We start from the raw sequence: 119951 nt of genomic DNA on the forward strand, positions 1-119951 counted from the left end.
TTATTTTATTTTGCCAAGCATATATAAGATAAGAGATAAAAGTATAAACATGGATAAAAGTATATATACAGTATAACAACTTTTTATTTGCGGTCACAGACCAAAAGAGCCTTGATAGTACAGTGGTTTAGTGCACCCTGTTATTAACACAGCTGCCTGCAATTTCTGCTGGTTCGAATCTCTCCAAGGCTCAAGGTCGACTCAGCCTTCCATCCTTTCTAAGGTAGGTAAATTGAGGACCCAGTTTGTGGGGGCAATAAGCTGACTTTGTATAAAATATACAAAAGAATGAAGGCTATTGCTTAACGCATTGTAAGCCGCCCTGAGTCTCCGGAGAAGGGCGGCATATAAATCAAATTAAAAAAACAAAAAATACAAATATAATTGCAAAAGAACGTGGGGAAAGTAACATCATAAACAGGATCAAAGTATAAAATGTATAAAAGAGTATAAGCATATATAGGTCTCCTGCGTGAGCAGGGAGAGGTTGGACTAGATGACCTCCAAGGTCCCTTCCAACTCTGTTACTGTTAAACTTCAGAACGGGAAAATAGGGGAGGGGGGCGGCGTTGGGGCTTGAGCCGAACCTCCTTTTTTTTTTGGAGAGCGGGAAAGCATTACAACTCGCCACCGCAAACGGCAGAGGCCGAGTTTTGCGGGGCCGGGCGTCGCGCTCGGGAGCTGGGTGGGGAGCCCCGAACCCGGCGCTAGAGGGCGCCGCAGCCTCTCCGTCTCTGCCCCGCTGCCTCCTCCCAGCCGCTGAGCGAATGGAAAGGGACGTGGAGCGCCCGTTTCCTGAGCGGGGGAAGGAGCGGGGCGCGCGCTCTGATTGTTACGGTCCCGGCGAGCCGCGGGCGACTCTGGGCTGGAGCCGGAGGGAGGAGGAGGAGGAGGAGGAGGCGGAGGAGGAGGCGTCCCCCAGCCGCCATCCTTGCACAGCTCGGGCCGGCCTCCGCCCTTCCGAATTGGGTTGCATCTCTCTCCCGGGGCCGCTTCGCCGGTGCTTCTTGCAAGCCCCTCCGGCTCTCCTCCTCCTCCTCCTTCCAGCCGCTGCGTTGCTCCGGGTTTCTGGTTGCATCGGAAACAAAGGAATAATAATAAGAATAATAATTAAAAAAAAAAAAAAAAAAGGCACTTGCACCCCCTCCCCCACTTTCCCGCTCCTCCCCGTCCCTCCCCTCCCCTCTTCCGTCCCTCGGGGCTCCCGGACGCGTCTCGCAGCCGCGGCGGGCGGGCAGCCGGATCGGCGGTGCCTTCCTCGTCCAGCCGGGAATCCCAAAAAGAACAGAGAAAAAGGATGCCTCGGCTGCAGCCGTCGAGGCCCCGCAGCCAGGCAGGGCTCCCGCTGCTGCCGCCGCCGCCGCTCCTGCTCCTCCTGCTCCTGGCCGGCCACGTCGCCCGGGTAAGTGACACCTCGGATCTGCCGCGCGCCTTCCAGGCATCCCGGGCTGGGCGAGCTTTTATTTTTTTTTTTTTAATTAATTTAGGGAGGGGGGGTCTCTCTTAAACCCGTCTTTTTTCTGCCAGGATTCTCCCTCGCCTGCATCGCGTCTTCCGTGGGTGGTCGGGCAAAAAAGGAGAGGAGGGGGTGCTCTTTTTTCTCTTTTTTCTTTTTTTTTAAAGCCCCCCCCCTTTAAAAAGCGGGGAGGGGGCTTTAAAAAACTGAAGCGGGGAGGGGGCTTTAAAAAGATGAAGCGGGGAGGGGGCTTTAAAAAACTGAAGCGGGGAGGGGGCTTTAAAAAGATGAAGCGGGGAAGGGGCTTTAAAAAACTGAAGCGGGGAGGGGGCTTTAAAAAGATGAAGCGGGGAGGGAGCTTTAAAAAACTGAAGCAGGGAGGGGGCTTTAAAAAACTGAAGCGGGGAGGGGGCTTTAAAAAACTGAAGCAGGGAGGGGGCTTTAAAAAACTGAAGCGGGGAGGGGGCTTTAAAAAGATGAAGCGGGGAGGGGGCTTTAAAAAGATGAAGCGGGGAGGGGGCTCGCTCTAATATGCGAGGCTCCCGACTTCCCTGAGCGAATTGGGTGGGTGGGTGGGGGGCGTTTTTTCCCCAAAGAAGCCAATGCAGGGGTCGCGAGGGGTTCCCAAGGCGGTAAAGCAGTCCTGCTGAATTGGGGAGGGTGGGGGGGCGCGGTGGGTGGTGGTAGTGGTGGCAGTACCCCTCTTCGGCATTTGGCTGCCGAGAGAGGGGTGGAGGGAGGAGGATGGGGAGGGGGGGTGTCCTGGAGACGGCTACCCCGGAGTCCGGTGTCTTAAGGGCTCCACTGCTTAAAAAGAGCATCCCTCCCTCCTTTGGGCCAGGAGGGCGTGTGTGGCTCGCGGGATGGGGGGGTGGGGGGGAGGGGGCAGATGGGGAGAAAGAGGGGAGTTTGAATGAGCAGCAGCTGCCGTGGGGGGGGGCGGTGGGGAGAGACCAGTGGGCGCGCGTTGGTTTGGAAGGATTAGCCAGTGCCTTTACACGCCCCCCTTTTTTTGGGGAGGGGTGTTCCATCACTCTCCTGCACCCGAGAAGAGGATGGGGTCCGGCTTTGCTGAACCGCTCCGAAGCAAGTCAAAGGGAGTGCCCATCTCTCTCCCCATGGAGTGAATGGGTCTAGTTAGTAGTAGATGCTTGGGCCGGATTGATTCGGAAAGAAAGCCGGGAGTGGGGAGGGGTCCCGAATCCTTGTAACATTCCCGGGTCAGCAATGCTGAAGATTGCAGCTTTGTTGGGAGAATTAAAGACAACCCCTCCCTCCCCTTTCTTTTCCTTTCCCCAGGCAGATGTCCTGGTTTGTAAGCTCTAGTTGCAAAAAAAAAAAAAGTCTTTATAGAAAGGCGAAGAGAAGGTATTATCTCCCCCCCCCCAATTCCATCTCACAGCTTGAATCTGAATGGGGGAGGGGTGGTGGTCTAGCCACGCCAAAAAAAAAAAAAAAAAAATCACCTGCAAATCTTCCAGCTCTCAGCTCTTTTTCCTCTGACCTGCTACAAACTCCCCTTTTCGGGAGGGAAGGGTGATGGGAGAAGGTGGGAGGTAGGGTGGGGTGGGGTGGGGGGGGAAAGGTGAGCTGTGACGTCATTTGAAGGTCGATGGGTTTGCACAGAAGGAGGCATTTTCCCCCCTTCCCTCTTCCCTTCTTGCTTTGCTGTGTAGCACGGGTGTCTTGTGGGAGGGTGGAAACAGAGGAAAGGATTATGTATGGGATTATACATAGGACGATATTTGCTCGGTGGGTCAAAGTCTGCAGGGAAATCTATAGGGAGGGTTGAGTCGGGTGGGAGTGGGAGCCTAGCTGTAAATCCTCCCTGCTTTGCTGTTCGGGCTTTCTGGGCTCGGCACCCCCTCTCGTCCAGCAGAAGCAAAGTAAAAGTAATACAAGAGAAAGAGCATCCCATACAGAATTTAATCTTCCAGAGTGGTTAAAGAACAGCCCACTCCCCTATCCAAAGAGACCCCTGGCTTCCTCATGGGCAAAAGCTGGGAAGGAGTGGTCTTGATGGGGGGGGGGGAAGAAATGGAAATAGGGGCTGTTCATTGAGTTCCAGGGGACCCCCCATTCCTTCCTGTAGAGGGTCGCTTGCTTGGCTTATCTTTCTCCACGACAGTGATCTTCCCATGGTCAGGGGGGTCCCATGTTATACTCTCCCTCCCGTGTTTTTTAGGCCGCCTTGAAGCCTGCAGGGGGTGTGGCTGGTGTCGGGGATGACATCATCAGAATGGGGCGTGGCTCAAAGCATCCATCCTTTTACACTTTGGGGGGGGGGAAAGTAGGGTTTAATAGTAGAAGGGTGTGTTAAGCCTATTGTTTTCACCGGTCCTAGTAAAGAGTGGTCCCCCCCCAAAATCAAAATCAAATCAAATCAAACTTCTTGGGTGTGCGGAGGATGTCCACCAGTGGTACATGATCTGGGTAGGTGGGACTTGAGGAGACCATGAATTCTGAAGCTGTGACGTTATGGAAGAGGTTTTTTTTTTTTAACAAGGGTGTGTGTGTGTGGCTTTCAGAGCCACTGTTGCTGGTTAAGAGCCTCGGTGGTGCAGCGGACTATGTGCTGTTGAGTGCTAGCACTTAGCTGCCAGCTGCCTGCAATTAGTGCGAGTTCAAATCTCACCAGGCTCAAGGTTTGACTCAGCCTTCCATCCTTTTTGAGGACCCAGATTGTAGGGGCAATAAGCCAGCTTTGTATAGAACAACACTGCTTGGGGGGGCGGGGGGGGGGCAAAAGCCCTAATAAGCAGGTATATACATAAAAATATGCAGGCTATTGCTATAATGCATTGTAAGCCGCTCTGAGTCTACGGAGAAGGGCGGCATATAAATTGGACTAATAAATAAATATTAAATAAATAAGAGTGATAAAAGCAGCATCCTGTCTGGCAGGATAGCATCTTTAACCAGGCTGGCCTAGACAAATGCAGTATGACATCAGTGGGGCTGTGAATGCCTAGGGAAGAGACCCGGGCTCAGTGATTGAGTCCATACTAGGGGTGAAATCTATTTACCTTCCTTACCGGTTCGGAAGCACGTGTGTGCGTCACAGGCGCGCGCAGACCTTCTGCACATGTGCAAAACCTTCTGCACATGCGCACAAGGGAGAAAACATTACTTCCGGGTTATTTCCTGGTTACAACCAGGAAGTAATGACACCCGGCCCGGTGGGCGGAGCTATGCTCCACTGTCGCTACCGGATCGCCGAACTACCGGCCAAGATCGCTACCGGATCAGGCGATCTGGTCCGATCTGGGAGCATTTCACCCCTAGTCCATACTATAGGTATGGTCCTCAATTTATGGCCACTACTGGCACCAGCCAAAGGATTATTAAGTGAGCTGTGCTTGATGTTACAATCTTTTTGCCATGGTTGTTAAGGGATCAGTGCAGTTGTTTCCCCCTTGACTTTGCTTGTCGGAAACTGATACAGATTCAGATTCACAGAGTTGGAAGGCACCTTGTAGGTCATCTAGTCCAACCCTTCGCCCAAGCAGGAGACCCTACACCAGTGTTTCTCAACCTTGGAAGCTTGAAGATGGGTGGACTTCAACTCCCAGAATCCCCCAGCCAGCAGCGGATTTTGGGAGTTGAAGTCTACCCATCTTCAAGCTACCAAGCTACACCATTTCTGACAGATGGCAGTCTAGTCTCTTCTTGAAAGCTTCCAGTGATGAAGCTCCTACAACTTCTGAAGGCAACTTTTGTTCCATGGGTTGATTATTCTCTGGCTGGGAAGGTCACAAGGGGTGATCACGTGATGCTAGGATGTCGCAACCACTATAAATACAAGTAGTCCTGGACTTACAACAGTTTGCTTAGTGACCGAAGTTACAACGACACTGAAAAAAGTGACTTAGGACCATTTCTCACACTTAGGACCGTTGCAGCATCTCCATGGGGGTCATTCAGATTCTTGGGCAACTGACTCACATTTAGGAAGGTTTCAGGGGCCCGAGGTCGTGCGATTCCCTTTTTGCAACCTTCTGACAAGCAAAGTCAATGAGGAAGCCGGATTCACTTAACAACTGTGTTACTAATTTAACAACTGCGGTGATTCACTTAACAACAAACGTGGCAAGAAAAGTTGTACAATGGGACAAAACTCGCTTAGCAGATTTACTCACTTAGCAACATAAACTTTGGGCACCATTGTGGTGGTAAGTTGAGGACTACCTGTACTGTGCTGGTTGCCAAGCACCTGAATTTGGATCGTGTGACGGTGGGGGATGCTGCAACCGTTGCAAGTGTGAGTCATACATCGCTTTTTTTCAGTGCTGTTGTAACTACAAACCGTCACTGAACGAGTGTTTGTAAGTCGAAGACTTCCTATACACACACGAAGAAGATCTCAAGATCTTTCTCTAGTAACATACAATGGACAAATCCTAAGTCTAGAGCGATAATGGAGAACCTATGGCATGCATGCCCAAAGTGGCATGTGAAGCCATGTCACCCGGCACACGCGACCTTGCCTGTTTGTCTTCCGGGTTTCTGGTGCTCGTGCGCATGCGATGATCAGCTATCCTTCGCACATGCGGCAGTGCTGAAAACTGGTGTGTGCATGCACGCCGGCCAGCTGATTGTCGGGTGCGCATGATGCCAGTACCCGGAAGTTGAGATTTTCTGGAGCGCAATTCCTTCATGCAGGCGGCAGTGCCAAAAACTGGCCTGTGCATGTGTGCTGGCTAGTTGATCATTGGCACACATATGTGTTAGGACCCGGAAGCTTGGCTTTTCAAGAGTGCGGCCCTGATGAGTGTGTGCGCGTGTGCACACGATGTTTCCGTGCAACCTTTTCGGCACTCGGTGCTGAAAAGGTTCACCATCACTGGTCTAGAGACTCCTGATCTGGGCTACAGCAGTTGTACTATGTATCCTGTAGCCTTCTGCCCTGATTTCATGATGTTGGCCGTGGTTCAGATAGTTGGGCCACTCTATTTGCCAAGATGACTTCATGTTCTACGTTCAGTTTACCTAAATATTGGGAAGGATCATCCTGTGGCAGAATCTGTCTCCCCTAATATAAATTCAGTTCGCTGTGAGTCTGATTCATGAGCCTTATTCCCAGCCTATGAGGTCATTCTCAGATGCCTGCAGGATGCTGATGGAAAATTTAGTAGGGAAAATCTTCTAAACTCCTTGTAGCTATTTTATGGCTGTCTTTGGCTGCTGTTGTGCACGAAACTTCCTAATTCCTGTGTCTCGGAGTAAAGCTCCATTAAAAGCCATTAATGGAGCCGTTAAAGAGGCAGGATATGAGGAATGGGCAAAGGAATGGGTTGGAGGGCACCAGAACTGTGCATAGGTCCGTTATTAATTAAATGAATGTTCAGCCTTGCAAAGTTTCAAAGTTATGATTATTCTTAAACAGAGAGTGATGGGCAAACTCTTCCCACAACCCATGGCAAATAATTGGAGAGTTTACTTGGTTTTTTTAGGTGTGTGTGTGTAGGGTAACTTCGAGTCAATTTGCAATTTTTTTGGCTAGGTTTTTCAGTAGAGATCATGGATGAAATCCATGATGTTCTGGAGAACTGGTAGCGGAAATTTTGAGTTGTTTGGAGAATCGCCAAATACCACCTCTGGCTGGCCCCAGAGTAGGGTGGAATGGAGATTTTGCAATATCCTTCCCCCAGGAGTGGGGAGGGAATGGGGATTTTGCAGTAACCTTCCCCCAGGAGTGGGGAGGGAATGGGGATTTTGCAATATCCTTTCCCTGCCATGCCCGCCAAGCCACACCAACCAAGCCACGCCCACAAAACCGATAGTAAAAAAAATTGAATTCCACTGCTGGTAGAGATTGACTATTGCCTTCTTCTTAGGGCTGAGAGAGAGTGACTGGTCCAAGGACACCGCTTTGGCTTCATGCTTAAGGCAGGACTAGAACTTACAGTCTCCTGGTCTCTAGCCTCCTGCTTTAACCACTACATCAAACTGGCTGTCTGCATGGTATTAAGAGTTGAAATAAAAAGAAATAAAGGGGGAGGGGAGATCAAATCAAATCAAAAGTGAATGGCTTCCTTGCCCGATCCGGTAGCAATCTTGGCCCGTGGTTCGGTGATCTGGTAGCGACGGCGGAGTATAGCTCCGCCCACTCAGCTGGGTGTCATTACTTCCTGGTTGTAACCAGGAAGTAATGTGCTTCAGAAGGTCTGCGCGCACCTGTGATGAATGCGCATGGCGCGTGTGCTTCCGAACTGGTAAGGAAGGTAAATAGATTTCACCCCTGGGTTTCCTCCTTTTCTTTCTGATAATGTTTTCTCCACTTTTCATATTCTTCTTTCCTTCCTTCCTTCTTTCTTTCTTTCTTTTTTTGGCCATTCTTCTTTCACAACAGTAGCTTGTGGCAGAAGAACAGAAAGCTTTCACTAGCAATCTCAAGGGATCTTTTCCAAGTTTTTGAAATTAGACTGACAGTTGTGGTTGGCTTGAATTGGTCATCTTAAAATGAAATAATTGCCTGGGAAACTCATTGGCATACATTGGCTTTCTTCCTGCGACTCCCACTGGCTGGATTCACATAACACACTTTCTTCTCCATCTGGGTTAATATAAAACAATTATCCATCCATTCATCCATCATCTTGGGAGTGTTAATACCACTTTATAATGCCTTGGTAAGGCCACACTTGGAATGCTGCATCCAGTTTTGGTCGCCAAGATGTAAAAAAGATGTTGAGACTCTAGAAAGAGTGCAGAGAAGAGCAACAAAGATGATTAGGGGACTGGAGACTAAAACATATAAAGAATGGTTGCAGGAACTGGGTATATCTAGTTTAGTGAAAAGAAGGACTAGGGGAGACATGATTGCAGTGTTCCAATATCTCAGGGGCTGCCACAAAGAAGAGGGAGTCAAGCTACTCTCCAAAGCACCTGAGGGCAGCACAAGAAGCAATGGGTGGAAACTAATCAAGGAGAGAAGCAACCTAGAAGTAAGGAGAAATTTCCTGACAGTGAGAATAGAATAGAATAGAATAGAATAGAATAGAATAGAATAGAATAGAATAGAATAGAATAGAATAGAATAGAATAGAATAGTTGGAAGGGACCTTCTAGTCCAACCCCTGCTTAGGCAGCAAACCCTACACCACTTCAGACAAAATGTTATCCAACATCTTCATAAAAACTTCCAGTGTTGAAGCATTTACAACTTCTGGAGGCAAGTTGTCCTACCGATTAATTGTTCTATTCTATTCTATTCTATTCTATTCTATTCTATTCTATTCTATTCTATTCTATTCTATTCTATTCTATTCTATTCTATTCCATTCCATTCCATTCCATTCCATTCCATTCCATTCCATTCCATCCATCCATCCATCCATCCATCCATCCATCCATCCATCCATCCATCCATCCATCTATCTATCTATCTATCTATCTATCTATCTATCTATCTAATACTAGTATACTTTATACCAGGTGTGTCCAGTCCACAGCCTGCAGCCCCACAGGCTGCTAGTAATGTAGCCCCACAATGTTGTAATAAAAACATAAAAAGTAAAGGAAGTTTGTTATGTATATACATTAACTATGTTATATATTTTATATGTGGACAAAACAATTCCTATTCACTCAGTGCAGCCCAGGCAAGCCTAAAGGTTGGAGGCCCATGCTTTATATCATTTCCTGAGACCATGGCTAGGTTTTCATAGCCTACAGAAGCACAAACTAACAATCCTGTTTTAGCCTAGTCTGGTGTACCGTCTAGTGTGTTGTGGGAACTATGTCTAGCTTTATTGCTTGTTGGCCAGAGTTTGAATTTTTTTTAAAAAAATTGCCTTTTGTTGCTGGTGCTCTCGCTTAGTGGGAGCTTTATAAATCATGTGGTCTCCCAGTCCTCTTTATTGCCGAAAATTGTGAGATGGAATTGAAATGCCGGAAAACAAGCCCTGATTTGTAAATGACCACTTGGTATTTATGAGTTAGCAAGGAGATTGTTGTCAACCAGATATTGGGGTAGGGGAACCTTTAACTGCATTTCTGTAGGAATCCAGATGACCACCAAGGCAGGGAAGTGAATATTCTTATTCTTTATTACCATTTTGAGGTCTTCCAGAGTTATGCAGCCCAGGACTGGTGCTGAATTAACATGTGGTTTGTTGGTTTCGGCTTAATATGACATGTAAATCTGGCTCTTCTCTAGAAGTTTTTCAGAATTGGGTCTCATGACAATCTTTGGAACTGCCAGTTTGGCCACTACTTTAAATCCTTTTTGGTGCTCTAGAGCGATGTTTTTCAAACTTGGCAATTTTAAGTGGTGGACTTCATCTCCCAGAATTCCCACCAACCACTGTTGGCTGGAAAATTTGGGCAGCTGAAATCCACAGACGTTAAAGTGGCCAAGTTTGAAAAACATCGCTGTAGACTCATCTGAGCCAGTGTAAGAAAATATACCCCACCAGTCCAAAAAAATACCTCCGAGAAAAATAATTCTGCAATTTTGTAATTTTATAACGTGAGCAAGAAAAGGACAATCTTTGAATGGGTGTGTGATTAGATAAATGTTGGTTGCAACATTCTGTGTCTGTGTAACAGGAAGACGCTTACTGAAAAAAAAAACCAGCATACTGGCTGCAAAAGGTTTTTAAAAATCTATTTTAATAGCTGAAAATAACCTGTTTATCCAAATGATGCTCTTATTTCCTAAACAGTCTGTTCTCTGTATAAACAACTTCATCTATTTAATTCTTTTGGTTTGATTTTAAGCATGCACAAAGACAAATATTTATAGGAATTGGCTTACTTAATTAGCAGACCATCCATTTCCTGAGTATTTTTTTCTGAAAGTTTATCACAAAAGAAACACAAACGTTGACCTTAGTATAAATTATAGAGTTTTTTTTCCTCTTAACGCTCCCCCCCCTCCCCAATCTCTTGCAGTGACTTCTCAGATTTGCTAACAAATGTCTCAACTCTACCAGAAAGTACTAAGAACACCAACAACAAAAACCTTGTCATTGTGATGGGGTACGAAAGACAAATGTTAAGCAACTGGAAGCCAGTGACTAGGGAGACCATGTCAAGTTTGCAAAGGCATCCCGGAAGGATTCATTCACTGTGAAATTCCTGGTTGAATGGGTAAAGGAAATTATTCCATCAGCAGCTGCAGAAAATGGCTGTGGTGGAGTTAGGTCAAATTTCTACTTGTCCCTTCTCAGCACCTTTACAAGCTAGGTGTTAAAGCTTATTGGTTTAGTTTAGTGTCTCTGGGGATTCTCAGTCGTCCAGGTCATGGTTGTCCCAAAGGTGCTTTTTCAAAAGGCAACTGAACTTTCTTTGTTTTTACTTGAAGACATTTCACTTCTCATCCAAGAAGCAGCTTTTTTTTCTCCTTCTCCTTCTCCTTCTCCTTCTCCTTCTCCTTCTCCTTCTCCTTCTCCTTCTCCTTCTCCTTCTCCTTCTCCTTCTCCTTCTCCTCCTTCTCCTTCTCCTTCTCCTCCTTCTCCTTCTCCTCCTTCTCCTTCTCCTTCTCCTCCTTCTCCTTCTCCTCCTTCTCCTTCTCCTTCTCCTTCTCCTTCTCCTTCTCCTTCTCCTTCTCCTTCTCCTTCTCCTTCTCCTTCTCCTTCTCCTTCTCCTTCTCCTTCTTCTTCTTCTTCTTCTTCTTCTTCTTCTTCTTCTTCTTCTTCTTCTCCCTCTCCCTCTCCCTCTCCCTCTCCCTCTCCCCCTCCTCCCCCTCCTCTTTCTCCTTCTTCCCCTCCTCCCCTCCCCTTCCTCCTCCTGCTTCTCCTCCAGAAAAACTCCTTCTCCACAAAAACTCCTTCTCCTTCTCCTGATTTATAGCTTTAGGTATTTCATATAGTTTAACGTTTGCACCTTGTTATGATGTTAATTTTTGTTTAGGAGTTTTGTATGATTTTATTGGCTTGAGGTTCCCTTCCTTTCTTTTGTATTTCTCTATGAGATTGCTTTTAAATTAATGGAGTGTGATTTAAAAACATGAGAAATGAATGAACTTGTTTTATGACTTAGTGCTATATCTGAAACCAACTACTGTGGTTTATTCAGTAGACCATGGTTAATGCATATTATGAATCCCATTTATAACACAACCTTAGTCTAAGCCACAGATAAGAAATCCACGTTAAAGCTTAGTACATGTCAACATCATTACTAAAATCTTGTAGGACTAAATAAGAAAAGAATTGACTCCTCTCACAGATGTTGTCCCCTCTAGACATCGTTATGGCTGAGTCCATCCTTATATCTACTGTATTAAAACAGAGGTTTCCAAGGCTGAAAAAAAAAAGCCTCTGAAACGGAGGTTTCCGAGGCTGAAAAAAAAAGCAAGGCGCAGAGCTCACAACCAACGAACCTGTTGCTAACGTTCATCTCTGGGAACAGCTGATTGGGGGTATTCCAAGAGGCTGATCCACCTGCCAATCAGCTTTTTTCTTATTTTCCTCCCCAAAAGGTGGAGTCTTATACTCCGGTGCGTCTTATAGTCTGAAAAATACGGGTATTTCTTCTGTAATTTTGGGATTCCCATGGAATCCCCAAAACTAAGAGACTTAGAGAGCCTTCTGTACTTTGTGCCTGATTTTAATGACCTTATAGTGATGCACTACAAAGCATGCGGTGATGCCAAGGAATATGTTGTATAACAAAGGGATTCAGAAATGGGATATTCAAGGCACTTGGGATTATTTATCCATTAAAAAGAAAGAAAGAAAAAGAAACCCAAGATGTTTGAAAGAGAAAGAAAAGAAACACAAAAAGCATACTGCTTTAAGTTGCTTTGTGGTTCTGATCTCAGATTCTGGGGACCAACTGATAGCCTATTTCATTTCTTGGGAATCGAGTGTATATAATTTTGATTGATTGGAACTATCTTCTGAAGCAGCTCTGGGTCAGAAATAGACGATAGAAACAGCAGATGGACTTCTCGCTAGATGACCTCCACATGATCTTTTCATGCACTTTTTGGAAGGTGAGTTAATAAGCAATAGGGTAGAATGACATTGACCGTGGCCATATCGCACTAAGCCAAAAATTGATTTGCTTGTTTTGAGCTGAGTATGATGTACAAATTCAGCTCTTCTATTTTGGCATCATGTTCAAATCAAGATAGAATGGCTTGTCCAGTAAATTGGGCTTAAAAATTGGGGTTTAACAGCAACTGGGTCTATCCAGCATCCTAACCTAGGCTAGAGAGGAGCGGGGGGGGGGGCTGTTTGTCATGTTGGTTACAATTTTGTACAAACCCGGTCATTGTCTACAAATGCAAAGAGAACAACATTATCAGGTTAAGCGATATTGGAGTGCCAGACAGTGGTGAAATCTAAAATTTGTTACTACCGGTTCTGTGGGTGTGGCTTGATGGGAGGGGGTAATGTGACTGGGTGGGCGTGGCCAACTTTTTTTTTTTAACTTTTAAAACCATTTTTTACATGTAAAACCATGTAAAAAATGCTTTCAAAAGGCTCTGACGATCCCAGCTGAATTGCCTGATCGCCAGAGGGTTTTAAAAAACCCTCTGCCGATTAGGCAACTCAGCTGGGATCATCAGAGCTTGGATCGTCAAGCCATTTAAAAGGAAAAAATCTTTTTCTTTTAAATGGCTCTGACGATCCAAGCTGAGTTGCCTGATCGGCAGGCAACTCAGCTGGGATCGTCAGAACTTGGCTCGTCAGAGGCATTTAAAAGAAAAAAAAGCCTCTGATGATCGCGCGGCTCAGCTGGGCATGGGGGGGGCGGGGTCAGGGATTTTTGCTACCAGTTCTCTGAACTGCCCGCCGCCATCGCTACCTACTTGCCCGAGCCGGTCCGAACCGGGAGCATTTCACCCCTGGTGCCAGACATTTGGTTTCACCTAGTGAGGCTGAATGTTTTGAAGGACCAAATTGTGGTGGTTCTTTTACCAGGAATTAGGATTTAATATCGTCGAGTGAACCAGTCATTGATTGTTCATCAAACAGGGGACTGGAGCACATACAGACGGTACTGCATGTTTTAATAATTTGGTTTGGAGTAAAGAACACTTATGACTCCATTGAAGGTTCATTCCCTTCAGAAGTAGACAGGCATTTTAACAGGAGTGTCAATATTAGCTGAAGTGTTTGCTTAGTTATAGCAGCTAGAAGAAACTCCATGGTGACGGAGAAAGCGGACTGTGATTGGGAGGCAAAGTGCTTTATAGGAGAGAAACCGTGTCTCTTCTAATCAGTGGGCTGGTAGTGGGGAACTGAGGTTTTATAAATCATCTAAAGCAGTGGTGAAATTCAATTTTTTTTACTACCGGTTCTGTGGGTGTGGCTTGGTGGGTGTGGCAAGGGAAGGATACTGCAAAATCCCCATTCCCTCCCCACTTCTAGGGGGAAGGATATTGCAAAATTTCCATTCCCTCCCCACTCCTAGGGGGAAGGATACTGCAAAATCCCCATTCCCTCCCCACTCCTAGGGGGAAGGATATTGCAAAATCTCCATTCTCACCCCACTCTGGGGCCAGTCAGAGGTGGTATTTGCCGGTTCTCTGAACTACTCAAAATTCCCACTACCCATTCTCCAGAACCTGTCAGAACCTGCTGGATTTCACCCCTGATCTGAAGGGATGTATAAATCAGATTAAGCTGTAATATTCAGGCACAGTTTGGTCCTTCAAAACATTCAGCCTCATTAGGTTAAACCAAACTAGGAAATCAAGTCCAGCTAAAGCTAATTTTATTTTTTTTTACATTTATTTATTCATTTCTTATTAAAATATTGGACAGTGCGACCATCTTGGCATCATCTCCGCCATACACTCTAAAATATAAAGCAAATATCATATATACTCTTCAAACATTACTAATTATATATAATTATTCTACCCAATGTACTCAGTTATATTTACATATATTACATCACATTTCGGGTTTACAAATCCTGGTTATTTCCTGTTCCAGCTCTCACCTCTCAGTTCCATCCATTGGTAAAATCTATTCCATATATTATGATATTCGGTCTCTCCTTTATTTTTTAATTCTAACATCCTACAAGGAAAATTTATATAAAATGTTTTATAGGTGGCATCTTCCTCCAGCAAGATTGGCTAAAATGTTTAGTAATATATCCCCGAAATGCTGGAAATGCAATCAAGTACCTGGCATGTACTACCATATGTGGTGGACATGCAGAAAAGCGAAATAATTTTGGTGACGGATTCAGGTGTGGTTAGAAGAAATGGTTGGACAAAGATTAGAATTTAAACCAGAATTATTTTTATTAGGAATCATAACAGAGGGACATAGTAAAAGGTCCACATATTTAATATTACACATCGTAACGGCAGCGAGGATGGTATACGCCCAACAATGGAAAAATGAAAGTATACCTTTAGAAAGGGAGATAATGAAGAAAATATCGGTTTGTGCAGAAATGGATAAATTGAAGTTAGAATTAAAATATAAAGGAGAGACGGCTAAAGCTAATTTTATTGAGACTTCCAAATTTTTATTGAGACTTCCAAATTCTGTTCAGAAACAGAATTTGGAAGTCTGTTCTGTACAGGTGGTCCTTTTTTACCATCCACTGCAGTGGTGGGTTGCCCCTGGTTCGCACCGGTTCTATAGAACTGGTAGTAAAACCGGTGGGAGACTCACTGGAGGAAATGGGGATTTTGCAGTAACCTTCCCCTGGATTGGGGTGGGACTGGAGATTTTATACGATCCTTCCCCTGCCATGCCCACCAAGCCACACCCACCAAGCCATGCCACGCCCACCAAGCCACACCCACAGAACTGGTAGTAAAATATTTTGAATCCCACCACTGACATCAAGCTGGCCACACACACCCTGGCCACACGCACATCACGCCCCCCGAGCTCAAACACAACCCTGATGTGGCCCTCCATGAAATCAAATTTGACACCCCTGGCCTAGGTATTGGAATCTGTAAATCTCCACGAAGATCATCTGTACTCTTTATACCAGTGGCCCTCACAACCTTTTGGAAGCCAGGGACGGGTTTCATGGAGAGCAGTTTTTCCAAGGACCAGGGAGTGGTGTGGGGGCGGGGTCAGGGGCGGGCTGCTGGGGGTTTGTAAGGGTTCAGGAGAACCTCTAGCTAAGATTCTGTGCAGTTTGGAGACCCCCAAATCCCACTCCTGGCTGGCCCTGCCCACCCCTCCCCTTCCAGGAGTCCCCACACGGCCCCTTTTGAATGCAGGTAAGTGCAGGGTGCGTGCGGAGGCTTGGGGAGGGCGAAAAACAGGCCTACCGGAAGTTCAGGAAATGGGCCCGTTTCTGCCCTCCAGAGGGCCTCTGGAGCCTGGGGAGGCTGTTTTCGCCTTCCAGAGGCTCGAGGAAAGCCTCTGGAGCCTGGGGAGGGCAAAAACGCACACACAAACCACCATGGTGCCAGTCCACAGTCCAGCAGTTGGGGGACCCCTGCTTTACACTTTTTGTGATGCCCCGATCATCCTTTGGCACGTTCACTAATTTGCTGGAAACCCCATAAAAGACATGCCTGATGCCACTGTTGGCTATTGAATGTGTGCTGGAGCAGGTTTATGGAACGATATGTAAGTTTGCTTTCAAAATAGGAGAGGTATTGCTTTGCAGTGTGGTTTCAAAAGAGGATCCTTCCAGCAGCGATAACAAAGCAAAACCCTCCTTGCGAGCTCTGAATAGCTTTGTTATTTACAAGGATGATTTAAACTGAGGATTTAATCTATAGTTTAGGCTGGGGATTTAATCTCTGTCCTTTATATGACCCCATCCCTTCAACCTAATGATATCTTATCATCATGAAGAATCCTACACACATCAGGATAAAAGATATATAATAAAAAGAGTCCACGGTATTTAAAACATTTATTTCCCCTCTAAGGATCTCTCTTCTTCTAAGCCTCCTCCTCCTTCTCCTCCATTTGGTACCTGTTTCAGGCCTCAGGGGTAGCTAGATAGAAATGAATGACAATTGAACAATTCCAAAGATCGCTTTATAAATATGAATGATGCGTTCCCATAAATGAGAATCTCAATTTCAATTACTTTTGGCATTTATCCTAGGAGACCAGGCTCAGCTTACAGTTGCACAATGAAAGTGGGGGGGGGGGGGAGAAGAGAGAAAAGAAATAGAGAGAGAAACAACAAAAGGCAGTTTTTAAAAACATCTCAGCCTCCGTGCAACATCCAGCCGGTTCTTCAAGCCTCATTGGCTTCATGGATTATTTAACCATATTTGACCATGAAAAAGAAAATAGGTACTCAGCTGAATGCTTTCCAGAAATAAGGGAGAGAGAAAGCATTCTTCAAATCATAGCTTTTTAAAATTAAAACCCAGTGCTCTTCGGAAAGTTCATTTCTTCAGGATTCTGAACACATCTGTTCCTCCAGTGTAAAGTCCCTAGTGAAATCTTTAGAAGAAAGGGTAATTTTAAATTCAGTTTCAAGGATATGCAGCATCTTGTTTCTCTAACTAATTTCGGTCTTGGTGACTTACAAATCCAGGTTTTTCTTTTTCTTGTTGTCCTCTTTCCTTGTTTCTGATCCTAAGATATCTCACCTGTTTTTGGTGGCAATTTAAATTTTCCAGTAAAGGTCACTCAGGTCCATAACTGAATGCCTTGTGATGTTTCGTATTTCTTTGGTGTATATTTAGAACTCATGATAATAAAAAGTAAAATGTAACATTTATGATTTGTTATCCATATATAGCCAGGGGTGGGCTTCAAAAATTTTAGCAAGGGATTCTGTGCCTGGTTGCTGGGTGGGTGTGGCCATGGTGGGTGTGGCCTAGTCGGCCTCCTGCACCATGATGGGGGGGTCGTTTTTGCTCTCCCTGGGCTCCGGAGCCTTTCCTTGAGGCTCCGGAAGGACGAAAACGGCCTACCCAAGCTCAGGAGGCCCTGTGGAGGCCGGAAACAAACTTCCGGTAGGCCTGTTTTTCACCCTCCCCGAGCCTCCGCACGCGCCCTGCACTTACCTACATCTACAACGGGCCGCGTGGGGACTTCTGGAAGGGGTGGGGTGGGGTTGGTGGGGCCAGCCAGGAGTGGGATTTGGGGGTTCTCCGAACTGCACAGAATCTTAGCTAGAGGTTCTCCCGAACCCCTGCGTACCCCCAGCAGTCCTCCCCTGCATATAGCATTTCCTTCGTAGAGATCAGATATTCGAACAACAAACTCCAGTGTATTTTTGGTAATGGAAGAGAAATTTTCAAAGCAAGCTTTCTTGGAAACAATTTAAACTGGGATGGTTATAAATGGTTCATGTTTTTAAGGAAATAAAAGAGAGAGAAAGAGAGATGCCAGCTATTCAGACCTAACAGAAAACCAGATTTTTAGAGAATGCTGCTGAATCGTGGCTTGTTCTGGATGAGATTTAAAGTGGTATACAACGTGTTTGACTCCTAGATGATGACCTCCAGATGCATGGGATTACAACTTCCATAGTTCCCAGCCATCCAGAGCAATCTTGAAAAAAAAAAGTCAGCATTCAGGAAGAAAGGCCTTTCATTTTCTAGATCAGGGGTGTCAAACTCAAGGCCGGGGGCCGAATTTGGCCTGTGGGGTGTTTACAGTAGATCTGGCCCATGGGGCTACCTTGGAAACAGCAAAAATGGACCTCAGAAGGGCCGTGGGCAGCCGTTGCGAGCTCGATTTTCACTGGCAGAACATTGCAGTAGGCTGTTGCAGCCGAAAACGGAGTTCAGGAGCCCATTTTCGCTGGCAGAGTGCTCGGACCAACAAAGGCTCCCCCAACATTAGTGATGTCAAGCTGGCCACATCCACCTTGGCTACACCTACCCCGGCCCCCCAAAGTCGAACACAACCCTGATGAAATCAAGTTTGACACCCCTGTCCTAGATCCTTCACCATTCCCTTAAAGCTACATTTTCTGCTTTGATTGTCAGTGATGAATAAATTTCACTATGATTTGTTAACCTCTACTTAGCAACTAGTATTATTGGTTTTAATATCCTGCTTAGGTCTTGGACAATTGAGTGTATGACACCCTTAAAAATGAAACCAGATCTTTTTCTTAATGGGTTTAATGGAAAAAAGAACTAGAGAAAAAATTTGGAACTTTGTTATTATATATGTTGACAGCAGCAAGACTATTGTATGCACAAAAACGGAAGGGCCCTTTGTTTCCTACTAGGGACAATGGTTGCAGAAGTTGAGGGAGTTGGCTGAAATGGCAAAATTGACCACTTTGATTAAAGAAAATAACATAAGTACTTTTATTTCCATATGGAAACCACTTCTGAACTTCATGCTTGATGTGGAGAAGAATGAAACTCTTGACTTTGGGTTTTACTGATTAGAATGATAGCTCTTTATAGAAATGGCTTGTTCATATTATGAAAAAGCAAAAAGTTGTGATTTGAGGTTAATGCCTTTATTTTACTACAACAGAAAGAGTCGGAAATCAATGTTTCTTTTTCTTCCAATTCAAAATGGTGTTCCAGTTTGAAAAATCAAAACGATTCCATCTGAAATGTTGATTGCAATTCTCAGCTGGGTATGGAAAAAAAAAGAGGGATGCTCTTGTCTCTTTGTGGGAAAGCGATAACGTTGTCACATGATTTGAAGTGTTCCGATGATTTAATTCATACTTTAAACAAGGAAGTGGATTTACCTTGACCATCAGGATTTTTTTTCTAACTGGAAGCAATTGAGCAGAATTGAACAGAACAAAGTTGCCTCTCTTTTGCTGGAGCTGTTTAAACAGAGGCGGTAGAGCCATTTATTGGGATCAGTGGTGGGATTCAACTAATTTAACAACTGGTTCTCTGCCCTAATGACCGGCTGGGTGGGCGTGGCCATGGTGGGCATGGCCACAGGGTGTGACAGGGAGCACTTGGCCTCCTGTACCCCCCTGGGAACAAAAATGGGCTGTGGGTGGGAGGGGGGAACACGCCACACCTCCCGCACCCCGTTTTGGGCCTAGTAGGCCTCCCTGAAGCCTCCTAGGAGTGAAAACGGGCCATTGGGGGGTACACCCCCCGTGCCTCATTTTGGGCCTAGTAGGCCTCCCTTGCACTTACTTGGGAGCCAAAATGGGGCATGTGGGGACTCCTGAAAGGGGCGGGAAGGGAAGGGGCTACTCAGCAATTTAACTACTGGTTCACCCGAACTGGCCCGAACCGGCTGAATCCCACCACTGATCGGGATGCTGTACTAGAGAATACCTACACTGGGCAAGGGGTTAGACTAAAAGATCTCTACGTTTCCTCCCAATCTGTTCATTTGGTTCCGGTTGTTTGATTTGGTGGTTTGATCCCATTACCATCAAATACCTTAACTCAGGGGGTCTCCAACCTTGGGAACTTTAAGACTCGTGGACTTCAACTCCCAGAATTCCTCCGCCAGCCATGGCGAGTTGAAGTCCAGAAGTTCCCAAGGTTGAACACTCCTGAGTTAACGGATTCCTTGTGCACTTGGTCCTGTTAAGAAGTTGTCTGCTCTCAGCTACTGAAAGCTGAAACTCTGCTTGACTGTGGGGACTTAAACTAGAAAAAATGGTTTGTTTGCTGGAAGCTCTTGGCATTTAAATGCAGACATGAAGCTTTGCATGGGCTCTGAATGTCTCAGCAAGACCTTTGCACATCTTATAACCTAAAGCTTTCTTTAAGCATTCAAGATAAGAAAAAAGGAAATACAGTAGAGTTTGCAAACATTATTCTCCTTTGCTTTTTTTTTTGTCTGTGAGCTGTGATATTAGCCTCTATCTGGAGCTGGTAAAAGGAGTTTCCATAATTTAATTGCTGAGTGTAGCATATTTGGATGTCCCCACTGAATTTCACTGTTTCAGTCAATCGGGGGCATTGGTAAATGAGCAATAAACATGTCGAAGGGTGAAATGAACGTTTTCACTTTCTCCATATTTTAGTCAAGCTTTGCCAATAGTTGTTTTTTGTTTACAAATATGCCGACTTTCTCTACTTAGGTTAATGGCTTACCGAAGCAAGAGAAATCCTAATGTGCTCATTAGCACAAATGTTTTAATTTGTGGAACTGTGATGGGAGTGGGGTTGCAGGGTACTCCATGGATGGATAAGTTGTTGAATAAAATTGAAGGCTGCAGTCAAGTGGGATATACTGTACAGTATAATGTGTGTGTTTATTAAAATTTTAAGAGCAATTATAAGAAACGCATATAAACCGAAGTAGGACAGAGGAAACGAAAAAGAAAGAGAAATAGCAGGAAAAGTGCTAAAAGTGCAATAAAATAAAAGAGAAGAAGCTTGGGAAAAAAAGAAAGATATAAAGAAAAATATAAAAGTTTGAAGACTTCTTAGATTCGTCCCAACTGTTATAAATAAAAACACAGATTAGATTTTTCAGATTAACAGAGTTGGAAGGGACCTTGTAGGTCATCTAGTCCAACCTCCTGCCCACGCAGGAGACCCTACACCATTTCTGACAAATGGCAGTCCAATCTCTTATTGAAAGCCTCAGAAAGAAGGAAAGAAAAAAAAAGCAAAAATGCAGAAAGAATAAAAAGAAATCTAAAACACCTTTTGATTTCCCTTGCATCAATTATACACACAATTGCAAAATTATCCCTTACTCCTATGATTACAAAAGAAAGCTCACTCTTTCTTGTTATCCAGTTTTTTCCCACTAATCGTCAAAACCACAAATCCTAAGTGCCTTTCCCCCCCTGTTTCAGGCAAAAAGTCTGCAAGGGATTTCCAGTCAGCCATAAATACAGATATTGTTTTTTCTCTAATCAAAGAGGTTGATTTAGATTGCATAGATCTGTCCAAGTAGCTTTCTTGGCAATAGCAGGAAGTGGTTTGTCATGGCCTTGTCCAGAGATATATTTTTGATTTCCCGCATAGCTCTGGTATTCCCAAAGCAATTTCTTACTTAAGGGTCAAGGTAAAGGTTCCCCTTGCACATATGTGCTAGTCGTTCCTGACTCTAGAGGGCAGTGCTCCTCTCTGTTTCAAAGCCGAAGAGCCAGCGCTGTCCGAAGATGTCTCCGTGGTCATGTGGCCAGCATGGCTAAATGCCAAAGGTGCACGGAATGCTGTTACCTTCCCACCAAAGGCGGTCCCTATTTTTCTACTTGCATTTTTATCTGCTTTCAAACTGCTAGGTTGGCAGAAGCTGGGGCAAGGAACGGGATATCACTCCGTTAAGCAGCACTAGGGATTCGAACCACCGAACTGCCGACCTTTCTGATTGACAAGCTCAGCATCTTAGCCACTAAGCAATCGCGTCCCCCTATTTCCTACTTAGGAGCTATCTAGACCCAACAGTAGTTTTCAAGCTCCGAGGTTGCAACAGTTGTGTCTCTTCCCAAGAACCTTCCCTCCCCTTCCGAAGTCTGTTTCATGGTTTGAGTTCACATATCATGTAAAGCCATTGTGTAGGGTTTTTTGTTTGTTTTTTGCTGAAGATATCAATTGAGCATGGCCATGTAGTTTATTCAATAAACTATGGATATGCAAACTATTCTTTGGTTAATGCATTTGGAGATATAATAACAAATTCAATGGAGTTTATCCATTTTGGTTTCTATAGGATTGCACTCCTTGGCTGTACATCTGTATTTGCTTAAAGGTAAAGGTTCCCCTCGCACATATGTGCTAGTTGTTCCCGACTCTAGGGGGTGGTGCTCATATCTGTTTCAAAGCCGAAGAGCCAGCGCTGTCCGAAGACGTCTCCATGGTCATGTGGCCGGCATGACTAGACGCCAAAGGCACATGGAACGCTGTTACCTTCCCACCAAAGGTGGCTCCTATTTTTCTACTTGCATTTTTTACATTCTTTCGAACTGCTAGGTTGGCAGAAGCTGGGACAAATAACGGGAGCTCACCCTGTTACACAGCACTAGGGATTTGAACTGCTGAACTGCCGACCTTTCGATCGACATGCTCAGCATCTTAGCCACTGAGCCACCACATCCCTTGTCTGTATTTGCTTGCCCAAGCATAAATCCAAGTAAATCCATTCATTGGATTGCACCGTTGGACCATTAACTCTCCAGATTGCTTTAAACACGTTGAGGCAACATGCTTAACCTTGGCCAACCCAGAACTCGTGTTCTTGAATGAATGCATCTCTTTGAGTTTTGTTTAAGGTGAGCATAAGAAGTTCTTTCAGTTGTGAAATTCAGCACCCAACGTCCTCACCAGAACTTGGAATTCTTTCTTTTGTGGTTTAACAGTTGTCATATTTGAAACCTCTTTCTTGTTTTCCACACCTGGTCCACTGGTTTTCAGTTTTGTAAATGTTCAATTCAGCGTGACTTGTGATTCAAACCAAGTAGTGATAGAAATCACAGTAAAAGCACCAAAGAACATGGTCATTTGAAAAAAAATTCTAACTTATCCCATAGAGAATTCAGTTTAGGGCCAGTTTGTGTGTCTCTGAAGACAGGTTTCCTATCGTAGGTATTCAAACAATAGAAATCAGTAAAAAATTGAAAAGACAGGACATATGACAGAAGAATAGAGGAAAAAAATCTTCAGATGTTCAGGTTGGAGAAGTGAAAATTGTTGACTTCAGATACCTGCAAGGTTATCCAGAGAAGACAAGAGTTCTGTGCAAACAGCAGGATAAAAACTAATGAGTGGAACTATAAAGAAAGCAGCAGTTGTGGAGGTGAGATTGGTAGGAATTGTAAATTAACAAGTTTGTTGAATACCATTGTTGGGGATGACCACTATCAAATTCATTACTGCATTGGAAATAATCTATCATTATTTCTCTAAAAGCATGGTGAATTAATTTGTGGGAGTATGTATTGATGTATGGTTGTGAAATTTGGACCATAAGAAAGGCTGAGTGTCAAAGAATTGAGGCCTTTGAACTAGGGTGCTGGAGAATTATCCTGCGAGTCCCTTGGACTGCAAGACGATCAAACCAGTCAGTCCTAGAGGAGATCAACCCTGACTGCCCTTTAGAAGGCCAGATCCTGAAGATGAAACTCAAATACTTTGGCCACCTAATGAGAAGGAAGGACTCACTGGAGAAGAGCCTAATGCTGGGAAAGATTGAGGGCAAAAGAAGAAAGGGACAACAGAGAACAAGGTGGCTGGATGGAGTCACTGAAGCAGTAGGCATGAGCTTAAATGGACTCCAGAGGATGGTAGAGGACAGGAAAGCCTGAAGGAACATTGTCCATGGGATCGCGATGGGTCGGACACGACTTCACAACTAACAACGTATTGATGTCAAAAATATCTTTATCTTTGAAAAACAAATTTGATATAGCATTCTGCTTAACTTGGAAACCATTTGCAGATTATAATTCTTTAGAGAATTCTGTTGAAGAGCCACTTTGGACTAGTGATTAAGGTACCAGGTAAGAATGGGGGAGAATGTGAGTTCTAGTCCCGCCTTAGCCATGAAAGCCAGCTTGGTGATCTTCATCCAGTGGCTTGCTCTCTGTCAGCCCAATTCATCTTCCAAGGTTGTTGTTGTGGGGGAAATAGGAGGAGGAACGTATGTTGAGTTATTTGTAATAATAAAGGTGGAAGATAGATAGATAGATGATAGATAGATAGGTAGATAGATAGAAGATAGTAGATAGATAGATGATAGATAGATAGAAGATAGGCAGTAGATAGATGATAGATAGATAGATAGATAGATAAATAGAAGATAGACAGTAGATAGATACTGTAGATGATAGATAGATAGATAGATGATAGATAAATGATAGATAGATAAATAGATAGAAGATAGAAGATAGGCAGATAGATAGATGATAGATAGATAAATGATAGATAGAAGATAGATGATAGATAGATAGATAGATAGATAGATAGATAAATGATAGATAGATAGAAGATAGATGATAGATAGATAGATAGATAGATAGATAGATAGATAGATAGATAGATAGATAGATAGATAGAATATATATATAGAGAGAGGGGGAGGGAGAGAGAGATCTACATATGGGCTTCTGCTGCATCTGAAGTTTGGGTTACCCAGCATAATCCAACTGTGGACTGAGAGAGTTCCTTAGGGACCTTCTGTGTCTGAAAATGGACTAAAACCAGGGTCTCCCTGTTGCCATTCCAGCTCCTTCACCACTACATCACATTGGCTGTCTTCAATGCTCATGAAATTGGAGACAGTTGATCTACTGTAATTTGAAAATGAAATTGGACCATAGAGTCGTAGTCTACCACCCTCTATCTCCATACAGGAGCTAAATGAACAAGGTTTTTTTTTTTTTCTTGGTTGGATCTGAAAGCACAATACTGAGCGCACATGCTGATAGATTCCATTAAACGGTTCCTTTTTAAACCAAAAGGAAGGTGAGTGTCTTATGCTCCCTCCTGTGAAAACGTTGGGGCTGCTTTCCAAGGCTAGCAATTAAATCACAATCCTTAAATAAACAGAGATGCTGAACTCTCGGCCACTCCACTCTCTCCATCCTTCCGCCCCCCCCAAACTTAAATGGAACATATTGATCAAAAGTGCTTCTCGTAACCCTTCCCTGCTGCAAATAATGATGTTTTCTCTTAGGCAGTTGCTAAATGTCATTATAGAAGAAAATCTGCACAACTCATAACTTTGGGACTGCATCTCTCTCTCTCTCTCTCTCTCTCCCCCTCCCTCCCTCCCCTGTCTACCTCTCTCCTCTCTCTCTCCCTCCCTCTCTCTCTCCTCCCTCTCTCTCCTTTCTCTCTCTCCCCCTCCCCCTCTCCTCTCTCTCCACTCTCTCTCCCCCTCCCTCCCTTTCTCTCCCTCTCTCCCCCTCTCTCTCCCTCTCTCTCCCTCTCTCCTCCTCTCTCTCCCCTCTCTCTCCCTCCGCCCTCTCTCCCTCTCCCTTCCTCTTTCTCTCCTTCCTTCCCTCCCTCCCTCCCCTGTCTCCCTCTCTCCTCTCTCTCTCCCTCTCTCCCTCCCTCTCCCTCTCTCCTCTCTCCCTCTCTCTCCACTCTCTCTCCCCCTCCCTCCCTTTCTCTCCCTCTCTCCCCCTCTCTCTCCCTCTCTCTCACCTCTCTCTCCCTCTCTCTCCCTCTCCCTTCCTCTTTCTCTCCTTCCTTCCCTCCCTCCCTCCCTGAATGAGAGAGAGAAAAAGAAAAGAAGAGGCTGGATCTACATATCATCCTGAGCTATGGTTGTTGAATAAGCAGCAATTAACCAAATCCACACAACATGCCAAGACATAAATAATGGTTTGCAAATTTGGGTGGCTAGGTTGAAACAACATGTCAAGACAGAATGAAAGACTGACACGAAGGCTTCACTAAATGTGGGAATCCAGCTGGGAGAGAGAATGAATAAACGAGAGAGAAAATCAGAAATGAACATCCCAGAGGGTGGAAGCTTCAGTTAAGAGCTGTGATGGTGTCATGGGACCCACATTATATCTTCATTCTTCTATGTGGGCCAAGTGCAAATGATGGCAGACAAATCTTATGCATTTGGTAAATGTCATAAATCTTTCCCCAGCTGTGAGTGTATGGCACACTGCATGCCTATCTGATATTTGGCTGGGTTCTCGGAGCTCGTAATTTTCAATTTGAGGACAGCTCCTTGGTTCTTGATTGGCTTCTAGGTTGAGTTCAAAGTGTATATTTTTAGTCGGTCTAGAAGATATTTATACATTCTCCTTCAAGACAAAACAGCACTTTCCCAGATTGGCTCTAAAAGGGAGTTAGAATATAATACTGTAGAGGCATGGCAAATGGATACGAAAGATGACAAACTGTGGCTTTGAAAAAAAAAAAAATCACATTGTCCAAGAGCCGTTGGCTGTTATCTTTCCTGCACTTAGTCCTCATGTGCTTCCTGCATTCATACTTAGTACCAAGCCCAGATGTGGGCTTGTTTGATTTTGACTTAGAACATTGTAGCCAAGTCCAGCCATTGCAGTTTGTAAATCATGTAAATCATATGATCTACTTCTGTCCTACTATCGCAGCACCATTGAGAGTGTCCTGACATACGGCATTCTTGCATGGTATGGGAGCAGCTCTGTAGCGGACAAAAAAGCTCTACAGAGAATCATTAAAACTGCCCAGAATATCATCAGGCTCCAGCTACCATCCCTGGACGACATCTTCGCATCTCGCTGTTTGAGGAAGTTGCATAACATTCTCAGAGACTCTTCCCATCCTGCTTACAATCTTTTTGGACTGTTGCCTTCTGGCAGAAGATACAGAACAATTAAAACTCGGACCACACGTTTTCTGAATAGTTTTTATCCCAGAGCTATAATTGCACTCAACAATGAACTAAAGGGCCACCATCAGTGAGCGGTTGGACAGCATTACTTGGTCTGCTGTGTGGATGTTTGGGTGGTTCAGGGGTGGGGAATTTGTGGTGGGTGGGGTGTGTGTTTGGGGATTGTTATGTGTGTCGGACCTGGTCTTTGGGTGTTAAGTGAATTTCGTTGTATGGGTATACTGTGTATATATGTACAATGACAATAAAGTTATAATAATAATACTTTAAGATTATGCGTGAAAGCCTTTATTACTTTGTTATGTAATGCTTGCTTAGTTTTGGTGAATACTGTATTTTTTGGAGTATAAGACGCTCCGGACTATAAGACGCACCTACCTTTTTTGGGGAGGAAAACAAGAAAAAAAAATCTGCCTCTGCCTCTGGCTCCCAGCAATTTGCTTCCTTGTAGCAAACAGCAAACAGTGGAGGCCGAAAATGGGGTGGCAATAAGCAATGGCAATCCCTGCAGCCTGAAATACTGTAGCTGATGGTCGGGAGGCCGATCCAACCGACAATCAGCTGCTTGTGCTAATCAGGCTGTGCTGAAGCTGAAATGGGCTGTTTGCTGGGAGGAGGCAAATTGCTGGGAGGCAGAGGCCAAAGGGTGGGGGCCGGCAGGTGGGCGGGGCTACATTCTGTGTATAAGATGCAACCAAATTTTCATCCTCTTGTCGAATAAGAATAAGAATAATTTTATTTCTATACCGCCCTTCTCCCGAAGGACTCAGGGCGGTGTACAGCCTATTAAAAGCACAAGACAAACATCAATTAAAATAATTTAAAATTGTTAAATAATTCGGCTCAATTTAAAACCCCAGAAATTTAAAACACCCAATTTAAAATTATTATGTTGATAGCCCGGCCTGGTGGAACAACAGGGTCTTGAGTGCACAGCGAAATACCCGGAGGTCAGAGATCTTATGCACTTCCGGGGGCAGTTCATTCCACGGGGCTGGGGCTCCCACAGAGAAGGCCCTCCCCCTGGGTGTCGCCAGCCGACATAACTTGGCCGATGGCACCCTGAGGAGACCCTCTCTGTGGGAGCGGACTGGTCGGTGGGAGGCTATTGGTGGCAGAAGTCGGTCTCGAAGGTACCCGGGTCCTATGCCACGGAGCGCTTTAAAGGTGGTGACCAACATCTTGAATTGCACCCGGAAGTCCACTGGGAGCCAGTGCAGCTCGCGCAGGAGGGGTGTCACGTGGGCACAACGAGTTGCGCCCATAACCACCCGCGCGGCCGCATTGTAGGGGGAAAAATATGGTATAGGTCTGCAATACTGTGACACTGAAACATAACTACCCCCCTCCCCCGCCGCCCCACACACACCTCCAGCCCTCATGCATTCTGCCTCTTCATTTACACAACCCTGGACTGGAGGGAGCTCCATTCAGTCAGCCGCAGTGAGGAGAGTTGTTTCTCAGATCTGTGCCCAGGAGGCATCATTTATGCGGCCATTTAAATTCACAGATTGCCCATTATGAACAGTAATGGTTCCTGTCAGATGAGCCTTTAGTAAATTGGACTGGAAAGGTCAGTGCTTTGAAACCTTCCTGCCCATGGCTAGATCAGCCACCAGTTCTACTGGTCCCTTGGGGCATAATCCCAGGAAATGGTTTATCTCCATAATAGCTTTTGCTCTCCTAGCTTGTTTATTCTGTAGGATAACATTTAATTAAACTCATCAAAGAGAATGGTCGCTGAACAAGCCGGCTTAGCTCAATTCCTTATTAACGTGGAGGGTCCAAAAGTTGCTGGCGAAGAACCCGCCTTTCCTGTATTAGTGCTGCACTCCGTGCTTATCGCTGAAATTCACATTCATGACGTTCAGATCCTCTGCAATTTCTCCAATCAAGTCTCGTGACCTCGCTTGTTTGAACAGATGGATCGGCACACGCACAAATTCCAAATGAATCCACATTAGGCTTACGATCTATGCCGGGGAGGAGGTTTAAAGCTGTTCGTTGAATTGCAAACTACCGTCACATGTTTTAAGGGTTGTGACCCACTTGCATATAGCATTGTTCAAGAAGAATAAAAAAAATACAGGTAGGGGAGCTTGAATTCGATCCAAGGTTTTCAGTAGACATTTTAGGCCTTCGGTCCATCCATCCATCCAGTACAACACAGAGAGAACTGTCAGGCTAATCTCACTTTGCACATCCTAATCGTTGATTGATAATTTCTGGTTCCTTAAGTATTGGGGTTTTCATTTGATGAAGATTTGATGCGAAGGTTTGATTTGAAGATTGGATGCAATCATGAGTCAGTGGAATAACCCTTTCAATAACCAAATCCTCAAACTGAAGGGTTAAATCAGCTCAGTGCATTGAATGGACTTGAAATATTTGAATTGATTTAGCAATTCAAGCGAACTTCTACGTGTATACGGTTCTTATCAAATCCATCTAATTCAGCTCTCGAGCTGATCATTTGAAGTCATTCAAATCAGCTTGTCCAATCAAACCGATGATTGATCTTGGATCTTAGATGATTCAGTTACTCATAGACGTCATGGGCTGACAAGGAATTGAGAGCAGTCGTTGCTTCATTCTCAATCAATCCCTTGATCCAGGAGACTCACCGTGATACCTGTGAGCCTGTGAACTCTACAGAAATCTTTAGAGGGGCCTCTGAGTCCCTTTGCCTGACCAGATGCCTACATTTTCAAGATGCTTTTAGAAAAATAAAAAAAGATTGAGAAATGGATGTGCTACAAAACAAAGCATTATCTCAGAATGCTCCTTGGCCCCATAGAGACTTCTATAGGTACTTCTGGAAAATAAAAATAGTAAGCATCTGTCAACTTAAGATCTATGCTGGGGAGGAGCGCAAAACAGTTCATTGAATTGCAAACTACAGTAACACCAGTGGTGGGATTCAGCTGGCTCAGGCCGGTTTGGGAGAACCGGTAATTAAATTGCTGGCTGGCCCCTCCCCTCCCCTTCCAGGAATCCCCATGCACCCCATTTTGGCTCCCAGGTAAGTGCAGGGAGACCTACTAGGCCCAAAATGGGGCACGGGGGATGCAGTGCACCTCCCACGGCCAGTTTTCGCTCCCAGGAGGCTGCAAGGAGGCCTCCTAGGCCCAAAACAGGGTGTGGCTGTGTGTGGTGCGGTCCCCCCGTGGCCCGTTTTTGCTCCCTGGAGGGTGCAGGAGGCCGAGTGTTGCCTGTCACCCCCCTGGCCACGCCCACCATGGCCATGCCCACCCAGCCGGTCATTAGGGCAGAGAACCGGTTGTTAAATTATTTGAGTCCCAGCACTGAGTATCACATTTTAAGAGTTGCCATCCACTTGCATATAGCATTGTTCAAGAAGAATAAAAAGTACAGGTGAGGAAGCTTTCAAAATGGGTTCATCTGAAAAGAGAACGCAGACTCATCGTGTCCCCATCTGGGACAAGTGAGTGATAGTATGATGCATGTAGATATTGCTCTCCCTGCTCCTTCCCACTCCCACCCTTCCAGATACAATTGCAGTTAAACATTCTGAGTTGCCACAGAGGAAATGGCAGGGAATAACGTTACCAGTTTGTTTGCCAGTTCTGATGTTTCTTTTTTCCGTCTCAGTACATTTTGGTTAATGGAGTCATTGATTATATGCCTCTGAGTCAAGAAGCTAAAAGGAATGTCTTATTTGGGAAAAACCCACCACCAGACCTTCCTTCCTTCCTTCCTTCCTTCCTTCCTTCCTTCCTTCCTTCCTTCCTTCCTTCCTTCCTTCCTTCCTTCCTTCCTTTTTTTTTCTACTGGTTCTGTGGGCATGGCTTGGTGGGCGTGGTGTGGCTTGGTGGACATGGCAGGGGAAGGATATTGCAAAATCCCCATTCCCTCCCCACTTCTGGGGGAAGGATATTGCAAAATCTCCATTCCCATCCCATTCCGGGGCCAGCCAGAGGTGGTATTTGCTGGTTCTCCGAACTACTCAAAATTTCTGCTACCAGTTCTCCAGAACCTGTCAGAACCTGCTGGATTTCACCCCTCCTTCCTTCCTTCCTTCCTTCCTTCCTTCCTTCCTTCCTTCCTTCCTTCCTTCCTTCCTTCCTTCCTTCCTTCCCTCCCTCCCTCCCTCCTTCCTTCCTTCCTTCCTTCCTTCCTTCCTTCCTTCCTTCCTTCCTTCCTTCCCTGCCCAAATTTTGCACTGCAAAGAGCTGTTTCTCCCTGAATCCTTTTTATCAGTATGTTCTTGAAAAGCATATGCTCAGAAATTGCTTTTGAGTTAACGATTGGAAAGATCAGGGTCTTTTGCACAGCCATGGCGATGGCAGCAACGGGGGCCACTTGTTGTTTCCTGCTGAACCTTCAGTCTTTGCTTTCTGTGGACACTTCTTCTCCATCTTGGTCGTCTTCCAGTGAGAGGAATAAGAATATGAGTGACTTGGCGACCGTGATCTCCAAGGGTTTTGCCGAGCTTCTCAAACAGCTCATTGTATCTGTTAATCAAGTGGGAGGGTGTCGAGTTTGGTTTTCATCAAAGATTTGTTTGTTCCTGGGGGAGGGGGTAAATAATCTCTTGCTCAGCGGAGACGTAAATGCCAGATGGCGGTAATATTACGCGGGTGGGCAGCGTGAACAATCATGCAAACTGTTCCGCGGTGCTACCGAACTCCTTGTTCTGCCTAGGTGTAAATTTTAAAAAATCTTTTGCTGGAAAGAAAGAAGGAAGGAAGGAAGAAAGAAAGAGAGAAAGAAAATGAGAGAAAGGAAGGAAGGAGTAAGGTAAGAAAGAGAAAGAGAGAGAGAAAGAAAGAAAGAAGAAAAAGAAGGAAGGAAGAAAGAGAAAGAAAAAGAGAGAAAGGAAGGAATAAAGAAAGAAAGAGAAAGTGAGAGAGAAAGAAAGAAAGAAGAAAAAGAAGGAAGAAGGAAAGAAAGAAAGAAAAAAGGAAGGAAGGAAGGAAGGAGGAAAGAGGAAGGAAGAAGGAAGGAGGAAGAAGAAGGAAGGAAGGAGGAAAGAGGAAGGAAGAATGAAGGAAGGAAGGAAGAAAGAAAGAAAAGAAAAGAAAGAAAGAAAAAAAACAGAAAAAGAAAAAGGGGCAAAGTAACATTCTGGTGGGCAAAACACAGGCTGATGGCATTTTGAGAGACATTTTCTGGCCCCATAAAGTCTCTATAAATACTTTAATTGGAAAAAAATCGAGGGTGGAAGAGAGAAGCCTAGGGCATTGTTCATGCCTCAAAAAGCCAAAGGAAGTTGGGTTAAGTCTGCAGCATCATTTCAGAATGAGGGATTTAAGCAAGGAACAACTGGCAAATGAGTCTTTAGCAACTGGCCAAACTCACAATGGCAGCTGTTTTGTGAATATTCAAGCCTGCCTCACAGGGGGATGTCTCCTCTATTGCCAGCGAAGTTAATTGAAATAACTTGGTCCCTGCTTTTGTTTTTGTTTTTTAAAAAAATCCAAATTTAAGGCCGCAAATAATTTTTTTAAAAAAAGCCGTTTAATTATTCCTTGCTAGCAAAAAAAACAACAACAGGCTAGCGGTTTCGGGCGATAGCATGCCTGCACTCTGTCAGTAATTGGCAATTATCAGCAGAAAACAAGCTGGATGGGATGCTGACCTGCTTTTCGCCCCCAAGCAAAAAAGGAATCCTTTTGCCGCATGTGAGCATGCCCAGTGATGGCGTTGTGCAAACCCCGCCCTGCAGTGACATCATGATGCAGGTATCTGGTTATAGTAGGCAAACGAAGGGCTTGAGCAGTGATACTATTGCAGGATGTGGTTGTCATACCTCGTCTTACTTGTGGAGACACTTCTGGTCCCTCGGCAGACATTTTGTGAAGCAACACTTTCTTAATATGGTCCGTCCCAGTGGTGAAATCCAAATTTTTTTTACTACCGGTTCTGTGGGTGTGTCTTGGTGGGCGTGGTGTGGCTTGGTGGGCGTGGCAGGGGAAGGATACTGCAAAATCCCCATTCCCACCCCACTCCTGGGGGAAGGATACTACAAAATCTCCATTCCCACCCAACTCCTGGGGGAAGAATATTGCAAAATCCCCATTCCCTCCCCACTCCTGGGGAAGGATATTGCAAAATCTCCATTCCCACCCCACTCATGGGGGAAGGATATTGCAAAATCCCAATTCTCACCCCACTCCTGGGGGAAAGATACTGCAAAATCTCCATTCCCTCCCCACTCCTGGGGAAGGATACTGCAAAATCTCCATTCCCACCCCACTCATGGGGGAAGGATATTGCAAAATCCCAATTCTCACCCCACTCCTGGGGGAAGGATACTGCAAAATCTCCATTCCCACCCCACTCCTGGGGGAAGGGTATTGCAAAATCTCCATTCCCACCCCACTCTGGGGCCAGCCAGAGGTGGTATTTGCCGGTTCTCCGAACTACTCAAAATTTCCACTACCGGTTCTCCAGAACCTGTCAGAACCTGTTGGATTTCACCCTTGGTCCATCCACTTAAAAAATGATTGCCCATCTCGTATACTTTCCTGGAATAGAATTATGGGCCCTTAGCTGTTAAATGCAGGCCAGAGAAGGACAGGAGCTCAAGAGGGAGATTTCCTAGCAATTTTAAAAAATCCCAGCCAACCTTAGGAACAGCAGTGGCACCAACACCCATCATAGAGATGTCCATTTCACTGCCTGTGACGAAAAAGAAGAAGGAGCTGTTTTGGCTACTTGAGGACTAGTAGAAGGATAGAACTATAGATCTAACATGGTGCATTTCTGAGACATGAAGATTATGCTACCAATGGGTAATTGACTATCTACAACCTTGTTCCTCAACTTCAGCACCTTTCAGATGTATGGACTTCAACTCCCAGAATTCCCCATCCAGCATACTGCCTGGAGAATTCTGGGAATTGAAGTCCACATATCTTAAAATTGCTGACGTTGACTGATATATGCAGAGATGGTATTCAGCCGGTTTGCCCGAACCGGTAGTGGAAATCGCAGGTGGCCCCTTCCACCCAGCCCAGCTCTATGCCATCCTATTTAGGCACGTTTTTGAGGCTGGGTGCATGCAAGGAAGGCGCACGAGCCAGAAAAGCACACACACAGAAGGCTGGGTGCATGCGTGGACGGGCGCGCTCACATTTGCGAATCGGTAGGGAAAGTAAGTGAATATCATCCCTGGATATACGATATACACAATTATATGATATACACAAGTTTGATCCCTGGCCTGGGAATGTTTTTTTGTCCCCTCTGTTGGGGACTTTGGGGATTCACTCCTCTGTGGACATGGCTTGAAGCGGCACAAAAACCACTTCTTGTGATTCTTCCCATCTACCTTTTTTCCCCAAGACTGATTCATTTAGGAGCTTAAGGATCACCTTGTCACTGGAACTATTGAGACTGATTAGCTGTTACTTTCTGCTGAGCTCTGAAATTTGCTTACATGTGCCCTTTTGACTGATCCGCTGAGGACGTTCAAGTACATTATACCCTTTGCTTAGAGATGCCATTACTGTTGGATCAGGAGCAAAAATGAAGGATTGTGTGTGTGCAGTGAGTTTCCACCATCACCATTGTGATTGATTTCCTTCTGCATAGTCTTACTCAATCTGTCTCCAGTCCAGGGTTGATGGATGGGGCTTCTTGAAGCACCGATTCCTGAAAGGACACTGTTACCAGCTCATTTTAGCTAGTAAAAGAGGGAGACAGAGGATTGTTGCCATGATTCCTGGTCTCTGTTTAAGCCAGCCTCTCTCTACGTGTTGAAGCTGGCTGCCATGAATATTTGGCTTCACAGAATGACTTGAGCTGGGAGTAACCTTTCCTTCTGATGACTTTGTCCCAAGCCTGGTCCAAGGTAGTTTTCTGTCCGAGAATAGAATAGAATTTCATTGGCCAAGTGTGATTGGACACACAAGGAATTCGTCTTGGTGCATATGCTCTCAGTGTACATAAAAGAAAAGATACGTTCATCAAGAATCATAAGGTACAACACTTAATGATAGTCATAGGATACAAATTAGCAATCAAATCATACTAGGAAACAGTCAATTTAAATCGTAAGGATACCAGCAACAAAGTTACAGTCATACAGTCATTAGTGGGAGGAGATGGGTGATAGGAACAATGAGAAGATTAATAGTATTGCAGACGTAGTAACTAGTTTGACAGTGTTGAGGGAATTATTTGTTTAGCAGAGTGATGGCGTTCGGGAAAAAACTGTCCTTGTGTCTACCGTGTTTCCCCGAAAATAAGACCCTGTCCTATATTTTTTTTTTGAACGCCAAAATAAGCGCTTGGCCTTATTTTGGGGTGTGTGGAGCAAGATTTATTTATTTTATTTATTTATTTTATTGAATTTCTATACCGCCCTACTCCCGAAGGACTCAGGGCGATGCACAGCCATGAAATAAAACACATAGATATACAAAATTTAAAATCGAATAAAATGAATTAAATAAATTTGGCTGAATTAATACCCATAATTTAAAATATAAGATGGGGTTCCTCTTGCCATCTTACCTGATTTCCAGCTCTGTGTTTAAATATTTTTGGGGAGGGCTTATTTTTTTGGGGAGGCTTATTTTAGCGCATGAGCTCAAAAGCCCGATTGGGCTTATTATCAGGGGATGTCTTATTTTCAGGGAAACAGGGTAGTTGTTCTGGTGTGCAGTGCTTTACAGCGTCGTTTTGAGGATAGGAGTTTATGTCCAGGATGTGAGGTGGAACAGCTAAGAAACCATATTCTCCCGTTCAGTAACATCTACAGTTGGCCATGTTATTTGGGCAAGGGAGATAGGAAGGGTCCCCCAATACCATTCCTTACCCCTTGCAGTTGAAACACAATACAGTAACGACAGTGGTAGATGTCCAGTTTTGCTTCCACAGAATTTCCTCATGAAGACTTCCTCAAAAGATGTGATTTTGAGAGTTGAAAGCACCAAGGAAATACCTTATCCAACTCTCATCGCACGTTCTCAGATGAGAATGTTGGACCCAGATATCAATGGCAGTTTAATTTCCTCTTGCCATCCCAAGAAGGAGGAGAACATCAAACCCTTTATTTTGGATATAGAGATGCAAGCTTGAAAAACACAGGTGAAAGGATGTGGTGAAAGACAAGCTTGCTAAGAGCCAAGAGACGGATTTCTTGGACTGGTGCCATGGCATTTAGGGGAGAAAGGAAGCAGACAAGAGTTTTCCAGTCACTTCTCTATTACATTCATTACAGTTCATCTTGGACATAATCCAGATGCTTGGAGGAGGGGTCGCTCCGGAGAACAGCTTGAAGTGTTGCCACATGTGGTTCAGCAGGTCTGGAAGGGTATATGTGCCTGTGTGCCTTCATAGACCAGCATGTGATGAATCTGAGACTCACCGTTTCTGAAGAATTACAGGCAGGTTTATTAGGAATATTCACGAGAACGTACACCAAAGAAGTAAAATATCTGATTCTATACATCATAACAGCTGCTTGAATAACATATGCACAACATTGGAAGCAGGAAACTACTCCAACGGATGAAGAAGTGATAGATTTTTTTTTAGAATGTGCCAAGATGGACAAATTAACAAAAGAAATTAAAGAAAAGGAAGAGACAGACTATTATATAATTTGGAATAAATGGTATGAATGGCTTGGGACTAGAAATAGAGAATAATAAATACAAGGGAACTTCTAAAAATGTAAAACATGTGTATAATAAATATATAGAAATGTATAAAAATAAGGCTATTAGTGTTAGAAAATGCAATGTAACCAAAGAAAAAGGGACAATGAAGAAAAAGAAATAATAAGAGAGATACAAGGGGAAAGATACAAAACGGAAAGAAGACCATTAAGAAACATTGTTTAAAAAAGAGGATATATTTATATGTTGTATGTTATGTGTTTGTCATATTGTGTTATAATAAAATATTAAAAATTGAAAAAAAAAGAATTACAGGCAGGGGTGTTATCCCTTACGGAAAATGAAGACAAGACATCAGACAGCTCTTCAATTCATTTAAAGATCTCAAAAATGCTGAGCCTAATGCAGAGAGTATTTGTTCTCCGGGTGGTTTTCTCCCATTAGTAATGTTAAGATTTGTTGAAGACCTTGTGATCCTACTCACATCCTGTAGGTCAATGTTTCTTAAAAGTGCATCTTAAAAGTTCTCAAGGTTGAGAAATACTGCTGTAGGCTAATAATTCATTTATTTTATTTACAAATTCATATGGCCATCCAGCTCACACACAGTGACTCTGGGCATCTTACAACATTAAATAAAAGCTTGGGATTGTTTTCTATGGCAGCTGTATGTTGGAGGGTACCCTTGTTCCTCACATCCATAGGAAGGGCACCCAGAAACAACGTCAAAAGTATTTTATTCTTAATTCTTCTTCTTATTATTATTAATTAGACTTCTATACCGCTTCATAGTGCTTTACAACCCTCTCTAAGCGGTTTACAAAGTTAGCATATAGCATATTAGCATATTGCATTAGCATTAGCATATTGCCCCCCAACAATTTGGGTCCTCATTTTACCCACCTCGGAAGGCTGAGTCAACCTTGAGCCGGTGAGATTTGGTCTGCTGATCTGCACTCTAACCACTGTGCCACCTCGGTTCTGTTAATTAATTAAACTCTAGGAGCACAGTATATCGCCTAGCAACATTCACACATGACCCTCACTGGGGTTGGTCAGAATTTCTACAATTTTTGTTTTAATTGTAGAAGAAACAGCACCAGAGAATGGCAGTAAGGATGGTGCATGCTTTAGCCTAGCATATGGACTTCAACTGGACCGTAAGAAGAAGAATATGGAAAGAGATTGTGCAAAGACTTGGCCAGATAGAACTACTCTGGGTTAAATGCCATTGATCCTGCATGGAGTAACAGCTCAAAAGGAAGGGTTAAAAAAAAAAGGCAAATGGTGAATGTGATGTTGTGTTGTATTGTGATGCAAGGCCTGCCTCCTTTCGCATATGTGCCACATCTGGCATCTTGTGTGGGTTTTTTTTTTTTTTTGATCCCCCTGTGGATGCCTGCCAGAGCATGTGATATCACAACTTTCTTTCATCCCGATGGCATCATTATGGTTAGGAATAGATTGCAATGTTTGTAGCTCAGACCTGTTGCTCACAATTTGGGATTGTTCACAGCTGCATTCTTTGCTGGGTTTCCGCTTTAAAGAGGAAAATATTAGATCCTGGCATGTAACTCGGTGTTGTAGATCTGGAAAGGTACATTTTCATGGAGCTTCCTTATTCCAGGGCCAGTTGAGCCAAGTCGTTTAAAATGGCAGGGCCTTTGGCTCGATTTAGGCTTCATACGAATCCATACTTTTCAAAATCCTGGTTTACTGACTAAGCTACAGTTGGTTAGGCACGGATATTGCGGTGTCACAACAGCTTACAAAACATCATGGCAGGGGTTGCTCAACATTGTAAGCAAAGGCAAACAAGCTACGTTACAGCTTGGAGCAATGTGTGAGCTCAGTATGAGAGGATCAACTTCCAATCCCTGGTTGTCTGCCCAAATGCTCCGATGACAGCAATAATTCAAAGAACCAGTGACCTTAGCATCAGAATTAGCCAGAGTTTGGTGAAGCCGGTTGGGAGCTCCTTTTTCAAGACAAGACCTTTGCATTAATATCATTACCCGTTAGTGTCTGCTTGCAATGTGGACTGCAAATAACTTTTTGGTTTTTAAAACCTGGGGTTCTTTTGAACTAGAGATCGATGGCCAAATGCATTCTCAGTGATGTCTATGGAGTCTATTCTCAGCCATCCAGGACATGGTTGTCCCAAAGGTGCTTTTTTTCCATCAGGACTGGATTCAGCAGTAGTCCATTTGCATTTAAAAGACAAAGGCCACTCTTTTGAAGATAGCAAAGTCTATATTTTGGGCAGAGAAGAGCTCTGGTTTGAAAGAGGGATCAAAGAGGCCATCTGTATCAAAACTGAACAGCCCTCTCTCAACAGAGGGGGCGAGATACAATATTATCTACCCATGTTTCCCCAAAAATAAGACCGGGTCTTTTGCTCCAAAAAATGTACTAGGGCTTATTTCCCAGTTAGGTCTTATTTTTGGAGAAATACGGTAACTAAAATGTGCCCGTCTGGCTGACAATCTTAACTGGGGCTTATTTTTGGGGAAGGACTTATATTATGAGCATCCGGAAAAATCATGCTAGGGCTTATTTTCTGGTTGGGTCTTATTTTTGGAGAAATATGGTATCTCCAGTCTACAACACAGACCTTTCAAAAGTTCAAGAAGGCTTCACACCCATTTACACTACAGGTGACCCTGACGACACAGATAAATCTCCAGGTGGCCTCAATGACCCGCTAAAATAATGCAAATGACCAGCTGTCTCCCAAGGAATATAAATCCTTCCATCTCCAACCATCCAGTTACAGCTGAAGAAACTTCTTGGATGAGAAGCGAAACATCTGCAAAGAAAAACCAGAAAATCCAGTTGTCTCTTGAAAAATGCACCTTTGGGTTATGGATGGGTTAGGGTCTCAGTTATGGAAGCACACAAGAGGGCCAACTGAGCCAATCTGACGGAATTGTTCTTGTGGTGAAAATAGGAAGGATAGCTGTAGTCTCCAGATTGTATTTCTGGAGGAAAAGCAGGGTATGTCTCTAATACGCAGAGAAGACCTTAAGGGTGATATTTTGTATGGATGAACCAGATGCAAAGTATGATAGAAGAGAATATTTGTAGCTCAGGGTTGAACTGTGGTGTCGTTTGGTGCTCTCTGAATGTGGTAGTTTTCTTGCAGATAATTCAATGATGTACTGATGATTTATCTCGTTTGGTAATGAAATATCTCCAAGAAAACCATCAACCGCAGAGAGCCCCAAGAGCCCCACAGGTTCAAAGTCCTGTTCATGGGTTTTATACTGGACAAATGGGGTCATAGCACTCATAGGGTTTTGATTTTGCTGTCACCGTTTTTGATTCCCTTCGGCAGCTGAGCTGTGACACTTACCCATCCAGCCGAATGAGATGAAACGCAAGCATGTGTGCGTTCCATACAACTAGTAGTTGTATGTCTCTCCAGTGCAGGCCATTCGACATATACAATAAATATTTTACTCGGCACCAAACTCACTTCCTTTATCTGCGGTTTATATCTGCAGGCAACTTCTATGGAATCCCCATTTCCCATTGCATCCAACTTGGAAAGATGATGCTGATATGAAACAAGCTTGAATCAGAATTTAATATCCTGATTTACTCCAAAGCTTATGAGCATCTTTCTTCTGAGCCGCCCCTTAATTGCTTCTTCAGCCAAGATGCAATTGTCTAGTAAGAATAGTTATTGTCAACTCTTGTCAGCTTTGGACACCTTCCCACTCGCATTCTAGACACAAGTGTTTACTGAGTTGTTTAGGTTAATTTTCCTTTTTCTCTCTCTCTGTTCTCCCACCCTTTATCCTGGCTCTCTCTCATTGCATCTTCCTCTCCAATCCCTATTGAATCCCAAAGCATTTTCAAGACCGCCCCCTGGGTCTATTTTTTCTGCAAGGGGCTAGCCTGGTTTCCTGCCCTCACTTTGTCTGAGTCCTCTTCTTTCCAAAATAAACATTTCTGAGAGACATTTGGAGTTGGGAAGCAGCTAAGAAGAATCAAAGGAGTATAAATAGAAGCGGTATTGTTTGCAGGTCTATTGTTCCTCTATAGAGATTCAGGATATGGGTTTTGGGAGGTAAGAATGATGGATAGACACTTATGCTGCCTTTGGAAAGAAAAAGTGGTACTTGGTGACCTCAGCTGAATGCTTCTGTGTGCCAAGCCACCATTTGCCACCAATGTTAGCAGTTAAGAAAGTTACATTTTGCTTCTCTTAAAGGTAAAGGTAAAGGTTCCCCTCGCACATATGTGCTAGTCGTTCCCGACTCTAGGGGGCAGTGCTCATCTCCGTTTCAAAGCTGAAGAGCCAGCGCTGTCCGAAGACGTCTCCGTGGTCATGTGGCTGGCATGACTAAACGCCGAAGGCGCATGGAACGCTGTTACCTTCCCACCAAAAGTGGTCCCTATGTTTTCTACTTGCATTTTTTACGTGCTTTCGAACTGCTAGGTTGGCAGAAGCTGGGACAAGTAACGGGAGCTCACCCCGTTACGTGGCACTAGGGATTTGAACCGCTGAACTGCCGACCTTTTGATCGACAAGCTCAGCGTCTTAGCCCCTGAGCCACCGCATCTCCTATTTTTTTTTTTTTTTTTGCTTCTCTTACCTTCCTATCAAGACACAGTTCAGGGAGAAACAGTTTGGCACTTGGAGGTGATCATTTTATCAATATGGATGGTATCAATAAGTGTTTAACAGGGTGCAGGTAATTGAAAGAATATGTACTGCCTTCCCAACCCTGTATGTAACAGGGTAGTCTTCCCTCCGATCCAAGGATGACTTATTATGAGTTCACAACCAGAAGTTAGCTCCAGTTCCACTCATTAACTTGAAGACACATGGGTCTAAACTCTCAGGATTCCCCAGCCAACATGCTAGCTGGGGAATTCTGGAAGTTGAAGTCCTCATGTCTTCAAGATGCCGAGGTTGAGAAACACTGCACTGAAGATAAAATCAAACAAACCAAATGGGGAGAATGTGGTGGTGGTTTTTGGAGCAGTAGTTAAAATACAGTATTGCAGGCTAACTCACTACTCACTGCCGGGAGTTCGATCCTGACTGGCTTAAGGTTGACTCAGCCTTTCATCCTTCCGAGGTATATCAAATGAGGACCCAGATTGCTGGGGGCAATAGGCTGGTTCTGTAAACCGCTTAGAGAGGGGCTGTAAAGCACTGTAAAGTGGTATATAAGTCTAAGTGCTATTGCTATTGCTATGGTGACCCAGTGGTTAGAGTGCAGTACTGCAGGCTACTTCTGCTGACTGCCAGCTGACTGCCATTTGGCAGTTCGAATCTCACCAGGCTCAAAGTTGATTCAGTCTTCCATCCTTCCAAGGTCTATAAAATGAGGACCCAGCTTGCTGGAGGGCAATATGCTGGCTCTGTAAACCGCTTAGAGAGAGCACTGTGAAGCAGTATATAAGTCTAAGGGTTATTGCTATTGGTTTGGCAGCATAGAAATAACTTGATTTGGCTCAGGCTGTAAGACCCCCGTCTATAACCAAGGAAGAAACAATTAAGCATAATGAATATCATGCGGTCACTTATAGCATGTGATTGTGATGGAATAAGGGAGAGGAAAGGTAGGTCGGGAGAGAATGCCTTGGTTAGTCCTTTGCATTTGCAAATGGATAGCCTTTTTTTAAAAAAAATTAAAATTAGCAGAGCTTATCATCTTCATCATCGGCTGCCAGGTACTTAAAATGCAGGCGTTCTTTACGTGCATTATCTCTGAATTCATTTTCTTTTAAAAGCTTCCGACCGCACTCGGAACCCGGTGTACGAATGAATTCCTGCCACGGCACGGAGGTTTTCATTCATGTTTATTCCTTTTAAATACTAAACATATTTCTTGCTTTCTCTTCCAAAGCTGCCACGATGATAATGAGCGTGATGATTTGCATAAACAAAACGAGAAGGTCCATAATTTATTGCAACTGATCTTGTGCATTGCTGAATTCAGTCCAGTTGGGGGTGGGGGGAAGAAGAAAAAATGGGGAATAAGGCCATTGGAATGCAATTCATTCCTTTCCTATGGATTGCGTGGGCAATTCAGTGAATGTCTGCAGCTCCCCAGCCTGTTTTCCTTTATTTCCAGGACCTCCTTCTATTGTTCTTGTTAGCATTTGGCAGAGCTATTTTTGCATTTTTCTTCCCTTTTTTTCAAAACAAGACATAATCTAGGTGTATAAAGCCTCCCATAGGCTCAAGAGACCAATTGTGTTCTTCGTTTTTTTTTAAAAGCCCTCCCTCTGGGAGAAAATGGTGTTGAAAATTCTGGACCTGCTCCCTGGGAAGATGTTACTGTATTATCACCGTGCTACTCTTCTGTGGCTCTTGGCTGCTGTAAAAATATTTATTTCGAAAAACACGCCTCCTTCCCCAGCTGCATAAAAGTTGCCATTCTCTGTTACAGAGCTAAAACCAGTGGTGGAATTCAGCCGGTTCGGCTTGGTTCGGGCCAGTTCGGGTGAAGCGGTAGTTAAATTGCTGGCTGACCCTGCCCCTCCCTGCCCCACCATTTCAGGAGTCCCCACTCATCCCATTTTGACTCCTAGGTGAGTGCAGGGAGGCCTCCTAGGACCAAAATGGGGTGTGGGGGCGGTGCAGCGCACCCCCCCCCCCCGCAGCCCGTTTTTGCTCCCAGGAGGCTTCAGGGAGGCCGAGTGCTACCTGTCACATCCCTGGCCACGCCCACCATAGCCACACAACCGGTCATTAGGGCAGAAAACTAGTTGTTAAATTATTTGAATTCCCACCACTGGCTAAAACCATCATACCTAGCTGGAAGAGCGAGTTCCTGGCTAGCTGGTGCCAATTTTGGTTATTTAAGTGAGTTATGCTCTTGTTCAGTACCTGCTTATTTCTTGGACATTTGGCATAGATGACTCCAGCATGTAGCTGATTCTCTAGGCCAGTGTTTCTTAATTTTGGAGATTTTGTGTGGACTTCCAACTCCTAAAATTCTGGCTGGAGAATTATGGGAGTTGAAGCGCACATATTTTAAAAGTTGCCAAGATTGAGAAGCATGGCTCTAGGTCAGGGGTGTCAAAGTCGATTTCATTGAGGTCCACTTCAGGGTTGTGTTGACCTCCGAGGGCAGCGCTGGGGGGGCTTGGCCAGGGGGGGCATGGACAGCTCGACATCATTCATGTCAGGAGTGCCTGTGGGGGCCCAAGAGCTCTGCCAGCAAAAACGGGCTCCCAAGCTCTGTTTTTGACTGCGACGGCCTCCTGCAACCGTCTGCCAGTGAAAACAGAGCTCAGGAGGGCTGCGTGCGGCCCTCCTGAGCTCTGTTTTCGCTGGCAGAGGCACCATGGGCTGGTCCTTCACTGTTTCCAAGGTGGCCCCCATGGGCCAGATCTAAGCACCCCATGGGCCGGATCCAGCTCTGTGGGCCTTGAGCTCCACACCCCTGCTCTAGGTCTTTCCCTTATGCACTACATTACTGAATCACATGTGGAAGAGCAGATGTTGTGATCTTTTTTCCGAGGAATGGGTGGGTGGGTTGTTTGTCTCCCTTTGAAGTTGGCCAATATTTGTGAGGAATGGCCATTAGAATACAATTGTGCATTGAGCAGCTGTAAGCAGCTGTAAGACTGCCTTTTTGAACCTGAACCTCTTCCAGAAACATGGATTTCAACTCCCGGAATTCAACAATAGCTGGCTGGATAGAGAAATATTGGACTTTAGTATATCTGAAGTGTGACCAAGTTAGCAACAGCTAAAGTAGGAGGCAACTAACTCCAGATTAATGTGGAGCTACAGGTAGTCCTTCACTTAATGACAGTTCATTTAGTGACCATTCAAAGTTACAATGGAGCTGAAAGAAGGGATTTATGACTTATGACATTGCCCCTCCTCATGGTCATGTGATCAAAATTCTGACAACTGGGTCATATTTGTGACAATTGTAGTGTCCCGGGGGTCATGCGATCCTCTTTTCTGACCAGCAAAGTCAATGGGGAAACCAGATTCACTTAAGAACCATGCTACTAATTTAACAACTGAAGTGATTCACTTTACAACGGTGGCAAGAAAGTTTGTAACATGAGGCACAACTCACTTACATTGGGGTCGTACGTTGAGGGCTACATGTATTATGGAAAGGGTTGCTTCTCCTGCCTTTAATATCAGCAAGTAAAAAAAATGGACCAGTCTGGAAACCAGCAAGAGGATGAGGTCAGATAGCAAGAAAGGTGTCCAGCATGTAGAACTCCCCATCTACCATAGTGGCTGACATTGTGGAAACCTTTTGGGAAAAATGTATTTTCTAAAACTAGCTAATAACATCCCTTTTTTTGGGAAGAGTACCATAAAATTATATATCAATGGAAAGATAATTTAATCAAGAATGTAATGCAATAACATTTATGAAGGATTTGCTATTAGAATAGCAGTTACAGTATAAAGAAGAAAACAGGTAGAAAAAATGAGATATACAAAAATTATCACCATGTCAGTTAATACCTATTTAGGTAACCTTTAGCATGAATTACGGCCTTACAATGTCTTCCCATGGAGTGAACCAAGTCTTTTAGTTCTGCAGCTGTGATAACGTGAAATCAAGATTGAATGATGGCTTCTATTAATTGGGTTTTATTGCTGGGTCACTTCTGACTAACAAGTTTCTTTAATCGGCTCCATAGATTTTCCATTGGGTTAAGGACTCTGGGCTATTCCCAGGCCATTCCAGCAGTGGAATAGGATGATCTTGAAACTCCAAAAAAAAAAAAAAAAAAAAAGTGGTGTTATTAGCCATCAAACCTCAAAAATACACTTTTCCCAAAAGGTTTCCACAATTTTGGCCACTACTGTAGACAGAACATCAAGGGCAAGATAAAGGGAGTCGAGGAATACGGGAGAAGATCAAGAAAAGAGGAGGAGCAAAAGAGACAGGATGGTGACAGGTTGACACAGCTGACTTGGCAAAGCAGCCAGGTGAGGTGGAAAGAGGAGAGGTTAGGAAATAGGAGAACGAGCCAAAAGAGAGAGAAGTCCGAATATATTTTTTACAAGAGAGAAAAGTGTCTTGTTAGGTTGGAAGTAGCAGTCCTGCTGCTCCTGAACATATGTAGATGCCACCTCAGTGAAAGCTATCTAAGAATGAAGCCACTTTTCAAGCCTTACTTTGTCAGTTCAGATACAGCTGTAGCACATCACCATTTCCCCATAGTATCCTGTGGCAAAGAAGCTTTAAATTATGGCTCCAGATCCGAATATAGCAATTTCTCCTAAGCCACAACTTCTCAATGGACCTCAAAGGAGACAGTTCTCCAGATTATAGATTGGATCTTTGGGAATTAACCCTGACCTGGATTGTTCCTGATTCTTCTTACCTTTTTTCATGTGCTTTTCCTGTTCTGATCAAGTTCTAGTCTATGCTTCTCTGCAAATTGGCACATGGCAATTTGTGACAGGTGAGAATGGGTGACTTGGTGGCCAGTGGCTTTAATTTTTGAAGCTGGAGTTTATATTGTAGAGATTCCGAGTACGTATCCTCTTCAAGTTGAAGGAGTATACTTTGGCTTTTGTACTCTACAAAAATAGTTCATATCAAAGACGGAATTGGATTTAGGTTTAGCTAAACTAAAATTAAACATATCGCGTGAAGTGTTAATACCACTTTATAATGTCTTGGTGAGGCCACACTTGGAATACTGCATTCAGTTTTGGTCGCCACGATGCAAAAAAGATGTTGAGACTCTAGAAAGAGTGCAGAGAAGAGCAACAAAGATGATTAGGGGACTGGAGGTTAAAACATATAAAGAACGGTTGCTGGAATTGGGTATGTCTAGTTTGATGACAAGAAGAGCTAGGAGTGATATGATATCCGATATCTCAGGGGCTGCCACAAAGAAGAGGGAGTCAAGCTATTCTCCAAAGCACCTGAGGGCAGGACAAGAAGCAATGGGTGGAAACTAATCAAGGAGAGAAGCAACCTAGAACTAAGGAGAAATTTCCTGACAGTGAGAACAATTAATCAGTGGAACACCTTGCCTCCAGAAGTTGTGAATGCTCCAACACTGGAAGTTTTTAAGAAAATGTTGGATAACCATTTGTCTGAAGTGGTGTAGTGTTTCCTGCCTAAGCAGGGGGTTGGACTAGAAGACCTCCAAGGTCCCTTCCAACTCTGTTATTCTATTTTATATGTGTTTATTAGATTTATGCCTTTGCTTTCGTTCAGGAATGCAAGGTGGCATACCAAAAACTTACTTTTTCGGTCTCCCCCCCCTTTACAATATCAAACATATGAGGTAGGTTAGCTACAACAGCATGATGATCCCAAATTTTTGCATTGGTTTTCTTTGACTGACAGGGGAACAGAACCTGAGCCTCCCTTCTCCTAATTCAGCACCTTAACCATTACACTTCAGTGGCTAAATATAGCTAAAAGAATGATTCTTTAGTCATATGTTTTAATATTTGTTTCCTTCAGCTGCATTCAAAATTAGAATTCAGTGATGACTTCTGCATCAAAGGTGTTAGGAGCTCTGTGTTCCCAGGGGCTCAGATTTCACCTTCTGAATTAATTCTCTCATTCATCACTGGATGCCCATTGTTAGATGTGGTTGGCTAAGAGGATGAACAAAGATCAATTTGGCCTTTGACTGTGATAAAGATATGTAGATTCCTTCCTTCCTTCCTTCCTTCCTTCCTTCCTTCCTTCCTTTCCTCCCTCCCTCTTCTCCTCCATTTCCAGAAATTCAAAGCTGCTTACTCATTATATAGAATAGGATTTTTTTTTTAAAAAACCAAAAGAACTGTAACAAATCATCAGCTAATTTGCAATATTCAGTGTGGCATAACTCCAGTTGTCCTCCAGTGCTTTTCTGAAAAGCCAAGTTCTTAACTTTTCTAAAATATACAGAAAAGGGGGTTGTTACACTATTTAGAGGCTGTTGCAAAGGAGGGGAAAATGACTGAGAATTCCTCACTATGAGGTCCATGAGAATGGCATTCCTGTGGTAGTAGACCTTCATCTTACCTTCTCTCCCAGATGTTATATAGTGGCAGATTAAATCTCCAGATGGTTTTTGGAGATATCCAGCCCCTGATCAGGTGGTTTTGGAGATAACCCAAGAGGTTTTGGAGATAACCTAGCCCCTAGGTTTTAAAGGTGACAACTAGCACTGTGAATTATATCTGGAAAATAACTAAGAAGTGGTTCATCTCCTGGAATAGTGATGGCCCATGAGCAAACTTTGCTGTATCCATAACTACCTGGACTGCTGGATGCTGACCCAACTGGATTTTCCAGTTGGTCTTCAAGGGAAGCCCCATGTATAGAGGATTGCAATAGTCTTCTCCCTTCCTTGACTTCCATCTATCTGTTCTGGGCACCAGCAGATCTTATATTGACTGACGCTCCCACTCTCATCGCCTTCTTGATATCAAGCTGTGCTATTGCCCCTGCCTCTTTAATTGGTTGTTTTTGTTGCTGGTGTAGAACTGAAAAGAGAGCCTGCTTTCCATTTATCCAAAGATAATTGTTTTGGGTTCAGAGTAGTAATTCAGTTGTTCGCTAAGCAGCAATTAGGAGGCTGGGAGAAGGCTGCACGGAGGCTGGTGATGTAGTTATTATCAGCCTTGCTGGCTGGATAGCATCTCCTCTTAGACTGGCAACAGGCCAATGCTCCCTTCCACCGCCAGCGGAAATTTACCAGCATTTGTTGGCGGCAGTGTTGCAGTGCTTGGCTAGTAAATTTGGACGGAAGAAGTCGGATAAGAACCACGTGCGCCCGGGAGAAATCTGGTGTAGAAAGTTAGCACCCACCCCTCTCCCAGAAGAATGAAATATTTTGAGAAATATTAAAAAGACAGAATATTACATTTCCCTGGATGATAAAAGAAGAAGCATGTTTTAAAGACAGAGAGCAGCTCCCTGCTCCTAGCAGATACTTGGTGCCCATTAAGAAAAACTGGGCTAGCCTATCTACAAGACAAAAGACCCCCAGCTCCAGGGTGATGGGATTAAGACATGACCCTCCAGGACATAATAGGATTGACCCATCTGGCAGCAGAGCACACCACACGGCACAATCACTGGGGACGTTGCATCACCCAGCAAACTTCAACCAAGCCTGGGACTCAGACAGCCTACAAAGTTAGCTGTGATCCCCTACAACAGCCATTAGAATACAAGTGCTTGCACAGGAACAGGAAGTTCAAGTGCAAAGCCCATGAGAGGGTATAAATACCCCCCTCTCTCAACTCCATGTGGTCAGCTGCACCAAGACCATGTGCTTGATGGTTCTGCTTCATTAAACCATCTTTCCAATCAGCCTCCATGTTTCCAGTGTCTTTCTCCCCACTTGGAACTAAACCCAGATGGACATTTCTTCCAACACTAGATAGAAGCAGGATTCAGGATCCCAAAAATACAGATAGCCCTCAACTTACAGCCATTCATTTAGCAACCGCTTGAAGTTATAAGGACACTGGAAAAAAAGGACTTACAGCTGATACTCACACTTAACAACCATCACAGCGTCCCCCAGGGTCATGTGATCAAAATTCACATGTTGGCATGTATTTACAAGAGTGACAGTATCCCAGGGTCAGCTGATCATCTCCTGCAGCCTGCCAACCCGCTTCCGACAAGGAACGTCAATGGGGGAAGCTGGATTTGTTTGATTCACTTCACTGTGGGTGATTCGCTTAACAACCTTGGTAAAAAAAAAAACAGGTTGTAAAATAGGGCACGACTCATTGAGTAGTTGCTTTGCTTAACAACAAAAATTCTGCTCCCAATTGTGGTCATAAGTCGAGGGTTACCTGTAAAGATTTCCTTCCTTCCTTCCTTCCTTCCTTCCTTCCTTCCTTCCTCCCTCCCTCCCTCCCTCCCTCCCTCCCTTCCTCTTCCTCTTCCTTCCTTCCTCCCTCTTCTCCTTCTTCCCTTCCTCCCTCCCTCTTCTCCTTCCTTCCTCCCTCCCTCTTCCCCTTCTTCCCGCCCTCCCTCTTCTTCTTCCTCCCTCCCTCTCTTCCCCTTCCTTCCTTCCTCCCTCCCTCCCTCTTCCCCTCCCTTCCTCAATCCCTCCCTGTTACTTCCTCCCTCCCTCTCTTACCCTTCCTTCCTTCCTTCCTCCCTCCCTCCCTCTCTTCCTCCCTCCCTTCTTCAATCCCTCCCCGTTCCTCCCTCCCTCCCTCTCTTCCCCTTCCTTCCTTCCTTCCTTCCTTCCTTCCTTCCTTCCTTCCTTCCTTCCTTCCTTCCTCCCTCCCTCTCTTCCTCCCTCCCTTCTTCAATCCCTCCCCGTTCCTCCCTCCCTCCCTCTCTTCCCCTTCCTTCCTTCCTTCCTTCCTTCCTTCCTTCCTTCCTTCCTTCCTTCCTTCCCTCCCTCCCTCCCTCCCTCCCTCCCTCCCTCCCTCCCTCCCCTTTCTTATTTCGTCTTTTCCATCCAACCCCTCCATTTTTTTTCCCATTGTAAGGGGCTTCCTGGCATTTACAGATGTGGAATTGCTCTGGGAATTTGCATACTGTGCTACGGAAACCAGGGAGAATAACAGGCTGCTTGCGTCATAAGGAAAACATTCAATGGTATGGAGTGGTGGTGGAATTAATCAAGCTTGACACCTTCAAGGATGCCTCTTGAAGAAGCTCAACCTTGGAAGAGAGGAGGGAGGGCAGGAGTCTCCTCAAGTACCTGAAATGATGTCACACTGAAGGTCAAGATCTGAAGTATGTCGCTTAGGATCGAGCGCATAAAATAATGGATTTAAGTTACAGGAAGGCAGATTCCTGATGAATGCTAAAAGGGAAACATCTTCCTAGCTGTTCAATATAGAATACGTTGTATCCTACCCAGTGGTGAAATCCAATTTTTTTTACTACCGGTTCTGTGGGCGTGGCTTGGTAGGCATGGTGTGGCTTGGTGGGCGTGGCTTGGTGGGTGTGGCAGGGGAAGGATATTGCAAAATCTCCATTCCCACCCCTCTGGGGCCACCCAGAGGTGGTATTTGCCAATTCTCCAAACCACTCAAAATTTCCACTACCGGTTCTCCAAAACCTGTCAGAACCTGCTGGATTTCACCCCTGATCCTACCCATCACAATCATACAACTCTGGAAACAAATACTACTGCTTTAATAAATCACATTATTATTGCATGTTTCAAAGAAGGTCTTCTGAATCAAATCCCAAGTATTGCATAACCCTAATCTCTGATAATAGGGAGTAGAATCTAGTGGTCTCTGGCAGTAATAGGGCTTGTGCCTATCAAAAGGAGAACATGATTGACAGTTTATATTATAGGACAAAAGAGCACAGAGACAACTTGAGAAAGAGGAAAAAGTGAGTTTAGGTCAATGATAGTTGAAGCCCTTAACGTGAGCTGGGCAGCTCATTCCTGTAGACCAGTGTTTCCCAACCTTGAAGTTGTGTGAACTTCAACTCCAGAATTCAATTCAGTATACAGTACAGGCCTTTTCTGAAATGGCCTCCACGCTGTGAAATCATCAAGGTGAGGTTGGCCCCATTTTGGGCCCTGTTTCGGCTGACCTTCTGGAAGTCCCTTAACACCTGGTTGTGTCAACAGACCTGAGGTTTGCAAGGGAACGGTGATCTGATGAGATGACTCCAGTGTTCATACTCTGATGTTCTTTCTTAATATTTTCATAGTGATATTAATTTTTATACTTTTTATATGTTTTTTCATTTTTTTTTAACGGTTCTAAAACGGTATAAGGTTTCCTGCCTGAGCAAGGGGTTGGATTATAAAACCTCCAAAGTTCCTTCCAATTCTGTTAAGATGGGTGGCCATATAAATTAGATAGATAGATAGATAGATAGATAGATAGATAGATAGATAGATAGATAGATAGAGTGTTTTCCCCAAAATAAGACTGGGTCTTATATTAATTTTTCCTCCAAAATACGCATTATGGCTTATTTTCCGGTTAGGTCTTATTTTGGGGGAAATACATGCCTCCATCTGCTGACGATCTTAACTGGGGTTTATTTTTTGGGTAGGGCTTATATTACGAGCATCCTGAAAAATCGTGCTAGGCCTTATTTTCTAGTTGGGTCTTATTTTTGGGAAACAGGGTAGATAGACAGACAGACAGACAGACAGACAGACAGATGATAGATAGATAGACAGAAAGATGATAGATAGATAGATAGATAGATAGATAGATAGATAGATAGATAGATGATAGACAGGGAGTCAGATAGACAGACAGATGATAGAGAGACAGATGATAGACAGACAGACAGATGATAGAGAGATGATAGCTAGCTAGATAGATGATAGACAGATGATAGAGACATGGTAGACAGATGATAGATAGGCAGATGATAGATAGATGATAGAGAGACAGATGATAGGGAGACAGATGATAGATAGATGATAGATAGATGATAGAGAGACAGATGATAGACAGACAGACAGATGATAGATGATAGCTAGCTAGCTAGATGATAGATGATAGAGAGACATGATAGACAGATGATAGATAGATAGATAGATAGATAGATAGATAGATAGATAGATAGATAGATAGGCAGATGATAGGGAGACAGATGATAGAGAGATAGATGATAGAGAGATGATAGGGAGACAGATGATAGATAGATAGATAGATAGATAGATAGATAGATAGATAGATAGATAGATAGATAGAGACAGATAGACAGACAGATAGATAGCCAGCCAGATGAAGTGCACTTGGGGTAGATGTTATATTTTTAAGGTCCCCTTCTCTATTTTTAAGACAAGAAGAGAAATCGGTATGCCAAAATTTCCACTCTTCCCAAAGTCTTTCTCCTCTGCCTAAGGTCACTTTGGTATCTATATAAATTGTCCAAATAACCATCACATAAATACAGGGCAGCCTTTTTTTTCTTTTTTTGTAATTATTTGGTCACTCAAACAAGATATATATTTATAGATTATCTCACTGAGGTGACCCAGGGCGGTGGAGAAAGATTAAAACCAAAGATCCGTGTCATAAATAATAAAAATCAATACACCATTCAGCCCCGTGGCTCCTGGAGATGTTGCCACGATACTGCCACACCCCTGTGACCTTTGGTAGCCAAAAGAAGAAGAAGAAGAAGAAGAAGAGCAAAGTAGGGCTATGGGTTGCGAAAAGGTTGGCTCTCCCTGCCTCTAAGTATTGCTTTAAGCACCAAGAGAACATCACACCTCCTTCTCGCCCTTCAGGCTTTTGTTCCTGGTGTCCATTTCGTATTGAGACGGCATCTTCTTTTGTCCCCCCTGTCTCCTGGCTTTCTCATCCCTGCTTTCTCCAAATGCAAGAGATGGGTTGCCATGGGAACAGTTTCCTGGTTAACAGGCAGTGCTCCATCGATGCTCGTGCACGAGCTGCAGGAAGCCGGGTATCTTGAAGTGGGCTTTGAATGCCGGGTGCTTGGAAGAGCCCTCTGCTTCTGGTTTGCTGGACGACCAGCCCAAGGGGCGGATGAACTGAAACCCCACGAGACGATGCCTCTGGGAGAGGTCGTGGCTGAACGTCTGAATGGCGAAGCAGCTCGGGGGAGGCAGGATAGGTGACGGGATCAGTCCTATCTATGGTTCTTTGAATTTTGCCAACTACGAGACATGTCATAGCACCGGCATTGCTTGAGTTACTAAACTGATGTTTTAACGACCTCCCTTCTTGTTGCAGGCTTTAATCTGCATGCAGTTCTATTTCAACTAATAGAGAAATATAGAAGGATGGTTTATGCCAGATCATTGATTCCCCTTCCTTCCTTCCTTCCTTCCTTCCTTCCTTCCTTCCTTCCTTCCTTCCTTCCCACTTCTCCCTTGCTTTCTTCCTTCTCTCTCTCCCTCCCTGCCTCTTCTCCTTCCTTCCTTCCTTTCTTTCTTTCTTTCTTTCTTCCTTCCTTCCTTCCTTCCTTCCTTCCTTCCTTCCTTCCCTCCCTCCCTCCCTCCCTCCCTCCCACTTCTCCCTTGCTTTCTTCCTTCTCTCTCTCCCTCCCTGCCTCTTCTCCTTCCTTCCTTCCTTCCTTCCTTCCTTCCTTCCTTCCCTCCCTCCCTCCCTCCCACTTCTCCCTTGCTTTCTTCCTTCTCTCTCTCCCTCCCTGCCTCTGCCTCTTCTCCTTCCTTCCTTCCTTCCTTCCTTCCTTCCTTCCCTCCCTCCCTCCCTCCCTCCCTCCCTATTCTCCTTCCTTCCCTCCCTCCCACTTCTTCCTTGCTTGCTTCCTTCCTTGCTTCCTTGTTTGCTTGCTTGCTTCCTCCCTCCCTCCCACTCCTTCCTTCCTTCCTTCCTTCCCTCCCTCCCTCCCTCCCTCCCTCCCTCCAATATAAGTTCAAAACACATATATGAGCAAAGGGAGGTGGCTTTCTCCCAGGGATCTTTCTGTCCTCCCCAATATTATTGCAGCATTTTTCAGTAGGGTGTTCTGTAGATCCTCAGACCCTAAAAGACTTTTCAGCCTCCAAACAAAAAAAGAAAAGGGGGGAGCAGAGACTCATCCATTTCAAAACCATAACTCAACAGTGAAGACTTTGGTATGGGGAGTACTGTCCCTCAGCAAACCCCACAGTATCCTAAAATTATGAAAAAAAGTGTGCCAAACAAAGAAAGAGAAAAATGTCCTTTCGGCAGTCCTCAGCCTGCAAAGATTGTTGTGTAAACAACTTGTGTGATACTTTTGGTCGGGTGTCACTCTTTTCTGTATGATCTATGAATTTTCTGGAGGATCTTCTCTCAGTGATGATGGCTGACACGAAGGGGAAGAGAAACCCTTGTTTATTCCTGTTTCTTCCCCAGACTACATTCAGTACAAATATTTATAGATTTACACAAATAAAACATAGGAAGACAGGAAGGGCTTTTTTAAAATGAAAAACTTTATGAATTAATGAATGAGGAGGAAATGTAGTTGACATTCAATAGTACTTTCCAGCTCTTAAGATTCTGGAAAAATACCCTCCCCAAAAAGACCCCTCCCAGTTTCCAAAATAATATTTCCCAGTTTCCAGAATATTCTTGGAGAGGTACTGTATATGTTAAAAAGCTTCCCCCCTCTTTTCATAAGATCCATGTGTATTTATTTAAAATAACAATAAATTGTGGTGACTTCAATATAAAATGACAGTCTAGAGTTTTGTAGTGATTTACAGTTATTTTCTTAAGAAGATGTAACGATTTGAGGTTTATATATATTATGTATTCAGTTGATTATTTGGTCAATGGAATACTAAAGTAGTGAATTCTACATGTTATGACACTTGTAAATTCCCTGGTTATTTACTGATATTTTGTTATCCAGCCATTACGCCTTGTTTTCTGCTTTCTTCTTAGATAGTTATTTATATTATTCTTCACGTGTTTGAAAGAATCTCACTAAAAATGTCAAAATACTGGCCCCAACCTTATGATAGAAGACTCTTTTTTTTTTACACACGGTATGAAATCAGTGGTGGAATTCAATTTTTTTTACTACCGGTTCTGTGGGCGTGGCTTGGTGGGCGTGGTGTGGCTTGGTGGGCATGGCAGGGGATGGATACTACAAAATCTTCATTCCCACCCCACTCCAGGGGAAGGATACTGCAAAATCTCCATTCCCACCCCACTCCAGGGGAAGGATACTGAAAAATCTCCATTCCCACCCCACTCCAGGGGAAGGATACTATAAAATCCCCATTACGTCCCCACTCCTGGGGGAAGGATATTGCAAAATCCCCATTCCCACCCCACTCTGGGAATTTCCCCTACCGGTTCTCCAGAACCTGTCAGAACCTGCTGAATTTCACCCCTTTTCACCCCTGTATGAAATGCATTGTGACTTGCATAAAAAAGAGGCAGGGCTTCTGTTGCACAGTTGCGGTTACCATCTTAACTTTTTTGACCTCTTCCCCCTCCAGGAGATACCCTGGCACCTTTCCCATAACATTTGGCATTTTATTTTATCCCTTTATTCAGAGCCACGGTGGCACAGTGGTTAGAATGTAGTATTGCAGCTAATCCTGCTGACTGCTGGCTGGCAGCAATTTGGCAGTTCGAATCTCACCAGGCAAGGTTGACTCAGCTTTCCATCCTTCCGAGGTGGGTTAAAATGAGGACCCAAATCACTGGGGGCAATATTCTGACTTTGTAAACCGTTTAGAGAGGGCTGTAAAGCACTGTGAAGCGGTGTATAAATCTAAGTGCTATTGCTATTTGTTATTGACTTTGTACACCAACCGATTCTCCAGATACCCTGCTATTATCCTGGCTGCTAAAACTAGTTCAAAGTGAAGCAAACGCACACTGCTGGCCACAGAAGTCGGCTGCCCACTTTAAGATGTATCGACTTGTGATTTTAGGATGGGTTCATAATGCTGGTTACACAATTATTCATTGTGAATTTTACTGTTGTGACCAACTTGGGCAAGGCATGGAAGTCCCAAAGAGGTCCGTAACATAATCCTTCAGTTCAAAGCAGCAGGCCCCGAAGGAAGCTGTGGATTTGAACCAGTAGTGGGTTTCAAATCCCTTCGCTATCGGTTTGCTCGTGGACGTGTGCGCATGCACAATGCTTCTGTGCATGCGCAGAGACGTCCAGGTGGGTGGGCGGAGCCTCCCGCCACCGCCACTACCGGTTCGCCCGCTCCGTGAACGGGTAGTGGCGGATTTGAACCTGTGGACAGATTGCTCCCTGGTGCCAAATGTCATGGCTTTTGTAAAGCCAAGAGTTTCAGAACCATTGTGCCATCAAACACAGATCCGCAGTTCAAAGAATCAGTATGCCAAGATCCCACTGATTCAAACCCTTTGGCTTGGCTATGGAAGCTCTTTATATCCTGGGCTTTGTACCAACGTGGTTTGTTACTGAGCCAGTAATGCTAAAGTCTTTATTTACAACAATATAATTAAGCTGTGGCACCGCCTTAATTGGATTGCTGTTGTCAGCTTCATTTAACATTGCACTGGATGCTTCCTCCCCGCCGCGTGGACCGGAATCCATAAGGAAGATCAACACTCATCATAATTTCCTTTGGCTTCCACATCAGCAACTATGGCTTCTGCACTATCAGTGGAGGGGCTGATGAGTTTTGATGAAGAAAAAGCGAACTAGATGGGCTACGAAGCAGGGAAGCGTTATTTATAATCTGACAATCATAAGGACTTTGAGCTTGACCCAGATTTACACATGGGAGTGAACCCCACAAGGTTGTCAGGAGGGAGGCAAAAAAAGAGGGCATGTTTTTTTAATGAATCACAGGCATGGCACATGTAAGAAAGGAATGGGTGCAGCTGCCTTCTTGACTCTGCCCAATGGATGCCCCTGTGCAACAATAAATCCAGCTATAGCCTTTCATCCTTTCCAAAATATCCTTTGTGAATAGATTTAGGAAAGAAAGGATACATGAACAACTGTTATTGATAATTCATATAGGACAGCTGTATAATATTTTTGCCACGTGTCTAATGATAGTAGTAGTAGTAGTAGTAGTAATGGAGCATCACAAGCACGATTGGCATTAACAGATTCATGATCAGTCAATTGCAAAAGGCAGCTTTACACAGAACAGCTTACATCTTGCAATGTTACCTCTAGCACCATCAAACATCCGCATCTGCCCATCCCAAGTTCTTGGGAAGGACTCGATAGGTGGACAAAAAGGCCAAATCCATCCTGAATACCTGGCTGACTATGCGATGAACCATCATACTCATCATAATAATACCTGGAAAGAGTGGAATAGAAAAGAAAGATCTGGAGAAGTTAACAAAGACCTGTAAATAGAAATATAATGACTGTGGCAAAAGGAAGCAAAGGTAGATGCAATCCCAAAACTTCTGGAACACCTCCTGAACATCATCACTATTGACGAAATCCCTATTGGTCAATTGCAAAAGGCAGCTTTACTTGGGACAGCTTCCAACCTCGATAATACTTTTAACATCATCAAATGCAACATCTCCATATCCAAATTTCTTGGGAAGTAGATAAAAAGGCCAAATCCAGTCAAAACATCTGGCTTACTGGAAGATGAATCATAATAATGAAAATTGCGAGTAGGCAGCAGCGAAATTGCGTTAGCTCATCTATTACTTTTGGTTTTGACAGAAGTGGTCTGGGAGAACAGCCAGTGGTGATTCCATAGTTATCAATAGATACTTGCTGATTACTGAAGATATTGATTACAAGTAAACCACAATTCATGGTGATCTGTAGTAGAATATATGGAGTATCCCAACTCCCAGTAGGCCCAAGCAGAGGAGAAAGGTCTAATACCACCCTTTTATTTTGGAAAATGTCCAAAGTGGTCATATTTTCTGTGTTTCATTGCATCTTATGACGAAAGCTGGTATTGTGATGAGATGTTTAGTTTTCTGACCAGCCAACTGTTCTGTCTTTCCAGATGTGCCACATTCCTGTAAACCTTGAGTATATTTCAGCTCATTAAACTATTTTGGAACTGTTTTCCTCATTTAGAGCTTGTTTCTCGGCTTTTCTACAGATGCAAAGATTGAGCTTGTCTCTGGCTCGCTCATATCTCTCTCTTATGAGTTAAGGAGCCATAAGGTAGGAAGAACTATGGTCTATCAGGGAGGGGGTCCCAAGTTATATCTTTGCAATTCTCTTCTCTCCATGTTTCTTCTTTGTGCTGGTTACCCCCGAAGGAGTTGTGGTTTTCTCTCAATGGATGCATTTTAAAATGGGGCATTATTCTCACACTTGTTTACCAAGCGAATGGCGCTCTCATTTCTGAAATGCATCTACTTCCCAATATATGTGAAAAATTTCTCCAGCTAAAGAGTTGCTTATATTTCTGAGCTTGTGCGCATTAAGGCAAATAGTCTGAAAAGTTACATCTGAAGTACTGCCAGAAGCTTCTTCTGGTGCCTTAACATGAAAGGGAAAGAAAGAAAAAGAAAGAAAGAAAGAAAGAAAGAAAGAAAGAAAGAAAGAAAGAAAGAAAGAAAGAAAGAAAGAGAGAGATGGATGGATGCTGGGAGAGAAGAAAAGGAGTAATAGATGGCTTAGTGTTCTTTGCTTGCATCACTTCCCAACTGACTACAATACAGCCAATGTTTCAGGGCAAATAAATCAAGGAAGCATTGCCAATGTTCCTTTCCTTTCCCATGTAACTGCTGCCCTGTGATTCTTGCCCTACAACGGGGACAGTTTCCTCATTGATGCTCCAGTCTTGTCTCAAGTGTGATGTGGCTTTTTCTCAGGCTGGTTTGGCCTTCTTTTCTTGGCTTTATCTTAATATTATGTACTTGGGAGAAATGTTTGAGAGTATTAGGCAGTGGAGGTGAAGAGGCCTTTGTTGTGGGCCATTGGGAGTTTGCTTGGCATGGAATGGTCCAGAGCTTTCCTGGACAAAAACTGTGACCCAAATCTGTTCTCATCTCCCCTTCGCCTTCGCCTTCACCTGTCTGCCTCCCTCCCTCCCTCCCTCCCTCCCTCCCTCCCTCCCTCCCTTCCTTCCTTCCTTCCTTCCTTCCTTCCTCCCTCCCTCCCTCCCTCCCTCCCTCCCCCAAAAGCAAAGGGTTTGAGTCAGAGGTGGGCTTCAAAAATTTTAATAAGGGGTTCTCTGCCCGGTTGCTGGCTGGGCATGGCCTAGTCAGCCTCCTGTGGGGATGGGTGGGGTGTGTTTTTGCCCTCCCCAGGCTCCAGAGGATTTTCTCGTGCCTCCAGGAGGGTGAAAACGGCCTCCTCAGGCTCCGGAAGCCCTCTGGAGGCTGAAAACTGGCCCATTTCCTGTCTTCCTGAACTTCCGGTAGGCCTGTTTTTCACCCTCCCTGAGCCTCCACGCGCACCCTGCACTTACCTGCATCCAAAACAGGCCGCGTGGGGACTCCAGGGGAGTGGAGGGGTACGGTGGGCAGGGCCAGCCAGGAGTGGGATTTGGGGGTTCTCCAAACTGCACAGAACCTTAGCTAGAGGTTCTCCCGAATCCTGTGAACCCCCAGCAGCCCACCCCTGGTTTGAATTATCTTCCTGGTTGGCATAGATTAAAAGAATTTGGATATTTTTAGTTTGGATAAAAAGGCGTGCATGGTGTGGCCCAAATCAATACAATATCTGTGCCAAATAATTATCTGGGGCGATGGACAATAGGGTGGGAAAAATGACATGGTTGTCTGGACATCTTTCATTGACTGACTCCAATGCCATAGTGGAGATTATAGTAGGCAACCTACCTAAGTTGAATTTCCATTCTCAGGGTCATCATAACACGGATTATCCATGTTTGGTAACTGGGAGTCACAGGAAGTAGAGTAGCATATATGTTTAATAAATCATTAATGTTGCCTTTATTTCAGCCTTTGTCCACTCCTTGGCAGCTTTTACACAACTTGTTTCACCAGGTCAGTTAAACATAATAGTTGTGTTTGTGCACCATGCATAGACTTCTAGATGTATTTGTGTGTGTGTGTGTGTGTTTATGTAAAAAGCTCCAAATTGTGTCCGCAAAAAGATGATCAAAGCTGAATTCCCTTTTTAAAAACATCTATCGAGTTTGTTTGTGACAGTAGGGTGTACCAGATGGCTGGTACATGGTACATGGTTTGATATCTTGCACATACTAAGAAAAATGGATTAATTTAGAAACAAAGTGTTTGTTGCGCACGGTCTGATCATTCACTCTGTATGTTCTGGACTTCAACCTTCTCGGCAAGTTTCTTCTTCTGTTTGTTTGTTTTAATTCTGTATTTCTGTTGCACATTTTTCCTCGCCATCCTGCAAAACGCCTAATGTCAGGAGATGCTCAAGATCCTGTTTTGGGGATGAAAGGGCAGGGTGGGAAGCCAGGGAGCTCCTGTCTATTGCAAGGAGATGATTGCCCATGAAAGATTCTTCACACACAATGTCTTCACTTGTTACCTGCTCAATACAAGAACAGTACAGTATATTGTTTTTATGAGTGTTCTGACCTAGGCTTCCTTAGAAAGCATAAAGCACGATGTTAGTCCCGGCAAATCTTTTTTATTCATACGGCTGTGTATTATTGTCATTCACAGTCCGAAAGGCTTCTCAAACAGTCTTTCAGGGGAATGTTTATAAACACCCACCTTATCTCCCTTGGAATGCTGCCAGAGAACTAATTGCCAAATACAGGGCAAGGCCAAACTTAGCACAGAGTCAAACAGAACTTTCTAAAGCTTGAACTGACCAGATGAACTAATTGCTTCCTGCAAAAGCTCATATCCAGTTCACTCCTCTTTTATGTCTTATGTGAAGGGCCAATCATCTCCAAGCCTTACTCCCAAGTTGACCCTGTTTTCTTAATTGTTCTTGTCTTCTGGCAGCTCTGAGCATACATACGCCGGGAACAGGCTCCCACTGTTCTTCTGCATTGCTGATGTCAGACTCCGAAGGCTCTGGAGGCAGCAAATAACTACCAGATGGCCTTGGCCCCTTCTCTGCCTCTGACTCAGAGCCCTTGTCCGAGCCTTCCCCAGACTGCAGGACTGGCCCATGTTCCTCCCCAACCTCCTCACTGTCCGAATCTGCTGCTAGATCTGCTGGCCGCTGGTGGGCCACAACAATGAGAATTTCCCCAACATTTGTTTCTCCTTTCAAAAAACTTTGGGATGGCAACTTCTTTTTGATTAGATTGAGTAGGACAAAATGCCGGAAAGTGGCGGGATTTTTTCCCCCTTCCCCTCTTTTTGGCATGGTGCTAATTCTACAGTCTGTCCTTCCCTTCAATAACAAGTTGGACTCCCTAAAAGTGTCTTACTTTGCTTAAATACACCCCAAACAATTCTGGTTGACCATCTGTAAGGAACAGAAGTTGGACTACGAGGATCTGTGCTCTTATGTTCTTCAACTGCATATTCTTGGCTGTTGCTACGCTTTCCCCCGTAATTGCATGGCAGGATAGCAAACTCTTGTTTACCTCTCTATTTATAGCCATGAAGGAAGGGTAGAAAGAAAAGGGTTTGCATACTCCGAAATGGAAGGCTGTATCAGAATTGCAGAGTTTGAAGGGAGTTGTGAACACTAAAGGGAAGACCAGTAATTCAAGGTCTTGTAATTTTGGCCTCAGATTTTGAGTGGAGGATGGAGTTGGCTGGCCAGTGAACCATTCCTGAATAAATTGCAGGTTCAGTCCTTAGAAGTTTAGATCACGGCTTTGGATCTGCTTGTTCCTCTTGCTGATTTTATTCAGTTTCTTCCTGACGGAATGCTTGAAACAGAATGCTTCCATGACATTATTAAGGTACAAGTAAAGGTTCCCCTTGCACATATGTGCTAGTCGTTCCCAACTCTAGGGGGCAGTGCTCATCTCCGTTTCAAAGCCGAAGAGCCAGTGCTGTCCGAAGACATCTCAGTGGTCATGTGGCTGACATGACTAAACGCCAAAGGCGCACAGAACGCTGTTACATTCCCACCAAAGGTGGTCCCTATTTTTCTACTTGCAATTTTACGTGCTTTCGAACTGCTAGGTTGGCAGAAGCTGGGACAAGTAACGGGATCTCACTCCATTAAGTGCGCTAGGGATTCAAACCACTGAACTGCTGACTTTTCGATCGACAAGCTCAATGTCTTAGCCACTGAGCCACCGCGTCCCTTTTTATGACATTATTAGCATTGACCAAAAAAACCCCATGACTATTGAATAGGGTAGTTCTGATTCACATCTCATGAGAACCAATTGTCAACTCAGAAGCTGGCCTGACTGAGGTCATCTTGGAGGCTTCAGTGTTGCCACTATGGTGCTGAGGGATAGGGAGTGGGGAAAAGAGATAGCTGGGGTTTTGAAGCCAAAACAAAATAGCTTCCCTTGAGAACCAAGGACATTCCCACAGGTGGCTGAAGAGAGGAGTCAAGTTTCCAAGCAACCAGACAGCACCTTGATTGGACCATGTGACTGATTGTTTGAGAAAGGGGGGGAAAACTTTTACTTTTAATTAGGTGAAAACCGCGGGAACCTTTAGAGTCGGTTTTCACCAGTCTGTGCATGGTTGAAATCCAAAATTTTTCCCTGCCGGTTCTGTGGGCATGGCTTGGTGGGCATGGCAGGGAAAGGATATTGCAAAATCTCCATTCCCACCCCACTCTGAGCCAGAGGTGGTATTTGCCGGTTCTCCGAACTACTCAAAATTTCCGCTACCGGTTCTCCAGAACCTGTTAGAACCTGCTGGATTTCACTCCTGAGTCTGTGCCAATATGATATATCCAATAAACCTGTTCTTTGAGGAACCTACTTGCCTCGGAGTTTTGTTTGCTATGGGTCTATTACTTGGAACCCTGACACCAATATTGCCTTTAGCTTAAGAAAGTGGATGATGCTACCATTGTGGCTTATAAACCATGGTTTTGAGCTTGACTTAGGGTGAGAGTCCACTGTCTATTGTTTACTTGGATAATGGGTTACATATTACAAATCTCAATCTTATGGTTGATCAATCTCCCCATAGCTTACATGGCCAATTCATGTTGTGTTTGTTCTGTTTTTTTGTTTTTTTTACAACTACTGGTGCTCAACCTTTTCCTGAATTAATGGGAAGCCTGGATAGGATACTCAAACAAACCAGGAATAAACCAAGAACCATAGATGAATCCGAAGTTCCGAATTGCATAGCAGAATAAATCAATCACAGTTGCTGCCAACAATAAACCATGACTTAAAATGATGATGTACTGCTTCCAAGCTAACCATTGGCCATTCCTTAAAGACACCCACCTGTTGGCACATCACATGAAGATGTATGCAAATCAGCTAGATCAGTGGCTCCCAACTTTTGGGGACCAGGGACAGGTTCTACGGAGAAAGGTTTTTCTCTGGACCAGAGGGGGTATGGTTTTGCATGCTGCCTGCATCCTGCAGATGGGGCTTCACTTGTTTGCATGGCCCAATTTTTGGCATGATGCAGATTGATGCCAGTCCATGAACTAGGAGTTGGGGACCAGTGGTGAAATTCAAATTTTTTAACTACTGGTTCTGTGGGTGTGACTTGGTGGCGTGGCGTGGTGTGGCTTGGTGGGCATAGCTTGGTGGGCGTGGCAGGGGAAGGATACTGCAAAATCCCTATTCCCTCCCCACTCCTGGAGGAAGGATATTGCAAAATCTCCATTCCCACCCCACTCTGGGACCAGCCAGAGGTGGTATTTGCTGATTCTCCGAACTACTCAAAATTTGCGCTACCAGTTCTCCAGAACTTGTCAGAACCTGCTGGATTTCACCCCTGTTGGGAATCCCTGGGATGGATAATGGATGACAGAGATATGGCAATAGCGATAGCACTTAGACTTATATACCGCTTCACAATACTTTACAGCCCTCTGTAAGTAGTTTACAGACTCAGCCTATTACCCCCAACAATCTGGGTCCTCATTTTACCCACCTCGAAAGGATGGAAGGCTGAATCAACCTTGAGCCTGGTGAGATTCGAACTGCCAAACTGCTGGCAGCCAGCTGTCAGCAGAAGTAGCCTGCAGTACTGCATTCTAACCACTGCGCCACCCCAATGCAATGGGCTGCACAGAGCCTGGATTTCCTTTTTTGCAAAAATGGCTTTGCTCCAGAGATTAAATTAGCAGAAAACGCTTTTTCCAATTCCAGGACCATTTTTGGGGGGTTGTGTGCATGAGGAGTATGGGGGGATTGCTTTTTTGTGCAATAAAGAAAGATGGAAAAGAAGAAGAAGAAAAAAAGGAGGGGGGAAGAAAGAGTTTTGGATTTCTTCTTGGCTATGTTTTGTCTCCGTGGAAAAGTTTGTGTTTGCTTAGGGAGAATGTTAATGGACTGCTCTTGGAAGGGAACAGCATATGTTTAAAAGAAAGACAACTTTGTTGTCAAATGGAAAATGTTCTTGTCTAAAAAATGCGCGTGCACGAACATCAGCCCGCCACCCACCTCCTGTTCTCCAAGAAGCCATTCTCTCCAGCTAAGAGACCTTCCTTTGATGCCAGTTTTCTTGGGAGGATGGTGGGCAGATGTACTTTTGCTGGAGTATTTTGTTTAAAGAGCCATGCTATTTAAGAGTTTCGAAGGGTGCCCCGACTTCTTCTCCTGCTGCATTTATTGGCAAGCATGCTGATCTGGTTTAAGGTGGATCTAAGGCTGATTTTTCTCCCCCAAATCCATATATCTTGACCTGCCAAAACTGGAATGCTCTGTAGGCCTTCTTGCCACCCAAGACATCTACCCTCAGCTTCCGGCTTATATGAATGATTTCCCACAGCTGTGCTGGGTATTTTTCTTAAAGAGTTTGCTTATTATAGTTTTGGAACCTGAGAATTGGCAGCCTTGGCATGGAATCAATTTTCCTGTTGATGTCTGATGTGCAGGATTTGGAGCAGATGCAGCCAGAAATGGCTGAAGAGGTCCAGAAGTATCAAATCAGTTTCTCCTGTAACTTTACATAGCTTTTTATACAACTGTAATCTATGCACAAACTTCAAGGTGTTTTCCACAAACCATGTTTAGCCTAAGCTTCCTTTCCTCTATTTAATCTAGGGGTGGGCAATATTGTACCATGAATAACATACACATCCATGGATTGTCACCTTGACTCTCTAACCTGGCTTAGGGAGTCAGAGAGGATAATAAATTATATCCTCACCAGGTGGACTTCTGAGATGCTTCACCTACATAGCAGCAGTTTTGGAAACTGGAAACTTTTTTTCAGTTGTTTGTGAGTATTTACCTTGTGGTTTCAAAATAGAATAGAATAGAATAGAATAGAATAGAATAGAATAGAATAGAATAGAATAGAATAGAATAGAATAGAATAGAATAGAATAGAATAGAATAGAATAGAATTCTTTATTGGCCAAGTGTGATTGGACACACAAGGAATTATGTGGAGTCACACCCGCTCCAGCCCACTGAGGTCAAACACAATCCTGATGTGGCCCTCAATGAAATCGAGTTTGACATCACCTGCTCTATCTCGTCTTTGTCTTGTCTAAATTGTCTTCTGTTCCAGTTGACTGTCTGTAGAATTGTAGGATGCAGGAAAGCAGTTCCTGTCCATTTTTCTAGGTATGCTTCATGGGCTTGATTCTGATCATCTCCACTCCCCCACTCAGCAGCACTTTAAAAACAAAAAAGCAGATAATGTCAGCGGCAGTTGTTGCCACTTTTGGTCAAAGCCCTGCAAAATTAAATCTTAAGGCTATTGGCAGTGAGTTGCAATGCACTGAATCTAACAGCACAATGCAAATAAATGCATTCACAGCCCTCAGGATACCAAATGCTGTACTTTCTTTTAGCTTTTAGCTTTCTGTGGAACTTCTCGGAAAAGAACTTAAGGTATTACTGAACAGCAAAGTTTAAAATAACAACAATGGAACCCAGCAACTGAAACCAGAATGTCAATTTCTAATAGTGGCCACTGATGAAAATCAATCTGCTCTCTGCATTTATAAGGTTGAGACGGTGTGAGGGTGAGCGTATTGGCGCAAACCTTTCTGGGATGCGATGCGATTGTCATTTATTTATGATGGATATTCTGGGTGATTCTTTCTGAGATGAAGCTACCTCTGAGGCTTTTTATAGAGATCAAATAAATGAAGAGGAGGATGAATGATGCGAAGTAGTCCAAGGTTCTTGAAGAAAGTAGCTGGCTTTAATTAACACGCACAATAATAAATGAAGCTTGGAGTCCTTGTTTCATTAAGTCAGTTCTTGGTTCGAAACTTAACGGATATATTTGCAGAGCATACCTGGGCTGGGTTAATTTATGAATCTGTGTGCTGTGCAATCCCAGGGAATGACTAACTGTAGGGAATCAGAAAATGCAACTTGTGTGAATTACAGCCAGTAAACCAGTATGCCCAATTCCTCAAAAATAACCTTAATTCAGTGGTAGACACACCATTTTCCCAACAAAGATTTCCCTTTTAGACAAGAAGCAGAGGTTAGAGCTGTTGGTCTACGGAAGAGGTATGTATTAGGCCAATGTCTGCATAACATTAGGTCAAAGGTTGCATAAAATCAAGGCAAAGATCATAAATGACTCTAGGGTGGCAGATTAGACATTCCTTTCCTGCACTGATAAATTGTACTGATAAATAATAGATATGCCTTATAAGGCATGATTTGAAGGCATGGTGTTTACGTGACTTCTTGAAGCTGATCAGATATTTAGCTGGTCAGTACCCGGATGAGAAAAATACTCTGTATAGACTCCCTTGATTGATAGTAGAAAGAAGGCAGAGTTTAACTATAGCTAAATGCAGCAACCAGAATCACAGAATCATAGGGCTGGAAGCAGGGGGTGGGTTCTACTTACCTTTGCTACCAGTTCGCAACGGGGCAGCGTGTGTGTGCTTGCTTTGCTCACACGTGTGCGCTTCTGCGCATGTGCAGAAGCTTCCTGATGACGTCGGGGTCAGTGATCGGTGCCTCTTGCTGGTTTTACTACCAGTTCTATAGAACCGGTCTGAACCAGGGGCAACCCACCACTGGCTGGAAGGGACCTCACCAGAGGTGGTATTCAGCCGGTTTGGACCGGTTTGGCTGAACCGGTAGCGGATATCATGCCCCCTGCCCCCGCCCCCTGCCCAGGCTCTATGGCATCCTATTTAGGCACGTTTTTGAGACTGTGCACATGCGCAGAAGGCACGTGCGTGAGCAAAGCACATGCATGGAAGGCTGGGCACGTTTGTGGAAGGCAGTCGCATGCATGAAGTGAGCATGTGGGGGCGGGGCAAACCAATAGTAACATAATGAGAAACCTACCATTGGACCTCACAGGTGTTCTAGTCCAACTTCCTGCTCAAGGTAGGAGACCTTATACCACCGCAGTCAAATGACTGGCCAGTCTCTTCTCGAAAGCCTCCAATGATGAAGCACCCACATCCCAAAATTTGGCTTGGCTTTGGTGGTTAGCCAGAATTCTTGCCGTGCTTGCAGAGGAAGGGTGCTGCTGTTCTCTGTTGGTTTAGAAGACAGATCGAGAATAAGTAAGGAGAGAGATTTCAGCTTAATAGGAGGAGGAGAAGGCTCCTAACAATAGAAGTTCTGAGCGGTGGAAGATGCTACTTCAGATTTTGATTCAGAAGAAACTTTTTAAGAAGTCCCTGTTGCCCATCCCAGAGGTGGGTTTCAGCAGGTTCTGACCAGTTCTGGAGAACTGGTAGCAGAAATTCTGAGTAGTTCGGAGAACCGGTAGTAAAAATTCTGACTGGCCCCACCCCCATCTATTCTCTGCCTCCTGAGTCCCAGCTGATCAGGAGGAAATGGGGACTTTGCAGTATCTTTCCCCTGGAGTGGGGTGGGAATGGAGATTTTACAGTATTCTTCCCCTGCCATGCCATCAAGCCACGCCCACCAAGTCACACCCACAGAACCGGTAGTAAAAAATTTTGAAACACGCTACTTGCCCATCCTTTATACCCCGTCCTCGCAAACCCCTCAGTCTGTTCCAATTCTATGATCCTTTCCACCAAGAAGAATCGGTGTAAAGCTTTTGATACGTCTCAGAAACATGCAGGATTCAGTGGGACTTTTTGCAGCTTTCTACTTCTCTGCAAGCCATACCCTTCCCGCCCCCATCCCTGTTGTTGAGAACAATCCCCAGCTTTCTTAAGGCCGAGAAGTCTGCTTGTAGCTATGAAAAGATGTTCTTTGGCGATAAACGGGTCCCTATATTTTGGGGGGGGCCTTTTGTCGGACGAATTAAACTGTGCCAATGCCATGAACGCTAAATAATGAGGCCATGTTATTCCCGCTTTGTAAAAATATCATAATGGGGAAAGCGAGTCCTTTGCAGCTTCTAAGAAAGTTGAGTTTTGTTCTAACACACTGAGTCTTACTCATACGTGCGTTAAATGAAGCAGACTGATGGCATTTTCTTTGTCTAATGGCTTTGATGTATCTCCTTGAAGTGGTGATGAAATCTATGGCAATGTTCTGTATCAGTTCAAAGGAACCCTTTGTCTGTCCTGCTAGCAGGGTATGGTGACGGAAGTCACCCTTTTTCTTGGACAAGGACGTTGATTGTCTGGTGCGAGCGTCCTCTGCCAAGAGTCCCTATTGCTCTCCATGAGCAAACACACCATCTCCAAGATCACTGCTCTCACAATTGTGTGCTTGCCCTTGCCAGTTGGTTAACAGTCACGGCACAGGCTAATTTTCGAGAGCAATCATCAGCAATCGCCTCACTTCAGAAGTCCTGAAATGAACGCAGGTATTGTCAGTCAGACAGAAGACAATAGAACGAATGGAAACAGAGAAAAGAAGAAAAAAGTTCATCGGTTTATTTGCCGAGGATCGGCTGCTTAGTCAAACGAAAAACCTTTCTGATTCTCATTTTCTTTTAATTGATTGCAATTTGCCGTGGTAATAGCTTCAATCAAAAGGTGGGGCATACCTTGTTAAAATAAATAGCTCAAACATCTACCGCCAACTAGCAGGATGGGTTTTTTTTTGAAAGTGGAATTCTTAGTGTAAATATAGGCAGGGTGAAGGGCATTTTATTATGATTATTATTTGGGGGGTTTGTATTTTTAAAGAAACGGCAGGCACAAAATGAGTTCCCCAGGGAAATGAATTGCTCCTGGTAATCCAGCATTCCAATCTCAGAGCTGGGAATAAATCTCAAATCAGACTGATGCAATTTATGCCAAGAGCCGAGAGCTTTACTTCGAAGGCCCCATCCAGCTTTAAAGCTGGGTGAGGAGAGGAGGGGAGGGAAGGGGAGGGGAGGGGAAGGGAAGGGAAGGGAAGGGTGTTTTTAACATCTCTTCCCTGAAGACAGAGCTGAGCCAGTTTGGAAATAGTGTGTGGCTAAGAGGCATGTGATGAGCATTTTATATTCCGCCTGAATAAATCCCGAGCATACGAATACATTCTGTCTATTTATATCCCATTTTATTTATATCTCGGTTTAAAAGCTGCTTTTCTAATAACTTGTTTTTTCCTCCAGCTTTTCTCTTTCTCTCTCTCTTTTTTAAAAAAGACGCTCTTTTTAGAGCAGTTGCTTTCATCACATGAGGAGGGCTGATAACTTTTTCGTGGTCCAAGGTCAATTAAGAGTTTTTTTTTTTTTGCCCCAAAGCAATGATGTCATAGAAGCATTTTGTAGCATTGGGGAATTGAGAGAAATGAGATGTTAAGCTTAACGGAAGTTTAACATACCAGTTTTGAGTTTATTTCATTAAAAAAAAATAGCCTCACACATACTCCTGAATATAACTTTTTTTTTTTTCTGTTGAATTTCTGCTGTGGTTCTTCGGGTAGAAAATCATTTCGTTTCTTCCCTAACAGCAGAGTTTAGCAAATCAAAACGGATTTGGTTAGCATCATGGGTGAGTTCTAAATTTTACTACCGGTTCTGTGGGTGTAGCTTATTTTGTGGGTATGGTTTGATGGTCAAGTGACAAGCAATTCTTTAGGATTTAGCAGAGGTACTGGTCTACCAGGCTTTTAACTGCTTGCAGAGCTGTACCGGTCTACCCATTTGTTTTTCGAGCGCACTGGTCTACCATCACACTGCCTTTTACTGCTGATCAGCTGTAGGGTAGTCCATTGAAGCACCACGGCAAGAGTTTAAACAGTTTTTTGCCACTCTAGAGTCAGGAACCACTAGCACATATGTGCAAGGGGAACCTTTACCTTTTTATGTGAAGTTCTTAATATCTGTGGTCTTTGAGTGCATACAATATATCGAAACATAACTTGTTTGCTTAAACAGTTGGGTTTGCAGTCACAACACACAGAGACAAAACAAATAAGTTTTTGCTGGTTTGATCTTTATATAATTAATTATTGGCCAAATTGAATTAAGAAAATTAATTTTGATTTCAATTAAACTTTCATATATCCTTATGCCCGCACTTAGTCTGTTTTACTTTCAAGTGTATGTTTCTCAGTTTCAACACTAACAAAAAAGGTTATGCTAATAAAGGGGCATCCTAAGGAGTAAGATTTGTTTTTTTCTGAACTCCTAAATCTGGGTGAATTGTTTTTCTTTTTTCTTTTTGCTATTGAGAATTGCATAATTCTTTCAGGGGGAATTTTCTTCTGAAAATAGTAATTGTCCTCTTGTGCAAAACCATGGGTGTCTTATTGGAAAACAAATCTAATAATTGAAAACAATGATAGAATAGAGTAGAGTAGAGTAGAGTAGGGTAGAGTAGAGTAGAGTAGAGTAGAGTAGAGTAGAATAGAATAGAATAGAATAGAATAGAATAGAATAGAATAGAATAGAATAGAATAGAATAACAGAGTTGGAAGGGACCTTGGAGGTCTTCTATTCCAACCCCCTGCTTAGGCAGGAAAGCCTAAGGAATCTGGGTAGCACTCTAATGCATAGGATGTTGGGGTCCCATATTTTCTTAACATAGTTAGAAGCTAGGAAGGAGTGGGAGAGAGACATCCAGAATATACAATCTGTGTTGGCAAAATATACAAGGATCTGGATTGAATCACTGTCAGCCTTTTAAGCTATGAGGGCGTACCATTTCATTTCATTTCATTTTTCAAATATTCATTTGATTGCACTGTTGCTATTTAAACTCTGCCCTCCCTTGGAGGTATTTCTATTCCATCAAAGTGAAACCAGGCAGAGCTGACACTTGAAAGAACTTAAGTAGGATAGCTTGGGTCACACAGTTGACATCAAAGAGTTGGAGAGTATCTTTGACTTCCAAATGGTGTTCCTTCATCTCAATGTCCTCGCCTTCTTCTGAAGCCCAGAAAGGGAGACGAGTGCACGGCCATTATGATGGAGGAAACTGTTACTATGGTTACTGTTGTCATGTCAATGTCTATTAGGATAGTATCCCAGCAGGATCCCTCAGTTCGTAACTGGGTTTTATAGTCTTACTTTTATCAATACATCCGGATCAGCCTTGTCTGTGTTTGTTACATTAGCATATAAAATAAAACCCTGCTAAATATTAGTTCGGTTTCTTATAAAGTGTGATAAGAATGACATATTTTTTTCCCTTTGCAAAACTACTGGGGGCTGGAGGTAGGCTTAGTAAATCCCTATGGAATTTACCGTACGTTTCCACAGGCCTGCAGTAAACCTGGGTCGAGATGGATCCATCCAGGACCAGTTCTTAGAAAAGCGTATCCCATCCTTTCTCAAATTGGTTCACTCCAAATGAGTTTGCCTATAAATAAGCCTTTTATTCCCAGTCAGTATGGTCAATTAAGAGTGATGGAAGTTGTCACTCAACATACCTTTAGGGAACCAGATTATGGAAGGCTGGGAGCTGGTGATTCTTGAAAGCCTGGGAGCTGGAGAAATGTTCGGAGTTGCTCATTTTGATCCAGAAATATACTGAAATGGAGGAAAAAACTATCCTACCCAATGATGGTGAACCTATGCAGGAGGTGGGATGCAGTGCCCTCTCTAATGGCACGCGAGCTATTGCCCCAGTTCAGCTCCGCTGCGCATGTGCACCCGCTTCCCACTGGCCAGCTGGTCTTCGGATCTCTGCCATTCATGTGCGGAGGGTGGGGTGCGTGCAGGGGGGCCGTGCGCGCATGTGAGGGGTGCGTGCGGAGAGGGCTGCGTGCGCATGTATGGAGCACATGCAGAGGGCCATGCATGCATGTGCAGGGGCCAAGCGCACATTGCATTTTGGGGGTTTGGGTGCACGCACATATTTGCATGAGTGCAGACGCGGTTTGGGCACTCGGTCCGGAAAAATTTAGCCATCACTGCCATATAGAATAGATAGCTATTTTTTATTATGTCAATAACTTTCTAGATAGACAAATACATTTCTTTGGTATTAAAGATACCTCTGTTGCTGTGCTTGTTCATTGAACACCACACCTCCTAAGTTTCACTTGGCCCCAATTCTGCTGGCCATTTGTAAATCTTTGAAAACCTGGATGTGCCCTTGGGGTTAAGTAAGCCGATCAATGTGATTTCTTTTATATGATTTGTGTTTGCATGGACTAGGTCAGATTGTTCTGGAGTGCCATTAGATTATTATTATGTTATTATTGTTATTACATGTTGCTTTTGTTGGTTTTAATCCAGTTTTACCCCCTAGAGCAGGGGTCAGCAACCTGCGGCTCTGGAGCTGCATGTGGCTCTTTCACTCCTCTGCTGCGGCTCCCTGTCACTCAAAATATGCATCACAATCGCCAATATGTGAGACTTGCCAGCATGCGATTTATTGATCTTTTCAACTCCCCGGTAGGCCAACTATGGATAAATCCCAGAAAAAAAAAGTTTCGGAAGAAAACAGAATGTTTAATTCAACTACATATGCTAGTTTTGTGGCCAATCCAGAAATAGTCAGGCACAGGAAGGGTTTTATGGCTCCCGGTGTTTTCTTTTCTGTGGGAAATGGGTCTAAATGACTCTTTTGAGTGTTTAGGGTTGCAGACCCCTGACCTAGAGTCTCAACTGTGAGATGAGCAGCTATGTAAATTAATTAAATAAATAGTCAGACTTTTCCAAAATCAAAAATGCTGAAAACATTGACTTAAACGCTGGTGATTTCACTGTCTTCTCAAAACCTCAAATGTCTTCTTACACCAGAAACTTGTAAAGTTTGGGGTATTGTAACCCTGTAAAATGATAACAAGGTTTGTGTGATCTTCTTTGAGAAGAAAACCTACCATTTTGTTAAGGCTACGGGTGAACAAGATATACCTCTATCGTTTCATGTTACTTCTGTCATATTATCTTCACTTCGGCTTATTTTTATCCACACCAGCAATAGATTAGTTATCTCTAGCCTTTTTCATTCCAGCAAAAAGGTCTGAGAGGAAAAATAATGGAAAAATGTCCTGAACTTCGCTAACTTCCATAAATAGTCCAAAAAACAACTGATATATTTCCACTTGCCAGAGGTTACCATCCAGTGGAAAACCAGCCACCAATGACAGTGTTAGTGGATGTTTTTGATAGAGGGTTAGATGTGTTTTGCCAGCTCTCAAACTCATTCCAGAAAATTGTCCACAATAGTTTTGGGAAATGACCTTTGGAAAATTAACACGATTGAGCGGGTTCAGAGGTATTTCACGAGAAGAATCAGGGGCCACGCCCACAGAACTACCGGTTCTGTGGGCGTGGCTTGGTGGGGGGGTAATGTGACTGGGTGGGCGTGGCCAACTTTTTTTAAAAAAAACTTTTCAAAGCATTTTTTCTAATGCTTTGAAAAGCCTCTGTGACGATCAGGCAACTCAGCTGGGATCGACAGAGAGGCTTTTTAAAAAATGCTTTGAAAAGCCTCTGTGACGATCAGGCAACTCAGCTGGGATCATCAGAGACTTTTCAAAGCATTTTTTTTACCACCTCTTCGGCCAAGAGGTTGCAAAAAAAAATACTTTGAAAAGCCTCTGAGGATCCCAGCTGAGCTGCGCGATCATCAGAGGCTTTTTTTTTTACTTTTAAAAGCATTTTTTCGTTGGAAGAGGTTGTAGAAAAAATGCTTTTAAAAGTAAAAAAAAAGCCTCTGATTGTCATGTGACTCAGCTGAGCATGGTGGGGGGGCGCAGGGATTTTTGCTACCGGTTCTCCGAACCACCCGCTGCCATCGCTACCGGATCGGGTGATCCAGTCCAAACCGGAAGCAATTCACCCATGGAGAAGAATACTCTCACAATAGAATCTCTTACGCCACCAGACTTGGAATTCTGGGCTTGGACAATCTGGAACTGCACTGCCTGCGGTCCAGTTTAAGCATAGTACACAAAATTGTCTGCTACAAATCTTACCTGTCAACGACTACTTCAGCTTCAACCACAATAATACATAGCTTCAACCCTCATAGCTTCAACCTCAAACTGTCTACTGTGGACCTCATCCCATTCTTAAGAGGTCCGTAAAGGGGGCGTGCATAAGCACACCAGCGTGCCTACCGTCCCTGTCTTACTGTCCCCATTTATTTGTACCCATTTCCTGGGTTCATGTCCATGTTTATACTTATACCTGTTATCTTGTACATGTTTGACAAACAAACAAACAAACAAACAAACACACAAACAAATAAATAAAATTGCCCATCTCTGCTCTGAGAAGTGAGGACGGAATTTTGTGCGCACATACAGGGCTTGACCTCTCCAGCAAGAGCTCCCCAAAATTCAGCCTGAAACCTTGGAAAACTCTTGCCAGGAACCTGGATTATAAATACAAAGTGATGTCAGAATTCAGCAGGAAAGGGAAAAGACACAGACTTGTGTAATGTCTCACCCGCGTGATTATTTATTGAGTATCTAAAGACTAAACACATCATTTGATAGGAAGGACGGCTTCTTAGTATGCCTGATGGTGAAGCTGTGCAATTTATGTATATATTTTAAAAAAAAAAATGTATTGCTCCAATGAATAAACAGGAAGAACACACTGGGTGGATTTATAATCTTTCTTTATCATTTTTTATAATTCTATTTCAGCTTCAACCACAACAATACACGAGCAAATAATAGATACAAACTCAAGGTAAACCGCTCCAAACTCGATTGCAGAAAATATGACTTCAGTAACAGAGTGGTCAATTCCTGGAATATACCACCTGACTCTGTAGTTTCTTCCCCAAACCCCCAAAACTTTCACCTTAAACTGTCTACTGTTGACCTCACCCTATTCCTAAGAGGTCTGTAAGGGGCGTGCATAAGTGCACCAGTGTGCCTACCATCCCTGTTCTAATATTCCTTTTTACTTACTCTTTTCATGTATTCAAATTATGTTTATACTTTTACCTGTTATCTTATATATATGCGACAAAATAAAATAAAATAAAATAAATAAATAAATGGTATTCCAGAGGACCTGTTTGAAATAGGCAGTGGTTTCTCACTTCGGCTCTAGAGCAGTATTTTTTGAAACTTGGCAACTTTATGATGTGTGGACTTCAATTCCCAGAATTCCCCAGCCAGCATGCTGAGTTGAAGCCTACGCATCTTATGGTTGCCAAGTTTCAAAGACATAGCCCTAGAGAATTTATAAGAGCAAACCTTCTCTTGGCTCCTTGTCTTTCCTTCGCTTTGAACAGTGCAGCATCGGCATCTTCCTGTTCATAAGCCTGCAAACCATAAATATTTCAGTGTGATGGGGCTACAGCGTCTGCCAGCCTAACCAGTTTTCCTGGTTGATGGCCAGGTGAGATTGTTAGAAGAAGGATGACCGGACATTGGACCGACTTCTTGGCACTGGTGGACTTTTCATTTTCCCTTTGAATCATTTAGTGGCAAAATCCCAATGCCATTTAAGTTCAAATAGGGATAAAGGCAGAGACCCAATTCCACGGTTCATTGGCTGTTGCGGCTTAGTAAAATTACAGGTACGTTTGCTGGTAAATGAGTCCCAGCTTTGAAATGCGAGATACCAACGATGCAATACATCAGCACGTAAATGGTGGTGGGTGACTCCCTAAATTTTGTCAGTTTAGGAATGTATTTCCTGCTTGTGCATTTTCAACCCTTTTTTTGCAGTTTTCATCACTTATGCCTAACTTTTCCATATGGACCAAGTAACCTTCAACAACGCAGTGGTCTCCAAATATTTGTGTCTCTGGTTTCTGCCTGCCCCAATGAGCATCAGAAATATTCAACACTGATGGGACATAGTTTGAAACACAGAAGCCTGGTAGCACAGTGGTTGAAGTGCAGTATTGCAGGCAAACTCTGGGACCACAGCCCAGAGTTCGACCCTGATGGGGCTCAGGGTTGACTCAGACTTCCATCCTTCTGAGGTCAGTAAAATGAGGATCCAGATTGTTGGGGATAATATGTACATTGCAAACCTCCCAGAGAGTGCTATTGGGCGGCATATAAGTCTAAATTCTATTGCTATTTATAGGTTCAACATTTGGGAAGGTTACCTAAATATATGCTGCCAGTCAGAACAGGTAGCGCTAGGTTAAATGTACCAGCAACCTGCGTTTGCCTATTTATTTGAGCCTTTCCTGTAGGAACTCAAAACTTCCAGCCACAATTGAGCCCAAAGTTTTTGTTGCTAAGCAAGTTGTTAAGTGAATTTTGCCCCTTTTTTAGGACTTTCATTGCCGCAATTGTTAAGTGAATAACTGCTGTTGTTAAATTAGTAACATGGTTGTTAAGTGAATCTGGCTTCCCCATTGACTTTGCTTGTCAGAAGGTCACAAAATGCTTCCAGGACTACTGCAACTGTCATAAATACGAGTCAGTTGCCAAGCGTCCAAGGTTTGATCATGTGACCATGGGGATTTCTTTGTATCTTTTTTCTTTCTTTTTCTATTTTGCTTTTAATTCCCTCCTCCTTTCTTGCACTTTTAGCTTTCTCTTTCTTTCTTTTTTCTTACTTTGTATTAGTTTGTATTTTCTTTTTTTTAAAAAAATACCTTTAATAAAAAGTGCATAAAAGAGAGATATGTCTGGCCCATGGTCATCTAGTATAGTGGCACCAGAGGTGGGTTTCAGCAGGTTCTGACCCGTTCTGGAGAACCGGTAGCAGAAATTTTGAGTAGTTCGGAGAACCGGTAGCAAAAATTCTGACTGGCCCCGCCCCCATCTATTCTCTGCCTCCCAAGTCCCAGCTGATCGGGAAGAAATGGGGATTTTGCAGTAACCTCCCCCTGGATTGGGAAGGGAATAGAGATTTTACAGTATTCTTCCCCTGCCATGCCCACCAAGCCACACCCACCAGCCACACCCACAGAACCGGTAGTAAAAAATTTTGAAACCCACCACTGAGTGGCACCCCAATTTTTTGGGTGCCAGGGACTGGTTCCATGGAGGGCAGTTTTTCTATGGACAGGGAGAGGGCGTGGTTTCGTGCACTGCCTGGGTTTCATGCATGCGTGGATGGGGCTTTGTTCCCTTGCATGGCCTGGCTTCTGTTTTGATCTAGGCTTCCCCAGCAGCACGAAGTCGAGTTTTCGCCCCGATAAACCCCTTTTATTTAATTTACAGTGAATTCCTCTCCAGCAAAGTCTTTCCTCTCCCACGGTCTTTCAAGTTGGTTCACAATTACCGACCTTTAGTGGCCAGGCCGATATCTTTCAGACGCCGCAATACTTGGCAAGAATGCAGGAATGAACTAATTGCCTCCTGCAAACTCCACTCCCCTTTTGCTCCTCTTTGATTCCCTCTGGAAGGGCCATTCATCCTCCACCTGTGGCCTTACTCCCAAGTCGACCCTTGTTCTTTAGCTGTTCCCTTCGTCTGGCAACTCTGCGCATGCACCCACTGGGAACAGGCTCCAGCTGTTCGTCTGCCTCACTGATGTCTGACTCTGAAGACAGCTGATAACTGGCATCTGGCCCTGGCCCCCTCTCTGCCTCCGAGACAGAGCCCTCGTCAGAGCCTTCCCCAGACTCCAGGACTGGCCCATGTTCCTCCCCAACCTCCTCACTGTCTGAATATGCTGCCAGCTCTGGCCGCTGGTGGACCACAACAGTTTCTGGAGGAGTGTAGACCAGTGCCAGGCCCCGCCCCAGGGATTTGGGGACCCCTGATCTAGTGAGCTTTTATGACTGACGGTAAATGGAGAAGGAGAGTCTTCCCAGTTCCAATAACCACCTTAACTATTACAGCACAGGGGTTTATGCAAGGCAGCTGTTGATGCAACCACCTTCAGCTGGAGATGCTTGCAGAATTCGTTTGATTTCTGTTAAGGACTGGCTTCCATAGTGCAGATTCCAGAGAGTTTTTTTTTTTTCTGCTAAGCTTGCAAAAATTGCTTGTAGCATTTCTGCTGTTGTCGAACTTTTCCACCAAAGAACTACATAGCTTCATTTATAAATGCACATAAGTTGCTGTTTCTCTTCCTTGATTCTTGGATTGTCTTCCAAGAAAAAAAAAAAAAAAAAAAACAACCCACTACTGATACTAAAATATGTGGCATTGGATGAGGGAGAGATTGACTAAAATGTGGTGCTTTGTAAGGACAAAAGTACGTTCTGCTAATGCAAATCTGCAGGAGCTTGAAATTCCATCAAAGCGGTTTATAAATCAATGTTTCTCAAATTTTGCCATTTTAAGGTGTGTGAACTACAACTGCCAGAATTGCTGGCTGGGGAATTCTGGGAACTGAAGTCCACAGATTTTTAAAGTCGCCAATGTTGAGAAATATTGTAATAAATAGTTCTGCACCATTAAACCAGCTAAGTTAATTATAACATACTTTCCAGTTTTCTTATGAGCTTTTTTTTAAAAAAGAAATGTTTTCAGCAGAGTTCTAAAAACAGAAAAATAGCCACCACACCTTAGCAGATACACATACAGATTAACAGAGTTGGAATGGACCTTGTAGGTCATCTAGTCCAACCTCCTGCCCAAATAGACCTTACACCATTTCTGACCGATGGCAGTCCAGTCTCGTCTGGAAAGCTTCCAGTGCTGAAGCTCCCACAACTTCTGAAGGCAAAGCTGTTCCATTGGTTGATTGCTCTCACTGTGAGAAAATTTCTCCTCATTTCCAGGTTGAATCTCTCCTTGGTCAATTTCCATCCATTATTCCTTGTCTGGCCTTCAGGTGCTTTGGAAAATAGCTTGAGCCCCCTCCTCTCTGTGGCAGCCCCTCAAATATTAGAACACTGCAACCATGTCTCCACTGGTCCTTTCTTCATGCCCAGTTGCTGCAACCGTTCATCGTATGTTTTAGCCTCCAGTCCCTTAATCATCTTGGTTGCTCTTCTCTGCACTCTTTCTAGAGTCTCAACATCTTTTTTATAGTATGGTGACCAAAACTGGATGCAGTACTCTAGGTGTGGTCTTACTAAGGCTTTATAGAGTGGTAATAGTACCTCATTTGATCTTGATTGTATCCCTCTGTTAATGCAATTTAGGATTGTATTTGCTTCTTTGGCTGCCACCGCACACTGTTGGCTCATATTTAATTGGTTGTCCACCAAGACTCCAAGATCCCTCTCACAGTTCCTGCTATTAAGCCTGGTTTCACCCAGTCTAGATGTGTACTTTTGGTTTTTCTTGCCTAAGTGTGAATGAACCTTGAATGAACAACTACGAGTTCTAGTGTGTTTTCCATCTATTTTTATCCCTTTTTCTTCTGGGGAAAATATATAATAAATGACACCAAGACGAGCCATCTTTTACAAAATGCTTGACTTTGGTGAACAGTATTCGTTGATTTGATGAAATTCGCACTGAAGGTAATTACCCTTCATTGCCCAAGAAAATTGTGCTGCCTGGGATTTATGAGCTTTGCAGTCTAGTAAGTAGAGAGGAAGGCAAGAGAAAGGATCTTCGGTTCCCGGGAGAAAAAGTAATACAGTCCTGGACAAGTGATCTGTAACCCATGGTGGCTCTTCATGTAGGCTTCAAACGAATTTAGGTTGCTCTATAGAAAGTTTCTGCTATCGGATCCGTGGGAATAATATGTTTGTTTGTCGGCCCTTTTGATCCTCTAGGCTCAACAGTGGCGGAATGAAAATTTTGAGCGGCCGATTGACATGGAGGGCTCGGGGGACGATGACTCCTTTGAAGATGAAGAACTAGAGGAAATGGAGGACTTCTATTCGGGATCTGGCTCTGGATGTGAGTATGGGACCGAAATGGAAAGAATACGTCATGCCAGGAAGGAATATGTCACGCCAATTGTGGCTTTGATTGTCCGATTAATGGAATAGACGGGAAGGCAGAAGTCGTCTTTGGATTTTTTTAATAGGAGAAGAAAGTTTCAGGAAAGTTCTAAAGGGGACTGGATTTCCTGGCACTTTCTTTGGGGTGGATGAGGGGTGGATGTGATTCACATATTATGCTAAGCCAACAATGGGCTTTCTCTCTGATTGTTCTTTTTTGGATGTGGTGTGAAGTCAGCTAACTGCTCATGGTTCATGCAATGGGCAAACCTAGTTCATACCATGGTTTAATGCAGTCTGTAAAGCTACCAGTACCTTATCTTTCACGGTGTGCTCAATCTTTCAGAGATCAGTATGGACAGATTCCTCTCTCTCTCTCTCTCTCTCTCTCTCTCCCCATCCATCCCTTGTCCCTTGTCCCCTTTTCCCTCATTTTCTCTCTTTCCCCTCCCTCCCTTTTTTCCTCTCCTTTTCTCTCTCTCCCCCTCCCTCGCTCCCTTTTTCCCTCTCCTTTTCTCTCTCTCCCCATCCCTCCCTCCCTTTTCCCCTCTCTTTTTCTCTCTCTCCCCCTCCCTTGCTCCACCCCACCCTCTCTCTCACACGCACACATATCCCAGAGCACCATGTGTTCCCTCACAACAATCAACCGATTCTGGTCACCCCCCCATTGCCTCACTGGAAAAAGTTCTCAAGAAATGCTAAGCGTTTTTAAAACGGAAACACCTATTTCAGAGGAAGCTAGCTTTTGGGAAATCTGAGTGTGAATTTTGACACAATACGTGTAAAGAGGCAACCTGTGGAAAGCCCCTTCCCCAATTTTTGTGCTCCCTGAAACATACTGAGATAGGGCCAACAGTCCTGCTTTTATTGACCAGTGAAGGAGCAGAGCGTTGAAGCTTAACTGACCCCTTTTACTGTTTGAATTCCACAACAATGAGCTGAAATCCTGGCTGTGTCCATTGAAGATCCCGGAGAAATGCGTTGATGCTGGATCTGATACATCTTTGCATTCTTTGGGTCCAGTGGTCGGCTTCAAATAATTTAACAATCGGTTCTCTGCCCTAAAGACTGGCTGGGTGGGTGTAGCCATGGTGGGCGTGGCCAGGGGGTGTGACAGGCAGCACTTGGCCTCCTGCACACCCCAGGGAGCAAAAACGGGCCACGGGGGGGGGGAGGCCTGTGCTGCACCCCCCCAGCCCAGTTTTGAGCCTAGTAAGCCTCCCTGCAGCCTCCTGGGAGCAAAAGTGGGCCGTGGCGGGGGGCACACCCCATTGCCCCGTGCCCCATTTTGGGCCTAGTAGCCTCCCTGCACTTACCAAGGAGCCAAAATGGGGCGAGTGGAGATTCCTGGAAGGGGTGGGGTGGGGTGGGGCGAGGCCAGCTAGCAATTTAACTACCGGTTCGCCTGAACCGGCCCGAACTGGCTGAATCCCACCACTGTTTGGGTCCAAATATTGTAGAGTGGAGTTCCTATCACCCACAAAAGTCCTTCGAAATTCTCATCCTCCATGCTGTTACTGCAGACCGAATTCAACCGGTTAAAGGAACGTTGAATGATGCCTTAGGATTCATGGAGATTTGCATTTTTTAAAGGGGAGGGGGGGGAAAGAGTGTTGCAAGAGTATAAATCTCTTAAAGATTAACAAGTGGTAAATTCCACGGAATGGAAAAGAATGACTTCCGAGGAAGCATGGAGATAATCGCAGTGCTGTTATTCAGCTCTGGTTGCAAAAAAACATGGAAAAAAAAATCAAAGCAGGTATTTAATTCTGACTAAAATAGCAGGGATGCCCATTAAAAACCAAATTGGAGCAGTTGCCATGCTCTGATTTGCCAGCTAATATCCATAGTTTAATTTTCATTCAGTTCACAGTGCATTGTTTTCATTCATTCATTGACTTTAATTATTTCGAAGAGATGGAGTTTTTCAGTGGAAGCAAAACGAAAAGCGAACTTGGGCGCCATCAGATAGGAATGAAGAGCAGACCTCTTGCAGATTAGGAGTGTGCTTTCCAGTATATCTAACAGAAAACTGGCATACTTCCAGATTCTTCTAAACTACAACTGCCAGCACCCGTCACTCTTAGGCATTCTGTGTGGGCTATGGGGGAAAACTATGGCTTAATAAAATCTGGAGGACTACAGTTTTCCCAATTCATATTATAAGATAGCTCTTTGTTGTATCTTGTTTCACTTGCGGTTGTTATAAGTAATAATATTAATCATAATCATTTAATGACCCCATAATCCCTTGTGGGGTGGAGTCTGGGCAACTGAATGGAGCTAGCAGAGCATTTAATGGCCGGATGCCTTTCCTGTTGCCAATACAGAGTTTTGTTCAGCAGATATATTCTCATTGTGCCCAGAGAGAGAGAAATATCTGCCTCTATCTAGGATCGAACTCACTGCCTACTGATTGTGAGGTGAGAGCTCCACCTCTAGGCCACCGCACCACTCTGCATAACTAATAATATTAATCAGCTTGAATAATCTACTGCAAATTGTCTCAATTTACAACCATTCATTTAGTGACCGTTCAAAGATACAACAGCACTGAAGAAAATGACTTGTGACCGTTTTTCACACTTAGGTCCATTACAGCATCCCCATAATCATGTGATCAAAATTTGGATGCTTTGCATATTTATGACGGTTCATATTTATGACGGTTGCACCATCCCGGGATGATGCGATCACCATTTGCGACCTTCTGACAAGCAAAATCAACAGGGGAAGCCAGATTCACTTTACAACTGTGTCACTAACTTAACAACTGCAATGATTCGCTTAACAACAACGGCGAGAAAGGTTGTAAAATGGGGCAAAACTCATTTAACAACCATCTTGCTTAGGAACAGAAATGTTGAGCTCAATTGCGGTTATAAATCAAGGACTACCTGCATTTCCTGGTCATTTCCTGCCTTAGGGTAATGTAGAGTAAAAGTAGTCTTCAACTTACAACAATTCATTTAGTGACCGTTCAAAGTTACAACGGCATTGAAAAATGGGACTTATGACCATTTTTCACAGTTATGACCTTTCCAGCATCCCCATGATTCTTGTGATCAAAATTCAGATGCTTGGCAACTGGTTCATCTTTATGAGTGCTGCTGTGTCCCAAGGTCACATAAATAGCAATAGCAATAGCACTTAGATTTATATACCGCTTTATAGTACTTTACATCCCTCTTTAAGCGGTTTTACAGAGTTAGCATATTGCCCCTAACAATCTGGGTCCTCATTTTACCCACCTCGGAAGGATGGAAGGCTGAGTCAACCTTGAGCCTGGTGAGATTTGAACTGCCAAATTGCAGGCAGCCGATAGTCAGCAGAAGCGGCCTGCAGTACAGCACTCTAACCACTGCGCCACCGAGGCTCTTAAACATATTTTGCGACCTTCTGACAAGCAAATTCAATGGGGTGGAAACCAGATTCATTTAACAACCAGATTACTAACTTAGCAACTGCAGTGATTCATTCAACAATGGTGGCAAGAAAAGTCACAAAATGGGGCAACATTCACTTTAACAAGTGTCTCACTTAACAACAGAAACGTTGGGCTCCGTTGTAATTGTCGTAAGCCGAGGACTCCCCGTGTTGTTATTTTCTAGATGAAGTCCCTGTTCTCTCTTGCAGATTTCAAGCAGGACCCCGGATCCAAGACGGTTGTGCGGCTCACCACGGATTCACCCATCCTCCTCGCTACCACCTCCGCTGTGTTGCCTGTCACATCTGTGCAACCAGTTGCCACCCCTTTGGCACCGCTCCCTACTGAGGAGGTTATTTCCGATTCAGCTACCAACGGTCTTTACATTCCCAGGATTTCAGAAACACCAGCAGTCACCATCTGGAAAGCAGTAGGTGTTACTGCAACCCCTGCAGCCCGCGATGTCGCGACTGCGACTACGACGGCTTCTAGCATGGCTACCACAGCCTCCACCACAACGGTTACCTCTAGAGCAACAACTGCTGCCCTGAGGGACGTGCTGCCTGTGATCACAATTGTTGCCGTGACACAGTCGATGATGCTCGAAACCCCGACGACGGCGACTGTAGCCAGAACGGAAATTCCAGCTTCTCCCCTCGGGACGACCAGTGAGACAAAGGTCAGAGATACGGCCCAACTCAGCACTTCGCAGGAACCAGATGTTACCACAGTGCCCCAGCCTCCCACAGCAACACCGACGGATGCTGCTCAGGTAGACCTGAAGCTAGGAAGGAGTTTAAAGACAGGCGGTTTCTCTCAGCGTGGTGGCTTCTGCATGCACTAAACCAGAGGTGGGGAACTATGGCTTATGACTTGTGGACTTCAACTCCCAATCATGAAAGGGCCGTAGTTCCCCATCCTTGCTAAGCCATAGTCTTTCAGGTCTAACGGATAAGATAGGATACAATAGAGCAATGATGGCTAACCTTTTTTCCATCGCGTGCCAAAAGTGGGGGGAGTGCGGGGGGTTGCGTGCACACGTGCCCACACCCATAATTCTATGCGCCCACCCCCCGTGCACAACCACCCCGTGCTCCCCCCACTTTTGGCACGTGATGGCATTGTGGGCCCGGTAGGCCCGTTTTTCGCCCTCCCCAGGCTCCAGAGGCTTTCTAGGAGCCTGGGGAGGGTGAAAACGGCCTTCCCTACCCCCTGGGAGCCCTCCGGAGGCCAGAAACAGCCTGTTTCCCAACTTCTGGTGGGTCCAGAAGGCCTGAAAATTAGCTGGCCAGCGCACGCATGTGTGCTGGAGCTGAGCTTGTGTGCCCACTGATATGGCTCGGTGTGCCACCTGTGGCACGCGTGCCATAGGTTCGCCATCACGGCAATAGAGAATAGAAGTATAGAATAGAATAGAAAATAGAATAGAATAGAAAATAGAAGAGAGAAGAGAATAGAGAAGAGAAGAGGAAATAGAAATATAGAATAGAATAGAATAGAATAGAATAGAATAGAATAGAATAGAATAGAATAGAATAGAATAGAATAGAATAGAATAGAATAGAATACTTTATTGGCCAAGTGTGATTGGACACACAAGGAATTTGTCTCCGGTACATATGAGCAATACGTGATAAATCATGATCATAGACACCGTAAAAATACTTTCATCATAAAGCATAAGATACAATACTTAGTGATAAGGTATAAGCTCACGATAACAGTCCTTCTGGTCTTTCTGCCTATTTGTCAATCAATTAATCAATCAATCAATTGTCAGCCAATCATTAGTTTCCTCCCTTTTTTCCATTTTCCATTTTCCTGCCTTCCTGTTTTCCTTTGTTTAGGAACAGTTCAATACTGTTGGGCCCAATTGGTTTTGAAGCAATAGCTGTTAACACTGGCAGAGCCATTTCAGCGCAAATGTTCATCATTTCTTTGTTTCTTCAGTGTTTAGCTGTTCCTTTGAAAAAAAAATTATTTGGGGTGGAGTCTGTATATGCAAAGAAGGGAAAAATAATGACAGGTAGTCCTCAACTTACAAAGTTCATTTAGCGACCGTTCAAAGTTACAAAGTAGCTTGTGACCATTTTTCACACTTAGACCCTTGCAGCATCCTCGTGATCATGTGATCCAAATTCAGATGCTTGGCAGCTGCTCATATTTATGATGGTTGCAGTGTCCTGGGGTCATGTGATCATTTGTTGGCAACCTTCTGACAAGCAAAGTCAATGGGGAAGCCAAATTCGCTTAACAACCGTGTTACTAACTTAACAACTGCAGTGGTTCACTTAACAACTGTGGCTAGAAAGATCATAAAATGGGGGCAAAACTGACTTAACCCATGTCTCACTTAACAACATAAATGGCCATAAGTCGAGGACTACCTGTAGCGAGAGTAAAGTCCTAAAGGAAGGCTACAGCGTTTGCTCCTAATTTCCAATAGTTTCAGCATTTCCTCAGATGGCTTGAATGAAGAAGTTGAGGGAATGATTTATCAGTTTTTCCAGATGACATCCCACCGGGTGGGATTGCTACTACAGTACTACTACTACCCTAGAAGAGAGAAATAAAATTCAGATGGATGATTTGAGACGTGGGCTGAAAGTAACAGCTTGAAATTTAGCAGAGTTGGATGTAAAGTTCTTCACTTAGGAGAAAGACATAAGTTGCAATAGTACAGAATGAGAGGTACAAGCTGGGTGTAGTAATAGTGTGAGGGTAAAGGTTCGTTCTCTAAGCTTATGGGTTGCTTGGTTTCCAGATGTTTTGTTACCAGGCTAGGTAACATCTTCAGTGGAGTTTAGGGGATGTCAGTATCAGTGTTCTGTTTATAAGGGCTTCAGGTGTGGGCGTGATAAGTGGGGGGGTCTTGTAATGGGTCAGTTGTGAGTCATCAGTGAGTCTTGTGATGGGTGTTTTGATAAGGAGATTATATAAGGTCAAAGTAATTGGGAAGTGAACTGCTTGTGTCTGGGGATTGTGTGAGTTGGTTGAGGGTTGGTGCTGTGTCTGGTTGGCTATGCAGTTGATTTGGATTCTGAGGCAGGTTCTGACCAGTTCTGGAGAACTGGTAGCGGAGAACCGGTAAATACAGTAGTGAAATCCAAATATTTTTACTACCAGTTCTGTGGGCGTGGCTTGGTGTGGTGTGGTGTGGGTTGGTGGGCATGGCAGGGGAAGGATACTGCAAAATCTCCATTCCCACCCCACTCCAGGGGAAGGATACTGCAAAATCCCCATTCCCTCCCCACTCTGGGGCCAGCCAGAAGTGGTATTTGCCGGTTCTCCGAGCTACTCAAAATTTCCGCTACCGGTTCTCCAGAACCTGTCAGAACCTGCTGGATTTCACCCCTGGGTAAATACCACCTCTGACTGGCCCCGCCACCATCTATTCTCTGCCTCCCGAGTCCCAGCTGATTGGGAGGAAATGGGGATTTTGCAGTAACCTTCCCCTAGAGTGGGGTGGGAATGGAGATTTTACTTGCCATGCCCACCAAGCCACGCCCACCAAGCCACACCATGCCCACCAAGCCACACCCACAGAACTGGTAGCAAATTTTTTGGAATCCCACCACTGTTCTGAGAGGTTCGTAGGCTGGTTTTAAGTCAATGTGTCTGTTGTTGATGGAATTGCTTGTGGAGTGCCAGGCTTCGATGAGCGTGGTGGGTGGTAGTATGGCCAATGATTTTTGTGTTGCTCCAATTGAACTGGTACTGTTTGATGCTGGTGTGGGTAGGGATGAAGGATTTGGGATCGTGGCATTTGACTGCCAGCTGGTGTTCGCGGATCCTAGTTTTTAATTAAGAATTCTAGTATAAAATAATAAATAACAACTAAAATCTATACTAAAATCCAGTGTCATTGACATGATGTTTGTCTCATGTAGAATTGGTTGCAGCGGTTACACTTGATTTTGCCGATTTGTAATAGCGTTTGTGAAAAGGAACTGGAAACTAATCACAAGTGAAATGTGAGTCAACGGTGTGACGCGTTTGCTAAATCAGTCAAATGCAGAGGGATAGTTTCCAAATCAGGTTTGTGTGTGTCAGTGTTCTTCATTGGGTTGAGTATTATGCCTAGATCTAAGCACCACATGTTAAGAAACGTTTAGGGAAAAGTGGAAGGAATACCAAGAAATGGCCGCAAGAATACCCAGAGGCCTGGACCTTGAGGGGATGATGGTTTTGTTTTAAAGAGCCTTGGTAGTACAGTGATCTAAAGCACCCTGTTATTAAGACCAGCTGCCTGCAATTACTGCAGGTTCGAATCTCTCCAAGGCTCAAGGTTGACTCAGCCTTCCATCCTTTCTAAGGTAGGTAAAATGAGGACCCAGTTTGTGGGGGCAATAAGCTGACTTTGTATAAATATACAAAAGAATGAAGGCTATTGCTTAGCGCATTGTAAGCCTTCCTGAGTCTCCGGAGAAGAGCGGCATATAAATCAAATTAAAAAAAAAAAAAGGAAGATGGTATCCGTGGGAAGATTGTGAGAATGATTTACAAAAAAATGTCTATGGAGATTCTCAGTCATCCAGGACATGGTTGCCCCAAAGGTGCTTTTCCAAAAAGCATCTGGATTTTCTTCGTTTTTTCCTTGAAAACGTTTTGCTCCTCATCCAAGAAGGATGAGAACCGAAGAAACTCCTTGGATGAGAAGCAAAAGGTTTTCAAGCAACCCCCCCCCCCAACAACCAAGAAAGTCCGGTTGCCTTTTGGAAAAGCACCTTTGGAATTTACAAAAGAAGTTATGAAGGAGAAGGTGAAGACTTGTTGTTGTTGTTGTTGTTGTTGTTGTTGTTTTACTGAGCCAGACTGCCAGAAACAAAATAAGCTCTGAAGGGTCCAAGCTCCGGACTGACACCGGTAGGAAAAACACCACACGCTTGAATTCAAACTGGGTTTATTCAGCCAGACTCTGGCATGCGGTGAGTTCATTCAGCAGCAAAACAGCAGTTCGTAAAGTCTGTTTGAAGCAAGTGTTGATCTCCCAGTGCCCTTAAATAGGCAAGCCACGTCTCCTCTGCACTGGCCTCGCCCTGGTGCTTATCATGCACCAAAGCTCTGGCCCAGCTGATTGTCGGGCTGGAACAGCTGCTCGGTGCATTCCTCGCTTGGCCACGCCTCTGCGCCTCTCAGCTGAGCTCCACTGCGGCTGCTGCGGCTGCCAAGCCGAGCCGATCATAGTAAGGCCTCCTTCATTGCTGCTGCAGCCGTCCTGGCACCCCCCGTCATCGGTGCTCCACGGACTATGGTGTTCCCGACACCTCCCCTTCACTCATGCTCCTTCCCGCCCCAATATGGCAAGCCCTGGGCCTCACAGCTTGACAGGCGGCTCCTCTCTACCAGGGCCGCACCTGGAAAACAGTAAGCAGAGGCAGTGAGTCATCACGTTATCACGTTCACAGGAAGGCAGATTCCATTTGGATGTCAAGAAAATCATTAAAAAAATCATGTCAGCAGAGGAACCAACACCGTGAGAATAATTAGCTCATCCTCACTAGATGTTCTCAAAGAGAGATCTTTGGGAATGCTTTGAATTAGATCCCTGGTATTTAATCACTTGTGTTTCCTCTGTGAGCCTGTAAAATGCACCACTCATTAGCATGGAGAGGAAACATAATATAGAATTGAATTATGCATCTAAAGATACCTAAGTTACCTTCCTACTAGAAAACAGACTTTTAAAATTGATTAAACTAATTGTAGAAATCCCACTTCTGCTATTGTCTACAACCACACACACACATAAACACACACACAAAAAGCTGAGCGACCAGGAGCCCCATCAGTGAAACCTGTAATTAACCTGACTAAAAATTTAGTTATTTACGTGAATAGATAATACTTCAATGTCTTATTCCTTTGTGTGTGGTCTCCATGGCAACTTAGAACAGGAATTTAAATATAAAACAATTGAATGAACTGTATCGCTTCAAAAGGAATGACACGAATTTTTTTTTTTAAAAAAAAAATAAGCTGCGAACAGATCTAGATTTCATACTGCTAAAGTTTGGGAAACCAAGAGGTGCCTAAATGAAATGCTGTGTTGATACATTTATCAAGATCTATTAGGTCATTGTGATTCAATGGGGAATGTTGGTGAAACGCTTAACGAAGGCATTAGCCCAGAACTGTGAAGACCCAGGTTCGAGTTCACTTCAGCTGTTATTTCAGATGATATAGCAACCTATTTATCTTTGGATCCTCCAGTCCATTCTGTTGAGGGCAATCTCAGATATCTGAAGGTGGTCCTACTTGAAGCAAGCGAAAACAATGAGGAGAATAAAGGGTCCCTGGTGCTCGCTGAGCTTGGTAGTTTTCTTGCAGATGTTTCATTACTCAAATAAGCTAACATGATCAGTGTTAGACTAGTACTGAAGATGTTACATCAATGGTGGTATTCAGCCGGTTCGGTCCGGTTCGCGTGAACCTGTAATGGCGACTTGCGGGTGGGGCCGCCTACCCGCCTCGGTGCTATGCCATCCTATTTAGCCATGTTTTCTAAGCTGTGTGCATGAGTGCAAGCTGCGCGCTTGTGCAAAGCGCATGCACGGAAGGCCGTGCACATGCGCAGGAGGAACGCACAATCACATTTTTGGTGCACGGCGAACCAGTAGTAAAATTATGCAAAACCCACCTCTGTGTTACATACTTTGGGCAATGAAAACACTTGCAAGAAAACTGCCGAGCTCAGAGAGGACCAAGTAGACCCCTTATTTCAAAGCTAAGCTACAAATATTCTCCTTTATGAATGAGAAAAAAATAAAATAAAATGTAGATTCCTCTGTGTGATCCACATGAAGAACATTGTGGGAAATGAAAGTGGGGGCTTCCAGACCCAGCCATTGAGATGAAACACTTCTAAGACCCTTGTATCAATAGAAGAGCAGAGGTGGGTTTCAGGAGGTTCTGACCAGTTCTGGAGAACCGGTAGCGGAAATTTTGAATAGTTCGGAGAACCGGTAGTAAAAATTCTGACTGGCCCCGCCCCCATCTATTCTCTGCTTCCTGAGTCCCAGCTGATCAGGAGGAAATGGGGATTTTGCAGTAACCTTCCCCTAGAGTGGGGAGGGAATGGAGATTTTACAGTATCCTTCTCCTGCCACGCCCACCAAGCCATGCCCACCAAGCCACACCCACGGAACTGGTAGTAAAATTTTTTGAAACCCACCACTGTAGAACAGAGATGCTGAACTTTTAGCTCGGAAAGTGTATTACCCAAAACTTTAGTTAGCCAATCTCGCAGCCCTTCAAGGAGCCCTGATGTCAGCTCCAGAGTTCCTCCAAGGAGGCTATCGTTGCCTTTCCTTATGGGAGAATCAATTCCTGAATCGATTACACATTGTGGCTACGACATTTTCTAAGAGGAAGACAAAGAGGAGGGGAAAAACAAATCACATCGGCCAATCGACGTGGCACATCCCTGAATGAATTGTTTCAATCACAGCCATATACGGCATCCTTTTTAAACAGTCTGGTGGTTGCAAATATGACAGGTGTTGTTGGGAAATTTGATCCCGCTCTATCGTCTCTTTGGAGAATAGAAAAAAGAAGAAAAGGGAACGGTAGCATTTCTTCACCATTGTTAACGTATTAAAAAGCAGGGACCAGCTGTGTGTAGGTGGGAATAGGTTGAGGTGGAGGATGAAGTACAAGGACCAAGAGCAATGCCAACCAAGTGCATGTGCCAAGCCAAGGATAAATCGGAGCTGGGTTTACTCCAGGGGTGGGTTCTACTTACCTTTACTACCGGTTTGCAACGGGACCGCACACACATGAGCTCTTCTGCGAATGCACAGAAGCTTCTGCGCATGCGAGAAGTGTTCTGAGGATGTCAGAGTTGGTGGGCGGAGCATCCCTCCGGTTTTCTTACTACCGGTTCTATAGAACCGGTCTGAACCAGGGGCAACCCACCACTGGTTTACTCCCTCTGGCTTAATATCTGTGGAGTGTCTCAATCATCCTGGACTTCCTTGATTTTTTTTTTTTCTCTTTGAAAATGTTTCATTTCTCCTCCGAGAAGCCTCTTCCGTTCTGACTGAACTTAAGAAGCCTCTTGGATGAGAAGCGAAATGTTTGCAAGGAAAAAAGACCCAGCTGCCTTTTGATAAAGCACCTTTGGGACACTCTTTGGACTTGTTCCTCGAAGTCTTTTCTCTCATTTCTGGAATGTCGTGGGGGCAGATCCTTGTCTGTTTGAATTCTAAAGTCCCCAGAATGCCATATTTTTATGCCATTGTTCGTAATCTGTCTGCGGGATCTTCTTGCAGCCGCTAACTAGGCAGTTCACTGTTTCTTCAATTTCTTTGCATAGATGGCATTTTTGCTATCTGTTCCTATCTTCTCAGTTCTGACTTTCTATGGATTTGTTCATAAGGCTTGGTCTCTTGCAGCCAGAATTAACCCCTGTGTCTCTTTTCTTCAGCTTCCCTGCACTTGGCTTCTCCTCTTCTTTTCTTCATTTGCTGTTTGTTATAGATCAGTTCGGTCTCTTTGGTATTCGGTAAACCTTCATGGTGTACTAGCTTCAGTGCCTCTTCGTGGATGCCCTACAGGAATTCTTCTAATGCCCCCTTTTTTTCTGATTTTGGCTGGTTTCAAAGTTAGCCAGATATTTAGATTGGAAACGGCATTGTTGTCCACTTATTTTGTCCTCCCTAAGGACCTATTATAAGGGACGCGGTGGCTCAGTGGCTAAGATGCTGAGCTTGTCGATTGAAAGGCTGGCAGTTCAGTGGTTCGAATCCCTAGTGGCGCATAATGGGGTGAGCTCCCGTTACTTGTCCCAGCTTCTGCCAACCTAGCAGTTCGAAAGCACGTAAAAAATGCAAGTAGAAAAATAGGGACCACCTTTGGTGGGAAGGGAACAGCGTTCCGTGCGCCTTTGGTGTTGAGTCATGACCGGCCACATGACCACGGAGACGTCTTCGGACAGCGCTGGCTCTTCTGTTTTGAAACGGAGATGAGCACCGCCCCCTAAAGTCGGGAACGACTAGCACATATGTGCGAGGGGAACCTTTACCTTTACCTTTATCTTTAAGGACCTATTATTATCATATTATTATTTCTATCATCCTGGCTTTCATATATGGCTGGCTGTGATTCCAGAGGAGTTTTCCTCCTTTTTCATCAATGTACCTGAGAAATTTGTGCATTTAAACATTCATTTAGCACCCTCTTTTAAAAGCTTTCTCTTCCTTGTTGTCTGTCTTTCTGTCTTTCTTTCTTTCTTTCTTTCTTTCTTTCTTTCTTTCTTTCTTTCTTTCTTTCTCTTTCTTTCTTTTTTCTTTCTTTCTTTCCTTCTTTCCTTCCTTTCCTTCCTTCCTTCTTTCTTTCTCTCATTCATTCATTCTATTCATTCATTCATTTTGGGCAGTACAAAGGTTGCCCAGGCTGGTACCAGGAACACAGAGACAGAATAAACCATTTTGCATCATTATGAAAAGACATTGTTATATTACCTATTCATGTTTTGATTCATCTCATTCCTTTACATCAGTCACCTCCAAATTGAGCATATTCCAGATGTGCAAACTGGAACTCCCCAAAATTCTGTAGCCATCATTGCTGAGAATTTTGGGACACGAAGTTCACACTCAGTTTGGAATAACTCTGGCTCTCTCCCTTTGAGTGTTTCAAGGTAGGGTTTGCCCACATTTGCTCTTTTATGTATAATATCTTCTACCCTAAAGCTGCCATCCAAGCAGATTCCTTCTTCTTATCCACTGGACATTTCAATCTGCTGATCTAGGCATCCACCTCCTCCTGTTTTCCCAAACAAACTCACAGGAGACTATTCTTTTTTTCTTTTGCTTTTTTGCATCTTGAAGACTCAATTTGTGACAGGCATGACTAAATACGGGTGGGGAAGTGGTGGTGGGGGGGTCGTCTAGCTCAAAAAGGATGAATCTCTTACTCCCCCTCCTGGCTGGTCCCTAAACACAGCAGAGCTCAGGAGAGAGAGGAGGGGAGGAGGGAGAGAGAGGGGGGGAGAGAAAGAGGGAGGGAGGGAGGGAGAAAGGACGAAGGAGAGGAGAAGAATAGCCAAATTAAAGATCATTTAGGCTCATGGCAGAAGGAGGAATATCTTGTTTTTTTTTCTTGGATACAAACATTTTTTTTTATTTCACCTCTTTTTCCCCCTTCCCATAGCTTCCTATGAAAATGATGAATGCTTAACAGTCAATGCTCATTTTGAGATTTTAAGGGGAGATGGGTCAACGCTTCTTTTTCATCCACAAAAGAGGTGAAACAGCCTGGGGTTGAAACATTTGTTCCACCTACTCCTGGATGCTCTAGAGCAGGGGGTCTCCAACCTTGGCAACTTTAAGAGTTGTGGACTTCAACTCCCAGAATTCCTCAGCCAGCAAAGCTTCTGGGAATTCTGGGAGCTGAAGTCCACAACTCTTAAAGTTGCCAAGGTTGGAGACCCCTGCTCTAGACAGGTCCATTTATTTATTTATTTATTTATTTATTTATTTATTTATTTATTTATTTATTTATTTATTTATTTATTTATTATTGCGATTTACAGTATATGCCGCCTTTCTCCCGAGGGACTCAAGGCGGCTTACAAAATGACAATTTCCAATACAAATCACAACGAAATAAAATTAAAATCAACACCCCATTAAAACAGTTTAAAATTATAACAGTGTACACCCAATGGATCAGTTGAGTTGACGGAAGAGCCATGTCTTCAGCTCGTGACGGAAGGAAAGGAGGTCGGGGGCTCTCCTGAGCTCGGTGGGCAATCCATTCCAGAGGATTGCCCACCGAGATGGATCAATTCACCGAGATGAATCCATTCCCGATGGATTGCTCGGTGGGCAATCCATTCCAGCTTTTAAGCTGCGGGTCATCTATGTCTGTCATCCTATATCTCAGGCTAATCCAGGTTGTGGGCAGGTAACACCTTGCTCATCAACCTGGCTGAGTGCTGGAGAGACATGCATTATTTCATTTTCCTTCCTTTCTATATTTTCTTTTCTTTCTCTTCCAGGCGGAACCCATGGAAACGACCCTTTCAACAGTTACAATGAATGAATTTGAAGTTCCCATCAGTGGGGACTTCGAAATCCACGAGGAGGAAGAGGTCGCTCCGACCGAGCTTGGCAATGAAGTGGTGCCTCTGGTCACCCCTGCAACTGGGCCAGGGTTGAAAAAGAAAATGGAACCAGGGCTCCTGGACAATACAATAGAGTCTGGAAATTCAGCAGCACAACTCCCCCAGAAAAACATATTGGAAAGGAAAGAAGTGCTCATAGGTAAGATGTATTACAGATTGCCAATCTGGCTCCAAAGGCATGTGTGAAAGAGGGAATGAAATGAGAGTCTTTGGTTTCCTTGCATCAGAGTGCATGATGCGGCTTTCCAGAGTGCTAAAAGCAGGGGTCGGCAACCTTAAACACTCAAAGAGCCACAAAGGTCCTAACCGGAAGCCCCCCTGTTCAATTCTGGAACCGACCGGAAGTCTGGTTCCCCCACCATAGAGTCTCCTCCTAGCACGGTGTCCTTTTTCCTCTGCTGACCAGAAGTCCGGTTCCCCCACCATAGAGTTTCCTCCTAGCATGGCGTCCTTTTTCCTCCACCTATCCTGACTGAAAGCCCTATCAATTGTGGAGCTGATCGGCGACAAGGAGCCACAGCAGAGGGATGAAAGAGCCACATGCAGCTCCAGAGCTGCGGGTTGCTGACCCCTGTCTAAAAGCAAAATGTTGTCTTGAGAAATTTACTGTATTACATTGCTTAGTTGCCAGACCGATCAAGATTCAAGAGACATTGTATGGAGAGCTACAACAGAGAGTACAAGCTTCTCCATTATCTATGAAAAGACTCACCACGTCGCTGGATCACTGGAAGGCTGTTAGAAAGAATACACAGAATAACAGAGTTGGAAGGGACCTTGGAGGTCTTCTAGTCCAGCCCCCTGCTGAAGCAGAAGACCCGATACCATTTCACACAAATGTCTGTCCAGTGTCCAGTGTCTCCAGTGATGCAGCACCCACAACTTCTGAAAGCAAACCCTTTCATTGGTTTCTTGTTCTCACTGTCAGGAAATTTCTCCTTAGTTCTATGGTTGCTTCTCTCCTTGATTAGTTTCCATCCATTGCTTCTTTTCCTACCTTCTGATGTTTTGGAAAATAGATTGAGCTCCTCTTATCTGTGGCTGCCTCACAAAGAGAGAAAAAGTCTCCAGCCTAACACATGTGGGTATACAATGGTTCTTAACAGGAAATAGTTCCATGCAGTGGTGAATTCAATTTTTTTTAACTACCGGTTCTGTGGGCATGGGTTGGTGGGCATGGAGGGGAAGGATGCCGCAAAATCTCCATTCCCTCCCCACTCTGAGGCCAGCCAGAGGTGGTATTTGCCGGTTCTGCGAACTGCTCAAAATTTCCACTACCGGTTCTCCAGAACCTGTCAGAAGCTGCTGAATTTCACCCCTGGTTCCATGGCTAGAATTTTGATAACCACTTCCCATCCCTTTAATCTCAATAAATGTTAAAAAAGACACTTAGAAACTGGAAGGAGAAACATAACAGTTAAAGAGAAAAGTTCATATACCTAAACGTGCTCTATTTGTGAGCCATCATTACCTAACTTTCTAGTGGTTTTTTTTTTTTAAAAAAAATAGACTGTAAAAATCCACATTCACTTTCCGTTTTCAACTTCCCCTAACTCAAAGCATTTCTTTGTAATTTCCCTACGTGTGCATAATGTTCAGCATAAATATCTCACATCAAATCGATTCATGATCAGTTTTGAGGCATTCAGTTCAGCGATGTGATGATATGTGATTCGTTTCAAAAGCTAGATTTGATTCAGAGTCTTGCTCTCCAAACGGCCTTCTAAACCAAACTTTACACAGTCCTTTTTTTTTTTTATGGCCTTTTCCCTTTTGTTTTTCTCCTGCTGGTTTTTAAAACAGAGTTTCCTTACAGTTCTCCCCCTGCTATGCTTGATTTATTGTGCAGCACCTTGCTCTTATTGTATCTGAGCCTGCTTTTATGCGCTGTTTTTATTGTTGCAGCGACTTCTCTGGTCACTGACCATAAATAAATAGAAATAAATTCCAAATTTCAACTTTCAAAAGGCTGCTAGACTAGAATGCGTCAGGGGTCCAATCCAGCAGAGCCCCCCTGCTTATGTTCTTATATACATCCAAAGCCAACCACAATCATTCTCATAACTGGCTATCCTTACAGCACTGGCTATCCAATGCTCTGATCCAGTCCCTTGGGAGAAAACCAGTTTTTCAAAGCTTCATGTTTTGAAACATAAAGCTAACAGTTTTGGGAGCATGAAACCCCTTCTTTAGAACCTGTGAAATATATAATACATCAGAGGTAGCTGCGGTTGGGAGTAGGATGGTAAAAAAAAGTCAAGATGTGTGCACAGCCATACAATCAAAGATTCACTCCATTTCTATGCATGCAACATGTTAAAAAGGAGATGAGGCTTCAGTAGTGCAGTTGCAGCCACACTCTTGACTATTTTGCTTCTTCCTCTGTAGACGCTCCATCCAGCCACCTGTCCGTCCATCCATCCATCTACCTGCTCATTCTTCCCTACTTCCTCAGGCTTTTAATATTCAATTATTTTTTTCTTCCTCTGTAGACATTCCTGATATCCATCTGTCCATCTGTCCATCTGTCCATCCGTCCATCCGTCCATCCGTCCATCCACCTACTTGCCTATTCTTCCCTACTTCCTCAGGCTTTTAATATTCAATTATTTTTTTCTTCCTCTGTAGACATTCCTGATATCCATCCGTCCATCCGTCCATCCGTCCATCCGTCCATCCATCCATCCACCTACTTGCCTATTCTTCCCTACTTCCTCAGGCTTTTAATATTCAATTATTTTTTTCTACCTCTGTAGACATTCCTGATATCCATCTGTCCATCTGTCCACCTGTCCACCTGTCCGTCCATCCATTCATCCATCCATCCACCTACTTCCCCATTCTTCCCTACTTCCTCAGGCTTTTAATATTCAGTTATGTTTTCTTCCTCTGTAGACATTCCTGATATCCATCTGTCTGTCCATCCATTGTTCCATCCATCCATCCATCCATCCATCCATCCATCCATCCATCCATCTACCTACTTGCTCATTCTTCCCTACTTCCTCAGGCTTTTAATATTCAGTTATTTTTTTCTACCTCTGTAGACATTCCTGATATCCATCTGTCCATCTATCTTTCCACTCACACACCCACACACCTATCCACCCACACACCCACACACCCATCCACCATCCATCCATCCATCCATCCATCCATCCATCCACCTACTTGCCCATTCTCCTCTATTTCCTTAGGCTTTTAATATTCAATTGTTTTTTCTTCCTCTGTAGACATTCCTGATATCCATCCATCCATCCATCCATCCATCCGTCCATCCATCCATCCATCCACCTGTCCATCCATCCACCCACCTGTCCACCCACCCACCCACCCACCCACCCATCCATCCATCCATCCACCCATTCCTCCCTGCTTCCTCAAGCTTTTAATATTCAATTATTTTTTTCTTCCTCTGTAGACCCTCCTGATATCCATCCATCCACCCACCCACCTGTCCATCCCTCCCTCCCTCCCTCCCTTCACCTGCCCATTCCTCCCTACTTCCTCAGGCTTTTACTATTATTAAAATTATTATTATTATTTTTTTAAAAAATGTTTTTATACAAAAGGTAAGCAGATACAAATCTCGCTAACTTTCCTCTGTCGTCCCTTTGCAGCTGTGATTGTGGGAGGGGTCGTTGGGGCCCTCTTCGCAGCTTTCCTGGTGATGCTCTTGATCTACCGGATGAAGAAGAAAGACGAAGGAAGCTACACGCTGGAAGAGCCCAAGCAGGCAAGTGTCACATACCAAAAACCTGACAAGCAGGAGGAATTTTATGCATAGACTGGAACCTTGAGTGCCTCGCTATCTCTTTTTCGGTCTCAATGCTGTCCTTTTTTTAAAACAACAACAACAACAACAACAACACAAACCCATCTCTAATTCAACCCGTCTCTTTCTAATCGAGTCTCATCAAGTTTAACCTGAAAGTTTGAAGAAACCAACCATTTTAAAAAGGGTTGCACATTTTTACAAGGCAACAGAGCTGACTCACATAGTAGCACAGGAGATCCTGAAAGGAGTGCCGATGTGGGGGACCCAAGAGGTAGACCTTTTCGGCTGTTCTCCTGGAAGATCTTCTGGAATTAACAGGAAGTCCTGGACTCATACCTAACTCAGGACTAGAGCACTGATCTTTTTTAAAAATTAAGTGGACACTTTTGGTTGTCAATACTTTCTGATACTCTTCAAGACGAGGGTTTAACGTCACGTGCTAGAAGATGCAATATTTGATCGACCGGGCTGCTCACGAGCCATCGCCTCTTCCGACTGAGCAACTGTGCTGGAGTTGACCCTTGGATTGCTTCTTTGAAGATATCACCTGGTCTTCAGGGGGCACTCCTTAACACTCGTGTCTTGCTTCCTTTCTCCCTTCATCTCATCCCTGTTCAACAGCCAAAAGACCTCAGATGCTACCTTTCCCGTTTGCAAACCCAGCCTAAGCTTGCCTTGGTTTCCAACCAAAGCTTGTGCCCAGATTTATTGGGATCCACTGTGACGTTAAACCTTGATTAGCACAGTATTCCAAGTCTAGGCAAGAGGCCGAAGAGCATTTTTTTCTAAGATATTGATCATGAGGAGGAGATGGCAATACCCAATTTTTTTTTTTTAAAGAAAGTCAAGCTATCTTCTAAAATCATGTAGGAAATAGATCATATTTCACACATCTTGATGAATGGTGTGGTCATTTCTTCATTGGTGGGGGACTGGTGGGAGGTTTATTGGGGAAGAGTAGAATGACGTGAGCCTAGTTCTTTGATTCCATGGGACTCTGTAAATAGATGGATTTAAAAAAAAAATGAAATAAGTATATAGAGAACTTGAGTGGGGGAGAATCCTGATTCTTTTGAAGCAGTAAGTTGTAGAGTAAACAGCAAGCATACAAAAGAAATGTTTCTGTCAAGTTTGTTGGGCAAGTTCATATTTCATAACGAAGTAGGAGAGGTGACCCGTGCTGACCCCAAAGAGTTATAAGGACGTTATAAACCCCAGTCTGAACAAAGAACGAGAATAAAAACAGTAAATGAACCAGATAATTGGAATGTTGGATACCATGCAATAAAATCAAACAATGGAAAGACCAGTGTTTTAACCTATTGAAAGGTGAAGTTAGAATAACAAATCTGTAGTAATTGTTTGGGGAAAAAAAGACATATGAATGATAAATGTGCTGTAATTATGTCAGTGATAGAATGTTGTTACAAGATGCTTGTTGCTCTTGGTAATTGATAATTCCTGTTGCATTAACTGAATGTTGTACACATGCACCTTGAGTAGAATGCAATGACCAGAAGCTGTGATCATATTATTTATGGTTGTAAGAAGAAAGTAGGAAGGATGTAGAGTTGTACATTAACACGCTCCTGACAAATACATATGGAGAAAAGCTGGGAATTCTGTTTCGCTTTTAAAAAAGGAGAGAAAGTTTTTAAAAAATATCAGTGGTGCAGATTCCGGCATCTAAAAGTTTATCAAAGCCACGGAAGGGGAAAAAAAAAAAGGGGGAGTGTTGTTTTTTGAACAATAGCAATTGTTATTGAATTTTCAAACCAATACAGTTAATTATAGTAGTAGTACTAGTAATAATAGAAGTAATAATGGTTAAGAACCAAATCAATACATTTCATTTCAGCCTTTTTGAGTAAATTATATATATCTTTAAAAAAAAATTAAACAGCACAAAAGAAAAAAAGAATGAAAAAATATTTAAAAAAACACTAAACATTGTGAAAACTTAGTACTTTTCTATTATGTCAAAGTAATAGTATTGTATGGTGTTTATTCAAATTGTTACAGGTTCGTTTTTAAACTTCCTGTTAAACCTGGAGCATTCAGAATCATATTGTCCAATACTGCCTCTTCATTGCTACAAAAGTTGGAGAGCTCACAAATTTCATTAAGTTATGCTTTGATGTCTCCTTCTAGTAATATATCAGAATCACTTAAAAAGGAAAAAAAATAACAGTTCAGATTTGACGTATCCAAACCTTTTTACAGATACAGCATGTTCAGACTTTTGGAAAGTACAGGTTAGTCCTTGATTTACGACCACAATTGAGCCCCAGATTTCTGTTGCTAAATGACAGTTGTTAAGGTAGTTTTGCCCCATTTTACGACTTTTCTTGCCAACGTTGTGAACTGAATCACTGTGGTTATTAAGTTAGTGACCTGGTTGTTAAGTGAATCTGGCTTCCCCATGGCCTTTGCTTGTCAGAAGGTTGCAGAAGGGGATTCCATGACCCTGGGGGGACACTGCAGCCGGTATAAGTACATGTCAGTTGCCAAGCATCTGAAGTTTGATCGTGTGACCCCCCCGAGGATGCTACCATGGTTGTTAGTGTGAAAAACGATCCTAAGTCCCTTTTCCCAGTTGTAACTTTGAAAAGTCACTAAACGAACTGTTGTAAGTGGAGGACGACCTGTAACTTATTAACATTCCTAAACTTGAGGGAAGAAAAAAAGAATTAGCTGTTCAAAACAAAATGAAAGAAATCAAAACACCAATGGTTGGTTAAAATCCTATCTATCACATAATATTACAATCATTTGAATGGGAAAACAGATAAAAATGCATTCCTTCTACATCTACATTCAGCATCTACATGTCGATTTGCCCTCAAGGTCTCCCAACATGTGGGTTAGAAGAGTCTGAAAAATCAAGACTTTCAGTTGATCGGATAGGCCAGGGATGGCGACCCTACGGCATGCGTGCCAGAGGTGGCACGCAGAGTCCTCTCTGTGGACACGTGCGCCATCGCCAGCTGTTTTTCTGGTTTCCAGTGCATGCATGTGCACACCGGCCAGCTGGTCTTTGGGTTTCCGGTGCTTCAGCGCCCTTGTGCGCACGTTCCAGTTTGGGCACTCGGTGCCGAAAAGGTTCGCCATCACTGGGGTAGGCCAAATGAGCCAAGTGAAAATGAATTTGTTACAGAGGTTTCCTTTCATGTACAGAGGGCAAGGTCCAACAGACGGAGTAGAAACAATACCTTCATCCCTCATCTCTCCTTCATGCAATTATTATTGGGCATGTCTGAGTGGGTGGATGTTTGAACTAAATTTTATGGACCTGATGGGTTCATTGTGCAAGATGGCACCCAGTGAACTCTCTCACCATATATATATATGTTGTGCTCTCCCAAAGAGCAGCACAGAGTTGCTGTTTGTCAGCAAGAAACAAAAAGCCCAGAAACTTGTGAATGAGATTTCACAGAACCAGGGCTGTAGAACATCTTAGCTTACGTAGGTAAAACCTGGCTAGAAAGAATATGCATATATATATATATATACCAAATATATTTTACTGATAAAGAAATAAAGGGAGACTGGTATAGATCTATTTCAAGCTTCTTAGCTCTCATCAGCCAGCCTTACCCTTACTTGGATTCGAACCTGGGCTGCTGCTGCTGCTGCAGCAAAAAAAATGGTTTATTGTGTGAGGAATCCGGTCCAAAAAACATCTGAGAAGAAGAACAGATGGGAAGACTGGTTTCTGAATGATTGTCAAATTCAGAACAGTCATCAGGAGGGAGCCTGACTTGAGAGAGACTTAAATTTGTTGAATTAAAAAAACCCCAAAAACAAAACAGGTAAAAAGGAAAATGTTGAAATTACACACGTGTGTGTGTGTGTGTGTGTGTGTGTGTGTGTCTCTCTCTCCATGTATATTGTATGTTCAAACTTAAAGTTGGTGAGGGCATATGCGTATTTTTATTCTCAGCCCATATTAATCCACTGAGGGACAATCCCATTGAAGGTTATGGACCATTTTCTATCGGTGCAGTGCAGGTTGGTAGAAATATGTTTTTTGACCTCTCTAGGACTTGGGAGAAAGTTGTTGGCCCCAAGTGATCCATCTGGTTGGATGTTGAAGGAAGAACTAGAAGCTGGTTCTCCCTGTTCCTAGTCCAGTTTTTTAAGCCACAATACTGATTGGCTTGCTGTTGCTGTGTCTCATCCCACTCTAAACCCCACATCTCTCTATACCAGATCTTGTGTACAGAGTGGGAGATCTCCTGAGTCCTGAAAATGTTGCTAAGTTTAGCAGTCATTTGGATTGTTCAGCAAACGATGATTTAAACCAGGGGTCTCCAACCTTGGCAACTTTAAGACTTGTGGACTTCAACTCTCAGAGTTCCTCAGCCAGCTTTGCTGCCTTGAGAATTCTGGGAGTTGAAGTCCACAAGTCTTAAAGTTGCCAAGGTTGGAGACCCCTGATTTAAATGACTCGGCAAATAAGTCTGAATCCGTTTATGGCACTCTAATAAAGATTTCAGTCGATTCAAGAGACTTTTATTTTAGTTTGTTCCAGTGGGTTGAGAGAGATTTATTCCACGGAAAATATGCAAAGAATTGCAGCTATAGATATCAAGAAGATATAGGCTCCATTTTAAGAATTGTTTGATGTCAGGACATGGGAAATTGCCTCTAGAGGTTTTGAAGGAGATTTTATGAGCCTTTCTTTAACAGTGAACAGAAAATCCCCCACTCTTTAGTCATAACAGTTGAGAGGGAGAATGGACAGGTTTGATTTAATGGCTTTAGTCTCACCAGGAAGGAAGGTAAATCAACAGGGAGAAAGGGAAGGAAAAACAGAAGAAAAAGTTAGGTTTATATTCCCCCTCCAGAGATAAAAGGATAAATGTGGTTATTCTAAAGAAAACAGAAATCTGTTGGAGTCTTGTTATTGCCTGACTCAGTGGTGGGAGATGGAATTAGTGGTGCCTCTTAAAGAATTGTAACCAAAAGGGTTTGAACTTGAGAAGTTGAATAGTCTGCTTTAAGAGAATAACAGAATAACATGAAAAGACGCTGAGCTGTTAAGATGTTGAAATCCAATTCTAACAGAATAACAGAGTCGGAAGGGACCTTGGAAGTCTTCTAGTCCAATCTCCTGCTCAAGCAGGAAACCCTACACATTTCAGACAAATGCTTGTCCAATCTCTTCTTAAAAGACCTTAGTCACCTGGTTAACTCTGACTGCAGTTAACTAGTTAACTCTAACTTAGTTCCTTTTAATGATAGAAAGAGAGCTAATCTCTCTGCTTGTCAACTTGAATATACCGCTTATGAGCTGTTGAATTTTGGTGTTACCGTGTAAGCATTTTTCAATCAGCACTTTATAGTTTTGTTGGATATAATACATCATTCCCAAGTAGAGACACTTCATGACTATAAATTATGGCATTCACATCCCAATATATCTGTAGTCACCAAGTTGGGGAGCTTTGAGTCAGCAAACACGTAGTTGTCTGAAGCCTCCCACTTATAGAGGGATGAAGCCACACATTTCCAATTCCAGATTTCCTATCAAACAGTAATGTTTTGGGTCTATGACAACTTGCCATGACCAACTTTCCACAGGACAGTTCGTTGTGGGACAAGAGTTACACTAATGTCAAAGAAAAGGTGGATTAGAATAATGAAAGAAAGGATGCAAAAGGAGGGACTGAATGAAATGTGAATGACAAAAATGAAAACTATTTTTTTTATTTATTTTGAATTAAATTGAATTGTTAAATTGTCCTGTGGCGAATTGTCCAGCGGTAAAGTTGGCCATGGCAAGTTGTCCCACAGCACCTTGGCCGTGGTGAGTTGGCTGTGGGAAGTTGTCCCATTCTGTAATGTTTCTGGCTGTCTTTGCTTCTCAACCTCAAAAAAAAAGCTTCTATGTTTTCCTGGATGGTAGGAAACACTGCAATGGCAGTGTTTCTCAATCTCAGCCATTATAAGATGTGTGAACTTTGACTCCTGGAATTCCCCAGTCAGGCATGGCTGTTGAAGTCCACACATCTTAAAATGGCTGAGATTGAGAAACACCAATCTGTGATATCACCAGGTAACAGAAATATAGGATTGAGGCTCTTAAGTTCTAGAACACTTTCTCTAGTTTGATACCTTCTAGATGTGGAGCAGAATACAACTCTGTATTCTGTTTTCAAACAAGATAGCCAAAGGCTGGCAATTCTAAGAGGTGATGATGAACCAGGTAAGAGATGGAAACCTTATGGTCCTCCAGATGTTGCTACACCTCACCAGCCTCATCTAGCATGGGGAATAATGTGAGATGCTGGGACCGACATCTGGATAGCACCAGTTCTTTGCCTCTGGGCTTGAGCAACCAAACATTCAACTGCGTTGAGGCTTAATTTTGTGTTTTGAAGGCTAAGTATTTTGGAAGGTGAGGCTAACAAGGCAAGAAATGATATCCTTCTGCAGAAATACTACTATAGTAACAAAAATGTTCCTCCCTCCTTCCCAGAGCTCTTCAAAAGGAGCTTGTCTTGCCGTCATCCCTTGCCCTGAACATGCCACCGAGAAATCTTTCAGAATGAACTGCCTTAAATCTTACTCATGTCAGGATGAGCACAAGGGACCCAGCCAATCACTCTGGTGAAAGATTTATTTTGAAGAGAAAGCCTTACAAACTCTCACCTTTGAACAAATTGCCATTTCTCTTTAGTAGTGTCTTCAAGTTCAATGATATAGTTGTGAGTTTAGTTCTTTTCTAATTAACGTATTTTTCAGAGTATAAGACACACCTCCCCCCCCCCAAAAAAAGAAGGTGAAAATCTGGGTGCGTCTTATACTCCGAATGTAGCTCTGCCCAGTTTCTCAAACGGAGGTTTTAGAGGCTGAAAAAAGCCTCAGAAATGAAGCTTCAGAAAAAAAGCCTCCAAACAGAGCTTTGGAAAAAAAGCCTCAGAAATGAAGCTTCAGAAAAAAAAGCCTCCAAACAGAGCTTTAAAAAAAAGCCTCTGAAAGGAAGCTTCAGAAAAAAAGTTTCCAAAACAGAGTTTCAGAAAAAAAAAAAGCCTTTCAGAGGCTTTTTTTCCGAAGCTCTGTTTCGGAGGCTTTCAGAGGCAGGAAAAAAAGTTTTTTCTGAAACAGAGTTTCAGAAGTTTCAGAGGCAAAAAAATAAAAATAAAAGCAAGGCACAGAGCTCACAACCAAGGAACCTGTTGTTAAAATTCACCTCTGGGAACAGCTGATTGGAGGTATTCCAGAGGCCGATCCACCTGCCAATCAGCTTTTTTCTTATTTTCCTCCCCAAAAACTAAGGTGCATCTTATACTCTGAAAAATACAGTATGTTCAGCATTCTAGACCGGTTTGAGGACTGTGCTTTGGAAGAATCATAGCTCAGTTGCAGAACCCCTTGCCTTGTAGATAAAAAGCTTCAAGTTTAATGATTAGTAACTCCAAGGTAGGGCTGAAAAAATATATCTGGACAGTTGCTACTTAATCAGAGTAGAAGTGTGAGATAAATGGCTTTAGAAACAGCATTCTTTGTACTCCACTAAGGTGTGTTTAGATGCAGATAATTTTTTCTGTGATTCATCTAGACGTGTGTTTTGTGTGAGCGAGAAATCAGAAATAGCTTCTTTAAAACTGACAATCAGAAAAAAGCAAAAAAACAACACCATATTCATACACGGTTTTATACAACTTTTTTCTAAAAAAAATTTCCTTTTATCAGTAAAACAGCTTGCTTGCTGCAGTGACTTCACCATTGTGTCTCTCGACAAAAAAAAAAAGAAAAATCCAATCTACCAGTTTTGTAAATAGGAAACAAAACGTGTATAAAATTTCAGAAAGAAAGCATTGAGACGTTCTATCTCCCCAATTAACTCTCAAGAAGAATTGAAATGGCAGTGAAAAATATCATCAGAATTTAGATAAAATAGCTCAAATGATATTCTGTGCTATTAACTCCGGGGAGCAAAGCGTGTAAATATTTTAAAGGGTAAAATGTCTTAAAATAAAACAAGAATGTATATAACTTCTAGAGATTAGTATCAAAATGGCTATTTAGTGTCTGTTTAAAAAAAAAAAAAGGAAAATGGATGACAAATTTCTTTTAAAAAGAACCACACATGTTTAATTGTTTTTGACCAGAGTCTATGGCCAAAACTTAAAAATTATTAAAAAAAAAATTTTTTTTTGCCAATGTAACATTGTAATGGTAATGTCTATTTTTTTTTAATTACTCCTGTGTTGTGCCCATTTATAAAAAGGAGCCAAAATAAACACAAATGCTGACTTGGAGTCTTTGGTTTGTCCTTTTTTAAAAAAGAAAAATGGGAAGAAGCCAAGGGGTTTGATTTAACCCTCTGTTGCAGAATCATTCGTATTAAGATGAATTTGTTCAAGCAATAATGCCAAGACTGGTTCAGAATTCTGAGTTTCACTGCCTAATCGGTTTGTAGTTATTGGCTTGAAAAAGAAAGACTGATTCCAGGTAAAAATGTATAAACTTGCAAATTAATTTACCAGGATGATTTCTCATGGTTAACAAAGCCACTGTGCCATGAAGGTTAATGTTTCAGAGTTCAAACACTCAAATGTGAAAATGCAATCAGCCATGGAGGGAATCAACATATAATTTGCCATCATCTTCTCTTACAAGAGCAATTGTTTCCAGCTGGGGACAAATGGAACCGATGCTAAGATTGTAAGTCCAGGTTGTTTAGACTGTAAGACTCCGGGGGCAGATAATTTATACTCCAGGGTGCTGAGGACTTGAGTAGCTGACTTGGAGCAGCTGACTTGGAGCCTTTGCAAACTCTTAGAGAACATATGAGCTCCAGGAGAGCAGAGAGAAATATTGCCATCTTCAGGAAGAGGAACAAGCTGCGAATTAATGAAGGAGAATATTTGTAGTTTGGGATTGAAATGAAGGGGTCCTTGGTACTCTCCGAGCTTGGTTGGTTTCTTGCAGAAGTTTCATTACCCCAAACTAGGTAACATCGTCAGTGTTACCTAGTTTGGGTAACAAAATGTCTGCAGGAAAACAACCAAGCTCAGAGAGCACCAAGGAGCCCTCAAGCTGCAAATCAAACATTTCCATATACCAGTGGTGAAATTCAATTTTTTTAAGCTACCGGTTCTGTAGGCGTGACTTGGTGGGCATGGTGTGGCTTGGTGTGTGTGGCAGGGGAAGGTTGCTGCAAAATCTCCATTCCCACCCTACTCCAGGGGAAGGACACTGCAAAATCCCCATTCCCTCCCTACTCCTGGGGGAAGGATATTGCAAAATCTCCATTTCCACCCCCACTCCAGGGGAAGGATACTGCAAAATCTCCATTCCCACCCCACTCTGGGACCAGCCAGAGGTGGTATTTGCCAATTCTCCAAACCACTCAAAATTTCCACTACCGGTTCTCTGAACTACTCAAAATTTCTGCTAGCAGATCTCCAGAACCTGCTGGATTTCACCTCTGCCATATACCAGGTAAAATTCTAGAACAGATTATTAAGAGGAAAGGATTATGACCATGTAGTGTTGGAAGAAATTTCCCTGGTTCGTTTCCAGCTGGGAAGCAGTCACCGATGCTGAGAAGAAATAGACACTGAAGCCAGCTGCCAGAAAAGGGATTGTTTAATTCAGGCAGCTTGACGGTTCCTGGCTTGCAAGCAAACTTGCTGTGACTGAGCCTTTTATGCTTAATTCCCCTTTGAAGCTCCTGCAACTTGTTGGGTTTTGATGTGTTAATCTTGGTCCCAGGTCTTTTGTTTTTCCTGTCCTAGGAGTTAATCCTGTTAGGGAGGCAGGAAAAAGGGAGTTTCGGTTTACCTTGGAGAGCTTATTTTTAGCCTGATTCCCCTTATCTTAATGGCTCTACTTACTTTCGCGAGCCCCGCCGGCTGGAACTGAAAGGTAAGGCCAACAATTTTGGCCTGCAGAATGCTTCTCAAGGCAGGGGAGATGAAAAATGGGGCGCACGGATGCCCCGGGAAGCCAAAAATGTGCCTGTTTTTCACCTCCCCCACCTCCGGAAGATAGATAGAGAAAGAGAGAGAGAGAGAGAGAGAGAGAGAGAGAGAGAGAGAGAGAGAGAGAGAGAGAGATATTTCTCAAGCTTCTTGGGGCTAAGAAGAATTGCTGCAAAACTGAGTTTCCTGAAGTGGAGCACTATGACTCCTATATAACTGAAAAAAATGATCTAGTAGAAAGAAAAGTCAACCAAAAGAGCAACATGCAAACAAAAGCTAATAAAACACTTCCAAAAGCAAAACAAATTAGAATTTAATTTGTGTGTGTTGTTTAATGGACTGTTAAATTGGCCACACCCATCTAGTCACATGGCCTAGCCACGCCCACCCAGTCACATGACCACCTAGCCACGCCCACCCAGCCGGTCCGGTCCCCTCAACAGTCTGAGGGACTGTGAATTGGCCCCCTGTTTAAAAAGTTTGAGGACCCCTGTTTTAGGGTATACTTCCCACAGTATAAACTGATACATTGGTCAATAGAGCTGACGTAAGCGTGAATTTTGTGTCAAAACCATACAATGTAATTTAAGCAAAGCATTTGTTATGGTTGCACATTGTTTTTGACAGGTTGGAAAAATGTGAATGGACTCGTGGTGACACCAGAGCTGCATCTATTTGGAGAACTTGCCCTGCATTCACCAACATTTTTAATAAATGATTTGGGAGAGGGGATGTTATACAATTTGCAGATGATGCAAAGCAAGAAGGGATAACTATCATCAGGAAGACAAACTCTGTTCACACAAAACCTCTATGTTTATTTGATTTGGGGTTTAGCATAATATGTTAATCCAGCCATTGTTGTCTCATAAACCATGGTTTATCACATATAAAACCTCTAATTCAGTGGTGGGTTGCTCACGGTTCGGTCCGGTTCTTGAGAACCGGTAGTAATGGCGGTGAAGGCTCCGCCCACCCATCCCGACATCATCACTGATGATCTGCGCATGTGCAGAAGCTTCTGCGCATTTGCAGAAGTGCATGCATGTGAAGCATTGGGAACCGGTAGTAAAGGTAAGTGGAACCCACCCCTCTTCTAATTGTGATTTATTCAACAACACAAGAAGAAACACAGGAAGAAATGGGAGGGGAAAGAAGAGTAGGAGAGAGGGTTAGAAAGGAAGGAAGAAGAGAGGAGCGGGGGAAGGGGAGGGGAAGTAGAAGGGGAGGAGAGGAGGAATGAAGAAAGTAGAAAGGGACAGAAGAAGAAAGAGGAGGGAAGAAGAAGAGGAAAGATTGTGGTACAAACAAAGAAGAAGAAATGGTAAAAGAGCAGCCCCGAACAAATAAAAACGAAAGTTAAAGGATGAGATGAATGGTGAATGATTAATGATGGATAAGAGACTCTTAAATATATTGAAATATGACTTAAATATGTTTATGAGAAATAAAAATAAAAAAGAAATTGCAAAACAAAAAAAGAATGGATATGGAATAATATATTTATTTACTTTTGTTTAATTATAAAGCTTGCCTTGGTTCTACAATTCGGGTCTCAAAGAGCAAGAACTCCTGGGAAAGACTTTTTAATGAAACAACCTATTTTTGAGCCTGCAAAATTAACCTCAACTGTACTGTGCTCAGAATATTTCTAGCTTCACTCAGTAGAGGGAGCAATTGAGCCAGGGACAGCAACTGACAGTCCTAAAGGGGGCTGAAGTGAGATGGTGAAGGAAGAAGAGAAGAAAAAGGAGAAGGAGGAAGGGCCAGAGATTGGGAAAAATAGAGCCACTCTAGATTTCTTTATGAATCCCAGAAGTTAAATATTTTAAAAACATTCTTCAGTAGTTTGAAATGGTCATTGCTCAATAGCTCTAACACACTTGATAATAATTTTAAACCCCAGAGTCACATTTCCAAACCTTCGCGTAGGATCCCCAGGAGTCCTCCAGTAACAGCCAATGAATTACCTCTTGCAATGCAACCAATCCATGTGTGTGAACCTATTAGCTGCATTCAATTTTGTTGAAATTCATTAAATCAAATATAGCTTTTGTCCTGGCTGAATTGTTCTTAGAAGTGTGATTCACCTGCAGAAAGCTAATTCTCTTTATTGATTTCCCGGTAGGCACTCTAGATTTAATAGTTAAGATGTCCTAGCTCATTTTTAGATGGCATACTAGCACATTGTAACTAAGTGGAGTAACCTCGCATGGTTGTTGATTGCCAAATCCCCAAGTCCACCCGCAGGTTGGAATGCTGGACTTTTCAACACGAAAGATCACCAGGAGGACAGAAGTAGTATATTCCAATTCCCAGACCATCAATGATTTGCCATCTACAATAATTGCAATTAATATATCGGCCATGGTACCAAATCACTGTGCACGTTTGACACTCTTAAGTCAAAGCAAAGCTCGGTAAAAAGGCTGACACTCAGCAGCCATCTTCCCATAATTCCCCTCAAAACAAGCAAATCATATGATGATGATTGCTTTATACTAAGGTTTCTCAACTTCAACAACTTTAAGATGTGTGGATTTCCACTCCCAGGATCTCCTAGTCTACACTTCTTAAAATTAAACATCGCTTCATAGAATTTGAGTCTTAAGTGGCGATTAGCTTGCTTCAGCCACTGTAGTTTTAAGCATAGTGTACGGTTGCCATATTGTATGGCTTAGTTTGAGAAGCTTCTCTGCCATTGAACCCATGTCTACATTACATCTTATGGGGATAAGGAGATGTTGGAAGAAATATCCTTCTGGGTTCTGTTCCAAGTGGGGAAAAAGACACTGGATTCATGGAAGGTGCTTGGAAAGAAAGTTTATTGATGAACAGGATCACATGCCTTGGAGATCTTGGGTGAAAAAATGGGAAGAGATGCTGAGAGTCCCTGGGTTTTATACCCTCTCTGGCTTTGAACTTCCTGGGGCACAGGAAGAGTATCCTGATTGGTTGCTGTCAGAGGTCATGACTAGCTTTGTAGGTTGCCTGTGTGCTACGTTTGGTTTAATCTTGTTGGGTGATGCAATGAAGGGCAATTAAATGGCTATGCCTGAAGGAGGTAGATCTTTGTTATGTAGAATGGACTGGCCCAGGCCTTAATGGCCCATTGACAAAGATGGGGGCGGGGGTTGAGTTTCTGCCTCCCTTTTAGGGGAGATATTCTGCCCTTTTAATATTTCCTAAAATATTTCATTTTTCTAGGAGAGGGGTGGGTTTTAACTTCCTACAGAGAAAAGGGAATAATTGTTTACTTTTCCTTCAGTAGGGTTGATAAACCTTAGTGATAAATGCACTGAGCATTGGGATGGCTCCTCTCAAGAAATTCACCCTCCACACCAACTTTTGCCAGGGGCCCCAAGTCAACCAGCAGGGCTAAGTTTTAAGGCACGTCCGGAAGGCCAGAAGGTGGGGTGGATCTCACTTCTGGTGGCAAGATGTTCCAAAGGGAGTGGGCATAACAGAAAAGGCTGTTCTCTTAGACACCGTCATCCAAAATTCCTTGACCAGTAGGGTCTGCAGTATGCTTCTTCTGATAGAATAAACCGGGTGAGCCAATTCCATAGAGACAAGATGGTTCCTCAAATTGCAGTGGCTAAGATGCTGAGCTTGTTGATCAGAAAGGTCGGTGGTTCAAATTCCTAGTATAGGTCTCCTGTGTGAGCAGGGGGTTGGACTAGATGACTTCCAAAGTCCCTTCCAACTCTGTTACCGTTACTGCCTCGCACTCATGTTGGAAGCACCGAGGCACTTTCGGGTTGAAAGCAGTGGTGGGATTCAGCCGGTTCGCACTGGTTCAGGCGAACCGGTTGTTAAATAACACACACACACTCCCACGCTATCAAAGTGGATCCTGGGCACTGCACTGTGCTGGAATGGAGAAATGGGTAATGGAGCAACTGGCACAAGAGAAGGAGAAGGCCGCTTTCCCTCTTTCTTCTTTCTGCTTCTCCTCCTTCCCTCGTGCCAGCCGCTCCGTTATCTGTTTCTCCATTGCAGTACAGCACCCAGGATCCACTTTGATAGCGGATGTGTGTGTGTGTAATTTAACAATCAGTTCACCCAGGGTCAGGTTGGCTGATGCGGGACGCTTGTCACACATGTGCGGTGGCGCTGGAGGACAGGGATGGGCTACGCCTCCCACGATAGCCAACCTGGGCGAACTGGTTGTTAAATTATTTGAATCCCACACACACTGGTTGAAAGGATTAGCCAGTGAATCACCATTGCCCAGGGAACACCTAGGTGGGGGCTCCTTTCATGTCCCCAGCAGGAGCTGGAGCGAAGGATGGGAGCTCACCCCGCCCCCAGGTAGCACTCGGGTCTCGAATGTGGACTTGCTAAACTCCAGCCCAGCATCCTTAAAATTACGAGCCACCGTGCTCCTTGGTTCCTCGCATAACCTGGTCCCAAGCCACGAAGGACTTAATGAAAGAAGTTTGCAAGGTAGCTCATGTTCAGAGATACGCCGTGATCTCCCCAACTTTGCATATTCTTTTATTCATGCAAAAAAAAGGGAAAAGATTGCTGTTTATTCTCTTGATTAGAATCCAGGTGCCTTATTTACATTTTGTCTGAAATTAATTCAGTGGATTCTTTGAAATGTAAATGCTTGGAGTGCTATCGCTGAAGGAAAAGTAGAAACTTGTCCTCTGAGAAGTGACAGGCGATCTAGGTAGAAATAATTGGCAGTTCAAATATGTGCGAGCAAGCGCATTTAGGATTGTTGCAAAATCCTCCAGGAAAGGAAACAGAGCGGTTCGTGTCAATCATAACGGCTGTAAATGTTTTGATTACAAACCAGAAATGGCTGGTAGATTTTGCCCTGTAAGTTGCCTGCTCCATTATTCAATCAATCATATGGAAATGTATGTTTTAAACAACCACTACCACATTAGAAGTATGAGATGAAAGGTTGCAATACTTCCCTAGATAGCATACACGGCTGTGATATTATTTGCTCCCTGTAACCTTCTGCTGATTTTACAGATACAGACACAAATACAGATTAACAGAGTTGGAAGCAGAGGTGAAATCCAGCAGGCTCTGACAGGTTCTCGAGAACTGGTAGTGGAAATTTGGAGTAGTTTGGAGAACCGGCAAATACCACCTCTGGCTGGTCCCAGAGTGGGGTGGGAATGGAGTATCCTTCCTCTGGAGTGGTGTGGGAATGGAGATTTTGCAGTATCTTACCCCTGCCATGCCCACCAAGCCACGCCCACCAAGCCACACCATACCCACCAAGCCACGGCTGCAGAACCGGTAGTAAAAAAATTTGAATTTCACCACTGGTTGGAAGGTACCTTGTAGGTCATCTAGTCCAACACCCCCACCCCCGCCGTCCAAGCAGAATGTACCCCATTTCTGACAGATGGCAGTCCAGTCTCTTCTTGAAAGCTTCCAGTGATGGAGCTCCCACAACTTCTGAAGGCAACTTCTGTTCTATGGGTTGATTGCTCTCACTGTCAGAAAACTTCTCCTCATTTCCAGGTTGAATCTCTCCTTGGTCAGTTTCCATCCATTATTCCTTGTCTGGCCTTCAGGTGCTTTGGAAAATAGCTTGTCCCCCCTCCTCTCTGTGGCAGCCCCTCAAATATTGGAAGACGGCTATCATGTCTCCCCTGGTCCTCCTCTTCACTAGACTAGCTATGCCCAGTTCCTGCAACCGTTCATCGTATGTTTTAACCTCTGGTCCCCTAATCAACCTGGTTGCTCTTCTCTGCACTCTTTCTAGAGTCTCAACATCTTTTTTATAGCGTGGTAACCAAAACTGGATGCAGTACTCTAGGTGTGGTCTTACTAAGGCTTTATAGAGTGGTATTAGCACCTCCCTTGATCTTGATTGTATCCTTCTGTTAATGCCATTTAGGATTGCATCGGCTTCTTTGGCTACCACCCCACACTGTTGGCTCATATTTAATTGGTTGTCTACCAAGACTCCAAGGTTCCTGCTATTTTTTACAACCTTGTTTACAACTGTTATAGTTACTGCTATTTTTTTTACAACCTTTCATTTAGTGACCGTTTGAAGTTACAACAGCACTGAAAAAACTCACCTATAAATAACAATGTTTTACCCTTATGACCATTGCAGCATCCCCATGGTCACATGACTTCAGCCATTTGGCAACTGACTCATATTTATGACAGTTGCAACATCCTGGGGTCACATGATCACTTTTTGCCACCTTCTGACAAGCAAAATCAATCAGGAAGCCAGATTCATTTTACAACCATTTAACTAACTGAACAACTGCAGCAATCCGCTTGAACAACTATGGCAAGTGAGGTTGTAAAGTGGGACAAACAAACACTTACTTGTCTCACTTAGCAATGGGAATTTTGGGCTCAATTGTAGTCATAAGTCAAGGACTATCTATATTGTCCCTTTCTTGCAATCTAGAATGTAAAATAGTCGGAATAGGCAATTTAGCTGAGAGTTTCTCATAGATTCATGGTTCTTGTATTTGAGATCCCAGTGATCTCAGCCAGATCACTTTGCAAATCCTCAAAGAAAGCTGTGAAGTTAAGGAAATTCTCCTATTGTTGCAACTTGTTTTTCTATGATTCTGTTGAGACTCTAGAAAAAGTGCAGAGAAGAGCAACAAAGATGATTAGGGGACTGGAGGCTAAAACATATGAAGAACGGTTGCCGGAACTGGGTATGTCTAGTTTAATGAAAAGAAGGACTAGGGGAGACATGATAGCAGTCTTCCAATATCTCAGGGGCTGCCCCAAAGAAGAGGGAGTCAAGCTATTCTCCAAAGCACCTGCGGGCAGGACAAGAAGCAATGGGTAGAAACTCATCAAGGAGAGAAGCAACTTAGAACTAAGGAGAAATTTCCTGACAGTGAGAACAATTAATCAGTGGAACAACTTGCCTCCAGAAGTTGTGAATGCTCCAACACTAGAAGTTTTAAAGAAGAGATTGAATAACCATTTGTCTGAAGTGGTGTAGGGCTTCCTGCCTAAACAGGAGGTTGGACTAGAAGACCTCCAAGGTTCCTTCCAACTCTGTTATTCTATTCTATGGGCTGAACATAATATTGGTTGAATCTATAATTTCTTTTACTGTGGATATTAAGTCTCTAAAATGCTATACATATGTAGCTGCAAAAAAAAAAGTAAGAAGGATATGAATTATGAACATATCCTCCCTTTCTCTATGCTACTCTGCAGCTAGCCTTCTTAAATAATTATGGGGATATCTACACAGAATATATGTTTAACATTATAAATGTATCATAATTTAACGTAAGGAGACATTAAAGGTTAGTGAATTCCACATTCTGCCTCCAATTAAGAAGTCAGTGTTGTTGCTCTGAAAGTCTGCATTCCAAGTTGTGTTTGTACAAAAGCAAGCCAAGAGAAGGAAAGGGTGTGTGTGTGTGTGTGTGTGTGTGTGTGTGTGTGTGTGTGTGTCTTTGAATGCAAGTGGCTCACAAAAATCTCTCAAAATAATTAATTCCTGGAAAGGAAGAGTTTGTAACATCCTTTGAAGAAAGAAAAGGAGACTTAAGTAAAAGTCCAATCTACAATTCAAGATCGACAAGCATATTAAAAATTTACAAAAGGCAACCCACAATCAATCAATTAGCAACAAACAGAATGTTAATACACTTAAACCACTCTGAGCAATCCCTGGCTACAGACGGCTATTAAGCTACACTTAGGAACATTGCTCAGAACTTCAGCACATTTAGTTGATAAGAGCTGGGTTGATATACGAGTTTCTTCCTCCAAATTTATTTATTTATATTAATATAAATTTATTAGGAGATGCTGAAAAAGGAGAGAGAGAGAGAGAGAGAGAGAGAGAGAGAGAGAGAGAGAGAGAGAGAGAGAGGAAGAGAGAGAGGGAGAAATATGGACACCTTCCCCAAAACACTTGGCAGAACATAATGTATAATTGCCTGACTGATCTTTCCAATATTTGTACATGTATAAAAATCTGTTTATGAGCTACCTCCTTGTTCTCTCATTCAGCTGCAGACATCCAAACCAGAAGTGATAAATTATCGTAAAAGAACAACCCATGCCTCTGTTTTTCAACAGGCTGGGATTGCCAGTGATAAGGTTAAGGCCCCAGGGACATTGTGATCCAAGGTAGCATGATATCCTTAGGGAAGTGCCAATCACAGAACCCGATTCATTGCTTATTTGTCTGAGAAGAGAGGAGCGCTTAGTTAGCGAATCAGTGACTAAACACAGGTCTCTTCAGGCTGGTGGTGTTTGGAAAAAAAAAGTTTGCTACCCACTGTTGGAAGAAATGTCCATCTGGGTTCAGTTCCAAATGGGGAGAAAGACACTGGAAACACGGAGACTGCTTGAAAAGATGGTTTAATGGTGGACAGGACCATGTGGTTTGAGGTCCTGGGCAAAAAGGCACATGGAGTAGAGAGAGAGAGAGATTTATACCCTCTGTTGCAGTGGTGGGTTGCTCCCGGTTCTGTCTGGTTCTTGCAAACCGGTAGTAAAAGAGGTGTATTTGCTGGTTCTCCGAACTACTCAAAATTTCCGCTACCGGTTCTCCAGAACCTGTCAGAACCTGCTGGATTTCACCCCTGATACTGAGTGCTTTTATTTGTTCTGGTCTCTGGTCTAAGACTGTAATAATAAATTGTTGTTGTTGCTTTGGGGGAGCAGAAATGGAAACAAGTGAGGAAACAATAACAGTGTCGTTTTTTTCCCCTCTTAAAAACATTTTGAATAAACCCACTGTGAACAATTTTTGGAATATTTCTTATCACTCTCGTAGACCAATTTTGGAGACCAATGCAATTCGAGTAATTAGGGCCCACCCAGACACTGTTGGTTTTATTAAAAAAAAAGTGTATTCGATTTATACCCACTGCCTCATTTTTATTTAAGATTTCCTGTAAAATAAGACTTAATTCAGTGGCAGAAGCACTGTCTATAGAAACTTGTCTTACAGAGGTGGGAGGTGGGAGAGGGGAATGGTAGATTTTTAAATATTTCCACATAGCTGTGGCTCAGATCCTCAAAGACTCCAGGATTGTAGGTTTTATACCCCCTGAGGCCCAGTGTCAAACTTCATTGACATTCTGGCATGAAAATTGGCCTTGTGGTTTGGCTATAGGCCCAAAGAATTGCTTGTCTAATTCACGAAACCACCACAAAGATCTGATTATATTTGGGGAGGAGAAGGTGTTCCTGATAAAGACTTAGCCACGTTGTGAGAGCAATTCATTTGCAACGTTAGTTAGTTCCTGGGGGGAAAAAAGATCGCCCCCCAAACTCAACCAAAGGATGTATTATGAAGACCTGAATGGATTCTCTTTTCTAGTGCTGGATTCAGAATCCATAAAGCAACGGGTGGACTGCTGGTGGTTTGAAGGGGTTCGGAAGAACCTCTAGTTAAGATTCTGTGCAGTTTGGAGAATCCTTCCCCCAGGAGTGGGGAGGGAATGGAGATTTTGCAGTATCCTTCCCCTGCCATACCCACCAAGCCACACTCATCAAGCCACACCACGCCCACCAAGCCAGTAGTAAAAAAAAAATGGAATTCCACCACTGGTTCATATGCACAGACCATCTCTCTCCAATTCTGGCTCGTTGGCTGAGCAATACCATTAGACAGAGTGAGGAGGTCACTTCAGGTGGTGGATTTGGGAAGTGATGAATGGGCAGCCGGTGGCTCATTCGTTATGATTACATGCGATTGCCAAGCCTTGGACACAAATCATTTTGATGTTTGGGAATATTGATAATTCTGATAAATAAGTATAGGATGATTCTTCAGGCACCTGATTAGCATGTTTATGAATTTCTACACCTGGCATATAATCAATCAAGCATGCTTGTTTCACCCACTGGACCAACAGAAATGAGCCTTGGTTAGTACAGTGGACTAAAGCACTGTTATTAACATCTGCTGCTTGCAATTACTGCAAGTTCAAATCTCACCAGGCTCAAGGTTGACTCAGCCTTCCATCCTTTCAAAGGTAGGTAAAATGAGGACCCAGATTGTGGGGGCAATAAGCTGACTTTGTATAAATATACAAAAGTATGAAGGCTATTGCTTAACGCATTGTAAGGTGCCCTGAGTCTCCGGAGAAGGGCGGCATATAAATTAAAGCAAAAAAAAAAAAATTAAATTCAGTGTTTATTATGGGACTAGCCACAAATATGAGAAAGCTCGCATGGAGGTTTTTATTTATGGATACTGACTTAGAGACAGGCAGTAGAAGGCTGAATTCCCTTGTTGAAAGTTTCCTTAATCTACGTGATTAGAGGATTCATTTCCAGAGTGATGTGAAATTGTTTCAGCAAATGGAGACCAGACTTTGGGTGATGAGAAATGAGCATTTATCCCCTTGAAATAACTTCTAAGGCATTATCGGTGTATGTATCCCCTAATTCAAAGAAATGGGGTGTTACGAAAAGTACAGTGAAATTGGCTTTGCTTTTTGTAAACCTAGTAATGTCCTTAGGATGGGTTTTATCCTCATGTCAGTTCAGATCAGTGGTGGGATTCAAATTTTTTTACCACCGGTTCTGTGGGCATGGCTTGATGGGCATGGCAGGGGAAGGATATTACAAAATCTCCATTCTCACCCCATTCCAGGGGAAAGATACTGTAAAATCCCCATTTCCTCCCAATCAGCTAGGACTTGGGAGGCAGAGAATAGATGGGGCGGGGGCAGTCAGAAATGGTATTTACCAGTTCTCAGAACTACTCAAATTTTCTGCTACCGGTTCTCCAGAACTGGTCAGAACCTGCTGAATACCACCTCTGGTTCAGACATTTGGAGAACAAGGGCGTAAATATCAATTCTAGTTTCACCAGTTTTTATAGGGGGAAAGTATCCTTCCCCTTGATTACCGTATTTTTCGGAGTATAAGACGCACTGGACTATAAGACGCACCTACCTTTTTTGGTGAGGAAAACAAGAAAAATAAATCTGCCTCTGCCTCCCAGCAATTTTGCCTCATTGCAGCAAACAGCCTGCTTTACTTTCATTTTCGTTTTCAGCATAGCTTGATTAGCACAAGAAAAAAAAAATCTGCTCCAACAATTTATCTCCTTGCAGCAAGCAGCAGAGACCCGCGGAAATCAGCTGAGAGCAAAACAGCTGAGAGTCGGGAGGCCGATCCAATCAACTTGTGCTAATTAGGCTGAAAGGAGTTGTTTCTTCTTGCTGCTTGCTGCAAGGAGGTAACTGCTGGGAGGCAGAGGCCAAAGGATTGGGGGGGGGCTACATTCGGTGTATAAGACGTACCTAAATTTTCACCCCCTTTTATGGAGGAAAAAGGTGCATCTTATACTCCGAAAAATACGGTAATTCTGACACCATTCCAGTAATATCCCACTGGTTTCATTCTTTATTGTCCAGTATAAAGTGAAAGAGCATAGCCCGATGGCAGAGCCTTTCAGAAGATGTCAAGTTTAGCTCAGAAGATTTCATTAGAAGGATCAAGTAGAAGGTGCCAGATAAGACCATTGCTTTGCCTAAAATCCTGGATCAATATAGTCAGTCAGAGCAAATATGATTGGATTGGAGGGGGGGAAAAAAAACTAAATTGGAATATGACAGTGTCCTGCTCCTAAGAGAAAACTCAGGAGAGAGAGGGAATTGATAGCTCACAGATATAATGAATTCCTCGGTAGGTTCTTTCATCTCTGTTTATTCTCATCCTTGTTCGTTGGTGTGACATAATCTTTGGTTGCTTCCGCACCATTTGGGATGCGTTCCTATTTACTCAGAGTCATTTTTCTATGGTTGGAAGGAGGACAAGACACATGAAATCCAGTTAATATGTCCAAAGAAAATGTTTGGTCTGGCACAAAGCTATGAAAAGCTTTAGCTCTTCTCTGTGAAGCTGGGTATTCATTTGCCTACCCATGAGATTGTGTGCCCGGTTGAGATGAGGACAAAGTAGGCTCAGCCAATTTCCTGGTGTATGAAACGGAGACTCAGAACTCTTCTATAGACAGCACAATCGCCAAGACAATATTGATGATTTCATGCCACAGGGCGTCTATAATTCAGGCCTCCCATACCTTGTCACTATTCGTCACTCCTTGGATTCTGACCTTCAAGATGGCAGAACCATTTCTGCTTCACTAAGCAGGATTTCAAGGCCATGTATTTGCAGTTCTCTATTAAGTCCCAACAACCGGTGCATTACAATAA

The 119951-nt window shown here is 43.6% G+C and overlaps 1 protein-coding gene across 1 annotated transcript; it reads left to right on the forward strand.

Moving 5' to 3' along the window:
* The first annotated feature begins 755 nt into the window (after positions 1 to 755).
* SDC3 (syndecan 3) lies at positions 756 to 99464 on the forward strand. Its single transcript, XM_060691533.2, has 5 exons — positions 756 to 1402; positions 79346 to 79472; positions 83153 to 83715; positions 93949 to 94213; positions 97695 to 99464. The coding sequence occupies exons 1-5, from the start codon at positions 1298 to 1300 to the stop codon at positions 97859 to 97861; spliced, it is 1227 nt and encodes a 408-aa protein (XP_060547516.2). The 5' UTR covers positions 756 to 1297; the 3' UTR covers positions 97862 to 99464.
* Positions 99465 to 119951: the final 20487 nt, after the last annotated feature.

Source organism: Pantherophis guttatus, chromosome 10, assembly GCF_059756535.1.
Source record: "Pantherophis guttatus breed Tessera chromosome 10, ASM5975653v1, whole genome shotgun sequence".
NCBI lineage: Eukaryota > Metazoa > Chordata > Lepidosauria > Squamata > Colubridae > Pantherophis > Pantherophis guttatus.

Coding starts and splice junctions, on each gene's coding strand:
- SDC3 (XM_060691533.2), top strand. CDS start 1,298: ATGCCTCGGCTGCAGCCGTCGAGGCCCCGCAGCCAGGCAGGGCTCCCG. Junction 79,473..83,152: donor TTCGGGATCTGGCTCTGGAT/GTGAGTATGGGA, acceptor TCTCTCTTGCAG/ATTTCAAGCAGGACCCCGGA. Junction 83,716..93,948: donor CACCGACGGATGCTGCTCAG/GTAGACCTGAAG, acceptor TTTCTCTTCCAG/GCGGAACCCATGGAAACGAC.